The sequence below is a fragment of the Lissotriton helveticus genome, chromosome 11 (assembly GCF_964261635.1).
Source record: "Lissotriton helveticus chromosome 11, aLisHel1.1, whole genome shotgun sequence".
NCBI classification, from domain to species: domain Eukaryota; kingdom Metazoa; phylum Chordata; class Amphibia; order Caudata; family Salamandridae; genus Lissotriton; species Lissotriton helveticus.
In genome coordinates, this window is record NC_136072.1 from 131,521,086 (window position 1) to 131,665,264 (window position 144,179).

Here is a 144,179-nt window from a genome sequence, read left to right on the forward strand (position 1 = left end):
GCCCCCTGCCCAGCTAATCCCCCTCAACAGTGGTGAGGTCCGTATCATGGTGGCCAAGGGCTCCAGCGAAATTGCGAACAGCAGCGGTGAGAGTGGGCATCCCTGCCGAGTTCCCCTTCCCAGAGGGAACGTGCGAGAGATATGTCCATTGGCCACCACTTGTGCGGTCGGGACTGCGTATAACAGTTTCACCCAGGCTACAATCTTGGGGCCGAACCCCATGCGGGACAGGACCTCGAACAGGTAGTTCCACTCCACCAGGTCAAAGGCCATTCTGGCATCAAGGGCCAGTACAACCGCCGGCGACGTGAGTGCCCCTGCCCCAGCCAACGCCCCATGCAATCGGCGCAAATTCAGTGCCGTGTTCCTGTGTGGCATGAACCCGGACTGATCTGGGTGTATAAGATCGGCCAGATGTGGCATAATCCTAGACGCTAAAAGTTTGGCAAGGATTTTAACTTCTGCATTAAGCAGGGAAATGGGGCGATAGGAGGCGCAATCCTCGGGTGGTTTCCCGGGTTTGGGGATAGCCACAATAGTGGCCAGTCTCTGGTCAAGCGGGAGCCTCCCCTTCTCTAGACATTCCGTGTACATCGTTAAGAGATGGGTACTCAGTAATTCGGGTTTCGCTTGGTACCACTCAATAGGAATGCCATTGGGGCCAAGTGCTTTCCCGGGGTTCAAGGCGTTAATAGCCAGCTGTATCTCCTCCGCCGTGATATCTGCCTCTAAGTCCACTGAGGCCTCCGCCGACAGCGTCCTGATCTCTATCCTTTCCAGTGCTTCTTTGGCCATTGCGGAAGTCACTTCCCGCTCAGGGGTGTACACCCCCTCGAAGTGGGACGCCAGCGCCTCCACTATGAGCGCGGGGCTAGCGTGTACCACACCCCCACTATCTTTCACCTGCTGGATGCCCCTAGAACCGCCATCACGTGTGTCGAGCCAGGCCAGCAGCCTACCCGCCTTATCTCCTATCTCATAAACCCTATTCTGGGTGTCAGCAATGTGGCCCTTTACCTGAGTCCTCAGATGATCCGTGTAGAGTTGCTGCTGGATGTTGAGTGCGTGTGCCGTGCTCGGTGTGGGCTGCCTTTCGTGTGTCATTGTGAGTTCCTGTAAGCCTAATTCTAAGTCAGCGAGTTCCAGGGCTTTATCTTTCTTGTGACCCGCGATCGAGCTTACCGCTTGTCCCCTAAATACCGTCTTGTACGCCTCCCATAGTACCTCCGAAGAGCTCACGGAGTTGACATTCTCAGCGAAATATTGTGTCGTCACTGTCTTAAGGGCCTTATGGACCCTGGGGATCTTTAAGTATGCAGCATGTATCAGGAATATCCGCCTGCGCACCTTCTCGTGGGCGGACATCACCAGGGTGATCGGGGAGTGGTCAGAGACACCCCTGGGGTGTATGTCTACGGTGTCTATATGATGGGAGCTGTTGCCAAGGGCAAGGAAATGGTCAATTCTTGAAAGGCTGCCGTGTACAGCGGAGTGAAAAGTGAACTGCCGGGACTGGGGGTGGGAGCTTCTCCACATGTCAAGGAGGCCCATGGCAGACATGAAGCGCTGGAAGTGTGAGGAATTGCCAGCGGGGCCGCCCGCCGGGAACCGGTCTAACTGTGCGTCTAGAATGGCGTTGAAGTCTCCCCCTAGAATCACCTCTCCCTCGGGAAGGGCCAGTAAGAATTCAGCTAATTTCGGGAGTTGTACCGAGTGGAGTGCAGGGGGGATGTATACCGACACTAGATTAATGAGTTTACCCTCCCATTGTCCCTGTACCGTGGCGAAGCAACCCTGATCATCGGTCTTAGTCTGTAGTGGAATAAACTGTGAGGATTTCAGTAGTAGGATACCGGTGCCCCTGGACCCGGACGAGAATTCCGAATGTACCAACATTTTGTACCCTTTCCGATCCATGGCCTTGGCCGCCCCACCTATTAAATGCGTCTCTTGCAGCATCGCTAAAGCGGGCTTCAGCCTTTTGAGTGTGAGTAACACCAGTCCCCGCTTGATCTTATCTCCCAGCCCCCGTACATTCCATGTCATTAATTTTAACGGGGATCCCCGGGAATCCGGGTCTACGTCCCCCCGTCTAAAAGAAGGGTCATCCGCCATATGCGTTCGTTAACGGCATTAATTTGTGCAATGCGCATTCTTACAGCACAGCCCCCACCTCCCCGCTTCAACCAACGTTCCAAAATGTCACATGAGTGGCGTGTCACAGTTTTCGACCATAAATATGTGTTCCAAACAACTTCAAAACAAACCCCCCTCCCTGCCCCCCTGCCTAACGGACTTCCAACTGCCCGCCCCCCCAACTTAGCAGAGTGCTTGTCCCCTCCCAAAACCAGTGTACTTGCGTGTAAGGGGGAGAGTGTCTCCCCCGGCAGGCGGCATCCCTGCTTACTTTCAGGACAAAGCAGGCCAGCGTCCAGTTGCAGCTATTAGACAATAGTTCCTAGGTGAAGAGTCAGGGTGACCCCATTGTCTCACTCCAAGCGGTCGTTCCCTTCATTCTCCACGAGGTCTCGGGCTGGGGACCTCTCCGTCCCCCCTCTCCCTGAAGTTTGCGAGCCTGTCCGGCTGTCCGCCCGGTGGGCCGTATTGTGCCTGTTGGACTTCCGATTATTGCTCACAGTGTGCCAGCCCTCCAGCCAGTCCCTGGCCACATCAGGGGAGTCGAAAAACCAGACCTTTTTGTCAGCTACCACACGGAGCCTGGCTGGGAATAGCATTGAGTAGGGCAATTCCTTTTCGCGGAGCGTTCTCTTCACTTCGTGGAAAGTTCTCCGTCTCCGGGACACCTCAGCTGTGTAGTCCGGGAAGAATGACACTTTAGAGTTTTAGATCTGAATCGCCGGCGCCACCCTAGCCGCCTGCACAATGGCGTCACGGTCTCTAAAGTTGAAGAGTCTCGCCAGGATCGGCCTCGGGGGGCCCCCCGTTTTCGGTTTTCCCCCCGGCACTCTGTGTGCCCTCTCCACAGAAAAGAAATGCGATAGGCCCTTAGGTTGTAGTTTGGTCTTGATCATGTCCTCCACGTATAGGTCAATCGCTCCAGTTGTTTCCGATTCCGGCACTCCTAGAATGCGGACGTTGTTCCGTCGCGAGCGTCCTTCTTGATCATCCAGCTTCTCCTTGAGCAGTTTGTTGTCCGCCCGTAGCTGTCCCATTTCAATCTGGAGGTCTGAGACATCCTGAACCAGTGATTTGGTAACAACCTCGACTTGCTTTACTCGCTCATTGATTTTCTGGAGGTCCGCTCGGATCAGGGTGACCTCTGTCGCCGTCGCCCCTACCGTCGCCTGCACCTGGGCCAGCGCCGTCAGGACGTCTTCTAGTGTGGCTTTCTTCGCTCCCTCCGTGCAGTGCCTTTTTTAATGGCACCAACGCCTTTAAAAGAGGCACCAACATGGGACTGCCACGCCGCCCGCCTGCCAGGCTACTAGCCTCTGGGCAGCCGGCACGACTTTTGATAGAGCGGTGGTGCGACGGTTTGCACCGCAGCGCCACCACTCCGCCAAAAACTCATAATGGACCCCTTAGTATAGTCATATTATTCATCACAAATGTGTGATGAGAGTATTTTCAAGGCATGCTAGTCTCGAGTCACAAAGTGGTCTGTTTGCAGAGACAAATGACACTCACTGCGCCAGACCAACGTGAATCTATAGCAGTGGGATGCGATCATTGCTTTAGTACACATTGGCTCCCATGAGCCACCTGGGTGGATGGGCTTGCTAATGCTAACAGGTCATAGTTCCTTTTCTCACATGGTCAAAGGGTTTAGCTTGCTGCTCTGCAGGAAAATGCTAAATAATTAACTTCCACTTCTAAGGGGGAGGGGGTCAAAATGTAATTCTCGGCACAAATTCACAGGCCTGGTCTGGCCTTCGGTTGGCCTCGAAAATTAGAAAACGACTATTTAAAATATTTTTGTTTTGAAAGTGTGCTCCATTACCTAATAATGTTTTGGCAACATCCAGGCCCGGTCTGTGTATTTGTGTCCAAGGGACAATTTGTCACAGATGTATCACCGCTGGATATTGCCTGGTGGATGCTACTAGCACACCGATTGTAAATATTGAACAAATTGTTGCTTTTCTCACTTTGTTGCTCCACATTGACAAATGTGTCCTTCGTACAAAGCATGAAGCCTGCCCATTCAGAGAGCTGCATGCACAACTTTGAGAAAGACCCATCAGTGCAGATAACTGGTAAGATTACACAATTGGTAAGTAATGCTCATTCCCTGATGACATGTCGATCTTTTGCAGAGGAGGGGACGACGAGCTATTAGATTTTGTTTCAAGGAATTGAGCAATCCAAGCTGTCTCATTAAATCGAATTCTAGCTAGGGCACAATCAAATTCCAGGAAGTATACATCATACCAGTGCCAAAGAAACTCATCACGGGCATCTTCAGGAAAGCCACAAATCATGTTAAGTTGCTGCTGGCTTTGAGCCAACACTAAACTCACGTGAAAGATTTATCTTACTAACAGATCTGAACATTGTAGAGGATACCCACAAAAAGTCAGGACACACGCACTGCATTCATTAATAGGAGCTCAAGATTTATGTCTGTGGCAATGACAAAGCAAATTTAGAAGCAAAGACGACCACAGTACAGCAGATCAAAAACCTGGCAGAAGACCAGGGGTTAAATAGACAAGGTTGCCTTTCATCGCACAATGTAGCACTGTGTATGGAAGGGCGTCAGGGGCAATTTGCAGGGAGGGAGTTTTTTTTTATTATCAAAGATCTTTCCTTTTTCTCTACATTTTGTATGTATAACAAAGGCTTGCCTAATTTGTAAAATAATAAGTGCAGGGGTCAATAGTTTGACATAGGAGCTCATCACTGCTTGCGCCGAATGCGGTGGTTTCTCAACGCCAATCATGCCTAGTCCTGATTCCTCCTTATGCTTCTTTCTTCCACCACCTTACACATCCTGTCTCTTTCTCTCACTCCTGCGGGCTCTTTCCCCTTGTCTCTGTTATGCTATTTTTTCTTTACCTCCGCCTTTCTCTCTGATAATAATAATAATACCAGTATTTATAAAGTACAAACAATTACCCAAGGGTGTCAAGCCGCTGGGGGCTCTCGGGGAAGATTAAGCGAGCGATTGCCCAGAGTCACATGGTGCTGGGCTAAACTGCCGCCGGCGATCGAACCGTGAGCCCCCGTGTTCCGGAGTCAGCCACCCTGGCCGCTGCGCCACACCTCTACACCTTACTCTTTCTTGAGTGTAAGTCTGATGATGAGAAAGGTCCCTGAAAACAAATGGAATGCCTGTGCCCAACACCTGTGCAAATTAAGCACTGGAAGAGAATTAACAATATTAAAGATTTGTTGATTCATCATTTGACTGATGTTTTGGTTGATTGACTGATTGACTGTTATGCCATCAGAGTGGCATTGGGGCTACTTCACGTTGATCAACAGCTAAATAAAGTGTGTATCTCTTAACACATAGTTTCATTAAATAGAATGGTGCATGTAGGCGAATTAAAACTGTAAATCGAACAGTTATACACTACTAAAAATTGAGTGTTTTGATTGCCTTCTAGCTGATTAGTGTCTACCCAGGAGATCCATGGCTAAGTAACTGAGACAAGCCTCATTACAGTATCAAAACACATTTTACTACACATTCGTCACATCACAGCTGCCTGCGGAGATCACAAAGTTAAGACAAAGAACTACAATGCTCACCTAGCTTATAGAATTCCTCTACACTGGGAGATATGAGCTAGGGAACACAGACGTAGAATCATTCACTTACCTGTGTAGAAGAATTAATATGCAATTGGAAATGTTTCTTGCCTCTGCTGCTTCATGTTTGTGAAAAACAATATTTGTATTGGATATTTGAATTGTTCTGAGTTTTAAAATTCTGTAGTTCATGACAATTTTTACTGCATTTCCAAAAATCAGTCTAATTTTTCTGCTGATTTATAATGTTACTTAGTTTAAAATATATTTAAATTAATTAACCTTGAAACTAGTAGTTTATAAGGTTTGCAAAGCTACATTTTTAAAGATAGAAACATGTTTTTTCAAATGTGGTTTATCCTTTCCTTCTATGTGACTCAAAATAAAAAATATTTTGTGGCCAGTGGTGCACAATCATGTGGGGAAGTGCAACTACTGACAAGAATATGTGTATTGCTACATACATCTTTAAGAAAATCTACTCACATACATTTTAATAGAACATGAATTTTTTATTTGATGGCAATCAAAATATTTTTATTTTAAAATTAGGAAGGCATTAAGTTTCATAGAAGATTGGGAGCATGACTAAACGTGTGGAAAAGGGATGTTGGGTCTCTGTTTAACTATTGTTAGCCCTTTTAAGAATATATTAAGGCTCGAATGAGTAAGGGCCAGATGTGGGAATTTGAGGTAGAAAGCCCTGTGATTCAGAACATCAGAGGATTTGTAAATTCGAAATCCCATTTTCTAAAGTACAACCCCCTTTTGTATTTAGGAGAAGTTTTTTCAAAATGGGGCTACAGATCCATACCAAATTGCAATCTGGAAGGGGGTAGTTCCTTCTAAATTGCGAGTTGGTATGCATGTATCAACGGTTTGCAACTGTAATTTCTTCAAGAACCTCATGCTGCTTTAATAAAAATAAAACATTTTGTTTTGGAAAGCAATCACAATTCCTCTGCAGGCCTCCGTTCCTGTGATTGTAGCCAAATGCTGGGGGTCACATATAGTGACCTGCTTAATAAATTAATTAGGCAGGTTGTTGAGACCTATTAATACATATGTTGATTTGTAAAAATAAATAATGGCTGCATAATGTTGATGTGCCATTTGCAACTGTTTTTTTGTGACCAGAAGGTTAGTAAATGTAGCACTTTAAGATCATATTTCCTCTCCCATTTGTTTTTTTGATATTCAACTTTATTGATTTTTTAACAAAATCAATAAAAACAGTAAAGCACATTTCAGCAACTCAGTTACAGAGAGTAAGAGGAGAACGAGTCAATATTGTAATGACATACAATGCCACACATTTATTTTAAACAGCTGGTTTTATAGCACCATTAGCAACCCAATGATCATTTACTTCACTCTGCTCCACAGGCAAGGCTTTAAATTCAACATCTAATAGTCAAACAAAGTGGTGTCCAGGTGTGCCTGTTTTAAGTTCGCCAAAGAACTTTACCACTCTAATTATTCATGGAAACTTAATGGCGCCACACTGGGGTGTCAACTGACAGTCTTCTGCTGGAAATGCAAATGCAATTTTCTCTCAAACATACCTGGCATTTTACAAGGCTATGCTCTCGCAACTACAATAAAGTATCACAGAAACAGTACAATGACTAATGAGAATCAAAGAACAGAAGCAGATTCTTTGGTGTGTTCCTAGTCACAGCAAGATGATGGTTTATTTTCTCCAGACTTGAAGAATATCACAAAAAGCCGACACGTGTTTCGTCGTGTACAGTTGAGTCAACACGACTCTTCAGGGCTGGTGGTACAAGAATAACATATGCGTATTCAGTTATGCTTCATATCACTGTAACATACTGCAAATGGTGACAGAAGTGCATCCAACATGCAGTAGTGACGTGCGTGTATGTTCGCACATGGTGGTAGTGCATGGTGATGACGCTCACGATCTAGGGAGTGTGCCACCACAAGGATGTGGGTGGTTATCCTTGAGTGGCGGTGCACAGTCGTGAAGTTCGGTGATATAACGTCTGAGTGTGTGGTCATTGTTTATACAAACACAGTGATCCTACAATCCGAAGGTTTGTGAGGTGGTGAAGCATCCAAGAGAAAAAAAAATATATATTTCTAAAGTGGAGTGATGTGTATAATTATTGGTGATAGGATCTAACGGAAGCGTAGTTTAGCGTAGGAAATAGGTAGTAGCCGTTATAAGTTAAAAGCGAACACATTTTTTCTCTAAGCGCAAATAAAAAGGTCTCTCTCTACATGGTGAACTAATTACCTTAGAGCTCAACTCAAAAGTATGGGTTGAAAGTTAGTCTGGACTTCGTGTTCGTGTTCTATATAGGTAGATAGGAGAGAGACTAGAGGAAGAAACAAAAAAAAAAGAGATCATTAAGGAGGCATTAAAACGGGGGATGTCCGAGGACATCTATTTAGTAGAATTAATTGAGGACAGCGTGGACGGTGTCCTTACCACTAGTTTTTCAGAATCAGTTTGTGACTGATTAGGAAGCGTATGTCCAAAAGAGTCACGTGCAAAAAGCACTTTTTTCTTATATTCTGCCTTATTGGTTAGAAGAAAATCTTCGAGTGTTAGCACTCTGTTAAGAGAGAAAGGCAAAAAAATGTTCAAAAGTTATACGGCTAGAAGTGTCGTATGACACGGTGTTCCAATTGACATTATAAGTCTTGTTAGTGGTAGGCCTCCACGGTTCAGAGTAAGGGAGTACCTGAATACTGGTGTGTATCAGGCGGTAGCCGGGAGGGGATCCATCTGTTGAGATGCTCGCAGGGAACGGGTGCGTTTCCTCTGTGGCGGTGCGCTGTAGAGAGTAAAAGGATTGTATGCGCACATATTAGATATGTGAAAGCCCGGTTCTATGGGCTTCAAAAGTTAACGTTAGAAGGAGGAAAAAAATTATATACATCCAGTTGAGGGGCGAATTATAACGGCTTACCCGTGGTATGGTATCCCTCCTCCTTTGGTTCCCGGTCGTCGTCTCTCGTGTACGAACACGTGACCTAGTGGGAGGGGTTGCTATATAGGAATAGTAGACATCGAAGATGTCGGAGTATTTACTGTCGAGAACAGGGCGCCATGTTTAAGAGGGAAGATGTTTATGGGGATGTATATATAATGAGATATTCTCGTGTTGCCAAAGATGAAGTTGTGCATTAAAATCACAGTGTTTGGCCCAGGAAAAGATGCGTGTCTATACTGGATGAGTGAGCGTGCTTATTCCAATTATTGTTCCAAGAAATTTGATCATAAAAAAAAAAGGTAAATGTCAGCAGCTATTGCTGCCCGGTGCTCATTAACGTGGAGTGGTGTGAGGAGAGCCAAAAGATGACATAGCTGCCACAAGAGTGAAGGTGCACCACTATCACCACTTGTTTGTGAACTCCCTCCTCATGTTTCTGACATGAATTCATTTCAATCGAGATTCTCAAGCGTTATGGTTATTTGCATATGCCAGACTACAGTACGAGTCAAACATTACATAGAACAGTACATAATAAATTCTGTGTCACACAGTACATACAATCAGTGACATCATTCTCCTCATAGAAGGTTATGAATATCTCTAGCGGTGTCTGAGTTTAACACTGTGAATTCCTGGCTGATATTAAAAAACAAAAAATTCGGTTAGTGTTTGCAGATAATGGGTCCCCAGGGTTGCTGTCTAGTCACCCAAGAAAAATTGAAGCTCAGGATCGTAGTTTAGCCCATGTTCCACGCTTTGTAGACGCATGATCCATGTGGCTTCTCTACGTCTGAGTGTCAATTCACGGTTGCCCCCTCTAATGTTGAGGGGAATCACGTCAATCCCAAAAACACGTACTTTGATGTCATCCTCCAGAGGTTGACATTCTGCTATATGTAAGGCTACCGGATATCTGGGGTCTCTTTTCTGAATGGCTCTCATGTGTTCCGAGATTCTTTCCTTGAGAGCCCTGATCGTACTGCCTACATAAATCTTGCCACATTGGCATTCAATTATGTACACTACGAATTTGGTCAGGCAAGTGATGTTATGTTTGATTTTGTAGATAGTCCCCTCCGGGCCTTTGAAAGTTGTAGTACCATGTTTCCCCCAGATGCACATGGAGCAGAAACCACACTTGTGGAATCCAAGGCCTCGTGTGGACAACCAGTCACGCGCTGTGGTGTTAGGGGGAACAGTGGGGCTCAATTTGTTTCTCAGAGTAAAACCCTTTCTATATGTGATGGACGGTCTGCTTGGAAGAAATTCCTTGAGCACAGGATCATCTGTTAAGAGTTTCCAATGTTTGCTGAAACTCTTTTTGATGGAGTAGTTAAGTGCATTGAATTCTGTAATAAGTCTGATTTGTTGGCTAGAGGACTCAACCTCTGTACGTGTCTTCAAACAATCTGGTCTCGGGATGTCTCTAGTCTTTCGTTCTGCTTTTTTGAGGGATGTCCGAGAGTACCCTCTCTTGTAAAACCTGTCTCTCATGTTAGCAATGCAGTTGTCGAATTCGCTGGCTTCACTACAGTTACGCTTAGCTCTTAGGAATTCTCCATATGGGATGGAACGTAACTGGTGCTCAGGGTGGAAGCTGGAAGCATGAAGTATAGAGTTACAGGAGGTAGGTTTCCTGAACAATTTAGAGTGTAGTTGATTATCCTTCACATAAAATTCTAGATCTAAGAATTCCATATTGGTAAGGCTGTGTCGCATAGTGAAACTTATTTCCCACGTGTTGGTGTTCAGATATTCAAAAAAAGAGAGAAGAAGTTCCTCAGATCCTGACCACAAGAGAAAACAATCGTCGATGTATCGACCCCAAAAGACTATGGAGTCGATGTATTGTGTTCCTTTGGTGCCCCAAATTAAATCAGCCTCCAAGGCCCCCATAAAGAGATTAGCGAAGGAGGGTGAAAATTTAGAGCCCATGGCTACTCCCTTTTTTTGTCGATACCATTTCCGATCAAAAATGAAGAAATTATTCTCTAAGATAATCTTCATCATGTGTAATAGCATGTTGGTGTGTGCCCATAGTGAAGCCGGTCTGTTAGAAAGAAGTTTGGTAATGGCTGAGATGCCTAGTTCAGGATTGATGCTGGTGTAAAGGGACACCACATCCATGGTTACCAATATGGTGTCTTGTTGCCATTCCATGTCTGACATGATATTCAATATATGTTTGGAGTCTTGTATAAAAGACGGAAGGTTCTTGACTAGAGGTCCCAAGAAAAGATCCACATATTCTGCGATTCTTTCGGTGGGACCCCCAATCCCCGATACTATCGGTCTACCCGGTGGAAACGGTAGATTCTTGTGGACTTTGGGTAAAGTATACAGCCAAGGATACGTGGGTCTGAAGACTTTGAGGTACAGGTACTCATTGTCATCCAGAAGACCAGATTCTTTCCAGTTAAGTAGGAGTCCATTAAGTAGTAGTGTTAGTGGACCCATGGGGTTATGATTGAGTAGCTCATAACAAGAGTCATCATTCAGTTGGCCAAGGATCTCACTGTTGTAGTCACTGAGATCCATGACCACCACATTACCCCCTTTGTCAGCCTCCCTGATGATAATGTTGGGGTTTTCGCTTAAAGTAGAAAGTGCTAACCGTTCCCCTTTGGTCAAGTTGTCTCTATACTTAAATTTAGTGTTTAGGTTCTTGGTATTAGTTCTATTAAGATCCTCAAGAACGTGTCTGTGGAAATTGTCAATATTATTGCCCCCTGACAATGTAGGTGTCCATTTCGATTTATTTTTTAAACCACTCGCCATGCTGTAATCCGTTTCCACATCAAGCTCCTCAAGAAGCCTTTCCATTTCAAGTGGACTGTCTTCCCTGTCTGTTAAAGAAAGAAGCAAGTGTGTGGATTGCACATCTTTAATGGTCAAAGGTACATTGTCAAAAACATTGGGAATGTGTCTGGGTTGTCTCTGCATTTCTTGTGATCCAGCAAAGTGTTTCTTAAGTTTAAGATTACGTATAAACTTAAAAATATCAATTTTGGTTTGGCATATGTCACCGGTGGCATAGGGATTAAAGTTCAGGCCTCTACTGAGTAAGGATACCATCTCTGGTGTCAATGGAAGTGAGGAAAGGTTAATGACTTGTACCGTGTCAACTGGTGTAGTTAATTCCTCTGTGTTCCTGACCTCAGTTTCCTGCGATATTCTTCGCTTGTCCCTGCGTTTGCCCCTGTGGGGTTTGGGTCTACAGCGACCCTTGGTGGCTGTGTCCTGTTGCCCTTCCTTACACGTTGCATTTCTAAAAAAAAGATAGAATTGTTGGGTTCTGTGTTGGCTAGAATCTCGTTCTCAATGTCGCTGAGTCCAGTAGAACTCAGTGAAGTGGTGCTGGAATTAGCGGAATTGGTAGTAGTAGATCTACCAGCCTGTGAGCCTGCCCTGGGCTTGGGAATCAGGGAATCATATTTGCGATCAAAGGTGTAGATTCTACAATTTTTGTAGTCTTCCTCATCCCTTTTGATTTGACGTGCCTTTCTGTTCTGGATTTCTGCTTGGTGTTTAAGAAGAATCTCATCCAGTAGGGTGTAGTTCTTCACGGTGGCCTCAGGTTTATTCAGATCTTTAATCTCTTGTTCTACAGTAGAGATTTCTGTCTGTAATTTGGCGGTTTTTCGGTCAGCACTCTCAATGAGAATATCCATGAGTGTAATGGAATTCCGGTTCAGTGAGTCTTCCCATTTGATCATGAGATCTCGGTCTAGGTCATCATAGGTCGGGAAGATTTGGGACCGTAGTCCTCTGGGAACTAGTTTGAGTCTCAAATAGTGTTTTAGGGTTGCTCCATCCCACCAACGGGAGTTCTCTTGTTTCTTGAGTTTTTCTAGTTTGATGAACTTGTCTCTTAAACCCTCTATGCGTGCAGGACCTGCCGTGGCTGATGCCTGGTGTGTGGGCATGCCTTTGGCCAGATTCTCAAAAAGATCTGCTGCTGCTTTATCTCTGTCCATGGTGTGACGGACACGTATGGGAAAAGAGTTAGGATCTGGTAGTACAGGTAGTAACGTGGAGGCACCCAATCTGACACAATTTAAATGACCTGAAAAGGGGTTTTTAGGAAATTCAGATATCAAGGGCGCACTGCCTCAGTTTTACGTTACAGTGTGTAATGTGGATGGTTCATGTGTAGTGCGTGAAGAGCAGGCGGAAAAACACCCTTAACCGTCTAAAATAGTCAGAAGACTAAACACATTTACAAGGCTATGCTCTCGCAACTACAATAAAGTATCACAGAAACAGTACAATGACTAATGAGAATCAAAGAACAGAAGCAGATTCTTTGGTGTGTTCCTAGTCACAGCAAGATGATGGTTTATTTTCTCCAGACTTGAAGAATATCACAAAAAGCCGACACGTGTTTCGTCGTGTACAGTTGAGTCAACACGACTCTTCAGGGCTGGTGGTACAAGAATAACATATGCGTATTCAGTTATGCTTCATATCACTGTAACATACTGCAAATGGTGACAGAAGTGCATCCAACATGCAGTAGTGACGTGCGTGTATGTTCGCACATGGTGGTAGTGCATGGTGATGACGCTCACGATCTAGGGAGTGTGCCACCACAAGGATGTGGGTGGTTATCCTTGAGTGGCGGTGCACAGTCGTGAAGTTCGGTGATATAACGTCTGAGTGTGTGGTCATTGTTTATACAAACACAGTGATCCTACAATCCGAAGGTTTGTGAGGTGGTGAAGCATCCAAGAGAAAAAAATATATATATTTCTAAAGTGGAGTGATGTGTATAATTATTGGTGATAGGATCTAACGGAAGCGTAGTTTAGCGTAGGAAATAGGTAGTAGCCGTTATAAGTTAAAAGCGAACACATTTTTTCTCTAAGCGCAAATAAAAAGGTCTCTCTCTACATGGTGAACTAATTACCTTAGAGCTCAACTCAAAAGTATGGGTTGAAAGTTAGTCTGGACTTCGTGTTCGTGTTCTATATAGGTAGATAGGAGAGAGACTAGAGGAAGAAACAAAAAAAAAAGAGATCATTAAGGAGGCATTAAAACGGGGGATGTCCGAGGACATCTATTTAGTAGAATTAATTGAGGACAGCGTGGACGGTGTCCTTACCACTAGTTTTTCAGAATCAGTTTGTGACTGATTAGGAAGCGTATGTCCAAAAGAGTCACGTGCAAAAAGCACTTTTTTCTTATATTCTGCCTTATTGGTTAGAAGAAAATCTTCGAGTGTTAGCACTCTGTTAAGAGAGAAAGGCAAAAAAAATTTCAAAAGTTATACGGCTAGAAGTGTCGTATGACACGGTGTTCCAATTGACATTATAAGTCTTGTTAGTGGTAGGCCTCCACGGTTCAGAGTAAGGGAGTACCTGAATACTGGTGTGTATCAGGCGGTAGCCGGGAGGGGATCCATCTGTTGAGATGCTCGCAGGGAACGGGTGCGTTTCCTCTGTGGCGGTGCGCTGTAGAGAGTAAAAGGATTGTATGCGCACATATTAGATATGTGAAAGCCCGGTTCTATGGGCTTCAAAAGTTAACGTTAGAAGGAGGAAAAAAATTATATACATCCAATTGAGGGGCGAATTATAACGGCTTATCCGTGGTATGGTATCCCTCCTCCTTTGGTTCCCGGTCGTCGTCTCTCGTGTACGAACACGTGACCTAGTGGGAGGGGTTGCTATATAGGAATAGTAGACATCGAAGATGTCGGAGTATTTACTGTCGAGAACAGGGCGCCATGTTTAAGAGGGAAGATGTTTATGGGGATGTATATATAATGAGATATTCTCGTGTTGCCAAAGATGAAGTTGTGCATTAAACTCACAGTGTTTGGCCCAGGAAAAGATGCGTGTCTATACTGGATGAGTGAGCGTGCTTATTCCAATTATTGTTCCAAGAAATTTGATCATAAAAAAAAAAGGTAAATGTCAGCAGCTATTGCTGCCCGGTGCTCATTAACGTGGAGTGGTGTGAGGAGACCCAAAAGATGACATAGCTGCCACAAGAGTGAAGGTGCACCACTATCACCACTTGTTTGTGAACTCCCTCCTCATGTTTCTGACATGAATTCATTTCAATCGAGATTCTCAAGCGTTATGGTTATTTGCATATGCCAGACTACAGTACGAGTCAAACATTACATAGAACAGTACATAATAAATTCTGTGTCACTCAGTACATACAATCAGTGACATCATTCTCCTCATAGAAGGTTATGAATATCTCTAGCGGTGTCTGAGTTTAACACTGTGAATTCCTGGCTGATATTCAAAAACAAAAAATTCGGTTAGTGTTTGCAGATAATGGGTCCCCAGGGTTGCTGTCTAGTCACCCAAGAAAAATTGAAGCTCAGGATCGTAGTTTAGCCCATGTTCCACGCTTTGTAGACGCATGATCCATGTGGCTTCTCTACGTCTGAGTGTGAATTCACGGTTGCCCCCTCTAATGTTGAGGGGAATCACGTCAATCCCAAAAACACGTACTTTGATGTCATCCTCCAGAGGTTGACATTCTGCTATATGTAAGGCTACCGGATATCTGGGGTCTCTTTTCTGAATGGCTCTCATGTGTTCCGAGATTCTTTCCTTGAGAGCCCTGATCGTACTGCCTACATAAATCTTGCCACATTGGCATTCAATTATGTACACTACGAATTTGGTCAGGCAAGTGATGTTATGTTTGATTTTGTAGATAGTCCCCTCCGGGCCTTTGAAAGTTGTAGTACCATGTTTCCCCCAGATGCACATGGAGCAGAAACCACACTTGTGGAATCCAAGGCCTCGTGTGGACAACCAGTCACGCGCTGTGGTGTTAGGGGGAACAGTGGGGCTCAATTTGTTTCTCAGAGTAAAACCCTTTCTATATGTGATGGACGGTCTGCTTGGAAGAAATTCCTTGAGCACAGGATCATCTGTTAAGAGTTTCCAATGTTTGCTGAAACTCTTTTTGATGGAGTAGTTAAGTGCATTGAATTCTGTAATAAGTCTGATTTGTTGGCTAGAGGACTCAACCTCTGTACGTGTCTTCAAACAATCTGGTCTCAGGATGTCTCTAGTCTTTCGTTCTGCTTTTTTGAGGGATGTCCGAGAGTACCCTCTCTTGTAAAACCTGTCTCTCATGTTAGCAATGCAGTTGTCGAATTCGCTGGCTTCACTACAGTTACGCTTAGCTCTTAGGAATTCTCCATATGGGATGGAACGTAACTGGTGCTCAGGGTGGAAGCTGGAAGCATGAAGTATAGAGTTACAGGAGGTAGGTTTCCTGAACAATTTAGAGTGTAGTTGATTATCCTTCACATAAAATTCTAGATCTAAGAATTCCATATTGGTAAGGCTGTGTCGCATAGTGAAACTTATTTCCCACGTGTTGGTGTTCAGATATTCAAAAAAAGAGAGAAGAAGTTCCTCAGATCCTGACCACAAGAGAAAACAATCGTCGATGTATCGACCCCAAAAGACTATGGAGTCGATGTATTGTGTTCCTTTGGTGCCCCAAATTAAATCAGCCTCCAAGGCCCCCATAAAGAGATTAGCGAAGGAGGGTGAAAATTTAGAGCCCATGGCTACTCCCTTTTTTTGTCGATACCATTTCCGATCAAAAATGAAGAAATTATTCTCTAAGATAATCTTCATCATGTGTAATAGCATGTTGGTGTGTGCCCATAGTGAAGCCGGTCTGTTAGAAAGAAGTTTGGTAATGGCTGAGATGCCTAGTTCAGGATTGATGCTGGTGTAAAGGGACACCACATCCATGGTTACCAATATGGTGTCTTGTTGCCATTCCATGTCTGACATGATATTCAATATATGTTTGGAGTCTTGTATAAAAGACGGAAGGTTCTTGACTAGAGGTCCCAAGAAAAGATCCACATATTCTGCGATTCTTTCGGTGGGACCCCCAATCCCCGATACTATCGGTCTACCCGGTGGAAACGGTAGATTCTTGTGGACTTTGGGTAAAGTATACAGCCAAGGATACGTGGGTCTGAAGACTTTGAGGTACAGGTACTCATTGTCATCCAGAAGACCAGATTCTTTCCAGTTAAGTAGGAGTCCATTAAGTAGTAGTGTCAGTGGACCCATGGGGTTATGATTGAGTAGCTCATAACAAGAGTCATCATTCAGTTGGCCAAGGATCTCACTGTTGTAGTCACTGAGATCCATGACCACCACATTACCCCCTTTGTCAGCCTCCCTGATGATAATGTTGGGGTTTTCGCTTAAAGTAGAAAGTGCTAACCGTTCCCCTTTGGTCAAGTTGTCTCTATACTTAAATTTAGTGTTTAGGTTCTTGGTATTAGTTCTATTAAGATCCTCAAGAACGTGTCTGTGGAAATTGTCAATATTATTGCCCCCTGACAATGTAGGTGTCCATTTCGATTTATTTTTTAAACCACTCGCCATGCTGTAATCCGTTTCCACATCAAGCTCCTCAAGAAGCCTTTCCATTTCAAGTGGACTGTCTTCCCTGTCTGTTAAAGAAAGAAGCAAGTGTGTTCAGAGAATTTCCTAAAAAAAACCCTTTTCAGGTCATTTAAATTGTGTCAGATTGGGTGCCTCCACGTTACTACCTGTACTACCAGATCCTAACTCTTTTCCCATACGTGTCCGTCACACCATGGACAGAGATAAAGCAGCAGCAGATCTTTTTGAGAATCTGGCCAAAGGCATGCCCACACACCAGGCATCAGCCACGGCAGGTCCTGCACGCATAGAGGGTTTAAGAGACAAGTTCATCAAACTAGAAAAACTCAAGAAACAAGAGAACTCCCGTTGGTGGGATGGAGCAACCCTAAAACACTATTTGAGACTCAAACTAGTTCCCAGAGGACTACGGTCCCAAATCTTCCCGACCTATGATGACCTAGACCGAGATCTCATGATCAAATGGGAAGACTCACTGAACCGGAATTCCATTACACTCATGGATATTCTCATTGAGAGTGCTGACCGAAAAACCGCCAAATTACAGACAGAAATCTCTACTGTAGAACAAGAGATTAAAGATCTGAATAAACCTGAGGCCACCGTGAAGAACTACACCCTACTGGATGAGATTCTTCTTAAACACCAAGCAGAAATCCAGAACAGAAAGGCACGTCAAATCAAAAGGGATGAGGCAGACTACAAAAATGGTAGAATCTACACCTTTGATCGCAAATATGATTCCCTGATTCCCAAGCCCAGGGCAGGCTCACAGGCTGGTAGATCTACTACTACCAATTCCGCTAATTCCAGCACCACTTCACTGAGTTCTACTGGACTCAGCGACATTGAGAACGAGATTCTAGCCAACACAGAACCCAACAATTCTACCTTTTTTTTAGAAATGCAACGTGTAAGGAAGGGCAACAGGACACAGCCACCAAGGGTCGCTGTAGACCCAAACCCCACAGGGGCAAACGCAGGGACAAGCGAAGAATATCGCAGGAAACTGAGGTCAGGAACACAGAGGAATTAACTACACCAGTTGACACGGTACAAGTCATTAACCTTTCCTCACTTCCATTGACACCAGAGATGGTATCCTTACTCAGTAGAGGCCTGAACTTTAATCCCTATGCCACCGGTGACATATGCCAAACCAAAATTGATATTTTTAAGTTTATACGTAATCTTAAACTTAAGAAACACTTTGCTGGATCACAAGAAATGCAGAGACAACCCAGACACATTCCCAATGTTTTTGACAATGTACCTTTGACCATTAAAGATGTGCAATCCACACACTTGCTTCTTTCTTTAACAGACAGGGAAGACAGTCCACTTGAAATGGAAAGGCTTCTTGAGGAGCTTGATGTGGAAACGGATTACAGCATGGCGAGTGGTTTAAAAAATAAATCGAAATGGACACCTACATTGTCAGGGGGCAATAATATTGACAATTTCCACAGACACGTTCTTGAGGATCTTAATAGAACTAATACCAAGAACCTAAACACTAAATTTAAGTATAGAGACAACTTGACCAAAGGGGAACGGTTAGCACTTTCTACTTTAAGCGAAAACCCCAACATTATCATCAGGGAGGCTGACAAAGGGGGTAATGTGGTGGTCATGGATCTCAGTGACTACAACAGTGAGATCCTTGGCCAACTGAATGATGACTCTTGTTATGAGCTACTCAATCATAACCCCATGGGTCCACTAACACTACTACTTAATGGACTCCTACTTAACTGGAAAGAATCTGGTCTTCTGGATGACAATGAGTACCTGTACCTCAAAGTCTTCAGACCCACGTATCCTTGGCTGTATACTTTACCCAAAGTCCACAAGAATCTACCGTTTCCACCGGGTAGACCGATAGTATCGGGGATTGGGGGTCCCACCGAAAGAATCGCAGAATATGTGGATCTTTTCTTGGGACCTCTAGTCAAGAACCTTCCGTCTTTTATACAAGACTCCAAACATATATTGAATATCATGTCAGACATGGAATGGCAACAAGACACCATATTGGTAACCATGGATGTGGTGTCCCTTTACACCAGCATCAATCCTGAACTAGGCATCTCAGCCATTACCAAACTTCTTTCTAACAGACCGGCTTCACTATGGGCACACACCAACATGCTATTACACATGATGAAGATTATCTTAGAGAATAATTTCTTCTTTTTTGATCGGAAATGGTATCGACAAAAAAAGGGAGTAGCCATGGGCACCAAATTTTCACCCTCCTTCGCTAATCTCTTTATGGGGGCCTTGGAGGCTGATTTAATTTGGGGCACCAAAGGAACACAATACATCGACTCCATAGTCTTTTGGGGTCGATACATCGATGATTGTTTTCTCTTGTGGTCAGGATCTGAGGAACTTCTTCTCTCTTTTTTTGAATATCTGAACACCAACACGTGGGAAATAAGTTTCACTATGCGACACAGCCTTACCAATATGGAATTCTTAGATCTAGAATTTTATGTGAAGGATAATCAACTACACTCTAAATTGTTCAGGAAACCTACCTCCTGTAACTCTATACTTCATGCTTCCAGCTTCCACCCTGAGCACCAGTTACGTTCCATCCCATATGGAGAATTCCTAAGAGCTAAGCGTAACTGTAGTGAAGCCAGCGAATTCGACAACTGCATTGCTAACATGAGAGACAGGTTTTACAAGAGAGGGTACTCTCGGACATCCCTCAAAAAAGCAGAACGAAAGACTAGAGACATCCCGAGACCAGATTGTTTGAAGACACGTACAGAGGTTGAGTCCTCTAGCCAACAAATCAGACTTATTACAGAATTCAATGCACTTAACTACTCCATCAAAAAGAGTTTCAGCAAACATTGGAAACTCTTAACAGATGATCCTGTGCTCAAGGAATTTCTTCCAAGCAGAACGTCCATCACATATAGAAAGGGTTTTACTCTGAGAAACAAATTGAGCCCCACTGTTCCCCCTAACACCACAGCGCGTGACTGGTTGTCCACACGAGGCCTTGGATTCCACAAGTGTGGTTTCTGCTCCATGTGCATCTGGGGGAAACATGGTACTACAACTTTCAAAGGCCCGGAGGGGACTATCTACAAAATCAAACATAACATCACTTGCCTGACCAAATTCGTAGTGTACATAATTGAATGCCAATGTGGCAAGATTTATGTAGGCAGTACGATCAGGGCTCTCAAGGAAAGAATCTCGGAACACATGAGAGCCATTCAGAAAAGAGACCCCAGATATCCGGTAGCCTTACATATAGCAGAATGTCAACCTCTGGAGGATGACATCAAAGTACGTGTTTTTGGGATTGACGTGATTCCCCTCAACATTAGAGGGGGCAACCGTGAATTGACACTCAGACGTAGAGAAGCCACATGGATCATGCGTCTACAAAGCGTGGAACATGGGCTAAACTACGATCCTGAGCTTCAATTTTTCTTGGGTGACTAGACAGCAACCCTGGGGACCCATTATCTGCAAACACTAACCGAATTTTTTGTTTTTGAATATCAGCCAGGAATTCACAGTGTTAAACTCAGACACCGCTAGAGATATTCATAACCTTCTATGAGGAGAATGATGTCACTGATTGTATGTACTGTGTGACACAGAATTTATTATGTACTGTTCTATGTAATGTTTGACTCGTACTGTAGTCTGGCATGTGCAAATAACCATAACGCTTGAGAATCTCGATTGAAATGAATTCATGTCAGAAACATGAGGAGGGAGTTCACAAACAAGTGGTGATAGTGGTGCACCTTCACTCTTGTGGCAGCTATGTCATCTTTTGGCTCGCCTCACACCACTCCACGTTAATGAGCACCGGGCAGCAATAGCTGCTGACATTTACCTTTTTTTTTTATGATCAAATTTCTTGGAACAATAATTGGAATAAGCACGCTCACTCATCCAGTATAGACACGCATCTTTTCCTGGGCCAAACACTGTGAGTTTAATGCACAACTTCATCTTTGGCAACACGAGAATATCTCATTATATATACATCCCCATAAACATCTTCCCTCTTAAACATGGCGCCCTGTTCTCGACAGTAAATACTCCGACATCTTCGATGTCTACTATTCCTATATAGCAACCCCTCCCACTAGGTCACGTGTTCGTACACGAGAGATGACGACCGGGAACCAAAGGAGGAGGGATACCATACCACGGGTAAGCCGTTATAATTCGCCCCTCAACTGGATGTATATAATTTTTTTCCTCCTTCTAACGTTAACTTTTGAAGCCCATAGAACCAGGCTTTCACATATCTAATATGTGCGCATACAATCCTTTTACTCTCTACAGCGCACCGCCACAGAGGAAACGCACCCGTTCCCTGCGAGCATCTCAACATATGGATCCCCTCCCGGCTACCGCCTGATACACACCAGTATTCAGGTACTCCCTTACTCTGAACCGTGGAGGCCTACCACTAACAAGACTTATAATGTCAATTGGAACACCGTGTCATACGACACTTCTAGCCGTATAACTTTTGAATTTTTTTTTGCCTTTCTCTCTTAACAGAGTGCTAACACTCGAAGATTTTCTTCTAACCAATAAGGCAGAATATAAGAAAAAAGTGCTTTTTGCACGTGACTCTTTTGGACATACGCTTCCTAATCAGTCACAAACTGATTCTGAAAAACTAGTGGTAAGGACACCGTCCACGCTGTCCTCAATTAATTCTACTAAATAGATGTCCTCGGACATCCCCCGTTTTAATGCCTCCTTAATGATCTCTTTTTTTTTTGTTTCTTCCTCTAGTCTCTCTCCTATCTACCTATATAGAACACGAACACGAAGTCCAGACTAACTTTCAACCCATACTTTTGAGTTGAGCTCTAAGGTAATTAGTTCACCATGTAGAGAGAGACCTTTTTATTTGCGCTTAGAGAAAAAATGTGTTTGCTTTTAACTTATAACGGCTACTACCTATTTCCTACGCTAAACTACGCTTCCGTTAGATCCTATCACCAATAATTATACACATCACTCCACTTTAGAAATATATATATTTTTTTTCTCTTGGATGCTTCACCACCTCACAAACCTTCGGATTGTAGGATCACTGTGTTTGTATAAACAATGACCACACACTCAGACGTTATATCACCGAACTTCACGACTGTGCACCGCCACTCAAGGATAACCACCCACATCCTTGTGGTGGCACACTCCCTAGATCGTGAGCGTCATCACCATGCACTACCACCATGTGCGAACATACACGCACGTCACTACTGCATGTTGGATGCACTTCTGTCACCATTTGCAGTATGTTACAGTGATATGAAGCATAACTGAATACGTATATGTTATTTTTGTACCACCAGCCCTGAAGAGTCGTGTTGACTCAACTGTACACGACGAAACACGTGTCGGCTTTTTGTGATATTCTTCAAGTCTGGAGAAAATAAACCATCATCTTGCTGTGACTAGGAACACACCAAAGAATCTGCTTCTGTTCTTTGATTCTCATTAGTCATTGTACTGTTTCTGTGATACTTTATTGTAGTTGCGAGAGCATAGCCTTGTAAATGTGTTTAGTCTTCTGACTATTTTAGACGGTTAAGGGTGTTTTTCCGCCTGCTCTTCACGCACTACACATGAACCATCCACATTACACACTGTAACGTAAAACTGAGGCAGTGCGCCCTTGATATCTGAATTTCCTAAAAACCCCTTTTCAGGTCATACCTGGCATTTTACACTGATATGGGTGAGGAACATATTTGAAAGTTCGTAGAAAATGTGTCCTTATTTTATATTTCTAGAGCACTAGCCCCAATTTCTATGACAAAACGATATCTTCATTTTGTACATTTACTAAAGTCTGATCCATAAGCCATGCTTTCATTTCTGAAGCTCTGAATCCAGTCATGTGGCATTCAGATGTGCCACACATTTGGAATTAACATAGAATGTTAGAGCGTTAGTTGCTCATTAGAATGCAGTAGTGAAGATGTAGTAGAGCACTGGAGGCTCAAATGACAGACTACTGCTTCTGTTGGACGCACAATTTATTCGAGATGTTTGAATTTATCTTACATGGCTTAGGTTCTGGAGCATCCTGCATAATTTCTATGAGAAAATCATGAGGCAAACCCTCGAACATGGTGTATCAAATGCCAGCAGATGATCAGAGCAGGGTCAACATTTTGATAAGCATTTATAAGAGAGGAAAATCACCTTAAAACTCACTATTCCTAAAATGAGTATGATACCACCAACAAATGTGACTAAAATCTCTTATCACTCTTTATATTTGTTCATTGTAATTTTGTGACCCTCAAAAGCAGGTATTCATTGAAATGTATTTCAATGGGGCAAAATGGATGATCTTTAGCACAAAAAACATTCATCAGATAATCTTCTTTTAGTCCTCCATTTAAACAGTCCATCAAAAACAAACCATATAACCAACAATGTAGGGAATTTGACTCAACCTTATAAGTGCCTCATTTACAATAGCAATATTATCCAAGGAGAGGGCACTTCCAAGAAGTTATTATATGGGATAATCGTCTTTGAACCACTGACTCAAACTCGTCAACATGGCTGTGGCCTAGCCATTAAATTACATTACTTGAGCATACACAGCACATCTCAAGTTAATATGAAGGTGCTACTGTAAATGTGTTCATAATGTATGTGGATATGTAATATACATTCCAACCACGCTGAGCAGCGGAGGGGTAATCTTTGAACAAGTGCCCCACATGATGCGTCAATTCTTTGCAACATATTTATTGGCTTACGGAAGCCCATCAAATTCAGTGCAATACATGGGTCGAGCAGAATGCTATGTTGGGAATTTAGATGGTAAAACGTGACCCTCCATCAACCTCTGCCAAGGGTGTGGTCATTAAGTGAAATCAGGGGGTTTCAAGAATAATGATAGCCATTGAAGAACACTCTGCTCTACTCTTTGTATTTAGTGTTGTGAACCTTGCCCTCCTAAATGTAAGCTTTATATGACAGGACAGCTCCCTAGGGACACTAGGCCCATTTCTTTTGTGATTTAAGTAAGCACCGTTGGAAAAGCAGACTCCTCCAAAGAAGTAGGGCATTTTGGAACCAAAAAATACTTTGCTTACTCTAACTGTTGTCGATACCAGTCGCTGCATGCACGTATGTCACATATAGTCTGTTGCCCTTGTAACTATATATCATGTGGAAATACAACAAATCATATTGCTGTTACCAATGTAATGCTACTCAGTTTATCGACTTTGGAGGGATGAAAGGCATAGCTGATATATGAAGGATTCAAACTTGATATGTAGATCACATCAGAGGTGCGCACTAGCAAAAACTGAGAACAATAAGAAATAATTTACATATTCTTTGTATATATGTTAGCCATGTAGAACATCCAGAAAGGAGCAAGGAATTATCAACAAACTGTGTGTTTTAATTAAGAGTAAATGGAGTACAATCCTGAATTTAAGGTTTTTTCATAAAACCATGAGAAGTATTCTTGAGTTATTCCTGCAAGTTAACTATACCTTGTTAATAATACCGCTGGGTTTAGAGAAGATCTAATTAAAAAACCTAGAGTGGCCTGCTACTGACCTATCAGCTTTTCAGAGGTTCTTGGGGGTCCTGTACAACAGAGGTGTTGGTGTAGTGATTTTCAGAGCCTTTCCTGGAATATTTTACCAAAGTATGAACAGAATCCCACACTTCACCTTTTCTTCACTGGTCTCTCTCTAGATATGGTGGTTCAAGACACCCTGTAACATTCCTGAATGATGTTTGGCAGTGAGGTGTATAATCTCCTTAAGGAGTTGCAGTGGAAAAGCTGTCTATGAGAGTTGTTGCTCTGGGAGCAGTGGTGCCCAATCGTGTTTCAAGCGGCCTATGGCACACCAGATTTCTACTATAAGAAAAACCTCACAAAACTTAGGATACATCACACCTATGAGAAGGACAGTGTGTGAAACATAAAATACATAAAGAAAGATGGGTTCTGGCATATCATCCAAAGGCGTAATGGCAAGTCGCATTTGATATTTCATGTTTTTACCCAGCAACCTTCCGTTTCAACCTGAAGAACACAAAAATGAATATGTCCTAGCTGAACTCTAAGTAGAGTTGCCCAATTACCAGTTTAATTTATATCTGGAAAGACCTGCACTAGAACATTTGAAGGCAGCTTCTCTCTCCTCTAAACCTGGAGTGTTTGGGAGGAAGTAAATTCCATAACTTAGGAGGATTTCTGCACTTGGGAGAAATCTAAAGTTGAGTATCATTGTATTTCTGGATTAGTTGTCCACACTGTGGGACCCACATAAATCAGCTTTGAAATGTTCTGAGTTTGTTGGGACCTCGTGCTAAAGACCTACAAGAATTGCTTTTATCTTATTCTCAAGGCAAGGACAGTTTTACATAGAACGACCACAGTGCTTAGTGTGGAGGGTGGACCAATTTCAAAAAGATGCTATTCTATTTCCCATGCAGGGAATTCATTTCATCTCCACAAATCCTGTCGATCAGGGGCTTCAAGAACTGCAGTTGGATCAGAAGAGTTCAAAACAGATGAAACCCATCAGAAATGCCTAATGAACTAGTGAGAACTCACTGACTCTGGCAAAATGAACATTGAATGTGGGAATGCATGAATCCAACGTGGGGAGACTCGGCCATCGAAAGGTGCTTCCACTGAGCTGGAGTTTTTCCATATGACTATGCTGGTTCACTTGGAGTTATGTATCAGATATTGGATATACCTTGTCAAATACAACCTTTTTAAATGAGGCTCTAGACAGATTCTCTTTCTAAGTTCTTTATAACTTTAAATACTAGTTTGTTTTGGTGGATTTGGCAGACATGCTAGCCCAACCTGATGATCATGCCAGCAGGAGCAATATTAGGGAAACTACTATGGTGCCCCTGTACCTTATAATGATTTTAATGTGTGACTCTGACTTTTATATTTATTCCAATCTCTATGGGAAGTGGTGGCTAATACGCAGATGGGTGTGGTGGGAGTAGTGAGTCCTTGAAAGTGGATGTCAGGGCTGGATAGACTTTGGAGAAGGAAGAAAGAAGTGGAAGAGCAAGTGGTGGGTGGAAGACGGAGTAGGCTGAGAGGGGGAAAGTGACTAGGGGAGGGAAGGACAAAAAATGACCAAGTTAGTAAGGTATTTCCCTACTCCCCTAAACACCCCACCCCTCTTCTTTCCTCCAAAGCAGGGCTGGTGGGCTTGTGGAGTAGGAAAGAAAAGATGAAGAATAAGAGATTTAAAGAGACAGGAAAGGGGGAAGAATGAGAAGTTAGCGAAAGATCAAAGGAAGGATTTAAAGAACGAAAGAGAAAGAGAGAGCCAGGTAAGAGGAGAGGAGAGGAGAGTTATGAATGAGGGAAAAGGATAAAAACAGGCAGGAAGGGAGTGAGAGATCTCTTGCGAAAAGAGAGCAGTCCTTCAGTGTTGCATATTGAGAATGAAGAGGTGGTGTACATGACAATAGCACATAGACAGGAGGGAGGGGTATTAGTAGAGATGGTAGAGAAGGAGAAAGAAGGGCCAGTGGAAAGCACGATAGAATTAGGGGCACAGAGGGGGATAAAGAATAGAAGAGGGAAGTAGTGACAGAGAAGCAGAGAGCTAAAAAGAAAAGGTAGGAAGTGAGAACTAAAACACATGACTAAGAGGACTGAGGTGAAGGCAGATAGGAGAAAGACACAGCGAAGAGAGCAAGGAAGTGCAGAGTGTATGTATGTAGAGAGCAGTACCAAGGGAAGAAGAGAAAGTAACAAAGAGAGGAGAGGACAAAATGAGAGGGAAGGAGTATACAATTTGGAAATAGGTAAAATGAAAAAGATGGCTTCTCATGATACCATCTTGAGACATCAGGGCTTTTCATTTGATTCCTGCCCCATGGCATGTAATGTAACTTCCTGTGAAGTCATCCTGAGTTCTGGGTTCTGGGTTCTGTGAGGCCATTCCCTGTGATGTCATTATTATGCCAATGAGTGGTTTTAAAACTTGAAAAATTCTACTTCTATCTGGCTATGTATTGTTCACAAGCATGTCGAACTCCCCTGAAAGTTAATGCTTCACTTCTTTATAAAAATGTCTCGATTTTAGCCTAGAGTTCTGCACAGCTCAAGCAAAAAGGAACTATTTTCCTATGTAGATACTTGAATCAAGGTTTACACTTATTAATAATCTGAAGCTGTTATTCCAAATGGATTGAATACTTGATTGTGATTCTAATACGTACTGTTTAATATTAAACCCATTTGGTAAGGTTGATAGGCAAGTGGTTCTGGCTATAGCACATCTGCTATGTAATTGTGCAGATTGGATGCCCTGATCAAGGATATGCTACTTTATAAGACTACGGGTTGTTTCCATTTCCTAACAAATTAACGAAGATGGCAGTGTGCACCAAACAATATGCATCTCCATTGACTATGATCCATTGGATTGTTCTCATCCGTACTTTAGAATAGCCTGTGATAAAAATACTTATGTTCCGCTATTTATTTTCTTCTCTGCACTGTTTAATCTTGTTCTATCTTTGTGTTCTCTACTTTGAAGCTGTTAACTCAAAATCTTAATTTAGAGTATGGTCTCTCTTTCTAATAATGATTATCTATTGTCTGTTGTCACTTCTAGTATATTTGGATGACTAGAACATGCATGAAAATGTTGAATGAATTATGGAGACAGATCAGTTAAAAAACTTTTGAAGCATAGATACCACCATTTCTGAACAAACCCTTCTTAATAATAGATAGAAATGCAGAATAACCAACACTGTTGAGTGCAGCAATTCTATGATGAAGGACTGCCAGCCCATTTTGAGTTTTACCCTCTGGCATGGGGAATAACTGCAGCAATCATTATGCACCACTTTTCACTTGGTTTACCAACATACTGTGCACTTTCATTACCACAGAGATTTCACCAGGATCTAAAAACCTGAGGTAGAAATCAGGAGTGCTGTATCCCCAACATAGCTCAAAATCTAATGTTGGCTGCCAACCAATAATTATATCAGAATTTTAATTAGCATAATAATGCTAATGAATAGTGTGTTTTATGAAGTGCTCCTGAAGAGAGGGTGTTCTTCCACCTTGTCTATATTTATTCAGAGGGCACTACATTTCTGTGCTGCTGGATAGGGGAAATAACTGTTTCAACTTGCACAAGGTTGAACCTTGATACTGTTGTGGGTTCTCTTGAAATGAACATACCCATTCTGCAGTAGAGCTATTAACAGTACAAATATATGCCTGAACAGAGTCAAATAAAGTAGACACCCTTAAACTCTCTGTGCTTTACCTGGATGCCCAGACTGGACACTCTGGTTTGGCGGTTAAACGGCCAAAAGCAAGGATATGATCTTGAGACAAATGCAAAAAGAACAATTGATGGGCAGAATGATGAACACTGTCAAAAACAGAGGATCTAGCCTTACGGCTAGAGCGGTCAACTTCGAAGCTGGAGAACCGGGTTCGAGTCTCGGCAACGATGCTCAACATCCTGTGACTCAGGCCAAATCACTTAATCATCCTGTGCCTAACAAAAATGAATGTGTCCATCTGTAACGAAACTGGTGCTCATGTAAAGCACTCTGATACCTGATGTCTTGGGTCTAGTTTGCGCTATATAAAACTCTAAAACAAAAAAATAAACACTCACACCCGTACAGGGATCCTGGCCTAAATCCATAGTTTTTAGCTCCCCATGCCATTCCAGTTTGTTCACAGCCATATGCAAATCAGTCTTGATCCTGCGCCCCTTGGGAACAGTCCAGACCGAACTGCCAGGCCGGGTCCACCCTGGACCAGAAACAAGCATCTTGGGACCAGTTTCAGGGTACCATACCAACCCTCATCAGCCAGGCCAGCTTTACTCCACTGGCATGGAGAGCAAGGGACCGACAACTGGGCACTTGGGGTGACAAATGCAAGATCAGATGCAGGGCTGGCTGGCGGCAAACTATCTGTATAGTCTTGCCTGTGTGAATGTCCAGGCCAAAGGTTACCAGTTATAGGCTAGTGCACAAGTGTGACCAATTTCTAATGAAAGTAAAGTAGAGGTGAAATATAGGTGAAAATAATCAACTAAAATGGCTAGGAGAGAAGTGATTTTTGCATACAATTTACAGTACACTGAACAGTGGAGTCAGCACTGCTAGGCTTTCACATTCTAGACTTCACAAGAAGGAGTGCACAGCCTCCTGTGATCATAGCACACACTCACTACAGCCTCCGTATTGCCTCTGCCTACTCCAACTCACTGGACTGAAGATGGTTTGTCTGAGATGTGTTTAGCAAGATGACCACAATGGAGGAGAGATGAGCGGGTCTTCGGGTGGACCTGTCACAAGAGACCTGTAGCACTCCATCTACTAAACCCTGGATAAACTAATCGTTTAGTTGTCCCTACAGCTCCCACCTTACTCTTGAAGCTGCTGCCCAAACTGCACCAGAAAGAGCAAGGACCAGGGTCACTGGCCTGCACTCAGGTGAGGGAAGAGAAAGGTATAGAATGAGAAAAGCTGTTGTCTGATTGTATGTGTGGGTGTATGAATGAACCTGTGTTTGAGTTTGTATGTGTGAGAGAGAGAGAGGGAGAGAGAGAGAAAGACAGAGAGAACGATGTGTGTGTGTGATGAAGAGAGAGGAAGAGGGAGAGAAAGAGAGAGAGAGAGGGGAGAGAGAGAGAGAGAGAGAGAGAGAGAGAGAGAGAGAAAATTCCAGCTTTATTCTAGGAACTCCAAACTTTTTGTGGATCTATTTAACTTAAGTCTAGGATTTTGCTAATAAGATGTGTGTAATGTGAATGCCATAGGGCATTGAAAAATTGAATCAAGATCATGTAATATTAATTTTGTAGATATCACAATTGTTGATTTCTGAAGCTAACTCATTGAATTAGACATGGTGACTAATGCAGGCAACGGAAACAGGGCAACCAAGTTTGTTCAATACTAAGCCAAGTAGGAATATTGTTAGGTGTCACAGCTTGAAACCAGAATGTACTTTGCTTTAAAATTAATGATTTGCGATACTTTACAAAATCAGGTAAACCTAATTTTTCTTGACTACCTTCAATTTCTTATAGCTCATATGAGGAGGTTTGTTATTCCAAATAAATCTGATAATGATGCTATCTAGTTTTTTATAGAATTTAAGAGGAAGCTGTGTAGGCATCATGGAGAGAAAGTAGAAGATTCTCTGAGCAATAACCATTTTAATAGAATCTATCTTTCCCCACCGGGTTAAATGAAGTGCAGACCATTTTTGAAATCTCTCTGATATAGTCTAAAATACATTCACTGTATAATGAAATCGATTGTTTTATATTATGTGAAAATAATATACCCAGGTATTTGATTTTATCTTTGACCCAAATTATATCTGTGTTGGGAACCATAACTTGTAAACAATGAACATTTAAGGGGAACAAACACTTTTTTTTAGTATTTAGAGAGTATCCTGAAAATTGAGAATAAGTACTAATTAAATTAAATAATGACGGACTTGAAGCAGGATTGCAAATATAGAGAAGTACGTTATCAGCATATGCAGAGGTTTTAATAAGAACCTTAATATTAGTAAGACCTTCAATTTCCATAGAGTTTCTGATTGAAAGTAACATAGTTTCTATTTCAAGTAAGAAAAGTAAAGGCGATAACCGGGCACTCTTGCCTAGTACCTATGTAAAGTAAAAATGCATTAGACCTCTGATCATTAATAAAAAGTTGAGCAGACAGACCCGAATAAAAAGCTAAAATGATACGAATGAATGAGGAACCCAGATTACATGCAGTCAATGTATGAAAGAAATATTGCCAATGCACTTTATAAAAAGCCTTGTGTGCATCTAAAGCTAGAAGGCCAGCCGGTTGAGTTAATGATGCACCACTTTCAATTGTATGTAATAATAATCTTACATTGTTTATTGCCTGTCAGTTTTTCATTAAACCTGATTGATCAATATGCACAATGGAATGCAACACTGAAGCTAATCTTGTTGCCAGGATGTTTGAATAAAGTTTACAATCCTGATTAATCAAGAAAACAGGACAATAATTTGAAACCATAGAGGAGTCTTTATCTGGTTTTGGAAGGACTATAATCAAAGCTTCCATAAAAGACCCTGATGTTGTTCCTGTAAGACTAAAATGAGTAAATCATTTGAATGAATTTGGTGACAGGAGAGTAGCAAATTCTTTATAAAATTCTGCTGGAATATCATCTGGGCCTGGAGATATACGGAACTTGAGTGTTTTAATAGCATCAATTATTTACAACAAGGGGTGGTGATGGACAGAGTCTCTGAATTAAGCAGAGTACTCTCACCCAGTCAAGAGATCAGGGCTAGATCCAACACCGTTTTTTAGTTTGGTTTGCCCTGTTCCCATCATGCACTGGGACAGGAACAGACTAATTTGCATACAGCCAGGTTCTGAAACTGGGATGGTGCAATGAGCTAAAAAACGGTGTTGGATCTAGCCCTGATCTTTTGACTGGGTGAGAGTATTCTGCTTAATTCAGAGACTCTGTCCCTCACCACCCCTTGTTGTAAATATTAATAGCATCAATTGGCATATCTAATTTATCTCTAGCTGATTGAGAAATTTGAGGTAAGCTACAATGATCAATAATTGATAAATCATTTGAAGGAGGTTTATTATATAACTCTGAATAAACATTCATACATTAATTCACTATTGCTATATGAGCTATAGCTGTTTGTCTATCAGATTTGTGGATAGCACTAATTTGAGTTTTATCTTTCTTAATATGCAGATAGTTTGCTAAACGTCTTCCAGATCTATTAGCATTAAAACAGAAGTTAGCTTTAGAATTAGAGATGTGTATGCCTGCTCTAGTGCATAATATAGAGTTCAATTCATTGCAAAGTTTTTGCAGTTGTAGTTTGTATTTAATGTCACTTGATATAATAAAGAAAGTTCATATTTCGTAATTTGTTTGTCTAATTTGTGAATTTGTCTATTATTTGTCTTATTATTATGAGCCATAATTGAAATTGCAACCCCCCTGATGTACGCCTTAGAAGGCATCCCATCTGTTTACAATTGATGTAAAACCTTCGGGATTAAACATAATATATTTATGAATTGATGATAGATTTTGGGTTTGTTGTCGTTGTTAAAAACATTATTTGTGTTCCTGTGCCATCTTCCTCAAGACTGTTGAGAGACTGTAGGATGTAAAATGCATGAGACAGGCGCATGATCCGAAATATCAAAATTTTGGACAGTGGGTTCAGAAATAGAGGGAACTAAATGACAGGATATTAATAAAAAAATCTAATCTAGAAAATGAACAATGAGTATAAGAAATAAAAGTAAATTGTCTGTTGCGTGATGTAAACACCAGATATCTACTAATTTAGTTGATTTAAAAAAATATTTAAGAGTAAAAAAGAATTTTAGAGGGCGATATTTTATATCAGAACATCTATCTAATAAATGATGATTTGTAAGATTGAAATCACTTCCAATAATAAGCAGAACATTACCCAATGTTAAGACATCTGACGTAAAAAGAGACCAAAACTCAGGGTCATCCTTCGTGGGACCATATATATTAATGAAATATGCGACCATGTCATCAATTATAATTTTAGTTATAAGAAAATGACCATTAGAATCGGAATACTTATGAAGTTTTAGTTTTTTTGCAAATAAGATATCAACTCAATTTTTCTTACTGAGGGCAGGTGAAGAAATAATATTACCCACCCATTTTATGTTCATGTACTCTAGAATAGTGTAATCAATATGAGTCTCCTGTAATAAACAAATATCAGCCTGATGCCTAGCCAGGTAATCCAAAACTTTAGTACATTTAACAGGATGCCGTAAACATTTAACATTAAAAGACACAAGTTTAATCCCATGAATATTAGACATCATGGAAAGAAGTTGAGTAGAGAGGAAATTAAAGAATTAAAAGAAATGACAAAATATACGTAGCTCTGTTGAAAAGAAAGTAATAGAATGGAAAAAAGAGAAAAACAGACCAACATATAACAAAGAGAACATATAGACAGAGATAGACTTCTTGAAACACACACACACATAGCAAGAACATCCAATCCAAACATGCCCTGTTGCGAATTACATCAAGTTAGGCTAACTATAACTGTGTAATAATCTAATATCTCAAGCAACATTTTCATTAGTTTCCATGAAGAGCTGTGACTGCTGATCTAAGTATAGACGAAGGTCATCCGGACGTTGAAAGGACTTTGAGAACTCATTTTCCATATTCGCATGGTAGACGGGTCTAAAAGTCCATATTTGAAGCCACAACTTCTCAATCTTGGACGAAGAACAGCAAATTCTTTGTGTATTTTTACGGTTACCTTGGAAAAGTCTTGATGAATTTATTACAGTTGACCCTTAAAGATGGAATTTCTATTGACGCTTTCCTTATTAATACAAGATGGTGATGACGCAACACCTTGAATATCATTTGAAGAGGTTTCGTTTGATTTGGGATTCTATGTGAAGAAATTCTATGAGCTTTGTCGATCTCCAAATTTGTAGTAAATTTTAGCCGTAAAAGGCTAGGCAGTAGGTTTTCTAAGAACATCCTGCGGTCATTACCTTACATATCTTCTGGCAAATTAAAAATTCTTAAATTGTACTGCCAAATCTAGCAATAGTTTATTCATTGGTTCTATCTTTGTTGCAACAGGAATAAGTTTCAACAAAACAAGGGAACCCTTAAGGTATAGCATAGGGACCTTGGGCATTACATATTGCAAAGAACATTGGTCCCTATATAGAAGTAATAAACACAGAGCACAATAATCATACACTTAATAAGTCGTATGTCTTCTGTCCGTCCGGACAGGGTTTTTTTTATTTTTCTATTTAAGTTTAAATTTTTCAAGTTTCTTGGAAATGTCAAGCGGGCACAGCCGTGACCTTTAACATACAAGAGACAACAACAAGAAGATGTGAAAAGCAGGAGATCTGTCTGTGCACTTTTGTTTCAGTGAAACAGACTTAGGATATTTACACAAACCACACCATTGCATTATTCAGTGTTTACGTAGAAAGTTTGCATATGGGGTTAAGGGTCGACGTTTCGATGCCTTTCTTAGAATATAGACATCATCATCAGGACATTACATAAGGACGGCTCAGCGTTGCCACGGGTCTGGCGGTCTGGCACCAGACCGCCAGACCCGTGGCAACGCTGAGCCGTCCTTATAATAGCCATTGTGCTCCCCAAGCTCGCGTAACCGTGTAATTGAAACCCGGTCTTTCAGAATGTCTGCCATAGTGACATTATATTTCTCCCTGTACCGCTAATTCAAGCGAGGTATTGATACCACTAAATGTGGAAAATTTTAAATCTTGACAACAATAATGTCATGTAATGTCCTGATGATGATGTCTATATTCTAAGAAACGATTCATAAAGGGGGTGATGATGGACAGAGTATCTGAATTAAGCAGAACACTCCTACCCAGTCAAAAGATCAGGGCTTGATCCATCACCGTTTTTTAGCTCACTGCACCATCCCAGCTCAAAACCTGGCTACATGCAAATTAGTCTGACCCTGGCCCAGTGCATCATGGGAACAGGGCAGACCAAACTACCAAGCCAATTCTTTACTGGAAAGGAAACAAGCTTCCGGGGACCGGTTTCTGGCATTACAGCCGTCTTCGGCCCGGCTTGCTTGAATCCTGATGGTGCAGTGAGCAAGGGACTCACATCTGAGCATACCCTTCCACACTTGTGGTGGCCAAAACGATTCATAAAGGGGGTGGTGATGGACAGAGTATCTGAATTAAGCAGAACACTCCTACCCAGTCAAAAGATCAGGGCTTGATCCATCACCGTTTTTTAGCTCACTGCACCATCCCAGCTCAAAACCTGGCTACATGCAAATTAGTCTGACCCTGGCCCAGTGCATCATGGGAACAGGGCAGACCAAACTACCAAGCCAATTCTTTACTGGAAAGGAAACAAGCTTCCGGGGACCGGTTTCTGGCATTACAGCCGTCTTCGGCCCGGCTTGCTTGAATCCTGATGGTGCAGTGAGCAAGGGACTCACATCTGAGCATACCCTTCCACACTTGTGGTGGCCAAAACGATTCATAAAGGGGGTGGTGATGGACAGAGTATCTGAATTAAGCAGACCCGTGGCAACGCTGAGCCGTCCTTATAATAGCCATTGTGCTCCCCAAGCTCGCGTAACCGTGTAATTGAAACCCGGTCTTTCAGAATGTCTGCCATAGTGACATTATATTTCTCCCTGTACCGCTAATTCAAGCGAGGTATTGATACCACTAAATGTGGAAAATTTTAAATCTTGACAACAATAATGTCATGTAATGTCCTGATGATGATGTCTATATTCTAAGAAAGGCATCGAAACGTCGACCCTTAACCCCATATGCAAACTTTCTACGTAAACACTGAATAATGCAATGGTGTGGTTTGTGTAAATATCCTAAGTCTGTTTCACTGAAACAAAAGTGCACAGACAGATCTCCTGCTTTTCACATCTTCTTGTTGTTGTCTCTTGTATGTTAAAGGTCACGGCTGTGCCCGCTTGACATTTCCAAGAAACTTGAAAAATTTAAACTTAAATAGAAAAATAAAAAAAACCCTGTCCGGACGGACAGAAGACATACGACTTATTAAGTGTATGATTATTGTGCTCTGTGTTTATTACTTCTATATAGCAACAGGAATAAGAGCATCTAATTTAGGGGCTGATTAGGAAGGCGTACGGATTGCCCTCGCCGGGCTGGCGGTAGCCACCGCTGGCCCGGCAGGCGCAATCCGTCCGCCATCCTCCCTGAAATGACCCCCCACCACATTAGGATGGCTGGGGGGTCCGCGGCGGACGGGAAGACCGTCTGCCGCTTTTCCGCCGCGGTCGCCTTGCGACCGTGGCGGAAAAGGTCTAATATGGTGGCGGTGTCTATCAGACACCGCCAGCCATATTAGGATGGGCTTTGGGAAATGCCTTTCTGTGGCGCCAATGCCACCACGGAAAGGCATATGGTCTTTGCTTTGGGGGCCAGTTGCGGGCCCCCAGGGTGAAGGGGGGGGTGGGGGATGCACAAGGGGGGTACCTATGGTACCACGCGGTGCCTGTCATGTTGTGCTTTGAAATGCACAAAATGCATTTTTAGCTATGCTAAAAATGCGGGATGCACTCGCCACTGTGGCGGGTGCATCCTAATTCGGCGCATGGGACCTCCGCCATTATGACGGACGGTCCCTTGCCACGACAGGATGTCGGACAGACAAAGTCCGTCCGCCATCCTAATCGGCCCCTTAATTTTGTTGTCTCGAATTTTAATTGCATTGTCGGAAACCTTCATTGAAATACTTGACATGTCTTTGCACAAATACTTTATTTCTGACACAATAGTGTCTGTGTTAGAACGAATAGCCTGCATTTCATCAAACAAATCAGCTAAGGAAGGTTCACAAGAGTCTACAATTTTAGACTTGACTGGTGAAGGTGAAGTGTTTTTTTTACATTTGTTTAGTACCAAAGGAGTATTTTTACCCTCCATAGTAACAAGTTAAATATTTAAGGCAATAATCTGTTCAAATTATAATTTCCAATCCTTTAGATCTGAAGCAGTATAATTTAGCACTGTGCAGTAGCTAAAATCAGCTGTGGTAGAATCCAGGCCACAGCTGCGCCCTTTCCTGCCTGTGGTTCCGCCCTCCTGACAGAGAAATTTGGCAATACCTGAGTGCAAGCACTGTTTAAAGGTGCTTCTCCACAAAACTCCTTCAACCTCACCAAAAACCAGAGAAAAACACCTCCAATGGAAGCTGTTGCTAGTAAAAGACTCCAGGTACCATTTTCATTTGAAATATAGCCCTTTTAGCTTTGAAAATTGTCGTAAAGCGGGCCAAAATCACAGAGGTCACTCCGTGGTGTCCATCTTGATTTGTGCGGTCATGCAACTCCCCATTATTTAATCATTTTCCTTTAATAATACATTAACATTCTACTTTTGAAATTAAATACTCATATTGCAAAACTATACTTTGATATTGATCGACCACTCCATAAGTAAACTCATTTTATTCTGTTATCATTCTCTCTTTTGGTGAAGACCCCATTGGAAACTTCCTTTTGATCCCTGGTTCAAGAAGAGTTGGCTATGTATAAACCTCAATTCGCTCTTCTCCCAGAAACTCATATCAGCTACCAAGACAGGAAATTGCTTTCACAAATGGGGTATGAGCTTGTGGTGTGTACAACCTTGGGTGCCTCCATTAGGGGGGTGGCCATACTAAAACAGAAAGGATTAGTGATAGAAATAATAAAAAAATCATCAGATACACGGGGGAGGTGGGTGATAGCACAAGTTCAGATGGAACACCAGAAGTTTGTTTTATGTTTGGTTTATGGCCCTAATATAGACGACCCCAAGTTATTTGAATACTTAAGTATTGAGCTACTAGAGTGGGAGGGAGAAACATTAGTGATGGGAGACTTCAATTGCGTAATTGATTATAAAATTGATTATACCGGACACGGCTCTCCACGCAGGATGCGTAAGGTCAGATCTGCGATTCTTGAGTTAGGTAGACTGCTTAACATTAAAGATGTATGGCGTTATAAACACCCTAACTTAGCGGGACACACATACTATTCATCGCCCCATAGATCTTTCTCGAGAATTGATATGGTGTGGGCAACCGATCGAGTAAAGTAATTGTAAGATTGAACTGTGTCTAAGGATTACTTCCGATCACAATCCATTACTATTAGAATTCGAGAATGGTGAGTCGAGGCCAGATTTAAGACAATTTACATTCCCGAGATATTTACTGACTGGCTTTATCACTACCCTAAAGAAACATATTAAAGAATTTATGAATTGAATAATAATTTAGCCAAAATTGATGTCGTTTGGGACACATATAATTGCAGTATAAGGGGGTTTACTCAACAATTCATATACAGACTCAATGCCGAAAATCGTAGGACTACCAAAAAAGCTACTTTAGATATATTGTTATTGGAGCAGAAATTAACCGACAAAGTTACTAAATGGAAATATCGAGGAGATAAGATTTGAACTATTGAAATTACAATCTTCTCTTAAAAAGACGTTAAGAGACAGATATTGTTCTAAAATACACAAATATAAATTAAACCAATATGAAGGAGGAGATAGAATCGGAGAAATACTCATATACAAAGTTGCGGATAAAAAGGCGAGAACTAACATCAAAATGATTAAAGGGTCCGATTTACAAGAATATGTTCAATCAGAACAAATCCTTGGTCAGTTTGTTAATTACTACCAGAGCTTATACACTCCTGATAATACTCCTTCTAGAGCTAGAATCACACAATATTTGGATAAATATATGCCTATATCAAAAGATACTGTTAAGGAAAAATTGCAACTTCTTAATTCAAAAATATCACAATCTGAAATAAATGCAGCGATCTTAGCCTTACCACCGGGAAAAGCTGCTGGGGAGGACAATCTGCCCATGGAACTATATAAGGTTTGTGCAGAAGAATTAATACCTTTGTTAGAAAATGTCATCGATTCTATAGTTAGTCTGGGAAAAGTCCCTATGTCATGGAAAGTAGCCAAAATAGTATTTTTTCTAAAAACAAAAAACACCGGAAGACTGTGGCTCCTACCGGCCGATTTCACTGCTCACCGCAGATGCTAAAATCTTTTCTAAGATACTAGCAAATCGCTTAGCACCCATTATGCCGACTTTGGTCAACCCACAACAACATGGTTTTGTGACAGGGCGAGATACACCGGCCCATGTGAATACAGCGATTACAGCCTTTGATGTCGCCTCGACTACCCTCACCCCACTCGGAATGGTTATGTTAGATGCCGAAAAAGCATTCGACCGAGTGGGGTGGGAGTATTTGTGGGAGGCATTAAAGAAATTAGGCATTCAGGGTAAATACCTACAGTGGGTTTGTTCACTATATGACAGCCCGTAGGCTATAATCAGCTATGGGGGAAAAGAGTCAAGGAGTTTTGCAATAGGGAGGGGAACCAGACAAGGGTGCCCTTTGTCTCCCCTGCTCTTCGCTCTTTCCTTGGAGCCATTTTTAAATGCATTAACTATGCAAGGAAATATTCACTCATTTGTACATGGCGGAGAGAGTTTGAAAATCACTGCTTTTGCAGACGATATAGCTGTATTCACCACAGACCTAGTAAAAGCTACACCTGAAATAATAAAAGAAGCTGTTCATTACGGCCATGTTTCAGGCTACAAATTAAATGTAGGTAAAACGCAGGTAATAGCCAACTATAAACCTCTGGTACCGATCCCAGGCTTATGTCAAAGCGCGATGTATTTAGGCATTAAATTAGCATCCAATGTTGATAAAATTATCACGTTAAACTATGATTCTCTTCTAAAAGAAACAGAAAAGACACTAAAAAAATGGCATATGATCCCGATTAGTCTTTTGGGACGTATTAATCTAGTAAAAATGAAAATTCTGCCGAAGGTGCTATATCTATTTGGATCTATCCCTTTGCAACCTAATAACATCTTCTTCAAAAAATTGGAGGGTATATGTAGCAGCTTCATATGGGCATACAAAAAAGTGAGAAGGGCGTTGAAATTGCTAACACTGACAACAGAAAAGGGTGGATTAACATTTCCTGATTTCAGGTTTTATTTTCTAGCTACTTTCTTTTGTCGTATTAGAAGTCTGTTAAAAAATGACAGTCCATTATTTTTTCACCGGCTTATGTTGGGATTGGATAGCAACCAATTTTTGCACCGCTTGCAAGACCCAAACTACTTCAAGCGAGTGAAATTTAAGTCAGCCAGGCACATCAAAAAAGTTTGGGACCAAATAATGACTGTTGGGAAAATCCCATTTTACAACGCAGAGCTCAGATTATGGGACAATTCAGGGCTTCCTAATATCTTCTCAGATGGAGCAGGTTCCCTTTGGAAGAGACACGGCATCTACACACCTGGGGATCTATATGGTCAAAACGGTTTCTTGGATTTCGAAGCACTTAAAATTATTTACAATTTAAGGGATAATATGTACTTTAAATATATTCAGATAAGGGATTATCTGCTCTCTAAAATGAAAATTATGGAAGCGATAGAATCAGACATACTTAAATGTCTATATTCTAACAAAGTAAAATCATTAATAAGTCTAGGGTACGGATACCTGATACAGGGCAAAAACGAAGACTACACGAAAATAGCTGCCAAATGGTCTCTCCGACTGGGTATGAATATTAATCCCTCACAGATCTCATATTCTTTACGTCACATAAACTTGATCGTCCAGTATACTAGCTTGAGATTACAGACGTACAGAACCATCACTCAACTTTATTATACACCACAGAGGATAGCAAGTTCGGTACGGGGTAATCAAGTAAATAAGAAATCTAAGTGCCCGAAATGTGATCATGAAGCGGCAGGCATAGAACATATGCTTTATCATGCCCATCGCTCTTGTTATTTTGGAAAGGACTGTCTGAAATCTTAAATACCAAACAAATTGCCACACCACCATTCTCAGCACAATTGGTCTTACTAGATATCCAGGAAACGAATTGTCCCTATAAAGAACTAATAACTATTATTTTTGCATGTGCCAGGCTAGTTATCGCTAGATTATGGATATCTAAGGATATCCCAGATGTCTTCGATTGGTAGCTCTTGATGAAAGAAATCAACACCATGCAACTGTCATTAGCAAGACATAGGGGCCTCAAGGCTCTACAAAAGAAGGAAAAAATTTGGTTAAACTTCTTTGAATCATGATCTATATGAACTAGAAAGAAAACCAAGCCAGCTTAAATATTGGTATATTATTTGCTAGACTTTATTTCTTTTTTTCTTTCTACTATTTTTGTCAAAGTTTAGTATTTGTCAGATCTCTGCTTCTAACGTTTTTCTGTCTATAAATTGCTTACCTAATTAATATTGTAACTACTTATATACTTTGTTTTCTTGAAATGTATAACATGTGTTACTTGTTCTTCCTTCAATAAAATAAAAAAAAAAAAGGAAACTTCCTTTTGATCAAACTGTGTGTACATTTAGGACTGTGGGCATCCACAAATGTGGCACAAGTTCTGCAATAAAAAATTTCAAGTTTTCACATACATTTGGAACATGTAAAATGTATACACCTGTGCATAGCATCATTCCAGATGTATGTATTGCTCGGTCTTATCTGGTATCGTCTAAATTTTTGTGAATACGACCACAGATGTAATCTAATAAAAATGTGGGTCAAATTTATCAAAGAGTTGTGTCATCCTTGGGATATGCAAAGGGGCACAAGAGTGATGCAACTCTTAAATTGGATTTATTAAGCCATGCAGGTCCACCTTGCTTGGCCCAGAGTGACTTGATAAATCTAGAGTAAAGCAATGCAGCGCAAGTCACTGTGTTGCGTTACTCTGCCTCAGGGAGGCATTCCATGACTAGAGCCTGGGTATTCTCACACATCCACCTATGGATTTTAACACATTCCCAGATTTACCGTTACTGGTAAACCTTGGCATGCGTCAAAATGCTACGCATCCCGAGGGGAGGCGTAACAAGGAGAAATGTCTTTATTTCTCCTCGTTTTTTCTTCTTTCTAATTGTGCTGTATGCTGCAGCAGACACAGAAATGCCTAATGCCTCAGGGGATTGTTTTTGTGCAGGAAAGGGTCCCTTCCTGCACAAAAACAATCCTGATCACAAAGCAAGCACCCGTCCACCGTGGTGCAAGTGTGCATGCATTGGCCCTAGGCAGCACATTGTGCACCAGTGCAGGGAAAAGACAGGAATGCGCCATATAATGTTAAACACTGAGCATTCCTGCCCTTTCTTTATCACGTAGCACAGCAATGTGGCTTGATGTGCTGCATGTTTTTTTCATAAATATGCCCCAGAATCTCAAAACTCCTTTCACCCTGATACTTAGCACTGTGTCCCAGTACAGTGTTTCAGAGGATTACTGCTCCTATCTTTATCACACGGTGTGGTACCGGAATATAGTTGTCAGGATACTGTCTGACTTAAATATCGTGTCTTAAATATCTCGTCAAACATATCACTCTATTGAGGTTAGTAATGGAAAATTTGCATCCCATTGGTCGCTATTTTTATGAACGAAATTTAGAACATAATATTTATGGCAGTTGATATTTCTGTAGACGATATTTTGACATACAGACCATCACAGATGGCAGGGCCGGACTGACCGTAGCGGGCACCGGGCGATTTCTCGGTGGGTTGGAAGGGTGGGGGGATGGTTTTGGAGTGGTGGGGGCTGCTTTTGTTAAAGGATGCTGCAATACCGGCCCGCTGTAACAAAGCGGCAGCAAAGCTTCACACTAGCACCCCGCCCCACCACCGATGCTTCTCACTAGCACTCCACTCCCCGGCCAGTCCAGCTAAATTGCCAGGTTTCCCTCTTCCAATATGGATAAATTGAGTAGCACTGTCTTAGGTATTATTACCACTGGCTATTTTTCCTTTACATGCCATTAAAAACAATTCTGGATAGTAACAGGAGGTGCGCAAGAAATGCCAGGTCTTTCCTGCTGTCTTCTACACCCTTGTTACAGAACATTAACAACCACTACAATTCCATTCTGATCCTCAGTAGTTTTCCTTTCCTGGAGCAGAGCCAACAGTAGAACAAGAAACCCCCAGATTCAATCAAAATCATTTGCATATCCTCACATTTCAGCAGAAGAATTCATTTCTGTCTTACCCAATCCCGAGATTCCCCACTGCAGGGTTCTTTATTCATTGGCTAATGGAAAACGAATCAAAGCAATAAAATAGATTTTTGCCCAAAGGAGAGCAGAGTGACTTTTCCAATGTGCCAAACAGGGGCTGATTTTTGATAAAGAGAACAGTTGGAAGGTAGGAGATTCTACTACGTATTGATCGCATTTACCTAATCCACTATATTAACTTTTCAATTAAATTGAATTACATATGACTACAAATTATGTCAAGATTGTTATTATGTTGTTAAATAACTTTGGACTTTTCGTATTTGCTTTGCATCGTGAGAGCATGAAATAGCTATTGACATTTGGGAATTATGTGTCTGTAGGTTCTCTTACATAGCATTATGAATTGGCATTATGGCAATGGTGAAAAAATGCAAATTTATTTATAAGCATATATATTTTTACAAAAACTAATTTTACAAAGATTAATACCTGGCTGTGCTGATGATGGTCTGAGACTTTAACATCCGTTACACTAGTTGGTACGACATTTCTCCCCACCCCATTATATCACTGATCTAGTCTACTGTACATCTATTGAGTCTGATATGTTATTTTGTTATTGGACCCATTAGTGGTGTTGTCAAACTGCGCCTTTAAGCAAATGATGCTTTTATCAAGCAGGGTCTGGTTTCAAAAAGGCAGAAAAGAGGGCTACAGTAAAAATCATAATACAACTTTAATAAAAACTGACCTGAAAGACATCTGCATTAAGGTGTTGACCTAGTCAGATTGAAGGAACTTTGTACAGCCCCTCTTTGTGTCGTTCTCCGCCTGTTAAAAGAGCATGTTTTTAATTAAACATCCAAACTTTTTGAAGGAAGAAGGTATCCAGTGAGAAAACCTCGCTACAAAAAAAGAAGATGCTTTCTGAAACCTTCAAAGTGCCATGCTTTTTTTAGGTGTTCAAGGCAATGGGGTTGCGGGTTGGAGAAAAAACACTTTTAAATAATGTATCGAAATAAGTTCGAGTACCTGCATTAGGTCCGAAACAGAAAGCCTATTATCATGTGGGACTGTATGTACCTCTGTACTGTGAGGGCCACCATGCAGCTGCTTTGAAGAATCACAGCACATTAGGAGCTGCTCGAGTTACAGGGTCTTGCATTAATGCCCAAGCTCATTTATCCTGGGCATTAATCAAGGGCCCTCGGAACATTCACATGATCTCACAATTATTCCTTTCTTATATCAGCTGTGGCTCTTGGAATCGAATTACCAGTCCGTCTCACTCCCTTGTTTCTATTTTATTCCAACTTTTTTATTTTAACAATACAAACATGCATTGTTGATATAAATGACAACCTAAAGATTACAAGGAAATAAAAAAGAACTATAGGAAAAAAAACGCACCATGCACACTACCCAATCATATTCAAATTGAAACACATCCAATATTACTGCTCTCAATCTACGGCCTGGTGTATGTTTTTTAATTTTATTTGGAGTTTTTTACATACAGTGAGAGCTGTCGTCTAACTAAATTATTTGTTTTGCAGCAGTTTATGTAAGGAGCAAGCTATACAGACAATGTTATAAAAACCAACTATCTATCTATCTATCTATCTATCTATCTATCTATCTATCTATCTATCTATCTATCTATCTATCTATCTATCTATCTATCTATCTATCTATCTATCTATCTAGCTGTCTGTCTGTCTGCCTGCCTGTCTGTCTGTCTGTCTGTCTGTCTGTCTGTCTGTCGGTCTGTCGGTCTGCCTGCCTGCCTGCCTGTCTGTCTGTCTGTCTGTCTGTCCGTCTGCCTGTCTCTCTGTCTGTCTCTCCGTCTGCCTGTCTCTCTGTCTGTCTATCTATCTATCTATCTATCTATCTATCTATCTATCTATCTATCTATCTATCTATCTATCTATCTATCTATCTATCTATCTATCTATCTATCTATCTATCTATCTATCTATCTATCTATCTATCTATCTATCTATCTATCTATCTATCTATCTATCTATCTATCTATCTATCTGTCTATCTACCTGTCTATCTACCTGTCTCTCTGTCTGTCTCTCTGTCTGTCTCTCTATCTATCTATCTATCTATCTATCTATCTATCTATCTATCTATCTATCTATCTATCTATCTATCTATCTATCTATCTATCTATCTATCTATCTATCTCCCCTTATCTTAGCCACTCTATCTATCTATCTATCTATCTATCTATCTATCTATCTATCTATCTATCTATCTATCTATCTATCTATCTATCTATCTATCTATCTATCTATCTATCTATCTATCTATCTATCTATCTATCTATCTATCTATCTATCTATCTATCTATCTATCTATCTATCTATCTATCTATCTATCTATCTATCCGAAATTTAGCTTATTTGAACCTCCGACATGTTTCTTAGATGTCTCTGGGGCCTATGCATAGTGCCTTAAATAGAGAGGACCAGATTATTCAACAGTATGCGCAATGCAGCATGACAACTTGCTGCGCTGCATGAAAAAGAGAGGGCAGGAATGTGTCATATTTACAAAATAAGGTGAACTCTTGCTCTCTGCCTGTGTTGGCACTCAAACACAGGCCCCTTGCAGGATTGTTTTTGTGCAGGAAGGAACACCTTCCTCCACAAAAATATTTCTTACAGGCATTTTCCCTCTTTCTGAGTTGCTACAGAATACAGCACACTTAGACAGAGGAAACAACGGGAAGAATACAAATATTTCTCCTTGTTGCAACTCCCCAGGGAAGGTGTAGCATTTTGACGCATTCCCAGTTTTACCAGCCATGGTAAATCTGGGAATGAGCCAAAATCCATGGGTGGATGCGTGGGAACATGCAGCGCTTCAACCATGGAATACCTTCCCATGGCAGAGTAACCCAAAATAACAACTTGTACTGCCTTGCGTTACTCCACATGTACAAAGCAACGCAGGGCTATGCAAGGTGGTCTTGGATTGCTTGGTAAATCTGGTTTAAGTATTGATTTGCCCTTGTGACACCATGCGTAATGCAAGGGCAATGCAATATAATGAGATATCTGGCCCTGAGCATCTAACTAGGGGTAGTCAATGCAATGCATAGGGCACTGGTGTCCTGTGTTCCTTTGAATTGAGATTTAGTAACAGTTTTGCTGTGGTGTTTTCAATCCTTTACATGGTAGAACACTGGGAGCAGCTATGTACATGCCATTTATGTAGTCTGCCCACCACAAAAAAATGGTGTGAGTGGCCTGCAATTTCTGTGACTATCTGTGGTGTCGGAAAATGCACTGAAGAGTTTGGTTGTGCAGAATGCACCCTTTGTAACTTCATTCACTTATAGGATTAGGGATAAGTTGGAGTTTATGGTTACTTGGAGATGTCTAACCCCATACGCTTTATGTTGTTGGTAGTGTTTCTAGTTTTGTGGGCCATATACTTGGAGGACGGTAGTTTTGGAGGAATTGAAATGGTTCATCATCATACAGTCATCAATAAAACCGACACACTCGTCATGTCTAGATGAGGGTATGTGCGTAGGATTTTCCAATTTAATAATATTATGTATGTTAAAGGCATTTATTGTACGATTTCATTTTGAACGAGCTGATAAAATGTGGTAGGGGGGTCAGGAAGAGATTGATAATTGAGATAGTGGGTAACAGAATGTAAATTATGAAGAGATAAGGTGGATCATGATATTGATACCAGACTTCTTCTAGTTTTGTTCACAAATTAGAATCATTGGAATCATCCTTGAACAAGATGCTTTTCTAAGTGCAGAGGCTACCACTGTCTGCAAAATTTGTTCCTATGTCCTGCACCTCTTTAGAAGGGCCTTACTTTGTATCTCAAAGGAATCCTCTGCTCCTAGGGAAGCTCCGTGCGCACCTTCTGAGTTGGACTATAGCAAAGGCCATCTTACGCATCCTACAGGCTAAAACTGGTGAGCCTGAATGACTTTTCACATTAATGTCTCACACGAGGAGTGTTCTGCACTAGCTTGCTGTAAATAGGAAGATCCACTTTAATGGCCTGTGCCTAGTAAACATTTTCTAGCTTGTCCAACTACTGTGACCCAAAGTCCCCACCAGATCTTAGTGCTCAGGGAATTTGTTTGCATTTAAGACAAAGCAGATACACAGCATGAGGAGGACATACATCTTTAATTCTTTTACATTTTTGAACAATCCCCTTTTCAGATATAGAAACCTGAACACTATCTGACATTCGGAAAGCTCTGAAAACGTTGTTATTTTATTCATGGTGTAAGAGTCTGTTTTTTGGGGGTACTAGACGTATTTTGGTGAATGTATTTCAGTGCCAAGAAGACATTAGTGGTACATGTTCCACTCTTTATTACTCAAAACAAGCGGTGGTCTTAATGATAGAGTTAGCATTAAGTTTGCTGAGTATTCATTAGGATGAGTTGCCTACAGCGTTGGGTGTGCCAAGAGGTTAGCATTAAAGGAGGAGAGAAGAGTCCTGTGACGCATTCTAATCTGAAGCATAGCACCACCGTTTCAGTGGGCACAATGCACATCTTTGCATATCTATTAGACGATATATATGACTGATACTCACATTGGAGGTGCCTCATGCTTATTTTCATCAATGTAATAAAACATCATGATCTATAATGCTGAGTGCAACACGCAGATCCAGCACCGACACCAGTGCCATGCCTCCATTATCAACCTTTGGGAGAACTCTTTCTCTCATTTTGTGTACATCGGTTTCCCTGCTTCTATGTAGGTGGACTCCTAATTGCTGGTTGCACACTCATTTTCTAAAGGTTTACCAAACCTAAAACAAAAGTGGGAAAAAGCAACATTTCTATGGCATAAAATATTTTAAGCATGATAATGGAAACATTCTGTGCCATGCTATGTGCAAATTAAAAAACGTGAACTTTGTTGGTTATAAACACTTTATGTACACAAGACAATCACTTCCTGTTCAGTTATCACTCCAAATTTGAACTAAGCAGCAAAAAACCCCACAAAATAGAAAGACTAGTGTTTTGCAATTCGTACGTAAACTAGGAAACAAGTTAACTTTGAAGTGTTTTGAATGGTATAATTTCCTGTAGAATGTTTTACATATTACAACACATATTCAGATGGGTGTTAACACGTTATAATATTAATTTAGTATAAAGAAATACAAAATTATATGAAAAGTATACAGCAAGAAGACGTTTGAAATTGTGTTCAATATATCTTTAAGAATTTACATATGACTTAACATCACATGCGTGCCCTAGGCTTCAATGTAAAAGCAGCCATTAGCAAACCAGAATTTGCAATTTGTACCATTGTTTGCTTTGTGATTAAGTATGACATTTGTAAAGCTACCTGTATATGAATGAGTCTCCTCTGTTGCATAGGAAGCAATGAACTTTGAATTTAACCTTACACTTCTACGGGTCCCATAGGGGTAGAATTTTTACTCAGATTCAATACTTCTCTTCACAGGCGATGGTCCTCCAATGGGCCTTTCTCTGTCATAGTGAGGGTTGAGAAATCAGGATGTTCAATCCAAGGAGAACCAATAATTGGTATCTAACTCACAAATTGGAACCATGTTGTAAAAATAGAGTATTGCAATTGGAAGACCCAACCTCCTAAAGAAGCTTAGTCTGACAAGCATCATACAAACTAAGAGCTCTGCTGTGGCTAGACAGAACAAGAGCACACGACCAAAGGAACCTAATGTTCTGAAAATAATCATGATTGTCACTATTAGGCATTTAAAAATCAGTCAGTTAATTGTGAACACAGTTTCTGTGGAAATAACATCAAGGCACAAATAAAGACTTGATTCTAGATAATTTGAAAAAGATCCAAAATTAATGCATATAAGTAACATTTTAAGAAGGTCAGCCATATATCTTACAGCACAAAATATAAAGTTACACATTTATTCAAAGTAAATCTATTGTTAAATTTATTCACCCAATAAAGGATTATTAAGATTAGAGATTTCTAACATCAACAAAGGCAGGAGAATAGATTCACAAAGGTTCTCTTAGCATGGAAAAAGGGCTCAAGTTATAGTTCACTAGGGGAAAGTCCATAGGCATGGGCAAGGTGAATGGAGCATAAATCAGGAAAGTTCAAGTCTGATCTCTGATGAAACTGCTCTAAATCATCCAACAGGCAAGTTCATCAGCAAGGAAAAAAGGCAAGTGCATGAAAGAGGATGTATGGAAGTCAGGCTTGGGGCTAGAAAGTGTGAATGAAGAAGCCTCCCTCCTCCTAGTAATGGCACTGCTTATAGTTCATATTTATCACTATGACATCAATGGTTGGGCCACAATGGTCTGATAGTCATGTGATTATTCTTAAGGTCTTCAGGTACAAACCGATACTCCAGCATATTTTCCCATGCACATCATGAGAAACGACTGTCCATTCAGTCCTCACAGGTTAGTTGATAAAAAGCTTATTTACTTTGTTGCTCTCAATGGATATAGTTCAAAGGTCGAATTCCCACAATTCATGCTCAAAGGGATGCTGTAAGAAAGTCTCTTGTCTCTTAAAGAATATTGCATCTAGAATTTGAGTAAACTTGAGGAAACATATCAAAGTCCATTGCAAAAGGCTATGAAATAATGCAGCCTAAGGAGAAAAGACATCTCAAACATATTTTAAAGTTAGCATTCTTTATTTAGTAAAATAAAACGCCTAATTAAGCACTAACATAGCAAAAATAAATCAAACACATCATATAGAAGCATTTGATAAAGTTGTTAGTGATTGTTACATAGATATGTTCAACTCTAATTGTGGCCTACTACCACAATTTCAAAAAGTAGCAACATGTACACTAACTCTAAAAATCATTAAAATAACATCGTTTCTATATATCAATGATCTTTATAACGTTAGACATTTATACTGAAAGTTTCAGACATTTAGCACATTGAGTGCACAAATTGCACCAATGTCAAGTTTGTTATGACACTCTTCAATGAAGTCAATAGAAATGCTAAGTTTCATCATTAGTTTTCATGACATCTTTCTTAAGAATATAAGGTAATCAGTAACTAAAACATCTTAAATTCACTATTTTATTAATCCTACTGTTTCTACCTTGTCAAGCACACTTTTACGGCAGTGGTACATCAGCTTTCTCAGTTTCAATGTTGTTTTTCTAGACGTGTGCAAAGTCCACATTTTTATTTTGCTGTCAATATAGGTTTATGTGTTGTGCAAAGGACACTCCATCACATCTCAAATTGTACATTCGGAGGATGTCACAAAATAACCTTTTTAATGAAATTAATTTGAATGGTTGCAATTTGTGACACACTCTGGCCTGCCACTTTGAGCAAACAACCATCCTTGCATTCGTTTTCCCAAGTGTGAAACATTTGTTTTAAAGCAGCCTTTTTCCATTAAAGGGACAGGTCCTGCTTTTTAAGTAAACTCCAACTTAAAAACACATAAGAGGGAGTAAGCAGTGGCCCTGTAGACCACTGCTTAATCCCCGTGACACAGCTTGAAACGGTTCGTAAAGGGGAAGCTGTCCATGTGGATAGCTTCCCCTTTGGAAATCATACACCTCCCACTTCGAGGTGTCAGTATCCAATTAATGGCTTGCAACAACAATATTAGTTTTACAGGATTGAATCATTCATTTGCAATTCCCAAAAAAGGAAGCGGCAACCCTTTCATGCCCCTGCCTATTTGCAATTCATAAAGGGTCACAAAACACTATTTACATATCTTAAAGATGTGTTCCACTTGTGCAACAAGTTTTATACAACTCAAAATTCTCTGATTTTTAGAATGCAGGGTTTGAAAATGCAAACGTTTTTTGTACATCAGGCCTAAGGCACTAAACCTGCTGTTTATTTTGCGTTAAATTGTTTTTGTCTAAAATGAAAAACATCAACACGTATCACAATATTGCATTGTGTGATATATTCTATTCTTTATTATGACCACATTGGTTTCCATTGCTTTGCCCCATATTAACCTTTGATAGGTGAATTGCTGTGGGCACTAAGTTAGCTCAATTGAATTTAAAAGATTTTTAGAATGTAAAATTATTGTTTAGAAAATAAATTATAATTACAACTTTCACCACTACTACAACTTGGCTCCAGCATCTCAATTTGCTAAGACTAGAGTGAGAATACAAGAATTTCAACGTTGGTGTAAAGGCAAGAGAAGGTAATAACTATGACTAAAGGCACCAGACTCTTAATAATACATTTTTACATTATAAAAAAATGCTCTCAAACTTTTTTTAGCCAGCATGCAAAATGCATAGACATTGACTGTTTCAAGGTAAATATTATTTAAAAAGACACAGATTTTATTAATTTTTCACTCAACAAAGAACAATAGCCAAATTTGCTATGCTAGTTGATGCACGGTCGAGAAAAGACATCACAGATCCTTATCTGCTACATTGTTCTGCTACTTCTATTATTAGCTGCCCTGGCATTGTAAAAGGCTGCCTTGCGTGGCGAACAGCCCTCACACAGATCAGGTTGCGCTGTCTTGGACAGGATTTGTATTAGAAGCATACCCCTCCAGTACAAATTCCTATATCTAGACAAACAAAGACAGATCCCACACACTGGATGTGTGCTGCGCACTTCAAAAGGCACACAATGCATCTGATTTTTTGCAAAACGAAAACAAAAATTCCTTCTTATCCTCTGCTTCGAGGATGTGTTAGTTTTTGATGCAAGGCTTGATCTTATTAAATAAGGCTTTGTGTCAAAACCTATATTTGTGTGCTGCTTTGCCCAAGTAATACCTCGCTAACACATGCACAGAGATGCAAAGCAGCACAAGGTGCTTGTCATGCTAAGGAAATGGCACCTTTCCAGCAAAAATTTGATTTTGCTCTGCTTAATGAATATCATGTGCCACTTTGTGCGGCTTTGCGCTGGTGCAATGCATTAGTAAATCTGGGCCTAGATTTTTAACACTAATTAGAACATTGGAATGTAGAGAACTCCATTAAATACAATCGAGTGTTCCGTGCTTCTAGGGGACAGTAAAAGCCCGCTGAGCAACATTCTAATGTTGCTTTTGTTCACAGCTGTTGCTGTGAACAAAGGCCTCTCAGAGCCAGAATGCTCTAATAGCCTTATAACACTTTTAGTTGCTAAAGGAGGAATTGATTTCTTATGTTATATTATTTTAAATTGTGTTACTTTACTGGAGATTCTTCCATGTTGTTTAACATTAAATTTATTATTATGAAGCTACAGCCGCATTGTGGGAAATAAAGCACCTTATGATGTGTGGGTTTTCCCCTCTGTTTAAGTGGTGCAGTGAGTATTCACGTGCTCACATAGCCCATGGACATATATGGTGTCACTTAGTGATAATTGTCCAAGGACAATGTTTCTATGAGTGATTGCTTTCAGCTAGGAAGTCCGAAATGAGATCCCTTTTGTAATGTTTAACCACTCTGCAGTGAGGCTGATTAATTGTGATAATCAATTGGAAGGCATTTTCCTCCAAGGAAGTTTCATTGAGTTTGGTCTTATGTGGCATTGTTCCTTATAAATCAGGTGGAGAAAATTAGTATACACAGTGCTGCTATACTGAAGTACACAGGACCCTGAACTGTTGTCATTTTTTAGTAATCTAAATATGTGTTCACTTCCAAAGTTCATTATGCAGAATAGTATACATTACCCAGAACCCTAACTTAGCAATTTTATGATTGTAAAAACACCTCACAGCGATTGGGATTTCCAAATATTACACAAAGATTTATAAATTCCACAGATGTGGTGTACAAATGTGCATTTTACTCTTCTTGCACTAGTGACAATAAAACAGAAGGACAAGTCAATTACATGTGTAGATAGATGACTCCTGGGCTACTGCTAATGAGACCCAAATAAGATATAGATGAAACAACTCTCTATAACAGCTTGCTTTAAATCAGTAGAGCTCAGTTGTACACTCATATTGTATATGATGACAGCAGAAATTGTAGTTTGTGCTTTTTTATTATATTTTCTATACAACATATTTTTAGGTCAGTTGTATCATATCCTTTGAGAGTGATTATAGCAGCATGTTGAGAATGCATCCGTGCATGTGCCTCTAATGAGATCCTGTGAGAGTCATTGTCACCATCAATCCCTGTCTAAAATTATTTGGAAAATGACTAGCATCACAAGCTTCATGATAAAACTGCGATGCCTCGTGTACGGAAACTGCGCTAGGTTGGTAGGTAATCCTGATGCTCTAATGTAAGACTACAACGTTATATGTAGACATACTGAGAAAGCATTGATTTCTTTATGTAGCTAAATGGGAGTCAGATATTCGCAGTATTCATATTGAGTTTAAATCCCTGCAGTAAAGCTTTATTTTGAGCTTTAACTGTGTGACTTAACCCCTTGCGTGCTTATGACGGAACCACGCCGTCATGAGCCACGGGCGGTGTGTGCTCATGACGGCGAGGTTCCGTCATGCTGCTGCCGCTCTGCCCACGCGGCACTAATTCCCCGCCTGTACGGGTGAATTAATGAGCGGGCATGGTCATGATGGAACCGCCCTGTCATGAGCACACACCACCCGTGCCTCATGACGGCGTGGTTCCATCATGAGCATGAAAGCGCCGCGCTCACCCCCTAGCCCCCCCACGCTGCAGCAGAATTCATAGCGCAGGGAAGGGGTTAACAATAAATGTGCTTATTTGTTTACGTTGAGTTTTATATGGCACTAGCTAGTCCCGAAGGTATCAGAGCGCTATACAAGTCGTGTGCTTAGGATAATTTGAGAAAAATGTGATGATACGTGTAGGTCAAAAGTAGTCAGCGAGACTTTTGGAGTTCCAGTGATGATGGCGTTGCCATAGTCCAGTTTAGAGAGGACAAGCGACAGCACCACATTCTGAAGGTCATTGTTGGGGATAAAAGGTTAGATTTGTTTTTAGGTGACTTGGTGTGAGAAGGGCTCCTTTAGCTGTGTTGTTGATGTGCTCTTTCAATTACATGTTTCTGTCCATCGTGACACCCAGGGTTTTTACGGAGTTGGAAAGTGAAAGAGAGCAGTCTGGTGCGTTCAGGTTCTTGAGCCATTCTTGGATTGATAGGGGATTGCTTTTACGGGAGAGGAGTAGCAGTTCAGACTTGCTGGGGGTCAGTTTTTGGTGTTTGGAGCTTAACTAGTTTATTTACCGTGTTAAGTGTGCCATTGAGAGAGATGGATCTTGTCTCTATGTGACTTTATATTGAACTAGAATTGTGTGCCATGGATATATAGGTAATATTTGACCTGTGCTTGTTTCAGAATAATTGTGAGGGGTTCTATGAAGAGAATAAATAGGACAGGAGGAAGGATTGACCCTTGAGGAACACCTTGTGGCACTAGCACAGATTTCAAGAGACAATTGTTGCTTTTTATTTGTTGAGAGCAATGTTGCAGGTAGGATGAGAGAACCATTTCAAGATTGTGCTGTTGATACCAGAGCAGCTCCTCAGGGTCTTGAGTAGAGCCTGATGGCTCACTGCATCAAAAGCCACCAAAAAGTCAAGTAGGAGAATGCAGCAAAAGTCACCTGCTTCAAGGGATTTGTAAATGTCATCAGTGATATTGTTCAGAGCAGTTTCAATGCTGCAGCCTCTCCTGAAGCCCGATTGGAAAGTCTCAAGAAGACTGAATTCATCAATATGCTGGTTGAGTTGAAGCAGGACACATTTCTCGATCATTTTGGTTAGGAAGGGAAGGTTGATCATTGGTCTGACATTATTGAAGTCGTTGGGGTCAGTAATTGTTTTTTTAAAGATGGGTGTGACTTTTCCTATTTGGAGGGAATCGGGGACTCTGCCAGATGAGCGAGAGGCATTCATGACTTTGGTCCAAAAAGGAGAGATTTATATGGTTGAGGGTCTGTACTAAGGCAGAGGGGAGAAAACAAAAACTGCAATATGCAAAAAATGTTCACCCAAATTAGTGTCTGAGACTGATTTCACTTGCCATCTCTTCTGTGGGTTGACCAACTGAATCACCACAAAACGAAACCCATTTCCATACTTAGGGTGAAGAGCTAAAAAAGGATGGCCTTCAACATATCCATCATTGTAGACTGAGGAATGCAAATTCAGTCACCAATTTACCTGATAACTTGATCCCGTTCATCTGTGTGCTTCCTAAGCGGGTGTAATAACCGCTGAATAGAGTAACTTGGGACTCAATCGATACCCACAATAGACTTTTCCATAAAGAATGACTTTCCTAATGACAAATCAGACAGAACCTAGAAAATCTGCAAAAGTATCCCCTGCAGGCCATAATCCATACATTCCAAAGTGTTAAGTAGCCACTGATGACGAGCACTACCAATGTCCATCATATATTGTTCAAATGATTGATTCCTCTGGTTATCTTTCCATCAGTTAATGCCAATATTGCAGTGAGCGACAGCAGGCATGTCATGCTATGCTACATTATGTTATGGTATATGTTTTCTCGTGGCATTATATGCTATTGTTCTACACTCACGCACCTTTCCTTCCTCTTTACCCTCAACCCAATATTTTGGGAGGTAATACCGCGCCAGTTAAATACAAATACTGCTAGTGGTAGTATTTACTGGGTATGATGTTACCTCCTCATTAAAGTTCTGCTGCTTGAAATGAGGGTAATGTCACATGTTGTTGCCCCAAAAACACAAAACTCAGAGGGTGCAGTATTTTGATGAGGACATGTTCTTGGCATTACTGGTGAAATCTGTGCAGGGCAAAGATACAGTATTACCACACCAGCTGTAATCCTGATTCAGGTGCCAATGAGGGGATTACAGCACTTTTTTGGAAAGAAGGCCTTAGTGAATTAGTACTTCTCTATTTATATTTCTGTTTACTGTATTCACGCAATTTACATTTTGGAATGTTGGCATAAGATGATTCTTAAACGTTTTGAATACCTTTGATATGTCTAGATCCCTGGTGACCATTTTGCCAAATAACTTTATTTACTTTTTTAATTCTAGGTGCAAATATGTTTTTTTTGTCTTGGCTCACTGTGGCTTTCATTTCTTTTCCCGTGGATGCTTATTTGGAGCCAAAAACATCCCCTTCGCCCCGGTTCTTCTTCACTAAGAAGGCGCCAGACTTTGAAGTCACTAATCATGTGGAGACTTCAGCCATACCAGCCACAGAGGAGACTATGTTCACAGAAGCCTTAGAGATAAGTGAAACCACACCTGAACTGGGAACCTTGAACCAGGCATTTAAAACCGCCACAACTCTCTTTCCCTTTGAAAATTTTACCATGGAAACGGGTGAATTTTTCTTCAATTGCTGTGACTGCTGCTCATCTATACCAGCACTGAAGGGTGACCCAGGAGACCCTGGACCCCAAGGTATGCCAAGGCATCTGTTATTGACGAAATATAAACTCATGAATAGTGCATGAAGAGTGTATGACCTTTGTGGTGGCTGATAAATGTTTTTATTACTATAATAAGAAGGATTTAGAAATTCTAAGTTTCTCTTCTGTCATACATAGGCCTGATTCACAGATTAATTTATGCACCTAAATTCAGTTTATGTGTGCAAATTGTTTGATTTATGATGAGTGCAATTTCAGTTGTGCAATTCACAAAATGGTATTTACTCTACATGTAATATTACCATATTTGGACCTAAAGCACTAGGAATACACTAGAACAACACACATACAGACATGCATGCACGCACACACACACACATATTATATTGGCCATGTGTATGCACTCTTTTCCATTTACCATCCCTATTATTTAAATGATTGGATATTTATTCCTGTGAACTGCAGACATTTTTTTTTCTAGTGTGGGATTGGAAGGAATTCTTCCAGAATTGGTTGGGGTGTAGAAGAAGGGGGTTTTTCCATTGAGAAAATATTTTCTCTGGGAACAAAAACGATTATGTATTCACATATTGCACTAAGGCAAAGCCACTTTCACATGCACAGCTTTACACTGTGACCTTTTATATGTGAGGAAAGGTCTTCTCAAAATGTTCCCAGCAAAAATAAAGGAAATTTGCAAATGTCATACATGCTAGGAGGACTCTTGGAACTATTTACGAATCCCAGGATGAATAAAGTCTTCTATGAAATATAGGTGCAAATCTATTAGTGTAGATTTTCACATCTCTTAGAGAAACGTTTCCGGAAATGCCAATGAAATAGCTCAATGAATAAAACATGCACAACAGCCAAGAAGATGGCTTAGTGAACTGAACCCTCAAAACTGACATCTGCTGTAATCAGCATCCTATACATTTCAGCCCTTGTAAAGCAGGTTCAGCCTTTCTAGGTCGTAAAATAGAGTATCATTAAAAATTGGGTAAAAGTAACAGTTTTATTTACATTGTTCAGAAATGCCATGCGTGGATTTTTTGAAAAACACATTGTTATGAGAGCGTAGTAGAATCTCAGACTAAGCGGAAGTGTTTGATTTATTGCTGGGCAGAAAACCAGAGTTGCCAAAGGCAATTTCAAAGTACTGGGGAAAATCGAATTTGTAAAACATATGCACCTTTGAGAAACGATTTCATACGAGCCTTCTATATAAAATATCTCTTTTTATTAAATGTTTGTCATAACTAAAATGTTGTTTTAATTCAGAAAAAATTAGTACCACTTGAAAAAAGTTCTTGTCAGCACATTCAGCATACATCAGAAAACTCAACTTTGTCCTGTATGCTTGTTTCTCCGGTTCATCGATAAAGCAATGTAATGAGCATACATACATGGCCACCTACTGCTTTCATAATATGACTGCATAAGACTTGAAAACAATTGTCTTTTTTGGTGTCGTAGGAATGCTTTTGGGCAAGAGTAGTGCCCGCACTGTGATTCTGCTCCAGATAGCTACAAGAGGCCTGGTGCTTCGGGACCCCGTAATCCCCAGTGTGGAAACACCAGACTGAGTTGTACAGGGTGCACTTCTGCACCTGGGGAAACTGGATGATGCCTCTGAGCAGGGGCTGCAGGCAGCGGCACAGCCCGACTTCTAATTGGTCCCCCCACCCCGCACCACTGGGGAGCAGATCATGAACCCCTCTCAGCGTGGTCTGCATGATTTATCACTGGTCCTGACCTAAAGCGCGACTCCCTCTGTCAGTCAGTCAGTCAGTCAGTCAGTCAGTCAATATTCTTTATTTCACTATTTTACAATAGGATAAAAAGTACAATAAATCCATATATGTTACATTAAAATAGAGAAAAACCAAAGGATATGATGGACGGAGCGTTGACAATACAAGCACTCACCACCAGTCAACTGATCTGGGTTTAATCCATCACCGTTCTTTAACCCACTCTGCCACCCCAGTTCAGACATGGCCATATGCAAATCAGTCTGACCCTGTGCCTCATGGGAACAGTCCAGCCCGAACTGCCAAGCCATGCCTTCCCTGGACCGGAAACAAGCTACCGAGGACCAGTTTCTGGCATTTCAGCCTTCTTCAGCCCGGCTTGCTTGAATCCAGTGGCAAAGTGAGCAAGGGACTCACATCTGAGCATACCCTGCCAAATTATGGCGAACAAAGAAAAACCAAAGGAAATGATGGACGGAGCGTTGACAATACAAGCACTCACCCCCAGTCAACTGATCTGGGTTTAATCCATCACCGTTCTTTAGCCCACTCTGCCACCCAAGTTCAGACATGGCCATATGCAAATCAGTCTGACCCTGTGCCTCATGGGAACAGTCCAGCCCAAACTACCAAGCCATGCCTTCCCTGGACCGAAAACAAGCTACCGAGGACCGGTTTCTGGCATTTCAGCCTTCTTCAGCCCGGCTTGCTTGAATCCAGTGGCAAAGTGAGCAAGGGACTCACGTCTGAGCATACCCTGCCAACTTATGGCGAACAAAGAAAAACCAAAGGAAATGATGGACGGAGCATTGACAATACAAGCACTCACCCCCAGTCAACTGATCTGGGTTTAATCCATTACCGTTCTTTAGCCCACTCTGCCACCCCAGTTCAGACATGGCCATATGCAAATCAGTCTAACCCTGTGCCTCATGGGAACAGTTCAGCTCGAACTGCCAAGCCATGCCTTCCCTGGACCGGAAACAAGCTACCGAGGACCGGTTTCTGGCATTTCAGCCTGGCCTGCTTGAATCCAGTGGCAAAGTGAGCAAGGGACTCACGGCTGAGCATACCCTGCCAAATTATGGCGAACAAAGAAAAACCAAAGGAAATGATGGACGGAGCGTTGACAATATAAGCACTCACCCCCAGTCAACTGATCTGGGTTTAATCCATCACTGTTCTTTAGCCCACTCTGCCACCCAAGTTCAGACATGGCCATATGCAAATCAGTCTGACCCTGTGCCTCATGGGAACAGTCCAGCCCAAACTACCAAGCCATGCCTTCCCTGGACCGGAAACAAGCTACCGAGGACCGGTTTCTGGCATTTCAGCCTTCTTCAGCCCGGCTTGCTTGAATCCAGTGGCAAAGTGAGCAAGGGACTCACGTCTGAGCATACCCTGCCAACTTATGGCGAACAAAGAAAAACCAAAGGAAATGATGGACGGAGCATTGACAATACAAGCACTCACCCCCAGTCAACTGATCTGGGTTTAATCCATTACCGTTCTTTAGCCCACTCTGCCACCCCAGTTCAGACATGGCCATATGCAAATCAGTCTAACCCTGTGCCTCATGGGAACAGTTCAGCTCGAACTGCCAAGCCATGCCTTCCCTGGACCGGAAACAAGCTACCGAGGACCGGTTTCTGGCATTTCAGCCTGGCTTGCTTGAATCCAGTGGCAAAGTGAGCAAGGGACTCACGTCTGAGCATACCCTGCCAACTTATGGCGAACAAAGAAAAACCGAAGGAAATGATGGACGGAGCGTTGACAATACAAGCACTCACCCCCAGTCAACTGATCTGGGTTCAATCCATCACCGTTCTTTAGCCCACTCTGCCCACCTCATGGGAACAGTCCTGGCTGAAGACGGCTGATAGCCAGAAACCGGTCCTAGGATTCTTGATTCCGGTCCAGGAAAGACATGGCTTGGCAGTTCGGGCTGGACTGTTCCCATGAGGCACAGGGTCAAGGCTGATTTGCATATGGCCATGTCTGAACTGGGGTGGTGTGGAGTGCAAAAAAACGATGGATTTAGGCCCAGATCTCTGAACTGGGGTGAATGTATGACATTGTTCTGCATTCTGTCCATCAACTGTTGGTTTTGCATTTGTCACCCCGAGTGGGATGGGTATGCTCAGACGTGAGTCCCATGCTCTCTACACCACTGGAGTCAAGCTATCCTGGCTGAAGACGGCTGATAGCCAGAAACCGGTCCTAGGATGCTTGATTCCGGTCCAGGAAAGACATGGCTTGGCAGTTCGGGCTGGACTGTTCCCATGAGGCACAGGGTCAAGGCTGATTTGCATATGGCCATGTCTGAACTGGGGTGGTGTGGAGTGCAAAAAAACGATGGATTTAGGCCCGGATCTCTGTACTGGAGTGAATGTAGGACATTGTTCTGCATTCTGTCCATCAACTGTTGGTTTTGCATTTGTCACCCCGAGTGGGATGGGTATGCTCAGACGTGAGTCCCATGCTCTCCACACCACTGGAGTCAAGCTATCCTGGCTGAAGACGGCTGATAGCCATAAACCGGTCCTAGGATGCTTGATTCCGGTCCAGGAAAGACATGGCTTGGCAGTTCGGGCTGGACTGTTCCCATGAGGCACTGGGTCAAGGCTGATTTGCATATGGCCATGTCTGAACTGGGGTGGTGTGGAGTGCAAAAAAACGATGGATTTAGGCCCAGATCTCTGTACTGGGGTGAATGTATGACATTGTTCTGCATTCTGCACATTAAAATAGAGTACAAAATAATATATTACTAAAAAGCAAGACAAATCCCGCAATTCACTCTAATGAATATGAAGAGAGAAAATGCAAGTGCGAAATTCAAATTACCATCAATATATCACTAAAAAGCAGTAAAAGACCTACAATTCACTCTAAGTTAATATGACTCCCTCTGTCATTTGCCACCTGCACCCAAACTAGGTTTGTAAATGACAGCGAAAAGGGGTACTTTTTTCTGACTAAAACCAGGATTGACATGCAGAAAAGTTCCCAGCATTCCTGCGCCCGCATGTCATTTTCCATTCTGGGCCCAGTACCTTGTCTGGAACGTTATTTGGCGTGGGGATACCAGCAGTGCCGGACAGGGAACCCAAAGCAGTCCTGGCAATTTTCTCTGACAAGCCCCTGGGGAGCACTGCCTGTCCCTGGGAGGCTGGAAACACTTGCCTCTGTTTTTCATACTAGGGGCCTATAGTGCAGGACCGACCGCTTCAAAACCGGCCCCAAGTAACAAAACCGGCCTCCAACTTTCCATCCTTCCAGAGAAATGCCCGATGCCCGGTCCGGCCAGGCCGGCCCTGGATACCAGCGGTGGGTGGCTCCTGTATCCAAGCATTCAGATATTAGGATATTTGTAATTATGCCCCAGGAGGCAAAACTCTATTTTGCCCAAAGTGCTAAAGAGCTAAAGAGCCTTGTGTGCTTCCTTATCCCCTGAAGTGGATTATTAGATCTTCTTCAGGAGGAAGCCTTCTCAGTACTGCACGCGTATTTCCTCAGTTAAGGTGTAGGAAAAATTCATGAATTCCAGTTCAAAGAACAGTGAATCACTTATTCTGTCAAAAAATACAATACGGAGGTAAAGAAAGGTGAAAAGAATACAAGATTTTTATTTTACCAAAGCAACTCGCTCCAAATAGTTTGAAATTAGGATGTCATTGTTTACAAGAATCGGAGAAAATCTCGATCTTGGCTAATATGCTCTTGGTGTGTTACATATCTCTCAAAACATGCTTTAAACACGTTTATTCTCATGAAAAACAATTTCTGTAAAGATAATGTGATCATAAAAAACATGAAGCATGGAACTAGTTCCATTCATTCATGTAAGGCGTTTAGCAATTTTTCCCTACATGAATGCACCTTCGTTGGGCTTTTGATATACAGAACTAGGGGGCAGATTTACAGTGAACTGATGAATCTGCATTAGTACGTCAGTTTCCTTGCATCAGTGGCAAATGTCCTTGCGCCACTATGGATGCGCTGTATTTACAATACAGTGCTCCATGGCGCAAGGATTAACAGATGAGTTAGAAATGATGATGCATCTGTTGGTGCAAAAGTGACGCATTACTGGAGTTGCCCATGAAAGTGAGGCAACTCCTGCAACCCGCCACAACAGATGGGAAAGTCCCATTCAAAATGCCCTGCGTCAGTCCTTATGTCTGGTCTGAGCAGGCATAGGGATTTTGAAGCAGTGAAGGCGTAGAATGACGCAGTGAAATCTTGTAGATTTCACTGCATCAGTTCTACAATGCTTTTTGCGTGGCCTGCATACATCATACCTGACGCAGGTATAATGGGACGCAGGGCTTTACAACGTGACGCATTTTCTTAGATGAGTGACATTGTAGATTGGCTGCATATTTTGCTCTGCTGCTGTGTCACAAAAGTTTGTAAATCTACCCCTAGATGTTTTTTTCATTTTTTCATATGACACAATAAAACTGAATCTCCGAACGCACACCTTCACAGTTTATCACTTGATTCAAACTGTAGAGTGTGAGGGTGACCCTGGAAAAATAAATTCATTTTCCTTATGACTTTCATTTATAGATAATAACCATGTTTATTCATATACGAATGTCGAACATGTAAACATTGCGCAGTAATGTTATCAAAGGTGACGAAAAAAACAAACTTGAAGTCTAATAGGAAATATGCAGGACTTCCTTAGAAACGGCCACATGAAGTAAAGAAAGGGAAGAGGAGTTGAGATTTTGTCTTAAATTACGATTTTGTCTTAAATTACGATTTTGTCTTAAATTACAATTTTTTTCTTAAATTAGGAATTTATCTTAACTCAAACTTAAGACAAACTTAAGTTAAACTTAAGTTAAGCTCAAGACAAAATCGTAATTTAAGACAAAATCGTAATTTAACCGCATGCACGCTAGCGGTTTTCCCGCTGCGCGCTGCGTTTTTAAAAAAGCCGCGTTACATGACGAGCTCAGCTCGTCATCAGCGTACGAGCGTCGTCGCTCATGACGAGCTGAGCTCTTCATGAGCGCGGAAGTGGTTAAGACAAATCGTAATTTAAGAAAAAATCCTAACTTAAGACAAAATCATAACTTAAGATAAAATCAATAATTTAAGACAAAATCCTAACTTAAGACTACTAAATGCGTTCAGGGAATACCAAAATTAGTAAGTTTATGAATTTGTCTTAAGTTAGTTCTGTGAATCGCCCCCCTTGTTTCCAGTAGAATGATGAGAAAACTGGTTTAACTCAGAAGAGGCAACACTGATAAGTGAATGCAGAGAGCTTTGTTTCTCCCCAGCTGTGCAAAGACAGGTGCCAGGATGCACATTGCAGTCCCGTGGAGATGCATTTTACTTGGTAGTGATGATGCAGCTCAACTTTAGATTCTCAGTTTTGTTCGAGTAGAGTTTGAATTTTGGAACTATGATCAAGATGATTTGCCTTTGATCTCAGTACCATGGGCTAGTGAAGGGAACAGCAGAATACGTCCTAACAGAATATTCAAAAGACAAAAGCATTGAACATTATGGTGGTGCACACAGAGCTAGCTGTCATCTCCTAACCATGGGGTCGATTAGGATGGTGGACGGATTGCCTCAGCCGGGCTGGCGGGGGCAATCCGTCCGCCATTCTCCTTGAAATGACCCCCCGCCACATTAGGGTGGCTGGGGGGTCTGCGGCGGACGGCAAGACCGTCCCCCGCTTACATATGGTGGCGGTGTCTGCAAGACACCGCCAACCATATTACGATGCCGGCGGTCCTATAGCTTTCCACGGCGGAAGGCATATGGTCTTTGCTTTGGGGGCCCGTTGCGGGCCCCCAGGGTGAAGGGGGTGTGGGGGGTGCACATGGGGGTACCTATGGTACCCCCCTGCGTTTCAAAGTACAACATGGCTGGTGCCTGTCATGTTGTGCTTTGAAACACACAACATGCCTTTTTAGCATTGCGGCGGCCGGTGCTTTCAGCACCGCCTGCCGCAATGTTAAAATGCGGGATGCACCCGCCACTGTGGCGGATGCATCCTAATTTGACGCACGGGACCTCCGCCCCTGTGGCGGACGGTCCCTTACTCCAACAGGATGGCGGACGGACAAAGTCCGTCCGCCATCCTAATCGACCCCCTTGTTTTCAATCCATGTGTGTAATGTTGTGTAAGATAGTATTTTGCTGAAGTTATTTTTGTTCAGGTACATGCGAGGTTAACTTTTTCTAACCGGTTGGATCCTACTGAGATTTGCAGTTTTCTCTCGAGCTACTTTACTGGATACTTTAAGCTAACTATTGATGAGGGATTCCCTGCTGTGATAACTAGTTGTCAGTTAGACACAGCTCCATGTTTTATGGGAACCATCCAATCCATCGAAAACAAATATCAGAAAACTGAAACGTAGGTGTCGAGAAAAAATAAATTGTAGCTGACAAATTAGAGATTAAGAAACAGATTTCCTTCTACTATATATAGATTTACAGATGGGTAAGTGTCAATGAGATGGCTGTTTTCCACGGAGGGTTTTCAAATGACATCACACAGACAATGAGAGCAAATTTTGAAGGAGGTTAATGCGATATTACTGACAGCTGCCAAACTCCAATTTTAGGTTATGTATTACCCCTTCCCTCCCAATCCTCCTTTCCTATGGTCATATACAGCTGACCACCATCAGTATACTAATGACACTTGATAGCAAATGTGGATTGGTAATGTATGTAGAACTACCTTGTTTTTTATGTCAATGCTGTTTTCTGCCGCCGTTCAGCTTATGTTGCCAATAACCAAGTTAGAGATCTAGTTGAAAAGTTACAACAAATATTCATTAGCAGAATGACAAAACCTTGAAAGTTTTTCTCAAGAAGAGGAAAGGCAATGCAAATAATAAGATTTTGGCAATTGATAATTAGCCTGATTCCCTACTAACATACACCAACTTTGCCCTGGTTGATTTCCTACCGCCCTTCATAGTTAGGTGAATCACTTGCAAGAAACTTCACTCTCTCCTTATAAAGGCGATGAAATGTACACATACCCATATAATTTGGCCCCTTGGTGAATATTTAAACAAATTTGCTGAACCTTCTTTCTCTTCATTATGACCATTCTTGAGATGTCCCATTTTGATGGGCCTGTCTGAGGACCCTTTAATGCAGGGGTAGTCAAACTCCTAAGAAATAGCCCAGTTTCTCTGTTCTGAGCTAACTTTAACCCCTTTAACTTTAAGTCATTAGTGGCCAAATAAAAAAAAAAAGCTTGTTTTCATCCAATATCAGGAGTATTTGGATCGACACAACCCGGTTCAGCACAGGTCAACAATGCTGAAGATCATTATAAATGGAAACAACTCCCTTGACTCTCTGGTATATTTTAGCCATTATCAAGACTAAAAAACTGTGGAACTAAGTTATTTGGGATCTCTGCAAGTCTTCAATTAATTTTACTTTTTCATTTTTATCAGGTTTTTAGATGTTGCCTGGGTCATGGCTAGCTCCATGGATTGGGTTTGGTCTTTCCTGTCTACAAATCCTATTTTATGGTCCTGCGCCATTTTTCTTCTAACAGTATTCCCATGTCCTGTTGGGTTCTCCTGGGAACTCAGCAGTACATCGGGGTGTTTAATGTCTTTGAATTCATCAATCTTGTCCTCTTCTATGAAAGTGGCTTTGGTATGTTGATAGCTGTCACCTCTATATATTCACTAATGGTTCTCAATCCCAATTGTTAGACGTTACCGAAGGGTTTTCCCCAGTTGAAAATTAAACATAAATGAATTGGTTGTGGCTAGGCTCTGTGCTCAAATCCAAGTGGACGGCCAAACCCGCCCACATGCCTATCAGAGATGTCGTCATTGATGTCGTTTAACGTAATGAGTGATGTAATATGAGTTGTCAAATGCAGTGTATGACATGGCTAAAGTAATAGTCTGTTCACTAAATTATAACTGGTGAATGTCAGTGTATGTCCAGTTTTTAAAAGTTAGTTCTTATCTAATTTCAACAACTAATTATGACATGACTTTAACCCTTGGTTTTTACAGTTTATTTCTAGGTTTTCTAACGTAATCTAAGAATGTAGTACTATACATAACTATAACATCACCTTAAACTTTGCAAGTGAATACATACATATAATAGTTGGTATGTCTGACTTTCAGTGTTCTTCAAATTGCTAACATTTGCTTTCTATCCGGACATAGAAGCATTGCAATGAGACTACTAATGTGTAAAGTTCCATATTTTGTATGAAATGTTTTATAATTTCCCCCAAATTCTGGAATAATATTTCGCATATGACACAAACTGTTAGGTGTATCTCATTTGAAACTTTCAAGTGAAGGGTTGCACAGTTGCATTGGTTGTTATCTCATTGTATTCCTAATTGGATCCCTCCTTTGATTATCCTTGGTCTCCATCACTCAACTCTTAGCCTGTCTGGCTTGCAGCTAATTGATTAACATCTTTCCTGCTTTATTACCTCCCTTGTAGTATTTCTTATCTTGTTTGATCTATATATAGTGGACCCTATGCATTTCAAGAGTACTTATTCATCTTTGCAGAACTATTATCTTTCTTCAGAGTTTTTGTAACTATGTTCTCTTGTGCTCCTTCTCTGTTTCCACAAGTTTGTGCTTAGTAGTCAGAGTTTTCATCTTGCTTTTCAGACTCACCACTTCAGTGACAAACTGTCCCCTAAGATCTGCATTAACAATACCCCATATTGTGGGACTGTCCACCTTCCCATGGCATTAGTCTGTCTCTTTTCAGTACCGTCCAGCCATTTCTTAGCTTGGACTATTGAGTCATTAATAACATCATCAATGAGTTTCCATAACCTCCCCCGACTTGCCCTTGCTTCATTGCACAAGGCAAGTGTACCTGTTATGGGGCCACAGTGAGAGAATGTCAGTAGGCCCTCATCAAGCTTTTCCAGCACACAGAGTAGTTGTTTATCAACGGAGAAGTGTTGAAAGTAGGCATAACTCATATGTACTGCAGAGAAGTGTGAGAAGTAAATTTGCTTTCCAACTAGGATCCCATAGATTGTTGTTTTAAAGAAGGCTTATTGCACTAATTTAGATGCATAGATGAATGCCAAGGCCCCAGTGATCCATTGTCTGCTCATTATAAGACTAACCACCTCCTTTTGGTATCTCTTTTGTGTTTTTCAAATATAAAGTGTGAGCTTTGGTGTAAAATGATGCTATCTTAAACATATAAGTTTCCAATTCACCGCTAAGTATTCTTTGGGCAAGTGATGTGATTTAAGGTAGAGCTGGACCACTCCTAGAATGTGTGCTTCATGAATGAATACTATTTCAGTACTTGGGGGCTTATTAGGACACCACAACCATATCAGGCCCCTTTTCTTCCCAGTCACCAGTGTGACCGGCAGAAAACCGGCGGACTGTCCTTCCTGTGTTCTCTTTTCTCAGCTAACGCCATGACGACCTTTGGGGTAAGCAAGCGCTTTACAAAAATAATTAACATAACATAACATTGTGGTGCTATGTTGTCTGTCAACAGCGCCATCTTTTCTAAGACTTTCCCTCACCACTTCCAAAGGTAGCGTAACATACTGTCTCTGGAGCTCTTTGACTTTTCAAGTCACCAGTTGGTGCCAAAACATGCCAGACTACGTTCCCTGTGTTATCAATTTGCACTTTCACTTTATTTGATCCAGTACAAGTTGATTTCCTTTAAGAACTTGTAAGTCTCTATTATTTCATCCAACCACTAATTTCTCCGGTGAATATACAAGCATATTCTATAGTATTCAATTCAGGGATTCATGGTTTTATCCATGTCAAAAAGGTCTACCCCTCCACTCCCCAGTCCACCTTAACATAAAGCAGTATTTCATATCAGGCCGTATTAGTGATGTGTACAAAGATGAAACAATTGTTTCTGCTCTACTCCTAGCACCTGCCTCTGTGTATCTCCTCAATTCTCCTCTTGCTTAGCAGACCCTTGTTTCCCATTTTCTGTCTATTGAATCAAAGTGTCCACCTTTAATCCCAGTCCATGTAATATAGGGGGAAATCTAGTAAAATGGCTTAGTGATCAGCCTCATTCTTAAAACACCTACACAAATAAAATATGTGATAACATATTAATGGGATTATATACATATCATCCTAGAGGACACCCATCAACTTTTTGGAGAAAATATGAGAGAGAATATATACCCAGTAATCATCTCAGTACTGTGGAAGTGTCCTGTATTTGCATGTGTCTAAGAGGGTAGTAAGTCAGAGCTAGTTGTTGAAGCCAGTATTAAAATATGATAATGATAACGTTTATAATTTTATCACAGATCCATTACATGGTAACATAAAAAAAGAAACGGCCTTGTTTTTAGACCTCAGACATAAAAACCTCTTACTTAACCATGATGTATTTCATTAGCATACACTGTAATTTGTTAGGCATTGGACAACGTATAACTTTCAATCATCAATTTTATGTTGTTAATTAGTTTATTTTATATGCTTCTGCACTACAAATTGATTACCTAATAAGGTTTTCAACTATTTATTTATGTAATCATATAGTAATGGTCAGATATAGTGTATTTTAGTAGGATATTTCTTCTAATTTCTAAACATATTTAATAACTAGCAGCTCACAACCCCCTGTGGAAATTTCCAGCACAAAATTTAGGAAAAATTGATTTTTATTCCTATTACACTCTTCAATCTTATCACTAAACCTGTCACTCAAAACAACTTTTTTAGGCTAATTGTAGAACCTAAATATTTGGGTCAGAGACTTCAGGGATATTAGGATATTTACTCTGGAAGTACATAAATACATAAAGTTAAAGAACAGCCTAATGTAGTATTAGACAAACACCATGACAAAGTATTGTAAAACAGTATGCAGAATTTGCAGGTGAACTTGGCACACTAAAACTAAAAAGAAATGAAAACAAATCTATACAATGGTTTATCTATAAAAGAAAAAAAGGGAACATCTAACAACTACTGAATGAATCTGATGCAAAACCTCCTCTACGAGAAATCTAGAAATCCTATGCAACAAATGTAAAGAATCTTAAAGTATAACTTCAAGATCACTGCTAGCTTCTACAAAACAGAGATAAACCTGTTGTTAAAACACCTGGAGAATCTCTTTAAAAATGTCACCAACTATTTTGCCGTACCTGAGATCACACAAACCAAGAAAAACTGTGCCATCATAATAACTAGGATAGAGCTTGTTCTCAGCAATCAAGTCTCAACCAGCAAAGCCACAGAGGTTTTGATCTTTTTCAAGGAAATGTTATCATTTGACTCGACCAACACAATTGCAGATCTTAAACATTCTTCTCATTTCACAAACTTGAGCACGCCCCTACTGCTTTAACTGATGCATGTTGTCAGTACCTCCTAGTTGCAAGATACAGTCCCCGATTGCATGAAAATTAGTCATGTCACACTCTGACTCAAATCTGCTTAGGTATTGTGAGCTCCAGTTACTTTTAATTAGTCATGTCACACTCTGACTCAAATCTGCTTAGGTATTGTGAGCTCCAGTTACTTTTAAAGTCAAGTTACTTCATACTCCAAACACGAGCAAAAATTATATGCAAAAATACAAATTGTTTTTGTCCATAAAGTGCAGATATGTAGACTCAAAAAGAAAAAGACCAGTGAGGAGCCACAAAAGCACTTAAATAAACCAACCATTTAGCAGATTTGCGATTTGGTTTTTGTTCCAGTTGCAGAACTGACACTGCAGTGTTACAAATTGGAGTTGTGGTTTTGTGTATCTTAGACAAAGATGAATCACACTTCCTCAATCTTCTAAGCCTGACATCTTTGTTACTCTCTCTCTAACCCATCAGTCCTTCTACAAAGAGTTTCAATAGGGTCTAAACGTTCCCTAACAGTTTTCAATCTATGTCCAAAGCCCCTCCACTCCCTCTAGTAGTATTCTAACATTTCTATTCATCTGTACACTTATAACACACAGTTGTACTTGAAGGTATCACATCCAGAAGACCAAACAAATGCCATTACATTCCTGAAGAGCCCTCCAGTCCTGCTTTTCTCCACACCATTTTGAACTGAACTCAATGAAAACATAGCTCCTCCTCCTCTACCCTTCCTACTGCTCCACTACTTTACAGTCCTGGTTGGATGTTACTTATCTTCTGCCCTACAGACCCTCAACTGAGTAACATGCAAATGTTTAGGATTCATTTTTAACAACAGCCTGAATTTTCCAGAAAAATTAACACTCTAGTTGCAAAAGGTACACAATATGAAATCAGACTCCTCATAGAAATGAAGTTTCTCATCCCAGCAGACGACTTCAAAACTGTGGCTCAACTGCTGTCTTCTCAAGACTAGACTACAGTAATTCCATATTAACTAGCATCTCTGTAAAATATTATTCCAACGTCGAGGCAGTTCTATATGCAACTACTTACTTTATTTCTGGATCCAATCAATCCATCAATCAAGAAATTTATATAGCGCGCTACTCACCCAGAGGGTCTCAAGGCGCTTGGGGGAGGGGGGTCTGCTACTGCTCGAACAGCCAGGTCTTGAGTTTCTTCCTGAAGGAGAGGTGGTCTTGGGTCTGACGGAGGTGGATGGGGAGGGAGTTCCATGTCTTGGCTGCCAGGTAGGAGAAGGATATTCCTCCCATGGTGGCTCTTCAGATGCGTGGAATGGCGGCGAGGGCGTGGCTGGTCGAACGAAGTTGGCGGGTGGGAGTGTAGAAGGTCAGGCGGTTGTTGAGGTACCTGGGGCCCAGGTCGTGGAGGGCCTTGTGTGCGTGGGTGAGGAGTCGGAACGTGATTCTCTTGTTGATGGGGAGCCAGTGCAGGTCTCTCAGGTGTCCGGAGATGTGGCTGTGACGGGGGATGTCCAGGATGAGTCGTGCGGAGGCGTTCTGGATGCGTTGGAAGACCAGATCACTTTGTCCCAAACCTTATCACTATATGTATCCCATAGAGGTGAGAAGTTTATTCATGTTGGTCTATATAATTCTTGAGGATATGCAATAAGGGTTAGCAAGCACTCTAGAACAGTGGTTCTTAACGTGTCGTCCAGGGATCCCTTGAAGTCTGTGAATGTTTAGAAAATTTAATAATATTAACAGATGAATAAAGTGCATATGAAAAAGAAGCAAAGGGTAAAATTCACATCTTTGAAGCATTTTGTAAATGTGCAGGAATTTAAAATTGTAGACTAAATATTAAGTGTGTGCAAGCAGTACAAGTGCAATCTAACACAATATATTATGGATGATGAGCGTCCTCAATTGAATTTAGAAAAGCTCCAACATTGCCTTTGAAACTAAAAGTTTGATTTTTTAAATTCGTTTATGACTTAAATAAAAGATATCATAATTTGTGTATTTGTTTGATCAATGCTTGCTTCTGTATTGTTTTGTGAATTGTTTTGAGGTTCAAATCATTGAAAATGCTTGGCCAGGACTCCAGCTTCGATTAATGACTCATTGGGAGTTCCTGAATTCTAATAATGATTCAGTGGGGGTCCCCAGGATCCAGTAATGATTAAGTGGGGGTTCATAAAAGTCAAAAAGTTAAGAACCACTAACCTAGAACATAAACTTGTCTTGTTGGGAGGATTCCGTATGTTACACAGCACAATTGTTCTCTGCCTGGAATCATCATCCTCCAGGAACGTAAGAAGCCTAAAACAATACTGCTAAAGTGCCACTCTGCTCTAAGATCCTAATACTATGCTGTCTGCCACATTGAATTAATGCTATGAGGCAGGGTGTAGCCTAATTCTGCCTCTGAATTCTAATCATAAAGTTACTTCACTGCTGCAGATCAACCAAATAGATAGGAAACAAGGCATAGTCTGAATGTGGATAGTGTAGCAATGCAGGACAATTGCCCTGATGGAAGAATTCCATCATGGAGGCTGGGGAGGCGGGAGAAAGAGATGATGAACAGGCTCAATGTTGGCCACTTTCTTTTACTATATTTCTAAAAGAAATATAAACCACCACAGCGAATTATTGTGGTAGGTATTGTGTACAGTGCAGCTCTATCACTAAAAATTCCATGATCTCTAGAGTCATCAAAACATCAAATGTGCACAGAAAACTGGTAATGCAATATATAATGAGACATAAATTTAGATATAATGCAGATATTTCAGGAGCAGGTAGCTTGAGTCTTGTGAAATAAGCAACACAGGAAACTGCTAAGAACAATATCCATGGAAAATATCTCCATTTGGATTGCAAGTGCTGCATTTACTGGTAAATTCAACATACAAGTGACATATTTTATTGATTTGTAGAAGGCGTGTTTGCTATATATTCAATCTAAAATTTCTATTTTCCAGGTCAAAAAGGTGAAATTGGAGAGATGGGCTTACAAGGTCCACAAGGAGCTGCTGGGCCACCTGGCCTAAGGGGCTACAAGGGAGATAAAGGTACCTCATGTTCATAGAGAAGATTTCTGAAATGTTTGTGCATCTAGTACAGAAAATTTGTAGTGGCAAGTCTAGCATTTTGTAAGGTAGTTATTCTTTCTGTACAGAACATGCTTATCAAATCCACAGTTTTCACACGAAGCATCAGCATTCCACATACATCTACCCTGTGATTCCAGGAAATAAACTTTTTTTAAAGATCATAATAAAGTATTTTTAATTTAGTGACTGTCATGTGGATAATTTTCCATGTGCATGTTCCACTTCAATATATGATGCTCTTCACTGGTTCAGTGTAAATTTCTTTCTGCTTCTATTTGTTTCTGCTCAAGGCTAATGTCATACATTTTAATTGAAATAAGATATCATGAAGGTCCCTTTGAAAGTCTCACCTGCCATTTCTGCAGCTATATCATGATGGACTTGACTGTCTCAGGTGGAGCCGACCCCCTGTTTCTACGCTCCTGCATCTAGTCAATTCCTTTAACCCCATATTTCTTTAGGATAGTGCATTATTTAGGTAGCACGGGTGAGAAAGATGGCAACCTTGCTCACTGTTTCTGAGCTGTACTGTCTGAAAATTAAACTAACTCAGAAAAATATAGGGTTTAATGACTTGACTGTATGCACTACAGGTGCATAAAAACAGGCTCTTGGCTCTGCACTGAGGCACATCATGGTATGGCCCCTGGTGAGCTTATTGAGTAGCTTTCTTACCTGGTTGAGGTATTTTTTTATGTATTTGTTTACTTATTTATGCAGGTCTATATAGCGCAGACATAAACTAAAAGGTGTTAGAGCGGGAAACATCCTTTACAACGCAACTTTTACCACGCAGTGCCTTTACGATGCAACTTTTACAACGCACACCATTACAACGCATTGCGCTGGGGGTCGCTCTAGGATAGGGAATACGTTTAATTTACTGTCCAACACCTTCCCTAGTGTCCACCGGGACTGGAGTTGGAATAGTAAATTAAACTATTCACTATCCAGCACCCCAAAGTGCTATGCGTTGTAAAGGCTTTCGTTATAAAAACCGCGTTGTAAAGGCATGCGATGTAAAAGTATGCGTTGTAACGTCACACATCCGTTAGAGCGCTTCACAATACAAATGGATCACCACATGAGAGTCTTAAGTGACAAATATTGAGTAGTGATATGTAGACAGATGTCACAATAGGACCAGAACATTACATCAGCATTGTAAGTAGTACAAGTTATAAGATTTTAGAGACAAGATTTGAACAGGAATGAGGCTAAGGATGTATGACATTACAACGCATGCTTTTACCACGCATGCTTTTACATCGCAAGTTTTACAACGCATGCCTTTACAACGCATAGTGCTTTGCGGCGCTGGATAGTGAACTATTTAATTTACTATTCCAACTCCAGTCCCCGTGGATAGTAGGGAAGGTGTTGGATAGTAAATTAAATATATTCCCTATCCTAGAGCGCCCCCCAGCGCAATGCGTTGTAATGGTTTGCGTTGTAAAAGTTGCGATGGAAAAAGCATTGCGTGGTAAAAGTTGCATTGTAAGTGATGTTTACCGGCAAAATGTAGTATAAAATCGAGGTGGCAACTTAACCCTCATGGCTCATTCCAGATTATAAGTCTGAATGAGGTTGGTTTGCAGAAGAAAGATCATTTGAAATGTCTTTCAAATTGAAGGGCTTTCACCTCGGATTTGAAGATTCTTAGTGAGGTAGTAGTGCGTAGTATCAGAGGTAAAAAGTTCCACACACTGGCAGTACTTTCAAAAAAGGATTGAGGCATAACTCTTTCCTTTTTTTCACGGTTGGGGGGGTTCAAGGAGTAGAATGCCCACATTAAGTCATGGTCTGCTCCCATCAAATGTCTTATGCTTAGCAGCTAGATTTCCTAGAGTAAGGGGTGGAGGGATTTAAACTGGTTTTTCATAGGGCTGTGGCTTCAATGGGAAGCCTGCGGAGAGGAGAGTTAGCATTATTGGAAAGATATAGCCAATACTTTTGGCCCCTGACAAGAAGAGTGCTGCCGCATAGAGAACAATTTTTAACCCTTACACTGCTAGGCCTCCCCGTGCTAAGCCTTTTTTTTACTATTTGGAGTAGTTTGCACCATGAACCATGTAACTTTTTGCCCACATAAGGTATCCACGCCAAATTTGCGTCCTTTTCTTCCAACATCATGGGGATTTTAAAGATACCCAGGGTTTGTGGATTCCCATGGAGGGAACCCGGAAGTTAGCCAAAATACAGCTAAATTTATTTTTGGGGTGGAAAATGGGGAAAAAGTGCTGCAGAAGAAAGCGTCTGTTTTTCCCCTGCAAATGGTATCAACAAAGGGATTGTGGTGCTGAAATCACAATCTTCCTAGCTTTCAGGGACAGGCAGACTTTTGCCAGAAAACCAAAATGTTTTACACAGTTTTGGCATTTTACTGGGACATAGCTTATTTTTGCTATTTTTTGTGCTTTCAACCTCCTTCCAGTTGGTGGTAGAAATTGGTGTGAAAGCAATATTGGAGCCTGGAAAGCTATACATTTCTCAAAAGTCGACACAATTCTGAATTTAGCAAGTGGTCATTTGTGTAGATCCTTCAAGGTTTTTTTTATAGAAACTAACAGTTGAAAAATAAGAAAAATTGAAAATGAGTTGGAAAATACAGCCGTTTGTGCCAACGTTTTCACCTGTAACTTCTTCTAACTATGACCGATTTTTTAAAGCAATATAACATCTGCTGGACCCTTCTCATTGTCGGGATATATAGGACTTGTAAGTTCACTAAGAACCCGAGGAACCCAGAGCCAATAACTGCTCTTCATCTTGCAATGGGTTTTCATTGTTTCCCGGGTATATAACAATTCATTTGGTAAAATATAAAGAGTGAAACATAGGTATCAAAGACACCTATGTATTTCTGAAATGGGAACAAAATATAGACTTTAGAAGCAGCAGCTATTTGTACATCTCCGAAATTGTCGGTACCCATACTACCGTATGAAATATAGGACATTTGTTCAAAGTGACTTATTTTTTACACATTGTCTTACGTTTGATAGGCAGAAATGCATAGAAAGTCAATAGGTAATAATAGTTGCTCTACAATTATGTGTTCCCTCAAGTCTTCCGATAAAAATGGTGCCTCACTTGTGTGGATAGGCCTAGTGCCAATGACAGGAAATAGCCAAAAACGCAATGTAGACACACTACATTTTTACATTGAAAACAGAACCTTTTTTGCAAAGTGCCTAGCTGTAGATTTTGAACACTAGCTCAGCCGGGACCTAAGGAAACCTAGCAAACCTATACATTTTTTAAAACTAGAGGAATCCAGGATGGGGTGATTTGTGTGGCTCTCACCAGGTTCTGTTACCCAGAATCCCTTGCAAACCTCAAACTTTTCAAACTGCATGGATCCACAAAATTCCACACACTCAGCATTCCCAAAAGTCTTCCAATAAAATTGGTACCTCACTTGCGTGGGTAGGCCTAGTGCCTGCAACAGAAAACAGGCCAAAATGCAACATGGACACACCACATTTTTACTGTGAAAACTGACCCTTTTTATGCAAAGTGCCTAGCTGTGGATTTTGAACCTTAGCTCTGCCGGCACCTAGGGAAACCTAGCAAACCTATATATTTTTTAAAACTAGACACCCAGGGAAATCTAGGATGGGGTGACTTGTGTGGCTCTCTCTAGGTTCTGTTACCCAGAATCCCTTGCAAACCTCAAACTTTGTAAAATAAAACACATTTTCCCCATATTTCTGTGATGGAAAGTTCTGGAATCTGCATGGGTCCAAAAATTTCCACCCATCCCGCATTCTCAAAAGTTTCCATATAAAAATGGTACCTCAATTTTGTGGGTTGGCCAAGTGCCTGCGGCACGGAAGGGCCCAAAACGTATTGTGGAGACATCAAAATTACCTATCACTAAACAACCTGGGTTTGCAAAGGGGCTCACCTGGGTTTATGACCTGCGCTCGGCATCCATCTAGGGAAACCTACCAAACCCAGACATCTGGTATTAGGGCGGTATGGCTTGGGTGGACCCCAAAATGTTTTCTTACCCAGAATCCCCTGCAAACCTCAAATTTAGCAGAAACAAAATACACATTTCTCATATTTCTGTGTGGGAAAGTTGTATGATCACCGGGCTCACACAAATTTCCTACCACCCAGCCTTCCCCCAGGTCTCCTGATAAAAATGGTACCTCACTTGTGTGGGTGGGCCAAGTACCTGCGATAGGCAAGTGCTCAAAATGTATTGTGGAGACATCAAAATTACATATCACAAAACGACCTGGTTTTACAAGAAGGGGATACCTGGGTTCAGGGGAGTATGGCTTGCATGGATCCCCTTACGTTTCCCTACCAAAAATCCCCTGCAAACCTCAAATTTAGCTGAAAATATTACATATCTCTCACATTTCTTTTTGGTAAAGTTGTTGGATCACCTGGCCGCCACAAATTTCCTACCTCCAGTGTTTCCCCAGATCTCCCAATAAAAATAGTACCTCACTTGTGTGGGTAGGCATAGTGGCCACAACAGGAAATGGTCCAAATTGTACTGAGGAGATTTAAAATTTACCTCTCGGAAGGACACAGACCAAACACACAACGTCATCAGTATTCTCACTACTTTAATCAGGGAACTCATTAGAACAAAGATGTAACAGTGAAACAACTGCTGAGAGGGGGATGCCTGCCCTGTCTGTGGTGGGCATTGAGGGCAGGATTCTTGCTCACGCCTCCTTATCTGCAGAAGTCATAGCTCATGATGGTCAGAGGGGGGCCACTCCATGTTCTTTGCTGGGTCTACTCCGGTTCCACCTGGATCCCCCCTTCAAGCACACCAGCTACACACAGACCGCCGGATGTGACATCATGTAAGGATGCTCAGTTGTTAACTATTGGCCGGCAGTGAAGAAGGTAGGGTGACAACTACGGCACTGATTTAAAGAGACTGCGGGAGGACCACGTGGTAGCAGCCCACAAGGTACTGACAGAAACAGCGTTGTGGATGAACACGAGAGTTAAGGATATTTCGAACATGTGTTTACCTCTGTACAAGTCCACTTGGAGTCTACATTCAAATGACTTGTACCCAGGAGTACAGTGGATGAAAAATAAACGAACATGTTTATTTTAGATCTCAATTTACCACAATTTCATTCATGAGTAATTCATCAGGCCCTGATTTTATATTTCCATTGAATTCTGATCCTTGTATGGTCTACATAATGATCAAAGCTGCAGGTAGGTAGAAACTAGTTCAAAAGATTAGAAAATTTGCTTTCGCTTTCGACATCAAAGTGTTTTTTTTCTCGCTTTAGGCTTTGCTATTGGCAGACTACTCCAACAATTCAGCATCTAAGTCCTTAGAGCCTAGAGCCTGAAAATGAGGCTTGAAGTTTTCCTTTGAATGCCCTGCGCTTCCTCATGTTTGCAGGCCAACCCGAGATCATCCGTTTAGTATCAGTATCCCAAAAGTGAGGGAATATATGTGTATATGTCCTAATGGAGCCTGTGTTGGAACAGGTGTGTTAAGCTGAATGTGTTTATTGCGTATGTCTTCGCTAAAGTTTTGCCTCTGTGTTTAGAAGATAAGTGCATTGTGTAGAAACCGTGTGTAGAAACCGTGTGTGGTGATGTATAGGGCAAGGGGGCAGTGTGTTTGAGTAGGTGTGGGCACTGTGTTGGAATTGTGCTGAATACACATGTAGAACAAATGTGCTGCAGAGGAGACATGTGCACTATGTGTGTAGGCAACTGAATGTTGCTCCTACTGCATAGATAGGACGCCTTTTATTCTATTTGCACTGTGTAGGAGGCAGTTTATCATCTTTCACCTCTAGACTGGCTCACCAGGGCCCCAATTCGGGGGAGGGGTCCCTTGTTAGCCCCAGAGAGTTCACATAAATGATGGTAAGGGCATTGGTGGAAGAACACACCTGAATCCTGATCCCTCCCATGTGAACCTGCCGGAGAGGGGTCCAGAGATCATCGGATGAGCTCATCAAGGACCGGGCTCTGCTTGGGTCACTTTTGGGTAAGTATGTGCAAGTCCATAGAGTGGCAGTGGAGGCCGTTAGACCGTGTAAACATGCTATAGAGAGCGGGAGCAAGTGAGGCAGGAAATACTTACAGATGCTGGTCCTACTACTGCCTTTGTTATCTGGCAAATTCTTGCTATCCTGGGTAATTATAGTCACTCATTCAATATAGTGTGGAAAGATCGTGTGCATCCTGAGTCTGGCCACTTGCGGGCCTAAGTGCACCATGGATGTCCCCTTGACTAGTGAGGTTCAGAATGGTGCAAATCACATTTCCACAACATCAAGACCTTCGGCCTTTTGCCTTGTTCTTCATTTATTTTTGCTCTATCATTCCCAACCCGTCGATCTTTGCAACCCGTGAGGCAGGGAAAGCCACTCTCAGTCCATACCATTGTTATCTGTTTGGGTTTGAAGTGATTCATTGAGAGGGTCTTGCCCCTCTTCCGCTATCTTCTTCACTACTCACGCAAAGGCTACAACCTAACACTAGCTGCAAAGGATTCTTAACTGGAAATTCACTGGGGAATTTTTCAGCTCTACGTCATGATGACAAATATGTGATTTTGATAGGCACGCCGCCTGTATACTCAGCCACATGGCGGAGCAGAGTTTTTGCCAACTCCACGCTCAAAGCGGAGCGGCAAACCTCCGCAAACTCTGCCGGCAGAGCAGAGTTTACCACCCACCCCTAATCAAGAGTCAAAGGCCCCAACCCCCAAGGTTGGTCCCAGGAATTTCTGCTTGCCCTTTGGCCCTCTGAACAGGGTTTTGACAGTATAATAATAATAATAATCCACATTTGTAAAGCGCGAACAATCACTCGTAAGGGTCTCTAGGCGCTGGGGGCCGTTAGGAAGATTAAGCAGGCTATTGTGGAGAAGTGTGGCTCACTGGTTAGAGGAGGCAGACCCGGAAGCCGAGATCAGACCCGGGACCAGGGTTCAATTCCCGACGCGGCAGGGTCTTGAGCCCAAAATGTCCACGGACTCGGTAATTCTCGCTTCAGTGCCTACTCAAATCACAGGTTCACACTCTGCAACTCTGGGCAATAGCTTGCTTAATCTCCACTACGGCCCCCCGCGGCGGGATGCCTGGCTTTCACCTTGGGGAACCCAGTAGGGGCTATCTCACAGGGAAAAACCAGGACGGGTTCCCAATGCAAAGCGCTTTGAGACCTGGCGGTAATATTGCGCTATATAAAAACCCATCCATCCATCCATCCTATTGCCCAGAGTCACATGGTGCTGGACTAACCTGCCGCCGGAGCCAGGGATCGAACTGTGATCCCCAGATTCTAGCAGATTCTAGCATGAGTCGCCCTGGCCGCGGTGCCACACCTGTCCCAGTATGTTTAGTCCTTTCCAGATAAAAGACCCAACAAGAAATACTCCAGTTATATGAACGTGACACAATATAACCACCCTGGTGGCAGGATAATTTATCTATTAAAGGAATTCTGTTTTCAAGCAAAACTACCTTTTTTAATAAACTACTTCAGGATATGTAAACAAACATTGTGAATGCATTGGGGTGATTTGAATAGTTTGCTAAAAATCATACTGAATAATCCAGGAGTAATTTACCGTTGTCTTCTAAACTGCACCTTCTGTAACGGATTATGCTCCCTCAAGTGTAAAGCTATATTTAACTATATTTATCATAAAGTGAAATCTGCTCTTGTTTTAATATTTGTAGATTGGCGAATTTAATATAGCGCTAAATAAACATTATAAATCTTAGTTTAACACTTTCATTGTGATGTTTATTGAGATACTGTTGCTTTTATTATGAGTAACACTGTATAATTGCTTGATAAAATAATATTCATCACCTACCTTATGTTTACCCTTATCAGCTTGGCATTTGTTTTTTGCTTGGCTTGTTTTATTGTATTACATTTGTTATGGAGCACAGATGTAAGGATGTGCACACGTTTAGGTTTTTGCAATTGTCATATGTCACAATTTCTTGCAAACTGATTCTGATATTGCACTTTTACACTAATTCAAAAAACATTTGCTGATTCTCAGGAGAGAAAGGAGAGTATGGTGAACAAGGAACAAATGGAATTCCAGGATTTCCAGGAAAGCCGGGAGAACAAGGCACGTAAAATCTACATTTAATAATTTTTTACGTGTATTTTTAGTTTGGCTCACAAATCTTTCAAGCAGTAAACTGAAATTTGTTGAAATTTTATTTTCAGGCATAATATTGTTTCCCGACTGCAGCCTCAAAAGCTTTTGGCAAGCAGGCGTTCATATATGTGCATGATTGTGAAAACAAGAGTCACTTTGTCATTTAGTCTCACCCAGCAAAAATAAGTGACCAAAATATTTCTCTTAGCAAAAATCAGTCAATCAAAAAGATTTAACCATTTGTTTATACGTACCCTGCAGTAGCTTCCATAATGTCCTGAAGAAGGCCACCACACCTCTGTTGATGGTAGTAGGCTGAAACAAGTTGACCTATTTTTCACTCTATGGCAGGTTAATTCCCCTTCTGTTATAGCTTGGTTTAATCCTGGTCCAGGGGTGACCCAATAAAGTCTATTGCATACCCTGGAGCTAGTTTGACTTCACACTCACTTTGCTCTGCACCCCTTTTCACACTCAGCTCATCTAAACTATTTTGTATACCTCTTACTCTTAAAAGGGACACTCCGGGAGCACTCTTTCGTATTCTGTAGAGCCAGAGGTTTTTCTTTTGTGTTGTTGGTTTCTGAGTAGGGGAGTTTAAACCTCCTCTGGCCCTCCCTGTGTTTTGATGAACAGCCTGTGGAAGTGGGTAGTGCCATCCTCAGAATAATTTTGACACCAATCTTATTTATTTATTTTGTAATTTAAGGACTGGCTTGACCCACAAGGTTATATAGGATGGTTTCAACAATACTTGTTATTTATGTCACCCATTTAGAAGCCCATTTACTAAGCCATTTTAAAATACACATGCTAGTTCTGATACTACATTTGACTTCTCACATCAAGGTTCTAAAAGTCAATCAATCAAAAGCTTTATTCGGTTAAAAAGATACAACCATAAAAGTACTCTCCTCAAAATTCATCAACTTTCAGTACTATACAACATATACAAAATGTAATATATTTTATAGATAAATATATAAAATGCGATAAGTGATCAATTATCTGCTATAGAAGAATAATATATGGAATGCACTAAGTAAAAGGTATTGTCTAATTATACAAAGAATAAAAAAAAAGAATGACTTTCCTAGGAGGCACCCATCAGTATATATCCTATATTTCTTCATAAACTAAGGCCTCGAGGTGTGAATTGGTATTACTTCTGTTGATTGCCATTTGTATAAAGATCACCACTGCATTACAAATGTTCTCATTATCTAGACTACGAATAAAATCAAATGCAAATGTATAAAAATACAGTTTTTCATTAAGGAATAAAGGATTTAAAACACTCTTTCTAATGTCTCTATGAGAATTATAGAAGAGGATAAAATGTAGGGGGGTCTGATGTGATTTCCGGTCACAGGGGCACCTTGGTAAGATTCGGTTCCATTTGCCCATAGTTGGAAAGGCTATTAAATAGTGAAAGATACCCATTCTTAACCTTCTGAGGTAAAATCTATGTTTTAGGTTAGTTACCTGGAGTAGATATGGCTGTATGCCTAACACAATTAGCCCTTCACAATAAGTGCCGGTCATCTGCTTTAAATTTGCGTCAGTTTCTCTTAACAGTTCTCTTGACTCTATACAGACAGTTTTCAGCTCTTTTTTTACTGTAACCAAGGATTTTGGTCGGGTCATTAAAATCAATATTCTCAGTGCACTCGCTTGAAAGGTTATTAATATAGGTCAACCATAGGATTTTTTTTATATCCTTAAGGGCGAAGGTGTGACGACTGCTGATGGTGTGACAACTGCTGGTTACGGGTCCTTCCGGTTCCGGATCAGACTGCACGCGGACTGAGCAGAGTAGCGAGTAGCGAGAGGAGTGGGAGTGGCTGGCGGCTTCGGCCGGTTTACTGGCTGGTTTTCCCGGATTCCTGCAGTTTACTGTGGGTGCTTAGATTGCCGCAGCTGGTTATGGTTTCGCAGCTTCTGCTCCCGTTCCCGATAATACCTACCGACAACGGGAATCCACCACTGAAATAAAAACTGTGAGTGCGGACTGAGCTGGAACTGGGGCTGGAGTTGGGCTGGAGTTGGAGCCAGATCTGCGGTGTTATTTCTTACTCCGCACTTACCGGGCAACCAGTTTGGTGCTGCGCTTGCTTCTGGAATCAGGGTTGGAATCAGTGCAACCTCCGAGTTCGAGTCACGTTTAATTCTCCTTGGAGTCACAATAATTATTTACAAAGGCTGGCAAAATGTGTACTATTAGTACTATTGACTTGGGTAATATCCATTATTGACAACAATATGAAGACATCTTACGACTGGCAGCACAAGCACACACAGGAGCTGAGGAGTAGAGGAGCAGGAGCCGGTACCGGTGATGGTGCCGGAGCTGGGTCAGAGGAGGAGAGGAGCAGAGTTTGTGATTAATCCAGAGCAGGAGCTCTATGTTGTGTCTCTTTGCTCTGTAACTCCTCCGTAACTGCTCCCAGACATTGCCAACGCTGCAGATGCAGATACTGCTGAACTAAGAGGAAGCTGAGAATGAGGCCAAAAGGTGCACCATTATCGAGTGCCGCGCGAGTTTCAGCAGCCGTTAGGCGGCAGCTGTAGAGAGTGTGCCCGGAGGAAGTGGAGGAGGCCCAGTTAGATCTGGGTGCAGCCTGCATTTACCCTGAGGCCTGCTCGCGTTTGAACCACTTGAAGCATAAGATAGTAAAGATGGTGGTTGTAGTGGCTGTAGTGGCTTTAGTATGCACTCAGGCAAAGAAAGAGCCTCTGGTACTAGTACAAGAAGAACAAGAATAATACAAGCACTAAAAGCTCCGAAAAAAAGGAAATACAGCAAGAGGGAATCAATTCCTAATTTCTCCTGTTGCACAATTGTTTCAAAAGACTACAAAAACACCGTAGAAAATAGATTTTATGAAGGATCCACTGGAGGCTATTATGTCAATGCAAACAGCAGTAGAAGCAAGCAATCTTCAAACACCGATCAAACCAAACAATAATTGTGTACAAAATATCTGTCAAGTTTCAGATGCACAAACACAGAGCAAGTGTATGTATCCTTTAGAAACTGAAAAAGTGGATAAAGTAAACATAACAAAGGGTCATGTCACAGATTTTGAAATGTTAAGTGTAGTACCAGCAACCCAAAAGGAACAGAGTGATCTGGACGCAACTGAAAAATCATTGGATATGTTGACTGCCAGTATCCCGCCACCCTTGGAGGTAAATGTAATAATTGAGAAAATCAAATGGGAAATTAGTTCAGAGACTAACTCAATTCAATTCAATTCAATAATCGTTATTTCGATTCAAAAAACCATAACAGATTACATTCAATTCATTTAAAAAACATCACTTTGTAACATTTCAAAGGGCATCATGCCAGACCAGTACAAAATTATTGAGAATCAATGTCCCAATGCAAGACCTTTCTTAGACATTAAAAAAGAATAAATAAATATGAATAAAATCTTGTCATTAGATACATTAATTGATAAAATGGCCTTTGAGGAGTAATTAAATTCATACATTCATGGAACAATGTATTTCTTTAAAATGTGAGCAGTTCTAAACTGTTAATCGATCTAAAAAAGTACAAAAAAATTCAGTGGCATACATCTAATATGAAACAATGATGCATAATCCCTCTAATGGGGAGCCAGCAAGGTATAGGCATGGATATAGATTCACGTAAAGCACACACTGGTTCCTGTAAATATCTAGAGTTTCAGTCCTATACTCTTTCTTATTAAATGTACACCAAAGAGATATCTACTAACACTAAAAACTATTGCCTGTGTCATGTCTGATTGCAATACTCTTGCTGCCTCGTAACAGGATCTGATGCCCAAAAGCTTACAAATGGGTTTGATCCATTTCCTCCTGCAGTGTATATAACCTGGGCAGAAGAAGAGTAGGTGCAATTCGTTCTCTTTTGCACCTGTATGGCATATAGTACAACAACCATCGCTAATATCCCCAACGACACGGGCCCATTTTTCTGTGTTTGCATTTATCTGCAGAACACGTAGCTGAATTTCAAATAGAGGGATTTTGCCAGCTGCGGTTGTATTTCATCTAAAAAAGGATTTAAATTTCCCATTTGGTTTTATGGAGAGGAACCTTGTAGATAAAGTGCCTAGTTTTGAGCAGTAGGACATGGAGTCTTGCTTAAATGCCCAATATGTTAGTTTCAGCAATTATTTTGAACCCCTGGACAATTCATGGGGATGGTCCCAAAACTGCTTGAGTCCTAATTAATAAAACCAATCACGAACATGATTTAACCATGGCAGCCAAGTATCATTTTTAATTCTAAGAATTTCCTCTAGGCCTTCTCCATAATGAATAAGTTCATCTGTTGACCACAGGCGGACCCATAACAATAGTGGCTGTAGAGTTGCCTGCTGGTCAGTGCGACGGACATTTAAATCCATCACTAGTGATATTAATGGTGTACACATAGGTACTTCAACAAAAGGTAGCAAGGGGTCAAAGGCAAACACAAACTAAGTTACATCCCTACACAGTGACTGGAAAGAAAAAGGAAATGAACTACTGGTGTGTGGTGCGAATCACACATAGGGTCTCCTATCTCTTGAGAGAAGATTCCCATCAGTCACCACTGGGATCCGCCCTTCATCATCTGGGATCCTTCACCCTCGGAGATAAATTGTGGTACCCGTAGTGGACTGGCAGATGTTGAAAGCCTAATCCTACCTGTGGTGTCCATTGTGAGGGGAACACTAGATGCATTATGGTGACTGAAAGCAGTGCTAATAAGTGAAGTGCAATGTGAAGTTGTGGAAAGAACTATAAAATTAGGTAGAGAAGTGAAAAAATTATTTATTAAGGTTCACTTCAATCCTAAAATTAAAAATGAGTGCGCAGTGGTCTAAACAAATAACCACTGTTGGAGACGGGAGGTCGACATGTTTCTGCAGACTAATAGGATCCACGTGGTATCTAGCTGCTTCCTCAGGACCATTAACGCTACTGCTTGACAAGAAATCAGTGGAAAATGGAAAGAAATAAACAGATATCACCTGAGATATAGTGATACCGTCCTTCTCCTGACTGTGTAGTTCAGTGCCAGGAATGAATACATTCACGAAGAGACACACATGAAGGGAAGAAACAAAGTACATACAAAATTAGATATAGAGCACTGTGTTGAAACACATCTTTCTAACACAAATTGATCTCTTTTATAGCAGAAGTGTAGTACCCTACATGTACATATCATACACCTCTGTCCATAGCAACAAGCTCATGGCTGCTCACTTACCAAATTGGCAGGAGAGAGAAGTCCCACCTCACCTGGCTACAGCGCAGGTAAAACAGGGCACTGCTCTAAAATAGCGAAAGAAATAAATGAAAAAGAAGATTAGGACACACAAGGTGTCACGCTATTCTAGCAAAAATCATTGGCCACAAATCCATTTGAGGGGAATGCACCGACAGTCGTTTCTCAAATACTGCCGTATCGTAATTTAAGCATATCATAATGTTTTCAGCGTCATAGCTCTAGTCATGACAAAGAACTAGTTGATGCATAGGTATTCTAAACAAAGCCTAAAGTGCCCGAGTTCCCCTGCTACTGTTTCCATAAATGCTTGTTACAGACAGTCAAGGTCTCTAAAAACAGTCCGACCCCCAGAGGTTTAGTATTGGGGTCGATTGGTCACAATTAACAGGTTTGCGATTTACCGTCTTCAAGAGCCCTAAGTTCGGTAAACTGGGCATTCAGGACGTATCATGTTACAGAGGAGGTGACACAAAGACGGCTCTCCAAACCTCGTGAGAGAACAATGTAACTCTCAATCACCTGTGTCTCCCCCAAGGCTACTACCAATAGCGGGGTCAAACGCTACCAAGTGGATGATAAAAAATCATATATGCGCCTACCTGTCCGTCGGTACCCCGGGCGTCCCTCTGGGCTGTCGTGGGAGGTACCGACGCAGCGCGCAATCACCCATTCTATTTCCGCTTCGTCGCCAACAACAGTACACATAGGTAGGCTTGATAACTTTCTAAAAAATGTATTCTCGACCACAATAAAAGTATTCTTTATTATGTGACCCCACAATTCCCCCCCGTATAGGCATGCCGACTGCACCCTATATTTATATAACTCAAGTGCAGGAGATACAGCTTTAGACAAGCTACCCCCGTGCTTCCTTATTATTGGCACTGAGTTTTGGAGTAATATAGTCCTACTTTTTTCCAACTTTGGTCTCCAATTCATTTTAGAATCGCATATAATACCTAGATAATTAAAATTTAGCACATATTCTATCTTCTCATTTTTCACAGTTCGATTTTTTAAAAATGATTTGTGTGGGTCAACTGCCATGTATTTCGTTTTGGTAGAATTTATTTCCAGGCCCTTCTTTTCACAATAAATCTCGAAAGTATTTAATAAAATTTGCAGACCCTTGGGGGTTTGTGATATTAAAATTGTATCATTGGCAAATAAAAGTGCCGGTAGTGGCATCCCTCCTAACTTGGCAGAATCATGTTCGCAGCCCAAGAGGTATTCAGGGATGTCATTGACATACAACGAAAATAAGGTAGGGGCTAGCATGCTTCCCTGCCTTACCCTCCTTTTTATTTGTATATGATCAGTAAGTTCACCATTTTGACCCCATCTTACCCTTGCAAAGTTATCCTCATGTAGTCTTATAATCTGTACAAGGATTTCTCTTGGAACACCCTGGTTTTTTAGAGACTTCCACAAGAGATTTCTGGGGATGAGGTCAAAGGCTGCCTTAAGGTCCAAAAAGGCAATATGCAAATGAGCTTTCTTAACTGTAATATACTTCCAAATTATACAAAGAAATCTAAAAACCTGATCTATTGTGCTAGTTTTGGCTCTAAAACCTACCTGATACTTGGATAGAATACTGTACTCCCCAATCCAACCACTCAATTTATTTAAAATTTGACGTGCATATATCTTTTGTAAAACATCAATTAAACTAATCGGTCAATAATGCAATGGGTCATGGCGGGTTCCCTTTTTAAAAATGGTTGCAATCTCTGAACCCTTCCACGTTTCTGGAATCGGTGTACCTGTTGCAACCGAATTACATAAAAATGAATGTAGGGAGCCCAAACCTCTTTTTCATGTTTCCATAGATCACCTGGTATATTATCCAGTCCAGGCGCCTTCCCAGCTTTTACTGCATTTACTGCTACTAACTCAATATTACAAGTAGCAAAACAAGAGACACAAGAATCAATCATAGCTGGAACAATACCGTGCACAGCTAGCAGTGACGCATGTGGTGATATCGTTGGGGATATTGTTCCCCCAAAAAATCTGACAAGGATAATAGTATATTGTATTATCTTAACACGGATGAACCGGATGGATATAAAACAAACAAAGGAAAAAATAAAGAGGAAATACAGCTATGTAGTACACCGAGTGATAATTCTACTTTTAATAACAAAATATCCTATTGTACTACAAAAAAAGTAGAGGGAACTCAAGTACGCCATGAAGGTGGCACAGATAATGTAACTCTAGTTGATTATAATGGCCAAAAAAATCTGAGTAACCATCAACACCATAATTCTACAAATTCAACTACAAGCAACCAGGAACTAGGGTCAATCTGGGATATTTTCTATCATACATCCACACTGACATTACAAGCTCTGACATTTCAATCAAATGAAATGGAGATTCAAGTTGATTTACTTAAAGTGAAGGCAAGCTTGGTAGTGGGCGTAGATCAGAAACTGGTTGAGTTGAACAGCCTGATAAAAAGAGCACAAACGCAGGCCTCTACTGCAAACATTAATTGAACATGTGCCCCCATAATTGTGCCCCCATAATAAGCACATTAATAACATTACCAGAGGCAATGACAACAATTCTTGAAGACGTAAAAATAAGTCTGCGAAATGGGAGACATAAGGAACAAGGGGTAAATTGGAAAATTAATGACACCAATCCGAAAAACGAGGCAAACCAACAATGTGACTCTGACCATTGTATCTTACCCAAGGAAATGCCCTACAGAGGTAGCTTACCTATGTTAATAGGCCATAACCAGAGACACGAAAGTAGGATTTCTGATGAGGCAAAGAAACAGGTCAATTCACGTATAGAAGAAATCGTGAAAGAACCAATGATAAATGAACTTGAATCCCCACCACCTATTGAGATGAAAGCACCAAAGAAAAAATCAGGTACAGCTACAAATAAGATCAAATGGAGCCCAATATTGGCAATAAAGGATACTAGAAGAACGGAAGTAGACAAGAGCCAACAACAGGATATAAAAAAATCAGTATGTTTAAATGGTGAAGAAGCCTCTACTAATGGGGAGGTCAGGGAAGAGGTATCTCCAAAGTATTATGTATCGAAAAAGCATATGGAAAAACTGCATAAAGCAAGGAATAAGGCAAAACACAGCTTTGTAATAACAATACAGGTTCTAGAAAGTCAGACTAATGCTTTGAGAGATGATGACGCTAACCAAAATGAAGGCTTTAAGGGAGAACAAGATAAAGACTCTCATGTGGATCAGAGCTCTCTAAATAACGGAAGTAGTAAGAAGTACTACGCCTTATTTAATAAAGGCACCAGAAAATTATCCTAAGGAAGACAGAAATGATACACAAAGGCAAAAAGGTATAGATAGCTTATTATCCTCTAGTGAAAGAAATCCTTATGATCCAGAAATAGATGGAAAAGAGAGAGGTTGGTTAGGATCCTATGGTGTAACGGAGAAGACTCCAATGGACCAAAATGGAAAGGAAAAACCAGTGAAACCAAATATCCCTCCTAACAATGTAAAACTGAAGGAGGAGCAGGGTGAGAAAGTAGAAAGACAACTCCTACACACAATACAAAGAACAATACAGGTACAGGTGGAAAATAAGGATGATATAAAAATTCCAACCACAAATGTAAGGATCAAGAAGGGAAGAGATAATGAGGATGAAAATCAAACACAACCTATATTCCAAAGAACATTTCAGGTCCAACATAATTTAATCCACTGTGTATGTGAAAAGATGGACACAGCTAAGAAGTTAGCTACAATCGAAAAAAAACAATGTCCCTAGGAATGAGGCCATGGACGGTCAACTAACCCCTATAACACTAGAACCAACTCCGTGCCAATATAACATAAATCACAATGGTCCTCAGGATCTCCAAAGGCAAATAAACATGACTCACAAACAAATAAGGGAACATGTCAAAGAGCCTCAGCAGCCTTTAAATTATGACCTTCTACCAACTATAGATTTGGGAAGTTTAAAGACAAAAATACATGATAAACCTCAATTGATCTTTACTCTTGAATATTGTTCTAGAGGCAGCCATAATATTCTAAATAGAGGAAATTTCCTCCACCTCTTTAAATCTTTTCACTCACTAAAAAAAGTGAAAACATTGAATCCATATTAGAAAAACAGAAGTATTGCTTGATTAACCATCGGATCCAGTGAAAACAGAAAAGCCAATTGGAGTAAATAAAAAATGGATTGGCATGGCTCTCCATTGCACTAAAACACAATGACAGAATGCAAAAGTAAAGTCAATAGGCAAAATAAATAAAGAGAGTGAAACATTAAAATTATGCTCATGGAATATCAATGGTCTAAGTAAAAAAATAAACAATGCTTACTTAACCCCAATGACTAGTTACTATCATGTTATACTTCTACAGGAAACTTGGTCTGTCAACCCTGTAATGCTTGAGGGATACAAAGGATACTTTAAGCATGCAATTAAAAAAAGTAAATGGCGGCGGTTTACCCACATTCATCGCTTTAGAATTAAGAGTGGATCACGAGCAAGTTTAAATGAATAATTTAAACTTATTGATAGTGAAGTTACTGTATATGGAAAATAATCTATTAAAAAACTTTGTTATAATAAAGGTTGTTTTTACTGAAGGATTTGTATATGAATTGTATGTATTTTAGTACTATTTTAATAATATATTATTATTAAGGTATAAACTACTTTGGTGAGCAGGACTATTAAGTAGCAGAACTGGTGTCTAAAGGTTTACAATAATGTTTTTAGCTTCCTTCTTGTTTGAAGTAACATGCTAATATATGAACTCTTCATTAACTAATCAAGGCATTGTAAATTACTTATTATATACTGCATATGTACTTTAATGTAACCAGTTATGATGCTTTAACCCCTTCCCTGTGGGTTAATTCCCCCATGGTGCGGGCAGGCGGGGGGAGGGGGGGGTGGCGCCACGGTGCTCGTGATGAGACCAGCTCGTCCTGAGTCACAGTGGAACTGTGCTCATGACGAGCTTGTCTCGTCACGTCCCAGCCCACTGATAAATTCACTCGCACAGGCAAGGAATTACTCGCGCATGGGCGGAGCGGCGTCATTATGACGAGACCAGCTCGTCATGAGCACAGCTCCACCGTAACTCATGACGAGATGGTCTCGTCATGTGCACCAAAGAGGATAATACCCTTATTTGACTGATACAAGCACTTTATATGTACATACATATTATTGGCTGAAGTTGATCTGAGAGATAGAGCAAGAGCAAGAGCGGAAAGTAATCTGGCATTGTAAATTGAACTGATGCACTGCACACACAATTAATTACAGATCGTGATTTTAGGAATGATTGCAATATAGATTTACGCAGGCTACATTATCTAGTTATTATACAATTCCACATGTTTCTATTTTTTTTACTTGTTTTTAACAAAAATGAATTGTTAGATCTTGTTTAAAATGCTTTATGGTCATATTGACCGAAATAAAGTTTTACAATACAAATGTATATATACATCCTACAGCTAGTGCAAGAACAAATATGAGTACTACCCTGGTTACATTACTATCTAAGCAAATGATGGATGACCCCTTCATAGAGTATACTATCTCAGGGGAATTTAAACTTGCTTGTCCTCTATATGAGAGATTTAGTTTATCCAGGAACAAGATTATCTCTGGGCAATCCCACAACAAACACTTCCCACTATACCTAACTCCTTCCAAAGCCAACTAGGTGCAACATTTGTTAAAGATTTAGAAGCGCTGGGTTTAAGAATTCTAAATGGGAGGTTATCTCAAGACTCCCCACCAGCATGGACATTTCAATCGCGTGATCATAAATTGAGAATTGATTACACAATGGTATTGTTGAATATCTTTATCAATGTGACCTCTTTTTCAATTGGAAAAGCGTCTGAGAGTGACCACAGGCAACAAATACTTATTACCAATTTGACCGTTAGCAAGCATACTGTATATGAAACATTGCCCGTTCCGATGGGTTCAGTAAATTATAGGAAACTAATTTGAAAGAAGCACAGCAAAGAAGATACTAACAAGGTGACCATTAAATTGGTAAAAAGACGTTTTGAGGATAAAACCTTAACTGTGATTGACCAATGGGTGGATTTTATACAACAACTTGTCAATACCTTCAATCTAAAAACTTTTAAAAACAAAAGGTGCAAGCAGGAAGAGGGAACAAAATTACGTTAACCTTAAAGACAAGGATTATGAAAAGAACGCTTAACCAATTGAGGAGACAGATAAAAAAGAATCCTAAAGATTTGGATTTGTGTTCAAACTTAAAAAGGGTTATTTGCAACCTGCAGAAGTTATTGTGGGACGCAAGGAATTAAAAAAAAAAACATGACCTTTGGGCAAAAGTGCTCTTTTGCAGCAAACAATTAAACTCCAGAGAATTCTGGAAGTTGATAAATGGCTTAGCACAACCAAATAGTTCAGCTGTTACATCTTCCTTAACAGAGAACAAGTGGATCAGGTTCCTGTCAATACATCCAAATCTTGGTGGGGTTAAAATACAGCTGAAAGTTAGGGCCAATATATTAGAAGCAACAAGGAAGGACATGATACAAGATATTGATATAACAAACTAACAAATATGTAAATTAATCCAGAAATAAAAAAATGGGGCACCTGGTTCAAACGGTGTCCTGTTTGCACTTTATAAGAATGATCCCAGTCTATGGTCAGGATACTTGACGAAGTTATTCAAGGAGATTGTTGGATTACCAATGATATCAGAAACTTGGAAGGGACTGATGATAGCTCCAATTTATTAAAAAGGAGATTGGTCTTTGCCGGAAAATTACCGACTCATTACGCTCCAGGATACCCATGCCAAATTGTTTGCAGGTGTATTGATATCAAACTTAACAGAATGGGTAAAAGAAAAGCAGATAATCCCAACGAATCAAACCGGATTTATACACGGCTTAGGTACTACAACAAATATCCTTGTGTTATCTGTATTAATGGACAAATATATTACCAAGAAACAGCCACAACACTTGTGCTTTGTGGATTTTAAGTCGGCTTTCGACTGTGTGCTTAGAAATCTTTTGTGGCAGAAATTGAAAGATCAAGGTATACCACTCCCCCATTTAAAATGAATTCAACTTCTTTACACTGACACATGGGTCAGAGTCCTGATGGGAGATGGCCTGAACGGCCTGAGATGCCCTGAATGTAACAGAAAAAATACCAACTTCTTCTGGTTTAAAGCAAGGGTGTGTACTGGCCCTGTTGCTTTTTAACTTATCTTTAGCTGATCTAACGCAAGCCCTGGATGAGGTCAATGCTTGTCCACCAAAATTAGCCAATACTCCGATATCAAACCTGCTATATGCAGATGATGTTATCTTACTTAGTCAAAGGAAGGTCGGACTACAACGCCTGATAAATAGGATATCTACCTAAAACAAATAGAATGGAGATCAACGAAACAAAGACAAAAATTATGGAGGGTAACAAATACTCATGGTCAAAACATAAGTATAAATGGATTTTGGATAATTCACAACTAGAACAAGTGAATACATATAGATACTTATTAATATTTGATGACCGAGGATCATTCCAACCACATAAGATTGACAAACAACGGAGAGCAAATATACTGCTAGCGGTTTTCAGAACCATACATAAATCGATAGGACCATTGTTAAAAATAATATCAGCAAAACTTTTGCTAACTCTAACAAACGGAAGTGAAGCATTGTTTGGAAAAGACTCAGTCATAATTAACAATGCAGTTACAAAAATCTATAAAGCCCTCTTTTTAATTCCACATAATGCATCACCCGCACAGATACGAATGGAATTTAACTAATCAGGTACTTGCGCGAAAAGGCCAATTTGTTAAAGTGTGGAAAAGGATAAAAACAGATACTGTAAATCCAATGTCCAAATTATTGTGGCAGGAAATAAATTTTAATTGGAAAGCCCAGGCGTGGAAATACCTATTTACATCATTAGAGGAATATTCAGTAAACTCGGACTGGGAAATGCAAATTACATTGAACTCATTTAAAAAGTTAACAATAGCACAACAAACATTTATCACTTCTCTTGGATAAAGATAATTTTTCAAAAAGAAAACATGCATGGCCTCTAATGAATGGCTATACCAAGGTAAAAGTTCAAATGTACCTTGAAATTCCTTGGTCTGTGAAGCACAAACAATTATTTATAAAAGCTCACTTTGGAGTATTTCCAGACACATGTCACCTAAGGCCATGGTTGAGTACAGAGGGACCAACAACCTGTAGCTTATGTAAACTTGGTGAAGAGAACATTATGCACCTCCTTTGTGTCTGTCGATAACTGAAAGTTGAAAGAATATAGGGGCATATTATCAAGGGGGTTTATCTCCGCTTTTTTGGCTTTAAAAGCCAAGAAAGCGGAGATAAAATTATCTCCCTATTACCTAGCTGTCGCTAACACCAGTTATCGACAGCTAGTAGGAGATAGTGACCATCTTGGGCCCCGCTTTGCATGTCAGTGAAATTTATCACTAATGACATGCAAAGTGGGTGTGCCAAGATGTTAGCGACTGGAAACAGTCGCTAACATCTTTATCTCCTATTACCAACTTTTGGAGATATTCGCGCTAAGCGCGAATATCTCCAAAAGCTAACACCTACCCCTGAGCAGTTCTTAGCCATGTTATCCAATGGTAGGTGGATAACATGGCTAAGAGCATTAGCTCGGTAATGCATGAATATCGCTGACTTTTCAGCGATATTCATGCATTTCGGTCGATTTTTATCGCTTTTGCAATAAACATTGATAATAGCAAGGTCTATCTGCAATAATTTCTGGCGATGCTTAGCGTTAAAAAATTTGTTGCTAAGCATCGTTAGCGATAAATATCGCTTAACGTTGGTAATATGCCCCATATACTCTTAGAGACATTTTAATGTTCGAGGAATAAGGAGTTGCAGACAAGCCTTGATAAGATGCCTCCATACTGACGATATCATTTTAACTTCGCTTTTGTAAAGTTCGTAACACAATTGAGAATTAAGTTAGATTACCAAAAACTAATAGAATGGAATGTAGGATGTACATAATATGTGAATAGTACAATGAACTTGAAGCCCAAATTTTTATTTTTGATTTTATAATTGGATTTTTTAAGTAAGAATTACTGCATATATATTGTAAGATTTTAATTAATCAAACAATAAACATTTTTTCATTTCATTACTCAAGGGCAAGAAAATCCATTTGATTTCCTGAGCCAATTTAGTTCCATCTTTACTCCAAATCCCATACCATACAGTTAGATTTGCTTCACTAATATAACAGTCAATATAAGGGACTGCTGGCTCTATTTGTACTATGTATGAGGGAGTTGAATTAGTGGTTGCTAATAGTCTTCTTAGAAAGGTGTTTTCTAGGGTCTGAAGTGCAGAGTAATTAGCTGTTCCCCATAACGTTGCTCCATAGCAGGTTGCTGTAAGGCACGTACACCTCTAAAGCATCAAAAATGTCCTGATTGGCTTGTTACCTATTTTTTTGAGAATCTAAAGATGGCCTCTGTTGACCGTAAAAATTTTAATTTGCATGAATCAATATGTGCACCCCAGTGGCCCTTAGATGTAAATAACAAGCCCAGGTATGAGAATGAATGCGTTTCTGGTATGGGTACGCAATCGACATGGTGTGTCCGAGTCTTAGGTTTCCCATTCCCACAAATCATTGTAAATGTTTTCTTTAAATTGGGTTCTAAATCCTTTTATTGCATATATTCTGCAAATCTTAGGTTCTAAAAAGTCAACTGATAATGTTTCCCAACAGAGGGCTTAATTTAGAGTTAGGTGGATAGATTACTCTGTCACTACATCCTATGGCACTTGAAATAAAGTGGAGGGTATATCTGTCATACTTGTGACTGAGTAACTTGCCCCTTGTTCTTCTAACTGTTGTCTAAGGCATTGATTTGAAGGGCACTGTTTCAGGTTTACAAACATTTAGATGTAGGACAAAAGACTATTTACAATACATAAGCAGTACAGTCCAAAGGGTGTTCTTATTCTTGCAATGTATGTATATTCTTGCTGTTAACAGTTTACTCTATTTTTGCAGGGGATTCTGGCCTTAAAGGAGATAAAGGAAACATTGGACTTCCAGGACTAAAAGGACAGAAGGGATCAAAAGGTGATACCTGTGAAAATGGCACGAAAGGCGAAAAAGGAGACAAAGGGGACCAAGGCTTCACTGGATTAGATGGTGAAAAGGGAGACAACGGAGAGAAAGGGGACTTTGGAGACAAGGGAAATGCTGGAGAAATAGGAGAGAAAGGGGAACCAGGAGACATGGGACCAATAGGGCTAAGGGGAGAAAAAGGTTTCAAAGGAGACCCGGGTGATAATGGACTCAGTGGTGTAGATGGAGTGCATGGAGAAAAGGGTGATGCCGGCATGAAAGGTGAGAAGGGAGATATAGGACCTGTTGGCCTCATGGGTCCTCCTGGACCAAAGGGGAGCATGGGTACCAAGGGCATTCGGGGGGCCTTGGGAAAGAAAGGTGCCAGGGGGGCAAAGGGCTCCAAGGGGGACAGTACCAAGGCGGCAAGGTCTGCATTCAGCGTAGGCTTGTCAAAGCCTTTTCCACCACCGAATTCCCCAGTAAAATTTGATAAGATCTTATACAATGAACAGGAGGACTACAATCCATTATCAGGAAAGTTTAACTGCACCATACCAGGCGTCTATGTTTTCGCCTTTCATGTGACAGTAAGAGGCAGACCTGCCCGAATAAGTATCGTAGCTGAGAGCAAAAAGCAGGTTAAGAACCGTGAAACCCTTTATGGTCAGGAGATAGACCAGGCCTCATCCATGATCATTTTGAAACTCAATACTGGCGACCAGGTTTGGATGGAGGTTGCCAGAGACTGGAATGGGTTGTATGTTAGCAGTGAGGATGACAGCATATTTACAGGCTACCTTCTCTATCCTGATGAGATACTTGAGGCTGCTCTGTGAAAGAACTCTAATGATGTTAGGCGCTAGCCTATATTGTTTCAGCTCTTAAGGATGTAGAAATTTAAAATCTCACTTGATGGTAAAAGAATGTAATACGTTTATTCAACACATATTTACAATATTTGTAATGAGCCAACTATGTTTAGATAAACATCTATAATCAACCTTTTATTTGTGTGTGGAATGTTGGACCACTATAAAAGGATGGCACATAAATCATTCCAAGTTTGCTCAAATGTGATGGTATTGCCTAACTAAAATTCGATAGTCTTGCCTAACTCTATTCACTTCTTAATTTTAAAATGAGTGCATGGGACTGGGCGTTTTTTTAAAAATGGTTTCTGATTATTGAGACTGCCTTTTATTTCCTACCCTCGTGGAAATTCCACTTTACCAGTTAACCGTCGTTTGTGGAGCATCCAAAATCATAGTTGCAGTTTGGAATTCGTTAAAGGTGTTTGGTTGTGTCCATTGTTTTAGTTGGTTTTCTTATTTATCCAGTAGAATCTGCCCTGTTTTTCAGCTGCACTTATATATTCTACTGGATCACAGTGAAATCCATGTGAAACTGATGAATTGGAGTTCCCGCCATTGTGGCGACTAAAATTTAAATTATACTTTTGCTGGCCTCGATTATTCCATGAAAGGTTTTCGCTCGTGGTCCATCTATCACAATTTCTTTATTGTTAGAATCTGGTTTTAATTGCAGCATTTATTATATATTGCATGCAAGTAAATTCACAAGTATCTATATGTTAAATATAATCCGGATTAATATTATTGTAGCCCAAAAGATTACATTGAAGCAAGTCAAACAAAATAAATGCGAAGCAGTCTGCATGCTATGTGTCAATATTTCAGCTGCCTGAGTAATGAAAAAGTTTGGGAGAAAATTATGAGAAATTCCCCGATTAAAATGAATCCTAACAAAATAAATTGTGTTCCGTGTTTTCATTCTCAAAGGTCAGCATGGTTGCTAGTTGCAAATCCACATTAAATATCTTTCATTATTTAAAGTAATCTTCTCTAATACAGTGAACGTGGCATCCTCGCTGAGGGCACAATTTCTGTTTCCCTTTCTATTCAAAATGGCTGAAAGTTGTCATAGTGGTGGAAACAAATGTTTTTACATGTGGTGATATCTGTTTTTTTTTCTTATCCAAAACTATGCACACCACACGCTACAGCAAACTAAGCTCTAAAAAAATATTTAAGGCAAGCCTTCCAAATTGTATTTAGTTTCAAAATGGGCTGCAACAATCTTGTGCAGCTGGACCTGAGAAATCTAGCCAGGGCCGGACTGGTCGTTGCGGGCACCGGGCAATCCCCCGGTGCGCAGCATGGGTGGGGGCCAGTTTGGGGCCCTTTGGGACCGTTTTTCTTACAGGGCCGTTTTTGCAGCATAGCTGCAAAATCGGCCCTATAACAAAATTGGCCGAAAACCGGCCCCGGCAAAGAACTCGGTCGCACCCCCACACCCCGATGCCGAGCACTTTGCGAGGGCCGGTTTTCGTCCCAGTCCGGCCCTGAATCTAGCACATGACTAATGGGAAAGCAGTGCAAGTGAAAAAACAGAAGCGGAGGTGCCCTATCAAAGCAAATGGAAGTTTCTCGTCACGGCCGGCTTTAGCGGTGGTGACGCCCACTGTGGCAATCCTTTTGAGTCTCCTCCTCCTCCATGACCACCTGCTCAGATTGCCTCACTACTGCCAGGCAAAAGGGCCCCTTATCTCTCCACAGGCCCTCTGTTGCATATATTTCATTTGTTTTAAATTGCTTGTAAATTCAGGGTTAACTAATCCACTCACTATCCACTCTAAATACAGATCTGTTTTTGCAGCAGGCATAATAACCCTCTACACTACTTTATGGCAAAAATAAGTCTGCATCAGCTGCTTTTAAATCGTAAGTTATTGCTAAACACAGCACCCCCATCTGAGGTCCGTGCTCCCCCTTCCCCTTCTTGCTTCTTCTTGTTCTACTGCTTCCCTTTGTTCATTTTTCATTGCTTATAACCAGTGGCGGCTCCTCCGCTAAGGCGGAGGAGCGTTACCTCACTTAGTTAAAAGAAAACTAAAATGATAATAATCAGCGTTATTATCATTTTAGTTTTGCGTTTCCTGGTGCAGGCGGGGCAGGACTGTCGGAGCAGGGGCCAGGAGGGAAAAGGGTTGCTCCACTCAAATATAGGCATAACTGTTTTGCTCGGGTCAACCATAACAGTCATGTAAACTTTGCAAGTTCTGCACCAGGCTGAATTACAGCCTAGGTGAAGAACAAGCCGAGGCTCCCATTCCCCATCTGAGCGCCGAACCACGGCACTCAGACCTATCACAACGCTGCTTTGCAGCATTGTGATTGGCTGGGGGAGTCAGGAACCTGGGTGCTTCTGAGGAGCGAGAGGCGGCGGCGAGCAGACTGAGAAGCAATAGCCAGCCGGGTGGGCGGCCTGAAGATAAGTGTTTTTTAAATTATGTATTATTTTAATTTACACCACCCTCCTTCCCCTGCCCACCTCCGATGGTAAATAACAGCCGCCACTGCTTATAACTGCTTACTTTGGTCTAACTTCTCCAATGACTTGGGCCTCATATTCTACTCAAGATGCCTGCCAGGCTTGTTGTAATATAAGCATAGAAAACAGTGATTCGATTAGATCTCATTTTATTATAATTTTAAAAGATAACTGGCTAATTATTCTACAATGCTGTGAATTCTGCACATCATAACTAGATAATGCACAAGTATTTAACAACAGATATGCCTATATCATGCCCACAATGTCCTTTACAGTGCCCAGGGCCCACATTGATAAACGGTGACAGTGGGTGTTGGTGTGTATATGTACAACAAATCAACTAAGGTCAATGTACAAATTCTGGGTCCACAATTGTAGGGCACACTACAGTCTCTTCCAAATCTAGATGAGGCTTAGTTTGGGACCTGGGTTTGTGGTATCGTTTTTCAAGGTTTGGAGGTGGATGACTCATGCCAGCTTGTCATGAGGTCTTGGACGCTCTTTTCGTGCATCTGTGACTTGACTATCCCATGCCCTGCATGACACACCTGCTAGGATTGAGATTCTGGCAGGCCATTTCTAGCTGAAAGGTGAGGGCACCTCTCTAAGTGTTTCTCCTAACCCATGTATGTCATATCCGCTGGCTTCAAGACTTTCCAGTTTTAGGGGTGGGGAATACATAACCATTAGGATCACTGACTTTGGGGGATGAAAGACGTCGCAGGACACCAGCTTTAAACTTATCTTTCGAGCAAAAAAAAATGGCTGATACTCTGCTACCCATCCAGCCCAAATCTAAAGAATCACTGTACAAGCTGCTGATGGTAACATCTAGAGGGGGTGAGAGCATCAATTGCTCATGTTCCCACAACAGCCTACTCCCCAAATCTGGAGGTTGGAGGTTGATAGCCCACCCCACTAACAAAAAATCAATGCCATAGGTAGGTGGCCTCCTGGCTCAGTCGCTGCCCAGCACCCATGATCATATTGGGGCACAGCAGGTTCCCTGGCCCATACTCTAACCCATTTCACCTTCCACAATCAATTTTGGGGCAGGTGGCCCATTAGAACAGCTTGTGTCCCCACACCACCAGGAATGATCAACAAACGGGCGGGTGGCGCTATGTTGGATCATTTACTCATATACCACGGTGCATGAGAAGCATCGTGGCAAGTACAACCCCTGTCAAGCCCCTCTCCCACATCTCTGCCAAAAATCTAGTTTGTGGCTGGTGGGTCCCTCACACCACCCTGTGATCAACTGGAGGTGGCTTACTTCCTGGCAGAGCCCCTGCTCGCACCCTAATGCCCACAATCAATTTGAAGGAGAGGCCCTCAGGCACAGCCCCTATCCCACCACCCATAATGAAATGTGGGGAGTGGTGGTCTCCATACATAGCCACTGTAATGACCACGTTAGGGCAGAAGGCCCCATAACACACGCTGCCCCATCCCACTACTCACATTTTAAATAATAGGTACTCTGACGTTGCAAATGGCAGATCTGGATTTTAATCCCACTATTTAAACTTGACTGAAAGGAGTGATCGTGGGCAAATTGCTGTGCCCCCTTTTACCTCAAATTATATTTGTTTAATGTAAAAATCTGAAAGGTATAAACTAATTGTACTTGTCTCTCTTCCTTTTTGCATAAGGTTTGGTAAACACTGAAGACCTTCACTAAATGGGAAAACACTGAAAGAACATGTCTGAATTCTCACAAAGTAAATGCTGAAAACAGAAAGCGCTAGTTATACAGTTACATATTTAGCACAGAAAATTACACATTCAGCAAAGCAATAATTACAGCTTTCTCTCTGAGGTTGCTTGATTGCTCCAAGTATGCCAAGTATAGTTCATCATAGCGTGGCCTTTTCCTAAAAATCATTCGATGAATTTGAATTTTTAATTAAATAAAAAAGTTAGACAACACATCCACACAACGGTGTCCTGGTTAAAAGGTGCTAATGGGAAAAGTAAGGTTTTAAGCGCATTTCAAACATGGATGTAGTCAGGTGTGGTTTTAATCTCAAAACTACCATCACGTGCGCCTGCTCGTCTCAGAGAGTAGGGAAAGAATGGAACAACGTTTCCTCAGCTGAACAATGCAGGAAGAAATTTCCAAATATACTTGAATATCTAGTTGGAGTCTGGCATCACTTTTTTACTTCCAAACTCCCTATAATGGTGGAAAAACAAGGGCAAGAACCAAAGGCCTCATATGCAAGGTAAGCAAATAATGAACCTTGTGGCATACCACAGTAGCAGCTAGTGGGATTAGAACAGAATTGCCCGAGCGAAACCCGCTGAGTTGTCCCACCCAGGAAAGAGTTAAAACCAGTCTAAACTGTATTGTGGATCTCAGCTGACAGCACCAGCTAACTAGAACTTCATGATTCACAATAGTCCGTGACAGGTTGAGTAAACACAGTGCATTGGTGTTATGTTATGTTATGCTATGTTATGTTATCAGTCACCGGATGCAGATTGTCTAATACTGGTTAATGTGTTGCTGCGATGTAGTGAAAGCCGGTCTGAACATGGTCTTTGTTTCCTACAATGAACAGAGTTGCTTGGCAACAGAGGCTTACATTTGCAGTTGCAGCCAGAAGAGGAACGGGACAGTACCTGAAGCCTGGTTGAGATCAAGCTTGTTCAAGAGGGGAAACAACAATCCAGATCTGAAAGTATTAGGAACCTATCCAAATGTATATGAAGGATTGACAATTTCATGCACAGTGGTTCAATCAATCAATCAATCAGGGATTTTAAAGCATGCTACTCACCCGTGTGGGTCTCAAAACGCTGGCGGGGGGTGGGGAAGGAGGTCGAGCAGCTGCCTGGTCATCGGAAGAGCCTGGTCTTGAGATCGTTTGTGAATAGGTGCAGTGTTGGGCTTCATCTGATGTAGAGTGGGGGTTTGTTTCAGGCCTTGGCCATGATATAGGAAAAGGATCTGCCACCTGCTCTGGTCCTGTGGATGTGGGGGACCATGGCTAGGGCTAGGGCGGCAGAGCAGAGTTTTCTGTTGGGGGCGTGGAAGGACATTCTTTCGTTGAGGTATTGGGGTCTGGTGTTGTGGAGGGCTTTGTAGGCGTGTGTGTGTAGTTTGAAGGTTATTATTTTTTTGACGGGGAGCTAGTGGAGGTCGTGGTGATGTTGGGTGATGTGGTCATGCCATTGGATGTTTAGGACGAGTCTGGCTGCGGTGTTCTGGGCGGTCTGGAGTTTGGGGAGCAGTGTTTTGTTGATCCCGGCATAGAGCGTGTTTCCGTAGTCCAGTCTGCTGGTGATGAGTGCATAAGTGACGGTCTTCCTGGAGTCAGGGGGGTCCATTTGAAGGTCTTGCAGAGTATGTGGGGGGTGTCAAAGCATGTGGAGGACACAGTGTTGATCTGGTGGTTCATGGTGAGTATGATGCCGAGGTTTCGAGCATGGTCCGTAGGGGGGGCTTTCCGAGGGCGGGGGGCCACCATGTGTTGTCCCATGCATGGGGGTGGATCCGAGGATGAGGACTTCTGTTTTCTCCGAGTTGAGCTTCAGGCAGCTGCTGCTCATCCAGGATGTGACATCCTTCATTCCTTCTTGGAAACTGTGCCTGGTGATGTTGGGTTCCTTGTTGAGGGAGAGAAGGAGTTGGGTGTTGCCGGCATATGAGACTATGTTTAGTTAATTTTTGTCAGATGGTGGTTGCAAGGGGGGCCATGTAGCTGTATAAGAGCATGGGGCTCAGGGAGGATATCTAGGGTACTCCGCATCAGATCTCTGTAGGTTCGGAGAGGAAGGGCGGGAGGCCTTTTCTTTGTGTTCTCCCTGAGGAGAAAGATCAAATCCAGTCTAAGGCAGTTCCCTGGATACCGACGTCAAGAAGTCTGGTGGCTAGTGTGCAGTGGGAGTAGATGTCGAAGGCTGCTGAGAGGTCTAGGAGGATGAGAGCTACAGTGTGGTCTTGATCAAGGAGGGCGCGGATATTGTCAGTGGCAGCTATGGGGGCGGTCTCGGTGCTGTGATTGCTGCAGAATCTGGACTGAGAGGAGTCAAGGATGTTGTTGGGTTCTATGAAGTACGCTAGCTGGGTGTTGATGACTTTCTCGATGACTTTGGCAGCAAAGGGAAAAAGAGAGATGGGCCTGAAGTTCCTGAGGTCCGTTGCGTCTGCAGAGGGTTTCTTGAGGAGGGGTTTGACTTTGGGGCATTTCCAGTTGTCAGAGAATGTGGCTGTCTCGAGAGAGCAGTTGATCGTTCATTGTAGCTCGGGTGCGATGGCAGCCCTGTGGAAGATGTGTGGTGGGCAGGGGTAAGTGGGTTCTCTGGAGTGGATGCTTTTCATCATCTATTCGGTGAGAGGGTTCCAGGTGAGGAGGGTCTGCTGAATGGCGTGGCTGGTTTGGAGTGTTGGGTCAGTGTTGTGTTCTTGGGTGTAAAAATTGTCATAGAGTGACTTGATCTTGGGGTGGAAGAAGTAGCTGAGTTTGTGGCAGAGGTCTTGGGGGGGAGGAAAGTCGGTGGGTTCGCTGTTCGGTCTGGTGAATTCTTGTATGATGGCGAATAGTTCTTTAAAGTTGTGGGCATTGGAGAGGATTCTGTCTTGGATGAATTTTCTCTTAGTTAATTTGATTAGTTGGTGGTGTGCTATTGTTGCAGCCTTGTAGGCGGAGCGAGCTTCCGGGTTTTTGTTGTTTCTCCAGTCATCCACAAGAGCGATTGGATTCTCGGAGGTCTGTGGTGAACCAGGTGGCTTGCTTGTTGTGTCGTCTGGCGGGGTTCTGGAGCAGGGCAAGAGTGTTGGCGCAGGTGGCGATCTATTGGGGAAGGTTGTTAGCTGCTGTGTTGCCATCTGTCGTCGCAGGGGGGAGTGCAGCTGAGGGTGGAGGTGAGGTGTTCTTCTGTATTTTTGTTCCAGTTTCTGCGTGAGAGGCGTGGCATGGATTTGTGTGCAGTGGGTTCTGAGAAGGAGAAATGGATGCAGTGGTGGTCCGTCCAGAGCGGTTCCGTGGATTGCCTGAAGCAAATGTTGTTTTGTTCTACGAAGATGGGGTCAAGAGTGTGTCCTTCAGTGTGAGTGGGGGTGGAGACTAGTTGCTTCAGTGCAATGTTGGTGAGGTTCTCTAGGAGGACGGTGGATTTGGGATCGCAGATATTGTATTGGTGGTAATTCAGGTCTCCGAGCAGTATGTAGTCAATGGAGGCGAGGGCATGGGGAGTAATGTAGTCTGTGATGGTGTTGGGAAACAGGGGCTGGGAGGTCTGTCAGTCAGGGATCCGTGGAGCATCGTTCTGGGGTTGGGCTGAATAGTTAGTCGGAGGGAGCTTTTGTGGCCTATAGCAAGGTGGTTAAGATGGTCTTTCCTCAGGATCCTTCCTGTATCCGTCAGGGATGGCGGTTGTGATGTCGGATGCAGAGCTGGTATAGGTCCAGGTCTCTGTGAGGAAGGCAATGTGATGCGAGTGCGTTTGGAGGAGGTCTCTGACTTCTACTGTGTGTTTGTACAGGGAGAGCATGTTGCGGAGGATGCAGCTCAAGGGCTTGTGTACATTGGCATTCGGTGGGTTGAGGGTGGCTGTCTGGATCCGGAGGTGGGTGAAGGTGCAGCAGCAATGATAGCAGGAGATGGGCCTTGGGTGTAGCTCGGCGTAGAGAGCTGGCAGTTGTTGTTGTCTACAGGTCTGAGTGCATGGAGACTGCTGCGGTCATACCGGCGGGGGTTGGGGGACCAGGGTCCCTGGCACTGGTCGCAGATGGGTGCAGACGGGCTCGCCTTTGGTGCACCAGCGGCAGAGCTGCCATTAAGTAGGGGTGAGGGAGGGAGAGCAGCTGGGAGGTGGGAGGCAAACGTAGTAACACGCAGGGGGCGGGGCCGAGGAAGCAGCAGCTGTGGGGATAAAATGCTGCAAAAACGGGGAAACAAACACGGAAACAAAAGAAAAAATAACAAGGCAAAGGAATAGAGGTAAAGGCAAAGAAAAGCAAAGAGGCAGATAACAAGAGAGAGGAAAACCAAAAAGAGGAAGATACACACACACAGAGATGACTAGCAGAAGAGCAGGCTCTTCCACTAGACCATCAGGGATGAGACACTGGCAGGAGCCTGTGGGTGGAGGAGGGCCTCAAACTCTTTATCTGGATCACCAGAAGGCACTGGGGGCAGTGCCTTAACAGTGGAGCTGTGTGAGGGGGAGAAGTTACCCTGACCAGGAGGTAATCCTTTAACAGAGGAATACATTTTACCGAAATGTGATCTAAAGGAGATAACTAGCTGCACTGCTGTACTTATTGTTGTAAAGTATTGAGTCTTGCTACGTCCTGCACTGAAGATGAATTGCGCAGCCGAGGCGATGCATCGGTTCTGAGGAGCTGTGAAGCTGCCATGCGAGGACCTGTGTGGTCATTGACGGCTTGCCGTGCAAAGTCTGGAATCAAAGATGTGGCACGCAGTTGAGCAGATGAGTTGGTTCTGAAGAGCTGAGAGGCTGAGCTGTGAGAAACAACATTATCATTAAGTCTTTTGTAGACGGGAGATTTGAAATGGGAGGGCCTGCATTGGGAAAGTTTCACACAGGGGGGAGGTTCTGATGTGGGCTGCAAGGTCGATGCAGAGTCTTTGCACTGAGAGAACCCTTGCAGCCAAGGAGATGCGTTGGTTCTTCTCTGGATTGCACCGAACAGCATAGGAGGTGTGTTGGTTCTGCTGATGGAGCACCTCCACAAAAGGGGCTGAAAGAACACCTTCAGGTCCTCTAGGACTAGGGTGCCACCCCTTGGTACGGTAGAACTCATAGATGGGGATTCCAGGTGCTGGGTGCAAGTTTGTTGACACCTTATGTCCCTAAGGGTCTAGTCAGGAGGCCAGCCAACTAGCCCTTGTATTTACTCTGGGGTCCTGGGTTCAACAAATGCAGGTCATTCCTTCTCACCCAGCAAGAAAGCAGCGGCAGCATGTAAGCACTGCAGGGCAACAGTCCTTCAGAGCAGCATTCCAGAAGAATGGCGGTCCTATCAGGCAGAACAGCAGTTCTTCTCCCTGGCAGAGTATCCACAGGTCCAGAAGTGTACTGAAGAGTTTGTATTAAAAGTCTAATATTTATACTCATTTTTGCCTTTAAAGCGGTAGAAGCTTGTAGAGGCTTCCCTGTGAAGTCCACATGCATCCTACCATTCATGCCCTAGCTTCAGACTAACTACAGTGGGTATGAAGCCCTTTGTGTGGAGGCAGAACACAGCCTATTCCCATTTTTATTAGGGTTGTGCCCAGCCCCACCCTCACATCCTGCCAGTGATGGCTCATACAGGTACACCTAAGCTCTCTAGTCTGTGTGGCTGTCCAGGATGATTGCACAAAGCCTGTCAACTATACCCAGTCCAGTGACCCAGGGACATACTACAGGCACTAGATGGTTAAGGCAAGAAAGTACCAACTTTCAAAAGTAACATTTGCAAAAATGTGATTTAAAACCCAACTTTGACATAAGAGAGGATTTTTCATTACAACACCAAACATGAAAAAGTTACCATTCCTATTTGGAAATTATAGCTTATTAAACGTAATAAGGTAACTCAAATGCTATCCTATGGGAGAGGTAGGTCCTGCATAGTGGAAAACAAATGTAAGAGTTTTTCACTACCAGAATAGGTAAAAGATAAAATTACATGTCCAACTATTTATATACACTACATCAAGCCCTCTGGGCTATTCAGGGCTTTCGTAGGGATGACTTATAGGAATTAAAAAGGAAGAGGGACTGTAAATTAATTGCTACTAGTAGGCCTACAACACTTATTTTGCTACCAATTAAAATAGCCTTTTAAAACAGGTGTCAGACCAGCTATTGCAGACTCTGTGAGCAGTTTTTTAAACTACGATTTTGACTTGGTAAAATAAACCTTTTGCTATGCCTAATCTTTCCCTTTTGATACATATAAGTCAGCCCTATGCTTTGCCCTAAACAGCCCATAGGGCATGGTGCAGTCTACTTAAAAAATGGGACCTGCCCTTTTAACTTTTACATGTCCTGGTTGTGAAACACTCTTACATTTGTTTTTCAATACTGCAAGGCCTGCCTCTCCCATAGGATACCATTGGTTTACCGTATTACATTTAATAAGTGATAACTTTCAATTGGAAGCAGGTAGGGATGTTGAAGTTAATGTTTAAAGAATTGTAATTTCGAACTTTCATTATTAGTCCCTTTGAATTTTAAGTTACAATTCTGAAAGTGCTACTTTTGGAAAGATGTATTGCCAATACAGTTGCCTAAGTCATGCAGTGAACAATGCTCGGGTAGCTGTGTAGGTTGCAGCGAGTGAAAATTATGTAAAAGCATAATTGGAAAGGAAACAACATTTCTGTGAAATACGTGAAACTCAATTTTTGGGTTTTATGCTGGATCACACTAGTGCAAAACAAATATTACCTGGAACTACTCAGATTGTTGTGTTTCAGAAAAAGAAGTTTTTTTTACTCAAGCCAAATACAGGTTGGGTTACGTGGGAGTTGAGGGTTCACTTCGATGGACTTCATTAGAAGACAAATACACCTGACTAAATTCAAGAATAATCTGAAAAACCTCCTCTTGTAACTTCTCTTCTTCAAGTATAAGATGACAGATGCTTAGAGACATCTTTGTGCTGAATGTCTGACAAAATATAGAAAGACAAAATATCGACGTACAAAAATATTGGAGCAATAATATCGAAGTCAACAATAGACATTCTATCTACAAAAAGGTAAGTACAAAAATATCGAGAAAAAAAATATTGATGTCAAAAATATCGTTTTTAAAAAAATATCGTTTTTTAATTAAAAAAATATGTAAAATAATTTAAAAATAACGTAAAAATATAATCAACATAATACAAAATATATATTATTTAAAATTAATAAGTAATATACATAAATTAATAAAAAATAAAATAAACATACATATAATATCTAATATGTATACTTAATAATCAGTTGTAATATTTATTGCAATAACTTATAAACAATTAGAAATATTATATATTACAAATTAATCTATACACATAAAATAATAACATCAATAAAAATTATATAATTATGCAAAACAAATAAAAAAAAAAATGTTTTACTTTTAAAAATTTTAAAATTAATTATATACTACATTAACTAAAACAATACAAAAAATATTAAGTAACAGAGGGAATAAAATACTATTCCAACTCCAAAAAACAACAACAATAAGGAAAATGTTGGATAGCGTAGGGGTAAAAATTAGTATTCCAACTCCAGAGAGTGCAGCAGTGGGGAAAGTGTTGGATAGCGTAGGAGTAAAAATTACTATTCCAACTCCAGAGAGTACAACAGTAGGGAAAGTGTTGGATAATGTAGGGGTAAAAATTACTATTCCAACACCAGAGAGTGCAACAGTAGGGAAAGTGTTGGATAGCATAGGGGTAACAATTACTATTCCAACTCCAGAGAGTGCAACAGTAGGGAAAGTGTTGGATAGCGTAGGGGTAAAAATTACTATTCCAACTCCAGAGAGTACAACAGTAGGGAAAGTGTTGGATAGCGTAGGGGTAAAAATTACTATTCCCACTCCAGAGAGTTCAACAGTAGGGAAAGTGTTGGATAGCGTAGGGGTAAAAATTACTATTCCCACTCCAGAGAGTTCAACAGTAGGAAAAGTGTTGGATAGCTTCAAAGTTAAAAATAACATACTTATAAATAAATGAATATTTTAAAATATTAAAAAATATGTATTAAATTAATCTAAACTATTTACAAATACCAATAAATAATTATTTACAAAAAATATTACCAATTAATAATTAATATCCAATAAATGATCAATACCCAACTATAAATGTAATAACTACTTAATTACATATCAATTACTTTACACACTATTAACGCACAACAAACGCCAACAATAAAATAATACACTTAACATAATTAACAATTAATCAATTAATTAAAATGAATCACCAATTAATAACAAATAATTACCAATTAATAATTAATTAACAATAATATAATTAGCAAAAACAATTAATGAAAATAAATTATTACTTAATTTCATTTAAATTACTTCCCACCCTATTCCCCTATAAACCCATAACCCGCTACAGAATATAAATATCAATTAATCAATGAATTAAGATTAACTACCAATTAATAAACTTTAATTACCATTTAATTAAAATTAATTTATAATCCCTAAAATATTAATAATTAATTCAGTATAATTAAATTACTTCCCACCCTATTCCCCTATAAACCCACAACCCACTACAGAACATAATTATGAATTAATCAATGAATTAAAATATATTACCAATTAATAAAAAATAATTACCAATTAATTTAAAATAATTTATAATTGCTAACAAATTAATAATTAATTCAGTATAATTAAATTACTTCCCACCATATTCCCCTATAAACCCAAAACCCGCTACAGAACATAATTATCAATTAATCAATTAATTTAAATAAATGACCAATTAATACAAATTTATTACCAATTAATTAAAATTAATTTATAATTCCAAAAAAATGTATAATTAATTCAGTATAATTAAATTACTTCCCACCCTATTCCCCTATAAACCCACAACCCGCTACAGAACATAATTATGAATTAATCAATTAATTAAAATAAATTACCAATTAATAAAAAATAATTACCAATTAATTTAAAATAATTTATAATTCCTAAAAAAATAATAATTAATTCAGTATAATTAAATTACTTCCCACCATATTCCCCTATAAACCCACAACCCGCTACAGAACATAATTATCAATTAATCAATGAATTAAAATAAATGACTAATTAATAAAAAATAATTACCAATTAATTTAAAATAATTTATCATTCCTAAAAAAATAATAATTTATTTACTATAATTAAATTTCTACCCACCCTAGTCCCCTATAAACCCACAACCCGCTACAGTACTAAAATACATTTACTTAAATTAAATAAAATAAAAAAATACATAATAATATACATAAAAATCATATAAAAATCGATATTAGTAATATTGATATTACTTACATCGATATTAACAAAATCGATATTAATTACCTCCGAAATTCTGTCCCTTCGATATTAAAAAAATCGATATTACTTACCTCCTATATTCTGTCCCTTCGATATTAAAACATCGATATTATGGTAGGTCGATATTAAAAAATCGATATTTTGTCTGCAAACCCTTTGTGCTATGTTCCTAATAGGTGTGTTACAAAACAGCTGCCGCACACTGATAAAATAGTACTTTGACAGACCTCGTTTTTGCTAAATACAGTTAGGCGATGGGGGAAAGGTCATCGTCTTGGCATATAACTATTTAAGAAATGTATTTCAAAAAATATTCTGCGTTTATATTACATATGTATCACATTTGATTTTTCTAACCGACCACATTTTCTGTTGTATAAGTACCCAGTCTTGCTAGTGGCCTTAATCCAGTTCCTATGTTTGAGCCCAAAGTGCAGGAATTCTAACTTGGTGTGCTTTGGGAACAATGACACTCACAGTTGGCTTCACCTTTTAAAATGTGCTGCAGCCACATTGAAAGAGAACTGAAATAGCATCACTGAAGACCTGAGACTACAGAAGAACACTGGTTCCTGTTGATTACTTGTATTTTAAAGGCGAATGTTTGTGTGTGATCATGGTGTATAAATCTAATAAAGTGAAATCACTAAAAATTCTCCTGCCATCACGTAATCTACCATTAACGCAAAACTTTTGTCTCATCTTTGCAATCTTGTCATCCACTTCAGAATATTAAAATCTCCTTTAACTATATACTGTATCATTGTTTTGTCCTTTTCGGTGTTAAGGCCTTAGCCATATCTTTTACGTATTGCAAAGTACTCATTTATTCGCGTATTAACCATATTTTTTCTGGTAAAATGATGCACAATTACTGTAATTCTACTGCTAACCCTAACTCTACATTTAGGTTATGACAAATAGCTACTATCTATAATTACTTATATTCAATTTATTTTAATTAAACTAAAATTCATGTTAATAATGTTTGGCTTCACTTTACTCTATCAATTACTAACAGAGGAAATATAGTTTTCTTTATGTTATTCAAGCCAACCTAAATGGCATTGAATTAATTATGAAAATACACCCTAATACAAATGCTTATGATAAACCAAACAGTTGCTAATTATATAATGTTTAAAATCAATTAATTTATATTGATATTGCATTTCATGAATTAAGTTACCTTTGCATTAACGTTATTGCTAATCTTAACCTATATAATAAGCAACATTGTGGGGTCGATTCCGAATTGGGATTAAAATCCCTGTTATGATTAGTATTCGTACCCGTTTACGTACGAATTCAAAAAACCCGTCCGAATTGCGTAGTACGATTCGAAAACCGCAAATACGTACGAATATCTGCGACCCGTACGAACCACATTCGAAAACCCGTACGAAAAGTCATTGTAACGTCAACCTTACGATTTGTAGACATGCCGTACGAACTAACAAGTACGATCCGGAACCCAGTACGCGATTTGTTCGGGCAAACGTTGTCCCGCATGAATCACGATTCGTACGGAAAACATCGCGTATGAGTGAGCCGCACCAACAAATACGAGGTGCACACCCCACGATCAAGCGTACACATACCCGCGACCCCGATACACAAGCCTAACTGCCAGATGCACTAACAAATACGAGGCGCACACCCCACGATCAAGCATACACGTACCCCCGACCCCGATACACGAGCCTAACTGCCAGACGCACTAACAAATACGAGGCGCACATCCCACGATCAAGCGTACACGTACCCCCGACCCCGATGCACGAGATTAACTGCCAGACGCACTAACAAATACGAGACGCACACCCCACGATCAAGCGTAGACATACCCCGGACCCCGATAGACGAGCCTAACGGCCTGATGCACTAACAAATATGAGGCGCACACCCCACGATCAAGCGTAGACGTACTCCCGACCCCGATACACGAGCCTAACTGCCAGACGCACTAACAAATACGAGGCGCACACCCCACGATCAAGCGTACACGTACCCCCAGTGACAAAACACGAGCCTAACTGCCTGACGCACTAACAAATACGAGGCGCACACCCCACGATCAAGCGTACAAGTACCCCCGACCCCGATACACAAGCCTAACTGTCAGACGCACTAACAAATACGAGGCGCACACCCCATGATCAAGCGTACACGTACCTCCGACCCCGATACACGAGCCTAAATGCCAGATGCACTAACAAATATGAGGCGCACACCCCACGATCAAGCATACACGTACCCCCGACCCCGATACACGAGCCTAACTGCCAGACGCACTAACAAATACGAGGCGCACATCCCACGATCAAGCGTACACGTACCCCCGACCCCGATACACGAGCCTAACTGCCAGACGCACTAACAAATACGAGGTGCACACCACATTATCAAGCGTAGACGTACCCCCGACCCGATACACGAGCCTAACTGCCTGACGCACTAACAAATACGAGGCGCACATCCCACGATCAAGCGTAGACGTTACCCCGACCCCGATACACTAGCCTAACTGCCAGACGCACTAACAAATACGAGGCGCACACCCCACGATCAAGCGTACACGTACCCCCGTGACAAAACATGAGCCTAACTGCCTGACGCACTAACAAATACGAGGCGCACACCCCACGATCAAGCGTACACGTACCCCTGACCCCGATACACAAGCCTAACTGCCTGACGCACTAACAAATACGAGGCGCACACCCCACGATCAAGCGTAGATGTACCCCTGACCTCGATACACGAACCTAACTGCTAGACGCACTAACAAATACGAGGCGCACACCCCACGATCAAGCGTACACGTACTCCCGGTGACAAAACACGAGCCTAACTGCCAGACGCACTAACAAATACGAGGTGCACACCCCATGATCAAGCGTAGACGTACCCTCAAACCCGATACACGAGCCTAACTGCCTGACGCACTAACAAATACGAGGCGCACATCCCACGATCAAGCGTAGACGTAACCCCGACCCCGATACACTAGCCTAACTGCCAGACGCACTAACAAATACGAGGCGCACACCCCACGATCAAGCGTACACGTACCCCCGGTGACAAAACACGAGCCTAACTGCCTGAGGCACTAACAAATACGAGGCGCACACCCCACGATCAAGCGTACACGTACCCCTGACCCCGATACACAAGCCTAACTGCCTTACGCACTAACAAATACGAGGCGCACACCCCACGATCAAGCGTAGACGTACCCCTGACCTCGATACACGCACCTAACTGCTAGACGCACTAACAAATACGAGGCGCACACCCCATGATCAAGCGTACACATACCCCCGGTGACAAAACACGAGCCCAACTGACAGACGCACTAACAAATACAAGGCGCACAGCCCAATAAAGAAAGCTACAGTCTACACAGCATAGGGAAACAATGTCCTTGGAACATACAAACAAACAAACAGAGGGCCCAAGTCACAAACACCCTTTATGACACACCCACCAGAAATTCAAAAAAAGCCACACCCACAAATGGACCAATAAAAGGGCCCACACATACAACCCATCATCCTTTGCAACATACCTATGCAGCCACACACCTTCACACATACACCCTATCTTATTCACACACACCACCCCCTTCACAATCAGACCCACACACCCTCATCCATACACACCATCACCCCCCCAATCACATACACCACACACCATGACCACACCAAAGGGTCCAAAGTTCACTAACCCGGAGATGGAGATCCTTACAGATGAGGTCATCAGAATCTATCCACAGCTGTTTGGTGCATTGGTCAGACAGACCAGCATAGCTGAAAAGACACGCTTGTGGGAGAGGATAGTCGAGAAGGTGAATGCTGTTGCACCTATCAGGCGCACCAGGCCGGTCTGCCAGAACAGGTGGTACGATCTGCGGAGGATGGTCAAGCGCAAGATGGATGAGGACTATGCCAACGCTCATCACACTGGAGGTGGACCTGCCCGCAGGCCTGCACAATACCAGCCCTGGGAGGAGAAAGTCGTGGCCATGCTACCACCGGTGGGAGTTCACGGAATTGAAGGAGCATTTGAGCCTGGTGAGTATACAAACAACTCATGTAACATGTGTGGACTCCCAGCAGTGCGGGGGGGTGTTGGGGGGTGGTGGCCATGACGCCCAGAAGTGCCCAACTGTAGGGGTGTGTGGGGGTGTGTGTTGGGGGGTGGGGCCATGACTCCGAGCAGTGCCCAACAGTAAGGGGGTGTGGGGGGTTTGGGGGGGTGGGGCCATGACTCCCAGCAGTGCCCAACAGTAGGGGGTGTTTTTTTTTTTGGGGGGGTGGGGCCATGACTCCCAGCAATGCCCAACAGTAGGGGGGTGGGGGGGTGTTGGGGGGTGGGGCCATGACTCCCAGCAGTGCCCAACAGTAGGGGGTGTGGGGGGCATGGGGGGTGTTGGGGGTGGGGCCATGACTCCCAGCAGTGCCCAACAGTAAGGGGGGTGTTGGTTGTTTGGGGGGGTGGGGCCATGACTCCCAGCAGTGCCCAACAGTAGGGGGGTGTGGTGGGGGGTTTGGGGGGGTAGGGCCATGACTCCCAGCAGTGCCCAACAGTAGGGGGTGTGGGGGGTGTTGGGGGGTGGGGCCATGACTCCCAGCAGTGGCCAAGAGTAGGGGGGTGTAAGGGGAGTTGCAGAAGGCTACAAGGTAGAGGGTGAGAGAGTGCAAGAAGTATGGTAGGAGGCAGCACTCAACCCATATGGGCCAGGTACACACCCATGCACCATGTTCAATGCACAGGGAGTTTGAAAGTACTGACAAAATAGCTGACCCTGGGCCCTGTTGTAGGCAGCACATGGCCCTCCTGTGACCAGTGCAAACACTAACACCAGGACAAGTGAAGATATCTTGCACAGGAACTCACAAACACCATAATAGCAGCATGCTACATGGGGGGACAGACACACCACGAGGGGGGCCCACTTGTCAATCACACTCAAACTACTACCATGACCTGTCACACACACCCCTTATAGAAACTGAGTCCCTGGGGACAGACAATGGAGTGCACCACTGTCACAATTGTCATGTGACTAACCCCCAAAAATACTGATCTGATGACGTATGCAAACAAAAATAGCACAGTGCAGAATCACAAGTCTATTGTGCCTCTCACACAGTGCTGTTGTGTGAGAAGTTGGCCTGATGTGCAGTGCTCACTATTCTAGTGATCACTATATATCAGTCCAAACAACCCTTATTGATGATTGGTTGTAAGTCAACCTTATAGACCAGCTATCCTAGTAGCATGGATACGAGCAGTCTAAGGCTAAGACTCTAGAGGGCGTGTTAAGCCAGCTGTTTTACCATCACATTACCCCTTGAACACCCAGTGAAAGGACACCACACAAGTGTTATGAAAATAAACAATGTATTTATTAGAATCACAACAACCCTGTACTCTTTATGAGGACAGGGTGCTAAGCACACAACAAAACTCTTATGAAAATACTTAAGTTAGCACGTTATACACAACTGCCCGAGGGGCACGAAAAACCATATACTCTAAAAGTGGAATGCGGAATTACTAGCAGGTAAGTACAGTACTAATAGGCTTTGGAATCGCTAGGACTTGACTATAGAATCGTTAGATTACTTGTAGGAGACCTAGGGGACTCGGGTGCAGAGTGTGCACTCTCACGCGGGATGCGGGACAAAGTCTATGGGAGCTAGTAAAGGCAAAGTTAGTGTTCACGGGCGAACCCGACCTGGTAGGAAGAAAACGACAGTGGATCCTGACCCTAGGATAGTGAGGCTATGCTGGGACACCGAAGTGCCGAAGTTACCTAGCCCAGGGGCTGCAGCTGCATAGGTCTGAAAAGACGTCGGGAATCTCGTTGCCGGACCAGGAGCCTGGAAGAAGGAAGTTGCTGGCAGGCGACCAGTGAAGAAAAGTTCGATGGATCCAAGCCTGGATCAAGGAAGAAGAAAACCTGAAAGCAGAGGGGACCAAGTTCTTGAATCACTAGCCAGTGATTAAATGGGCACCAGGATGGCACCGGGCGAAGTCACCGCAGTCAGGTGAGTGGGCGCTGCTGGGCTCTGCAGTCTCTCGGACCAGGAGGCGTTGTCGGCGACCAGGATGGAGGTGCGAGCTGTCCCACGAAGGTTCTTGCTGTCGACGTCGCTGGACCCAGGATTGGGCAACAAGTCTTGGCAAAGGCAAGGCCCACGCGGTGGACCTAAAATGGCGTCTTAGCCGGACCAGGAGGGTCCAGGGTACTTCTCCGATGGAGGGAAGCAAGGGCCAGTCTGGGGCAACCAGACTAGCAGCAGTGTTGTCATCGGGCGTCGTTCGGAAGGCCACAAGCCAGCGGGCTAGTAGCCAAACAACGCGGTGAGCAGCAAAAAGCAGAAGGGCCCCACGCAGATCGTGGAGATGCTGGGAGGCTGCACTTCGGTGCTGGAGCTGCTCAGGGTCGGGGCTTCTCGGACCCCAAAGCACTCACCAGGAAATTACTCGGCGGGCTTGCTGTGCAGAAGTCGTGCAGTCTTGAAGATGGCCGGTCCCTCGAGGTCTCGTCACACCCACGAATCTCAGCGTGACTGATGAGGTAGGTAGAGGTCAGAGGTGCCAGGGAAGCCGGTTCTCGTCGAGCTGGGCAGTCTTGATCCGGAGGAAAGACTTGCAGCAGACCGCAGTGTTCTTAAGATGGTGCCTGCGGACGCAGGGTGACTACTCCTTAGTCACAAGGGAGAAATCTTAGGAAGAAGTCTTGAGTTCCTTTCGTGGAAAGTAGTTTCAGGATTCAAAGATAATCTGATTTGGAAGGGGGCCAGTTCCTACCTTTATCCTGTAAAAAGGGGCTGGCACGCGACTAAGTCCTGCCCTAGGGGTGGGACTAGGAGGGGGGTGGTTACACCCACTTCCTTGGCGGGCTTTTCCCCAGCACAGGGTCTGGAGTGACCCTGGAACTGGTTCCAGCCAGCCTATGCACAGTGAGCACCGGGGTGCCACGTGCAGTCACCTTCCTCTAAAGCCCTGCCTACCTACAATACACAAAACCCTGTCTGGGACGGTGCTGGCACCGCCCCTGGCAGGAAACCCTTTGTCCTTATCTCCTTCTCTGGGAGGACTCCCAGCAGCAGGAGGGCAGACTTGTGTCTCGGTGGCAGCATCCATTTTGTGGAGCTGAGGCTCTGTTTGACTTTAACCGGGGTTAGGGGTTACATACATGTCGTGTCCCTCTAGAAGGGTGGAATGCTAACCCCGTCGCCAGAATTGGCGAGGGGTTAGTATTCCAATTCGTATGACACCTTACTCGACATGTTTTGATAAAGCGATACCAGCGTTGGCATATAACCGCGAGGATTATAATGCACTTAAGAGTATATGGTAAGCGATATCATGGAAACGGCTAAGGGATGGATCCCGAAAGCCGCAGACAGGCTCAGCTCATGCCAGAGCACCATCTCACACGATTCCACGCACTCTGCCTTCAGGATTGTTAAGGCCTGCCATAGGAGTGACTGATAGGAGATCTGTGTGTCCATTTTAGGGTTAGATATAGGTATACTATATCTAAAGCAAAGGGTGAGTACACCACCTTGCCCCAGCTGTCGTGCAGCCAGTTGTGTCAGTTTAGTTAGTCAGCCCAGGGGTGGCATAATACATGCTTCAGCCCCTGGGAGACTTCTGGGTACACCTCAGCCCTGGGTACAGGGACTTGGAGAGGGCCCAGTGCCAATTCAGTACCTGAGTACAATTTGGATAGAGAGAACAGCTAGGCTGTGGGTCTGATTAGCAGGCCCACAGCCAGGGAAAGTCGTAAACCAGTGCAGCAAAAAGCAAAAATCTGGGTGATCATAGGATTGCAGACCCTACTCTCCTACATGACCCCCCCCAAACTTTGGGACAATAAACTAACCTTGACCAGGTGAGTCTTCTTGCTCTAAGTGGAAATACCTGGAGAGCCCATCAGCATTGCTGTGATCAGTACCAGGTCTATGCTCCACTGTAAAATCCATCCCCTGTAGGGAAATGGACCACCTAAGCAGTTTGGGGTTTTCACCCTTCATCTGATTTAGCCACAAGAGGGGCTTATGGTCTGTCTGAATGGTGAAGTGAGTGCCAAACAAGTAGGCCCTCAGCTTCTTCAGGGCCCAGACCACAGCAAAGGCCTCCCTCTCAATAGCTGACCAATTTTTCTCTCTGGGTGTCAACCTCCTACTAATGAAAGCAATAGGCTGATCATTACCATCAAAATTCAGTTGAGACAGAACAGCCCCCACACCCAACTCAGAAGCATCTGTTTGGACAATGAATGGCTTGGAGTAATCTGGACTCTTTAGGATAGGTGCTGTGCACATGGCCTGCTTTAGGTCATTGAATGCCTTCTGACAGCTTGCTGTCCACTGAACTTTCTTTGGCATCTTTTTGCTTGTCAGGTCATTAAGAGGGGTCACTATGGACCCATAATTTCTGACAAACTTCCTATAGTACCCAGTCAGGCCCAAGAAAGCTCGAACCTGAGTCTGGGTGATTGGAGGAGTCCAGTCCTTGATGGCCTGTATCTTACTCTCCAGTGGCTGAACCTGGCCTCCACCTACAAGGTGGCCCAGGTACACAACCTGTGTCTGCCCTATCTGGCACTTTGGGGCCTTGATAGTGAGGCCTGCCTTTTGCAGGGCCTCTAACACTTTCCTCAGGTGGACCAGGTGATCCTCCCAGGTGGAGCTAAAGACAGCAATATCGTCTAGATATGCTGCACAGAAGTCATCCAGCCCAGTGAGGACTTGATTCACCAACCTTTGGAAGGTGGCAGGTGCATTTTTCAGTCCAAAGGGCATTACCACAAATTGATAATGCCCTCCAGGGGTAGAAAATGCTGTCTTGGGTTTGGCCTCCTCAGCTAACCTGATTTGCCAATACCCAGCTGTCAAATCAAATGTACTTAAGAAGTTGGCAGAAGCCAATTTATCTATAAGTTCATCTGCTCGTGGTATTGGGTGGGCATCAGTCTTAGTGACTGCATTGAGGCCTCTGTAGTCTACGCAAAACCTCATCTCTTTCTTACCACCCTGGGTGTGAGGTTTTGGCACTAGAACTACTGGGCTAGCCCAAGGGCTATCTGAGGGCTCAATGACTCCCAGCTCCAACATTTTCTGCACTTCAGTTTTGATGCAGTCTCTAACATGATCAGGCTGTCTGTAGATTTTACTCTTGACAGGCAGACTGTCTCCAGTGTCAACATCATGGGTACACCAATCAGTTTGGCTGGGTGTCAGAGAGAACATATGTCTGAAGGATTGCAAGACTTGCCTGCAATCCTGTTGCTGATGTTCAGTGAGGCTGCCACAAAAGACAACACCATCAACTGATCCATCATCAGGATTCTGAGTGAGCAGGTCTGGGAGAGGGTCACTCTCTTCCTCCTGTCCCTCATCTGTGGCCATGAGCAAGCTCATGTCCTTCCTGTCAACATATGCCTTGAGCCTGTTAACATGGAGCACTCTGAGAGGGCTCCTGGGAGTTCCAAGGTCCACCAAGTAGGTAACCTCTCCCTTTAGCTCAATGATGGTGTGGGGCCCAGACCATTTGTCTTTCAGAGCTGCTGGGGCCACTGGCTCCAGCACCCACACCTTCTGTCCTGGCTGGTACACAGTCAGAACAGCCTTTTGGTCATGCCAAGCTTTTTGAAGTTCCTGGCTGGCCTCAAGGTTTTTAGATGCCTTTTCCATGTACTCAGCCATCCTGGAGCGGAGACCAAGTACATAGTCCACTATGTTGGTTGCAGGCTTTTTGAGAGGTCTCTCCCATCCTTCCTTCACCAAACACAGGGGTCCTCTTACAGGATGCCCATACAGAAGCTCAAAAGGGCTGTAGCCAACCCCCTTCTGTGGGACCTCTCTGTAAGCAAACAAGAGGCAGGGGATCAGGACATCCCATCTTCTCCTAAGAGTTTCAGGTAGTCCATGAATCATCCCTTTCAGGGTCCTGTTGAATCTCTCAACAAGCCCATTGCATTGTGGGTGGTAGGGTGTGGTGAACTTGTAGTTCACACCACACTCCTTCCACATTGCAGTCAGATATCCTGACATGAAGTTTGTACCTCTGTCAGAAACGACCTCCTTAGGGAAACCCACTCTGGAGAACACTCCAACTAGGGCTCTTGCCACTACAGGTGCTGTAGTGGTCCTAAGGGGAATAGCTTCAGGATACCTGGTGGCATGATCCACCACCACCAGTATAAACTTGTGCCCTGATGCTGTCTGGGGTTCCATTGGACCAACAATGTCAATCCCCACTCTTTCAAAGGGAACCCCCACCACAGGTAGTGGTATGAGGGGGGCCTTTGTTGTGCCACCTGACTTACCACTGGCTTGGCAAGTGACACAGGAGCGACAAAACTCCTTGGTATTCTCATTCATATGGGGCCAGTGAAAGTGTGAGACAAGCCTGTCCCAAGTCTTTGTCTGACCTAAGTGACCTGCAAGGGGAATCTCATGGGCCAAGGTGAGAAGGAAACCTCTCAGAGACAAGGGGATGACCAGCCTCCTGGTTGCACCAGGCTTGGGGTCTCTTGACTCAGAGTACAGGAGTCCATCTTCCCAGTATACCCTGTGGGCACCTGTGGCATTCCCTGCAGCCTCAGCAGCAGCCTGCTGTCTGAGGGGTTCAAGGGAAGGGCATCTCAACTGTTCCTTCCCCAGGTCTGCTCTGGAGGGTCCCCCTGAGCCCAGAAACTCAACTTGATCAAGTTCAAGCTCTTTAGGCTCAGTTTCCCTCAGCTCTTCCAGATCAGCCTCCTCAGAGACTTGATCCTCAACCTGGGGCAAGGGGGAAGGCAAAGCCTTACCCTTACTGCTCTTCTTCTTGGAAGGTGTCTGGTCCATAATTTCAGGATCCAGCACTTGTTCAGTGGGGCATCTTCTGGCCTGTGACCTAGTCACAGCAAGCACATGTGCTGGCAAGCCTAACATCTCCATGTGAGTCCTCTGCTCCACTTCTGACCATTGTGATGACTCCAAATCATTGCCCAACAAACAATCAACTGGGAGGTCTGAACTGACTACAACTTTCTTTTGTCCCTTCACTCCACCCCAGGAGAAAGCCACAATTGCCACACTATGACTAGTAGTGACATTGCTGGCATTGGTCACCAGGAAATCAGTACCTGGCATGATCTGTCCAGGGTCCACAAAGTTAGGTGTCACCATGGTGACACTGGCACAAGTGTCCCTATAGGCCTGAGCCATTTTGCCATTTATCAAAGGTGTCTGCCTGTATTTGCCCAAAGTATTGGGACTTATTTCAGGGGACATATCCATATCCCCTGTACAGACAAGGACAGCCTGAGTGAGTGTGCCAACTAAGTTGTCAGACCCCTCAGTACCCAAGGTTAACCCAACTAATGCCATGGGAGGTACAATACCACTACTGACTGTACTAGGGGGTGCAGTTGCCTTAGGGGCTGTAGTGGCAGGAGTTTGTCCTCCTCTTTTGGTGCACTCACTAAACCAGTGAGATTTACTTTTACAGTACTGGCACCACCTTTTTGACTGGCCTTCTTGAGTCTTCTTCTTCTGGGAAGCCTGACCCCCACCCTCTTTGGTTTGTTGGGGACCTGGTGAAGACTTCTGGTCATTTTGCTCATTCTTAACATTACCCTTCTGGTCTGCTTTCTTCTGACCACCCTGGTTCTGGTTCTGGTTCTGCTTGATCCTTGTCCTGACCCATTTGTCTGCCTTCTTTCCCAATTCTTGGGGAGAGGTCAGATCTGAATCAACAAGGTGCTGGTGCAACAACTGGTTCTGACAATTGTTTAAAATTTGTTCTCTCATCATTAGATTATACAATCCTGTGTAATCTGTAACCTTGCTACCCAGCAACCAGCCCTCCAAAGCCTTAGTGGCACAATCCACAAAGTCAGACCAGTCCTGAGACTGAGTTTTCTGGGTGTCTCTGAACAGCAACCTGTACTGCTCAGTGGTTAAACCAAACCCATCAACCAGTGTATTCTTCAGGACCTGGTAATTGTTAGCATCCTCCACTCTTGTAGTGAGGAGCTTATCTCTACCTTTACCATCAAAGGAGAGCCACAGTATAGCTGCCCACTGACTCTGGGGAATGCACTGCACAGTGCAGGCCCTCTCCAGAGCAGCCATCCATTTCTGGATATCATCCCCTTGCTTAAAGGGGGGCACTATTTTAGTCAGGTGTTTAGTATCTAAACCCTTCTCTCTATCTCTTGGGAGATTGCTGCCACCAGTGGGAGCTAACCCACTCATCTGCTGCTCTCTTGCCAGGGCAAGCTTCTCTTTGGCCAGGGCAATTTCTTCCCTTTCAATCCTCAGTTCAGCTTGTCTCATCCTAGCTTCATGCTCCCTTCTCTGAGGGGAAGTAAATCTCCTCTGTGGAGGATTCCTTCTCCCCTGAGAAGAGGCATTAGAGTGCAGAGATCTATTGGAGTCCCTAGAAAGAGATCTATCTCTCCTAACTCCAAGGTTAGGCCCACTTCGGGTTAGTACTGGGGGTCCCCCAGATCCTAGCCCAAGTAAGTCTAAGTTGGTCCTGGTTAGCCTTCTGACTACCTCAAGACCTTTGTCTACCTCATCCCCAGAGAGTTCCTCCTGATCCTCCTCCTCCTCAACTGCAGTAGCAGTGTTGGGGAGGTCTGGATCCCCAGAGGTTCCCTCTAAGGCTGGCATGTTCTCATGTAACTGAGAAAGCTTTCTGGCATTATATGTCTCTAGGAGACCTATCAGAAAGGGAATGGTGGGGTTAGACCCCTGCTTCAGTTTTCTGGAGACACAGATCTGTCTCATCTCCTGGAAACTGAGAGCTGCATATCTTGAAGTGACCTGTGGAGGGTCAACGCTGACCAGGGGAGTCTCAGTAGAATCTCCCTGGGTAGACATGCTTTTCTAGTGAGGTGTAAGTGGTGCCCTTACCTACACTATATGTTTGCCTACTGATCCCTTGCTAGAGTTGTAGTTTAGGGTGTGCTAGGCCCTAGGAGCTACAACAGCTGGTTCAGTAGAACTCAGAGTATTCTAAGCTAAGTTATATGTACCTTTAGTACTTATGTGATCTTTCACAAGATATTCTTAGGGCATGTGTGGTAAAACAACAGCAAGCTCAAATCCCAACCGCTGCTCACCAATGTGAGAAGTTGGCCTGATGTGCAGTGCTCACTATTCTAGTGATCACTATATATCAGTCCAAACAACCCTTATTGATGATTGGTTGTAAGTCAACCTTATAGACCAGCTATCCTAGTAGCATGGATACGAGCAGTCTAAGGCTAAGACTCTAGAGGGCGTGTTAAGCCAGCTGTTTTACCATCACATTACCCCTTGAACACCCAGTGAAAGGACACCACACAAGTGTTATGAAAATAAACAATGTATTTATTAGAATCACAACAACCCTGTACTCTTTATGAGGACAGGGTGCTAAGCACACAACAAAACTCTTATGAAAATACTTAAGTTAGCACGTTATACACAACTGCCCGAGGGGCACGAAAAACCATATACTCTAAAAGTGGAATGCGGAATTACTAGCAGGTAAGTACAGTACTAATAGGCTTTGGAATCGCTAGGACTTGACTATAGAATCGTTAGATTACTTGTAGGAGACCTAGGGGACTCGGGTGCAGAGTGTGCACTCTCACGCGGGATGCGGGACAAAGTCTATGGGAGCTAGTAAAGGCAAAGTTAGTGTTCACGGGCGAACCCGACCTGGTAGGAAGAAAACGACAGTGGATCCTGACCCTAGGATAGTGAGGCTATGCTGGGACACCGAAGTGCCGAAGTTACCTAGCCCAGGGGCTGCAGCTGCATAGGTCTGAAAAGACGTCGGGAATCTCGTTGCCGGACCAGGAGCCTGGAAGAAGGAAGTTGCTGGCAGGCGACCAGTGAAGAAAAGTTCGATGGATCCAAGCCTGGATCAAGGAAGAAGAAAACCTGAAAGCAGAGGGGACCAAGTTCTTGAATCACTAGCCAGTGATTAAATCACCAGGATGGCACCGGGCGAAGTCACCGCAGTCAGGTGAGTGGGCGCTGCTGGGCTCTGCAGTCTCTCGGACCAGGAGGCGTTGTCGGCGACCAGGATGGAGGTGCGAGCTGTCCCACGAAGGTTCTTGCTGTCGACGTCGCTGGACCCAGGATTGGGCAACAAGTCTTGGCAAAGGCAAGGCCCACGCGGTGGACCTAAAATGGCGTCTTAGCCGGACCAGGAGGGTCCAGGGTACTTCTCCGATGGAGGGAAGCAAGGGCCAGTCTGGGGCAACCAGACTAGCAGCAGTGTTGTCGTCGGGCGTCGTTCGGAAGGCCACAAGCCAGCGGGCTAGTAGCCAAACAACGCGGTGAGCAGCAAAAAGCAGAAGGGCCCCACGCAGATCGTGGAGATGCTGGGAGGCTGCACTTCGGTGCTGGAGCTGCTCAGGGTCGGGGCTTCTCGGACCCCAAAGCACTCACCAGGAAATTACTCGGCGGGCTTGCTGTGCAGAAGTCGTGCAGTCTTGAAGATGGCCCGTCCCTCGAGGTCTCGTCACACCCACGAATCTCAGCGTGACTGATGAGGTAGGTAGAGGTCAGAGGTGCCAGGGAAGCCGGTTCTCGTCGAGCTGGGCAGTCTTGATCCGGAGGAAAGACTTGCAGCAGACCGCAGTGTTCTTAAGATGGTGCCTGCGGATGCAGGGTGACTACTCCTTAGTCACAAGGGAGAAATCTTAGGAAGAAGTCTTGAGTTCCTTTCGTGGAAAGTAGTTTCAGGATTCAAAGATGATCTGATTTGGAAGGGGGCCAGTTCCTACCTTTATCCTGTAAAAAGGGGCTGGCACGCGACTAAGTCCTGCCCTAGGGGTGGGACTAGGAGGGGGGTGGTTACACCCACTTCCTTGGCGGGCTTTTCCCCAGCACAGGGTCTGGAGTGACCCTGGAACTGGTTCCAGCCAGCCTATGCACAGTGAGCACCGGGGTGCCACGTGCAGTCACCTTCCTCTAAAGCCCTGCCTACCTACAATACACAAAACCCTGTCTGGGACGGTGCTGGCACCGCCCCTGGCAGGAAACCCTTTGTCCTTATCTCCTGCTCTGGGAGGACTCCCAGCAGCAGGAGGGCAGACTTGTGTCTCGGTGGCAGCATCCATTTTGTGGAGCTGAGGCTCTGTTTGACTTTAACCGGGGTTAGGGGTTACATACATGTCGTGTCCCTCTAGAAGGGTGGAATGCTAACCCCGTCGCCAGAATTGGCGAGGGGTTAGTATTCCAATTCGTATGACACCTTACTCGACATGTTTTGATAAAGCGATACCAGCGTTGGCATATAACCGCGAGGATTATAATGCACTTAAGAGTATATGGTATGCGATATCATGGAAACGGCTAAGGGATGGATCCCGAAAGCCGCAGACAGGCTCAGCTCATGCTAGAGCACCATCTCACACGATTCCACGCACTCTGCCTTCAGGATTGTTAAGGCCTGCCATAGGAGTGACTGATAGGAGATCTGTGTGTCCATTTTAGGGTTAGATATAGGTATACTATATCTAAAGCAAAGGGTGAGTACACCACCTTGCCCCAGCTGTCGTGCAGCCAGTTGTGTCAGTTTAGTTAGTCAGCCCAGGGGTGGCATAATACATGCTTCAGCCCCTGGGAGACTTCTGGGTACACCTCAGCCCTGGGTACAGGGACTTGGAGAGGGCCCAGTGCCAATTCAGTACCTGAGTACAATTTGGATAGAGAGAACAGCTAGGCTGTGGGTCTGATTAGCAGGCCCACAGCCAGGGAAAGTCGTAAACCAGTGCAGCAAAAAGCAAAAATCTGGGTGATCATAGGATTGCAGACCCTACTCTCCTACATGTTGCCACAGCTTGGTGATGCTGTGGATGCACCTAAGTAGCACCATGGACATGGGTATTGACAAGGTAATGCGTCATAGAGAAGTGGCACGTCCTAAAGCCCTGTGCCTGAAGAGGGTGTACTGCTCCTAGGGGATTGGCAGTGGGTGTCTGTCTTGGCCCTGCAAACCCTCTCTAAAGTAGCATGATGACATGAGCTAAAATCAAATCAGTCGCCATCATAAACATGCAGCATAAAAACACTGTGCATGCTTGCACCAGCAAAAATTATTCAGACTATATTGTGCAGATTGGGCCACACAGAGCACATCTTGAACTGTGTGGTGCTGGCCACACAAGCCACAGCAATGGCTGTGACATTCATCAAAAGACAGTACCCAACATGTCAAGCACCCCTGATCACATGTCAATCTCAGCCCACAACATACACATACACAAGTGAACAATTTCGATAATACAAAGCAGGGGGAACATTGATAACGATAATATTACATTTGGATGTTGCATGATAGTGCATTAACACTGTTCCTCTCTCACACCCACAGGGGAACGTGCGGATAATACCCCCAACCAGGGGGGAGAAGGCTCCCAGTCCCTGGCTCAGCATGGCAGTGACCCCACCGGAACAGAAGCCTCTCAACACACCGTGGATGACCCCAACCAACCAGGCCCCTCTGGATCCCAAACCCCTGCAGCAGCTGGAACAGATACACCTGTGCCAACCACCACACCCATTCCCGCCACATCCCAGCAGACAGCTCGGAGCCCGGCCCATGATACACAACAGAGCCTGTCTGACAATGAGGGACATCGTTCGCCGGGCACCCATGAGGTGACAGACGACACCTCCACTGCCAGCACTCATGGGTCCCGCCGACATGATGTGCCCACAAGCGTTGGACCGGCTCGTGTGGGCGGGGGTGGTGGGTGTGGCGCTAGGCGGAGGCGAGAACCTGACCAGCCAGCTGCAGGGCCCGGTATGTCCGAACTACGAGACATCATGGATTTCAGCGGGACACCAGGGAGTTCAGTCTGTTAGTGGAGGCCCTCAACAAAATGACAGAGCAGCAGGCCCAGCTACATGCCAGTCAAGAACGACACCAGGGACGGATGGAGGCAAGACTGGATGAGCTAGTGACGGCGTATCGGGAAATAAACCAATCGCTCCATCTGATCCCTGGCAACATGCAGCACCCTCCCTGTGTCACGAGGCCAGGCAAAGACCTACAACAGGCACAGGGAGGGAGGAGGAGGCGGAATTGTCAGACGGAGATTCCAATGCTTCGCCAAGGCCTGCACGTGGGGGTCCCCCAAGGAAGGTTGGTCGTCCACGGTCAAGACGTTGAGAGGCATAGGGCCATGAACAACTCCCAGGTCACCTGGTCTGGCATCTAGCCTTTGTGTGCAACAGCATCACCCTATTGACTTTAACTCTCTCCCACATGGACTTGCTGGTCGCAGTGTGGCCAATGATGCCAAGCACTGTGGCCTGGACTCTGTTGACCCATACTGTAAGGCATCACATCTCCCGCTGTGAACTTTGGATTCCCCCCTTCTTGTACACCACCTACTCACGTTACACGCACGAGACTAAAAAATAAATCTCACTTGCACTAAAAGCATTGATTTCTTTGTATGTACTCTGATACTAATACATTTGTGAGGTGAAATGTCTTCAAATGCCACCCTCTCCTGCAAACTATTGCCATCAACACTCATGGATTTTAGTTAGGCAGTGGAAATACATAGGTCACAAGATAGTCGAAATTGCATACATGGATTGCAAGACTCACCCGTGATGGTTACTATCTGCAGAAGATGGGGTTTGCTTGAAATACTGCAATGACAGACAGTCATACATGAGTGTGTGAGGTGTCAAGAGCATGGCAAATATGCTAGGTCTCCACAGAGGGGGCACCAGGATCTGTCTAATGAGGAATGAGAACTAGCAGCCACATGCTGTTGTACTGTGGATGTGATGATTGATGGCCTGGCCGAGGGTGCCAACAGGGACTCTGTTCAATAGGGTGTTAGATGTCAGACGTCCATATCATTTATTTTGCATGGATCTGTGGAGTGCCGACTGAGTGTGGCTGATGAGTATGAAGGTGAAAGTGCATTTGACTGTGGGACCATTGAAGGTATCTCAGGTGGATGGTCATGTCTCAGCCGCTGGGGATGTTGGGGATGAGGTGTGTGCATGCACCTTGCATTTTCACAAGTACTCTGTAAGTCACGTTCTTGGTCCTGTGTAGAGGTAGTTGCTGTAGTAGGGCTGGCTGGCGTTGTGGACGGTAACCAGGCAGAACACCACCTTGCCAACATACATCACCATAGACATACCTGAAGGAAATTAAAAATCCCGCTATCACCACACCGACAGAGTGGTAGTAGGACTTTCCATCATCCACATTAATAATCCCAGACTCACAACCAACAACAACGACACCCTCCACATCGCATAAAACATGCTTTTACTGATCCACACAAACAACACCCTCTGAGGAACACTCATCTAAAGAACACCTGGAGTCCCAACACTATTCACCAACTCCATCTCTCACCTCATCAGCACGCATGCCCTCGCATACACGGACTACATCCTCCTTGTGGAAATTTACTGTCACCGTAATGACAACTATGACGAAAACTCCACCGCCTGATGGACAACCGTGCCAACCTTGTATCACAACAACAAGTGACAACCCACACCCACAATGCTAGACACACACAGGACCCCATCTTAGCAGAAACTCCACACATCTATTCCAACAACAACACCTCACAACACTGGAAAGACCACAGAAGCCTACACTTCACCTTCAGGAAAGCAAACACAATCCCCCTGCACACAGACCATGCCACGCAGCTGCAGGTGGATGCTTAGCAAGGACTAAGTGACAGCCACCCTTACCCTGGGCCCACAAGCCAACACCACCAACCCCCACACCGCTGCCATCTTCCTCAAACAGTGGATCACCAACTGCGCATACACCTTCATCCCACTGAAGTCCTCCGCAACCTAACACAACAACCACACTCCGGAGCCTGCTGCAACGCATCTGTAACACATCGGCACGTCTGATCCTCATTTACCACAACTCAGCCACATCACACAACACCCCAGAGGCCTGCACAGACTCCCTGACAACAACCAAATATGCTTCTAAATCCACATCCACGCACACAAATCTCTACACCATGCAGGACCACCATAGCACTACCACACACTCACCTTCTACACACCCACCCGCAGCCTCTGCTCTACCAACCATGCTCTTGCAACTGTCCCTCACATCCCGAATAACATGGACAGTGACAGATCAATCTCCTACCTCGACTCCAAGACCTGGTACACCCGCCCTAAAAGTCAACTACAGAACTAGGACCTGCTGCCCTTAACAACAATTCTCCAGGCCAGTGTCTTTAGATCAGTACCAGCACCCCCCAGCGCATTGAGACTGTCATGGGTAGGTAGTGCATCAAACTAACCAATCTACTGATTGTAGATGGCTGAGGCAAAATCTGTGTGTAGTGTCGGAGAACTGGAGATGATAGTTACAATTATGCTGCTCAGGATGCTGGTGTGAAACAAGCTGTGCAGACGTTTGACAATACAGAGTGTGTCCATGGTGTTGGATGTGACTCAGAGGGTGTAGGCCGTTAAGTCTGACCAATCATAATCCAGGATTGGGTGTGTGATCCCTGTGGGGTGTAGAAAAACCGTCTGTGATCTCCCGGCATGAGCGGCGCTATCAGGTTGCGTACTACCACGTTACAGCATTTTAGTCGTTGTGTGGTGGTGTTGTGCCAACGAGGCAATACACCACAATGTGGTGCTGCTAGATGAAGTGTGTGTGCAGTACGAGGCACATGACCTGGTTGTACGGACACGCACTGTAAGTGTGTCTGCGTCGAGTTGTCAGTATGAGTTGCACACACAGCCTGAGGGGCTGTCATGGGTGTGTTTGTGTTAGGGCGTTACCAGGTGGATGATTGTCTGCTGTTCACTGTGTGGAGGTTGGCTTGGGCATGAGTCCGTTGTGTGACATGTGTCATTCAATCAAAAGGAGCCTAAGTGGATACAAAGGGAAAATGCAGCACCCCATTCAGACACTGTTCAACCACAAAAAGGCCAAACCCAACTCTCAAGAAATCCCTAACAACCAATGTCAGAGTTACATGGCCAATCAAAAATACTGCCTCAGAGGTGTACCTTTACACTAATCCATAGGATCATGTTGTGTTTTACGTTTACACAACATTGACACCAAGGTCTGATACCACTCACTAAAGTAAAAATGAAGAGAGCTAAGAGAGTGTGCCTCACGGTAGCAACACCCAAGGGGGTTCCTGACAGACAATTGCCAGTTTACCCACTTCTCATCATCGGCCACTCTGTCTTCATCTGACAAGGTACAAAGAGGCAAATACAAACAGTGAATCACTAACTAATAATAATAGTGTGATAACATAATCAACCACTATGGGCCATATGTATGAACACATTTTCCCCATAGACACAAAATGGGTAAAACCCTTTGATACATATGGCCCTAAGTCCCCTCATGTTAATTATGGTTAAAATCATGTGTGTCTGCACCTGGTACCCCTATGAGATCCAAGGACAATCGACCACCACTATTGAGAAGGGGGGGGTCTTGCTAGCTACACAACTTCCTACAGATGTGGTCACATGTGTCATGAAATGAGCTGAGTGTCTAGCAGTGTGCATGTTGCAGGTGCTGAGGGACGTGCCTTTGTCATGGCGGTTGTGCAACAGTGGCACAGACAAGATGCGGCATGCTCCAATGATGGCTTGATGGATGTATGGATGAGTATCTCATAGGTGTGTGTGGCTTGATTGGGGCATGCGGTGCAGCGTTGTGGCTGTGGATGCTGCAGCCAGGAGGAGTGAACACATGAGGGCAGAAGGGGCATTTGAACATTCCAAACAGCCACACAACGCAAGGATTCCTGCTAGGCAAAAATTGAATCTTGTATGTGAGCCTGGAGTGGCTGGTTACCCATGGGTCAGTCCCAGCAACTGTGTGAACATTGAATACACATCACGGCCACAGGACCAGGCACAACAATGCCAATCAGGGCACATGACACACTGCGTCAGCATCAGTAGCCTGTACGTTGTGTGTATCAAGCAACAGAACACATATGCAACCATGTTCATCATGCACAATATGGTCCATCAGCCATTAAGAACAGCATGCTTGTTGTGAGTGTACACATACCCACATATGATCACTCACTGTAAAGAATGACATATTCAATGCATGCAGTCTGGAAAGATACTGGCGGTGACAGCAATGAGGCACAATGTACATTTTGATACACAGTTCCTTCACATTAGTTTGAACTTACTTGCAAGGACATGCTGCATCTGCCTAATTACATGTCCAGTGGCATTGCTCAGACGACTATAACACTCATGCAATTATGTTACCTGTAATGCTGCTGATACACTCTCCACACAACTGCCAGGGACTGTCCGTACCTGTGACCATCAGAGTAGTGTGATGCTGGAAGGTTTCCATCTCCCAATATCCCCTTGGTCTGACTACTAATCACAGACACATTAGGGCGATCAGGCGAGGGAAGGTGAGGATGGGAACTGCAGGGAGGGAGATCTGAAAAAGAGCAAAACATGCATGAGTATTCCATACTTTCAGTTACAGAATCTCAGAGTATCTTGGCATCTACACTGTACCTCTCACACCTGTGTAGTGCAACCACTGCCACTGTGTCTTATTAGTGATTACATATCTTGCAATGGGCCAAGATCAGATCCCTCAACAGGGACACATGAGAGTTGGTAGGGGTTCTCACCATAATGGAGCATGTATTATGCTCACTAGGCTGCTACAATGGAATTAGATCCATGCAGTCATGAGCGACGTCCTAGTGTAAGATTGATGCTCACGATCTCGGTAATTGTAACGTATAGCATTGAAAATGACACAAAGCCAACTATACGTACTCAGCCCTGTGAATAAGTGAGGGTCATGACAGGAAAGTGGACATCGCCAGCATGAGCCGTAAGCAGCTTCTCAAATGAGAAAGGAAATAAACAAAACAACATTAAGGCCCATAGGGCCGACTCATTACCTCTTGCAACTGTCCCTTACTATGCTAGACAGGAAAAGCATGTGTAAACAAACTCAACTATGAGTACATAGGCAGAATGCTAAAAGATACAACCCTACCATGACCAGGATATGCTGCATGGCAGAAGAGAATTAAGACATTTACCTCAACGGACTGTTGCCATGTAAGTGTGTACATTAGCCCCAGGCCAACGTTGTGATGTAATCTGCGCAACATACCTGGCATCATAAGAAAGGAAAGTTAACATCAACTTACTGAGAAGGCTAGCGAAGCAGTGTTGTCCACCGGAACTGAGGTAACGATGTGACAGTGACATGACATACTGCCACAAGGGGCAATGCATCCTTGCAAACAGACTCACAAGAGAATTGACAGAAAATGTGGGACATACACTGGCCCACACCGGCACTACATGGTTCACAGGAAAACAAATTGTACTAGCCCACAAGGTTGAGTGGATGATTTGGACACATCCTGCTGCACACAGTGAGGCAGCAAATCTCCACAGTGCCTGTGTTTGTGATGTCACACACAATGGCAAGCCGTGGCATCCGCAATGTGTCAGGGTCAATGTAAACACACATTGATGCATTCACCAAATTAAAAACTCTACTACAGATGACTGTCAGGTTAGGTGACTGTCTTGTCATGGGAGTGGTGCTACATGCAATTTGATACATGGCAACGTGACATCTATGTATGGGCCTACAACATGCGCAGAAACAGTTGCTACCCAAAACAAAACCATTACAACAATGAAATGCCGGTTTGGAATCCTTACCCAAAATGAGATTTTGACATGTCTGTGCAGGGTACGCTGATTCAGCCAACGTTGCTATCATCAAGAGGAATTGCAGGAGGACCAAGATGACATAAACGGACAACAGGCCGGGCAACCTGGAAAGGACAGGCACAAAAGTGGTCACGTACTGTATAGATTCATTTAGACATGGTCACGTACAATACACTGACAACATAGTACACTTGTACATTCGAACTGGAATCATTGTGCTCATGTGTGTGGCATTACATCTTCACTTGTGTGACACAGCACCACCAACCACAAAGTGATATTGTGTACAGTCTGCTGGACACACATTATGCTACAAATGTCACTCTACGGTGGAAGATTGCACACTATCATACAGGTACTCACTGTTATGAGAAGAAGTTGCGTATGAGTTGACTCCGGATATCCCCGTCCTCCTCCTCATCGCTAGCATCCTGGCCAAGGCCTTCGTCCTCAACGGGCGGATGGTCCTCTTAATCAGGATCCAAGATGAGTGGCACCTCCCCCTCCACTGCCATGTTGTGCAGCATGCAGCACACGGTGAAGATGTCACACACCTTGAGCGGGAAGTATGGTAGTGATCCGCCTGTCTTGTCAAGACACCTGAACTGGCTCTTCAGGAGTCCAAATGTACGCTCTATCACACACCGTGTCTGGCCATGTGCATTATTGTAACGCTGGTCTGCGGCAGTTCGGGGGTTGCGTAGTGGAGTCATGAGCCACGGCATGTTTGGGTATCCGGCATCTCCTACAACAATACATCATGTCAATGACTGTGCAATGAGTAGCCATGAGAGAGATGCTTGACATAGAGACATACATGAGTAACAGTGTATACCCACCAACTAGACATGCCCAATGGTTGCGCAGCTGCAGCATCATCTGTGGTACCCTGCTCCGCCTCATGATGAATGCATTGTGGCATGATCCTGGAAAACGTGCACAAACATGGGAAATCATCATGTTAGCAAGACACACCACCAGGGCATTTATGGAGTGGTAATGTTTCCGGTTGCGGAAGGCCTGCTCCTGAGCCTGTGGTGGCACCAGTCCAACATGTGTCCCATCAATGGACCCAATTACATGTGGCATGCGTCCCAGGGCATAGAATGCACCCTTGACATTGTTCAACTCGTGTGGAGTGGGGAACTTAATGAAATCATCAATGTGCAGCAACATAGCCGCTAAGACATCACGGAGGACCCGCCTAAACATGGTCTGGGACATCCGCCCCACATCACCTATGGTGAATTGGAACGTACCTGTGGCAAAGAAATGTAGGGCTGCCATCACCTTTACCTTGGGTGTCAGCGCAGTTGGATACCTGTGCCGCGGTTGTAGGTGTGGTTCCAGTCTGTCAGTCAAATCCTCTATCATTTTCTGTGTAAATCGGTAGCGCCGGATGCAATCCTGTTCCCTCATGGCATCCAAGTCAGGCAACGGCCTTGGCAGAGGGGGTGCCCTGCACAACATGTGTGGAGAAAAAAGTGTACCACTATCAGGCAAGACATTTTACAATGTACATATCACAATCAACAGTGATTACACACATGAAATCAACATGCGATGGGCTATACGTCATGGACAGTTAAGCAAGCTACTTGGCTCTCTTGACACATAACTGATTGCCCTGTTGTCTGTGAAATGTACATGACATGCACACAAAAGATAATCTGGGCATGTCAGAGTTGGCAGAGAAATGTATAGCGTCTGTGACACACGTCACGTGACCTGCATGAGAAGGTGGTCGACACATCCAGACAGCTGACTGCACGGAACACACACACGTCACATGTGCTCCATATATTGCTTTTTAGTTATATTGTGCATGTGTTTAGCATTTTACAATACTACACCACAGACATCCTCTGAATGCAGATGTGTATGTCTGTAGCCAAATGCTCTATGATGCGATCACACACATGAGCTCTAGAAATACCTCTGTGGCATGGTGTGTGTACATGTGTGACACTTGCTATCACGACACAGACCCATCATAGATGCACCTATAGAGGATGATGTCTACCCAATACAAACAGCATGTACAATGGATTACATGGCACACACATTACATTGTCACACAGGGTCATACATAGCCGAAATTGGTACTGTGAGACAGTGCCCCTGTCCCTGGCATCATGTGACAGATGTCCGTAATGAAGAGTGTGCCATCACAGTGTTCATGTGAATGACTACATGTCCAATATGTTACTCATGTGGCAAGTGTGAAGGTAATGTAAACCACATAGTGGCCCGTCACATATGTCATGTCTCCACAGCCCATCAGTCTTCATAAATGCCACTAGTTCACATGCCCTCTGCTATTTCAGTGTGTGCCACACCGGGGGCCTGCTAATGTAGGTCAGCCATGTAACTAAATACATGGACATCCTCATGATGAACTCACACCCACATCCCTGCCATGTGTTTTCCTGTTGTCACCATAGTAATGGTGCCATGCGTGAGTCTGTGGAACGCACTGTACACATGCATTGACTGGACCATGTGATACGCACACTAGCCCACTGGTGCGTGCGGGTGTACGGGTCGTCTCACCAATGCATTGTGCCTATACGCGATACAAGTCAGGAGCGTACCCCACTGGTGCGTGCGGGTGTACGGGTCGTCCCACCAATGCATTGTGCCTATACGCGTGTGCAGCGTACCCCACTGGTGCGTGCGGGTGTACGGGTCGTCTCACCAATGTATTGTGCCTATATGCGATACAAGTCAGGAGCGTACCCCACTGGTGCGTGCGAGTGTATGGGTCATCCCACCAATGCATTGTGCCTATTCACGTGTGCAGCGTACCCCACTGGTGCGTGCGGGTGTACGGGTCGTCCCACCAATGCATTGTGGCTATACGTGTGTGCAGCATACGCCACTGGTGCGTGCGGGGGTACGGGTCGTCTCACCAATGCATTGTGCCTATACGCGTGTGCGGCGTGCCCCACTGGTGCGTGCGGGTGTACGGGTCGTCTCACCAATGCATTGTGCCTATACGCGTGTGCAGCGTACCCCACTGGTGCGTGCGGCTGTACGGGTCGTCCCACCAATGCATTGTGCCTATACGCATGTGCAGCGTACCCCACTGGTGCGTGCGGGTGTACGGGTCGTCTCACCAATGCATTGTGCCTATACGCATGTGCAGCGTACCCCACTGGTGCGTGCGGGTGTACGGGTCGTCTCACCAATGCATTGTGCCTATACGCGATACAAGTCAGGAGCGTACCCCACTGGTGCGTCCGGGTGTACGGGTCGTCCCACCAATGCATTGTGCCTATACACGTGTGCAGCGTACCCCACTGGTGCGTGCAGGTGTACGAGTCGTATCACTATCGGAACATGGCGTTTGCAAAGATTCACGCAGCGTGCTTGTGTGTGGATGCCTGAAAATACATAGGGAACACCTAGGGGGCGAGTTGGATGCACTGAATGCAGGCTGGTTGTCAAGGAAACTGATATTTAAAAGTGCTACAGGTGTCCTGCAAATTTCAGTTGGCCAAAAGTATACAATGTTGCTATGTTTGTTGTGTAGCTCGAGCTAAAATTTCAAACCATGCAAATGTGTGTCAGGGCCTTATGTGTAATGGGATTGGATGAAACATAGGATGCAAAGCCCTATCACACTGTCTTCCTGAGAATGACAGCCCCTCAGCAGCAGAGATTTAAGGTTGCATGTGGCTGTGAGATGGCACTTGCCTGCACAATATTTGAGTGGACAACACTGCTGCTGTCTGCATTCCCTGGACCCTGATTTTGCTGGACATGGAGAGGGCACCTGCATTCAGTGAGGGGGAGAACCAGGCACTGCTGGATGCCCTCCTACCCAACTACAGCAAGTTGTATGGGAAACCAGGGGATCAGGTGAGTGCTTAATGTGTGAGTGTGACTACATCAATTGTGTATTGATGGGACAGAGAGAGATGCAATGTGCTTCAGAGTGAGTGCCTGGTGTGTACATCTAAATATCTACCATGCAGTGAATGATGTATCTAAATCTTGTGTACTGCTTACCCCCATTGTGCTAGGTACATTCACGTGAGAGTGTGTGGCCTGCTTAGAGTTCTTAGGTGTTGTGGGATATGTGTCAGCATGTCACGTGCTGGACACCACCATGATAAAGCATAGTTTGTTCAGTGTTAGCCATGCTCAGTGAGTGTTTAGAAAGCCCTAGGGCATCAGTTGGCTTTCACAGGCATGTAGTGCATTGGTGTTTGCTCACAGGCCACATTCACATGAACAATGATACTAGTCCTGTATGCATCCTCTGCCCTGTTGTTATCATCAATGTGGGGGCAAGTGTGGCTCTTTGGGACATGGAGCAGGTGTACTGATGTACTTTCACTTTTGATTCCTGACAGGTATCTGCCTATGAGAAGGGTGAATTCTGGCTGGACATCGCCAGGGCTGTCAGGAGTGAGGGGGGCCTCGCAGGAAGCTGAGTAACATCAGGAAGAGGTGGCAGGACATCCGGTGCTGGACCCGCCGCATCGCCAGGGTGCAGCTCAAGCTGGAAGCTCCATGCCGGCATGGCGGTAGCCGCCACCTCACCTCCACATGCTCCGGGTCCTGGAAGTGGTGTTCCCAGACCTCCATAGGCAGTTGCGGAAGGGACAGCAGCAAGAAGGGGGTAGGTACATGTCTGTTTGTTGTCATGTGTGTCACATGCTACCTACAGTGCTCCGAGGCATGCTAACACTCCCACAGTTGGAGTGGTGTGGTCAGACAGGCACTTCATGCATTGGCATAAGTATGGCCCAGTTTCAGCCGATGCTTGTTTACATCCCTTGCCCTACTCCACATTTGAGCAGCGCTTTGACTATTGATCTTTTTTCACATGTACTCCTATGGTGCAATGTCTTTGTATGCATATTCCTTTAAACATCATCATGTTGGAGGGGGGGTCTGTGGCACCTGTTGGTACCTTCCATGTGTCACCACATGTGCACTGTGTCTGGCCTTCTTAATATTTTGGCACTGATCTTGAGTCTCAACATGTGTTTATTGCACGATTCTGCCTCAGTGGCCTTTGTCCATGGTACACTTTCTAATTGTCATGTGTTCGCTACAGGTGCACAGTGTACATGTGCACTAATTTGGGCTTGTGCATACTCACACTGGCCAGTGCGTGTGTGCATATCTTCAAATTATTTGGCATGTTCTTTGTAAATAATATTGATGGTGAGCCACACAATGTGAGTTTGGCTGTAGCCAGCTGTGATGGCAGTGTGAGGTGATGGAACAATAGTTTCAAGTCCCAGGATGGCATCACATGGCACTTTGGCCTGGACTTTTCCTATGTGGCACAGGGTGATAGCAAAACAAACATGACCAGGTCTGGATTTGGGTGGCAGGGTGGGCTAATGAACTGTGATTCATTATCAGCTAGCCTGTTGTCAGGCAGTGGCTCATGATTGTGTCTCTCATACAAGTTTTTGCCTTGCCTGTTACTTGTATCCTACTATAGATTTTGCGTTGTGTCTCTTACAATTGCCCAAGACTAGAATTAGCATTGTGCATAGTTCAGTGCAATGTGACTCATTATGCATGCTATGTTTAGAAATGTCCCCAAATTATTTGTATGTGGTATGTCTGATGTGTACAGGTGACTGATATGTTTTCTTCTTCTCCTTGCCAACAGCATCATCATCACATTCTGAAGGAGACACAGGTGCGGACCAGGCAGAGGGACCCAGTGTCAGTGCCACCTGCTTTGAGGAGTCAGAGGGAGGCAGTGGCACGGAGGGTGAGGAGAGTCAGACGGCCGTCCATCATGTGCACGACACCTCCTACAATGCGGACGGCTCCGAATCAGACTCTCCGGATGAGGGAGAATATGCAGCGATGCCATCTTCAACATCTTTGGCTGTCCCCTCCTCCTCCATTACCATCTCCAACCTCCCAGTTGTTAGGGTCCCTAGGGTCCATGCTAGCCCCCGTGTCTCCTTTGTTCCCGGCACCGCAGCCCCTGCCCCTGTCTCCCCTGCTGCCCTCAGTGCTGAGTCTGTGGACCTACTCCGACAGATTCTAGTAGGTCAGACATCCATGTTGACTGTCCCCCATGAACATACACGAATAATGACCCAGTTGTTGTCGTTCATGGAGGGCATGTCATCTGCCATGTCTGATCTACGTCGGAGTGTGGCTACCATAGAGTCATCACTGACGGCAGCAATGTCCACCCAGCAGCATCTCCCCCCACCCTCATTCAGACCCATCCACCTCCGCCTCTCCCATACCTACCCAACATACACGCAGACACTACAGATCAGGCACAACAACAGACACACCCAGCACACCCACACGCCAGAAGAAGCGCAAATCTCCACGCTCCCAATCTCAAGGGGATGTAGGCACACCCACAGAGGGAGGGGACACACGTCACACACGCATCCACAAACCCACAAGAACAGACTCACAGCCCTCTACCTCCACCCCCAATGTATCCCCGGGTTCAGGTGATAGTTTATGTGATCTGGCTGCAGTGTGCAGCGAAGTCTATGTAGCCACATTCGGCGAGGCACCAGCCAGTGTGGAGGGATCCACACCACCTGCACCCACTACACCTGTCCTTCCCTGTCCTTCCCTCTCCTGTCCCTGCGGTGCCAGTGGATTCCACAGGTGATGCCCCCACTGCTTCCAAAGACAATTGAACTGTATGTGCAGGCAAGTGTGGGTGTGACAACATCCAGGATGCCACAACCTTGTTTGGACTTTATTTGGACTGGCAATTGTCCTACTATGAAAATGGACTTCAATTTATTTTTTCACTTTGGATGCGGCTGAATAAAGCTTTTTATTTTTTGTTCATCACTTTTGGTTTCTGATAATGGCTTTGACTGCTGTCTGCCTGGGAGCTGGTGTGATGTTCACATTTGGGTATTGTTACATGGGTCTATTTCCTGATGGTAATAAGGTCAAGCATGGTATGTTTCTACTTTCACTGCTGGGCAGTGCTGGGAGTCTTAGCCACACACCCTCTAATGCTGGGCACTGCTGGGGGTCTTAGTCACACACACCCTATGCTGGTGGGCACTGCTGGGGGTCTTAGCCACACACACTGTAATGCTGGGCACTGCTGGGGGTCTTAGACACACACACTGTAACGCTGGGCACTGCTGGGGGTCTTAGACACACACACTGTAATGCTGGGCACTGCTGGGGGTCTTAGCCACACACACCCTATGCTGGTGGGCACTGCTAGGGGTCTTTTCCAACCACACCTCAGATGTGACGCACCATACCCCGGACTTTCTGAGGTGTGTGCGGCGCGTATCACAATTGCAATGGTGATATGTGCTAGCGTGTGATGCACCGAACCCCGAGATTGATGACGTGTGTGCGGCACGTATCACAATTGCAATGGTGATATGCGCTAGCCTGTGACGCACCGTACCCCGAGATTGATAACGTGTGTGCGGCGCGTATCTCTATTGCAATGGTGATATGCGCAAGCGTGTGACGCACCGTACCCCGAGATTGGTGACATGTGTGCGGCGCATATCAAAATTGCAATGGTGATATGCGCTAGCGTGTGACGCACCGTACCCGGGCTTTCTGACGTGTGTGCGGCGCGTATCACAATTGCAATGGTGATATGCGCTAGCGTGTTACGCACCGTACCCCGAGATTGATGACGTGTGTGCGGCGCGTATCACCATTGCAATGGTGATATGCGCTAGCGTGTTACGCACCGTACCCCGAGATTGATGACGTGTGTGCGGCGCGTATCACCATTGCAATGGTGATATGCGCTAGCGTGTGACGCACTGTACCCCGAGATTGGTGACGTGTGTGCGGCGCGTATCACCATTGCAATGGTGATATGCGCTAGCGTGTGACGGACCGTACCCCGGGCTTTCTGATGTGTGTGCGCCGCGTATCACAATTGCAATGGTGATATGCGCTAGCGTGTGATGCACCGTACCCCGAGATTAATGACGTGTGTGCGGCACGTATTCCTATTGGGATGGTGATATGCGCTGGCGTGTGGCGCACCGTACAGGTATATTTCCGTTGTTGCGGTGGGTTGTACTCACCGTCTGCGCCGTCGTCGGTTACTATGTACGAGGTCATAGGCGTACAGGGTTCATATGACACGGTCGATGGGGTCCATGTTGTGTATGTCGCGTACCGGGGTTCAGTTCGAGGCGGACTCAGGATTTACGGCAGTTTGCAGCTCTCGTAGGAAAAGTGCCGTACGGAGTGTCGTCAACACGGATCGTACTTCCTGGTTCGGAAATGGCTGCCGATTTACGTACGGACGTGGCATACAGCGTCGGACGGAGTGAATCCGTAAGTAGTTTGTAGTTGTACGGTGTTTTGTACGAGTCGTACGGAGTGGAGCTTTGGGTTGGGATCGTAATTGCTAGTTCGTACGGGGACGATGTTTGTGTACGAATCGTACGGGAAAAACGCTCCGTACAGCTAATCGCAGCGCTTTTTACCGGATCGGAATCGACCCCTGTGTGTTGTAATGTGATTGTGTGCATTAAATTACATTAAATTGATTTTTAAAAACAGCACATAAGAATGTAACTGTAGTAAACCCCCTAATCCAAGTTCTAACCCTTCTCTTTAATCTAAACAAACAAAATAATAACTATGTTTTTTTAAACTGATGTATTACAATTTAATTAGGACCAGTGATGCTCTTCTGCTATCCCTAACACTAACCCTTGCCACTAGTAATTATTTTATCATAATAATTTGGTTTCATTTTATTTGATGAGATATTTTGTACTTATATTTGATATATACTTATATTTAATTATATTTATTTGAAGTAAAAATAAATAAACAAACTTTAAGTATTTTATCTTATTAAGCCTTTACCCTTTGATAAGGTAAAGGTTCACAATATCACATCAGATAATGTATTTTTATTGTTACTACCTGCAATTTCCTTAAAGATAGTTGATTCTAGCCTCCCAAAGTCCAGATGACATGCCAGTCTCAGAAATAGTAATCAAGCTATACCTCACTGAATAGTTTGACACCAGTTTGGGGTTGCTTGTGTGGTAAATATGCAGCTGATGGCGCATATTGGGAGATTTAATTTTCTTCACCCCACTCAGTCCGGATTCCAGGGCCTGTTACTCTATGGAATCTGCACTGCTTTTTGCCACTGAGACCATCAGGCAGTATGTGGACACAGGCCAAATGGCGGCCTTGATCCTGTTGGACCTAAGTTCCGCCTTCAACACTGTTGCCCATCATACTCTGGTGCAGTGTTTGAAGAAAGGAGGTGTGTCGGATAGTGCCCTTAGTTGGGTGAAATCCTTCCTGCTGGGGCGCAGTTTCCAGGTGAGACATGGATCCCATTACTCAAAAGTCATCGAGTGAAGACAGGGGGTACCGCAGGGCTCGACCCTGAGCCCGACCCTATTCAATCTTTACGCGACTCCTTTAGCGGAGATCGCTGATGGATTTGGGATCAGGGTCATGTCCTACGCAGATGACACGCAGCTGGTGGTCTCCCTCACACAGGCACCGGATACGGCAGCCTGCAACTTCGTAGCGTGCCTTCAAGAACTAGCCGCATGGATGGCTAACAACTGCCTGAAGTTGAATGGCAATAAGACCGAGGTGCTTGTGGTGGGGCGAGCTCCATTGGTTTGGTCATCTGCCTTATGGCCACAGAGCTTGGGGACTACGCCTGTTCCCTGTGAGCAGGCCAAGAATCTGGGGGTGTGGTTGGACACAAGGCTCTCTTTTGAGTACCAAACCAGGCGGGTGGCAGGCGCCTGTTTTGGAGCACTGAAGTTCCTCCACAAAACCCTGGACTTGCTACCGACGGCTGCTAGGAAGACAATGGTCCATGCCCTAGTAACATCACGCCTGGATTATGGTAATATTCTTTATCTGGGGGCCACGACGAAGTGTATGCTCGTTCCACCTGTTTGCTGCCCAGCACTGGAACAAACTCCCTGTGAACCTCTGGATGGAGGATCGAGAGAGCTTCTTCAGGAAAGATCTGTAGACTTATCTTTTCCCCCGGGATAACCAGGAAGAGGCGTTCGGGTGGATTTCTTGCAGTGACACCGCAGCACGGGGACACACTGGCGAAGTGTAACCATGCGCTTTCTAAATGTGCTTATTATTATTTGTTATTTTGGATGGGACCTTGCCTGGCTAGGCTGTTCCTATACTAGCTGAACGAGGTTAATTAGCATATTGGCAGTCTTCACTGCATATTGGCAGGTATATTCACAAGAACGTGTGCTAAACATCACCAAAAAAAGCTAACGCACCTTTACACATCGCAGCCAATCACAGGAAAAAATAACCCCACCTTAACGTGGAATTCACAAGGCGGTAGCATGCGATAGTCTGCTGGAAACGCGGCCAATGTCTGCGACACAACAACAGCGAGATGGAAATAAAAACAGAAACCACAACGCGGAAAACACGCGTTGTGCCCAAACACGATAAGAAAACAGTGACAACCAGCGCGAGGCCAGCAATACCCACGCGTAATGCGTGAAAAAGCCCAAGAACAGCAGACAGAAAATCCCACTGAAAAGACAAGATTCAGGGAATCGGACACTGTCCAACATGACCCGACACCACATCAACAGGGTGTGCACCGACCAGGGAGTGGCTAAACATGGGGAGACGGGCCCAATGGCACACATGCACAACTAAGCAGTGCACATTGCACATCCACAATGACTCAGGATCATGTCACTGATCACACGGGAACAACTCAGCACACACACAAACACCAAGTAGTCCCAAGTACACCACGTGCACAAAGGAGCACACAACACAACAACAACCACACAACCAACACATGCACAAGTACGAAACACAGCAAACAGGCAAATATGTCAGCCACACTGACAATGAAAGAGACACCACATGCCGAGTAGCATGGCTGCTGTCCAATCACCATGACAACGTACACGGCATGACACTGAGGTGGCTGAGTGCGGACCACCACCAAATGAAGCAGGCCACACTCAGACACAACTACCGGCACAAACAACCCTTGATGTCAACAACACAACTGTGGAGAAACCATGCCCAAGTGTCACAACCCGACAAAGAGCACAAGTAACCCAAGTCTGCAAT

The 144,179-nt window shown here is 43.1% G+C and overlaps 1 protein-coding gene across 1 annotated transcript; it reads left to right on the forward strand.

The window, feature by feature from the left end:
- Positions 1–42,983: 42,983 nt before the first annotated feature.
- On the forward strand, positions 42,984–97,716 carry OTOL1 (otolin 1). The gene is made up of 5 exons (XM_078665381.1): positions 42,984–43,025; positions 55,835–56,206; positions 72,260–72,349; positions 80,427–80,498; positions 95,896–97,716. The coding sequence occupies exons 2-5, from the start codon at positions 55,843–55,845 to the stop codon at positions 96,792–96,794; spliced, it is 1,425 nt and encodes a 474-aa protein (XP_078521507.1). The 5' UTR covers positions 42,984–43,025; positions 55,835–55,842; the 3' UTR covers positions 96,795–97,716.
- Positions 97,717–144,179: the final 46,463 nt, after the last annotated feature.

What these genes read in the sequence shown, in the direction of transcription:
- OTOL1 (XM_078665381.1), top strand. Translation starts at nt 55,843, where the DNA reads ATGTTTTTTTTGTCTTGGCTCACTGTGGCTTTCATTTCTTTTCCCGTG. An exon ending in GGGCTACAAGGGAGATAAAG is followed by an intron (nt 72,350 to 80,426) that starts GTACCTCATGTT and finishes GCTGATTCTCAG; the next exon opens with GAGAGAAAGGAGAGTATGGT. An exon ending in AGGAAAGCCGGGAGAACAAG is followed by an intron (nt 80,499 to 95,895) that starts GCACGTAAAATC and finishes CTATTTTTGCAG; the next exon opens with GGGATTCTGGCCTTAAAGGA.